This window comes from Hyla sarda, unplaced genomic scaffold (genome assembly GCF_029499605.1).
Source record: "Hyla sarda isolate aHylSar1 unplaced genomic scaffold, aHylSar1.hap1 scaffold_1134, whole genome shotgun sequence".
Lineage (NCBI taxonomy): Eukaryota > Metazoa > Chordata > Amphibia > Anura > Hylidae > Hyla > Hyla sarda.
Genome location: NW_026607755.1, coordinates 1 through 118,674, shown reverse-complemented (window position 1 = coordinate 118,674; position 118,674 = coordinate 1). Strand labels below are relative to the sequence as shown.

Here is a 118,674-nt window from a genome sequence, read left to right as displayed (position 1 = left end):
CCATTGCACTCCCACGGGGCCTTTTTAAATGCAATCCATAACCCGGATTTGCCAGGAAACCCTTCTTACTCCTCCTACTTGCATGTGACACTGGGCTTAGGATCTGCATAGGAAACACACACACAAGCACACACCTACCTTTGTTGCCTTGCAGATGCCTCCTTGGCTGTCCCCCAACGGTATCAAACCAACACCCACGGGAAGCTGTAAGCATAGAGGACATGCCTGCACCCCAGTGGACTTACCTGTGTGGGTTAAATCCGGGTTATTTGACAACCTATGGCGGTGATGGTTCTGCTCAGGCAGAGCAGTGCTGATGCTCCTCATAAAGCTGTCGCTGCTGTGAAGGTTCTAGGTGACATCACAAATCCCTTTGGTTACATACACAACAAGCTGGGTTGTTGTTGTTTACACTCTGCAAGGCCTGTGGAAGTGAGTGACATCATAGCACTGTAGTTCTGAGGGTTCAAGATGGATGCAACAATCTCCTGTTGCTTCTATGAAGGCCGTAATAGACGACATCACCAAACAGCTCCTAGTCCACATACACAGCAAAGGAGAGATGTTGTTTACACCTAGTGATGTCAGTGGTATTGAGTGACATCACAGCACAGTGCTAAGGCTCCTGGGCCTGGACACAGCAGCGGCTGCAATATCTCAACGGAGAATACGTTATATCTATGTGTTGTGTGTGCGCATATATATATATATATATATTATATATATATATATATATATATATATTTCTCCGCCGAAATCACTTTTAAACCCATTCCACCTTTTTTTCCCTTCTCTTCCTCTTACTTTTTTTTCACGTTTTTTTAACGTTTTTCTCCTTTTCCGCCTCTTTTCTGGGCGTATTATTCTTCTTTTTCTCCTTTTTCTATTCGTCTAATGCATACCCCATCAGTGCAGCAATGCTTATTCAATCCGCCAGCAGATGGATACACTGGGGGATAATTTTCTAAGGATTTTATACTGATTTTTCCTGTCTGAATTTGTCGCACAGAAAGTTGCAGGCCAAATATGTGTGACATTTCTGCGACTTTAGCTTCTAGAGCATTTTTACAACATTATACATAGGTGCTGAATACATAAAAAGCGACTGTTCAGCGACAGACAAGTCGCATCGGCTGAAAGTAGGCCAGAATGTCAGTCCATGTTGGAGCAGGTTTAGATACAGTCTAAAGTCATAGATCTCAAAGTCTGTTGCACAGAATTTAGCAAGGGCCTCGCACCTTCTGATGCATCAGGTAGGTGCACAATAGCATAGCCTAACCCTCTGTACTTTGGTCTATATTGATGCGGGACATAGACAGCCAGCTGATGACCAATCCATTAGTGCAATGGATGGCTGGAAGCATTTGTCTTTGCCTTTGCAATACCACAGAAGCAATGCATGGTCAATGTACAGCAATGACACACCTGTGTGAACAGCCAGGAGACCCCCCCCCCCCCCCCCCCATGTTATGTTACATAGTTACATAGTTAGTACGGTCGAAAAAAGACATATGTCCATCACGTTCAACCAGGGAATTAAGGGGTAGGGGTGTGGCGCGATATTGGGGAAGGGATGAGATTTTATATTTCTTCATAAGCATTAATCTTATTTTGTCAATTAGGAACATTCAGCACCCACCCGCTATCAAGGCAGCTGCCTATCATGTCATGCCCTACCTGCACAGGTGTGCTGGCTACTCAAATGATCCAATTAAGGAGGCCATTTAGTCAGCAGCAGCAGAAGTCCTGTGCCTGGACGCTCCAACAGGGGCCAGACACAAGCAGAAGCCGAAGCAGCAGAAGCAGCAGCAGCACCACCTTTTGTTTTTTGGCTGCAGCAGCAGCAAGGCCCACAGGGCTGGCTAGCTGGCTAGCCAGCAAGCAGGTAGCAATGAAAGTAGGAATCTTTCTTTTTAACCCTGTAAGGGGGTGGTGCACTGTACCCGAAGATACTGCCATATCGGGTCAATGCATAGGGCGACGGAAGCAAGCTTCGAAATCGGCCCCCGTTCTCAAAAATCCATTTAATATATGGTCCCCAGATAGGGGACGTATCAGATATTAAACTGATAAGAACAGATACTACACTTGATCTTAGCCAAAAGGCCGAGAAGCGATAACCGTGAAAGGGGCGGGCCCAACAAGGTCCCCTTCATGGGCACTATCACTGCTTGCTGTCAGGGAGGCTGCCAGACAATTTTCCATGCACACTCTGGGCTGGGGGGCAGTCAACCACCAGTACACACAGCAGAACCTAAACCCATACCATTATTGCTAAGCAGCAAGACAGGGGCCCATTGCACTCCCACGGGGCCTTTTTAAATGCAATCCATAACCCGGATTTGCCAGGAACCCTTCTTACTCCTCCTACTTGCATGTGACACTGGGCTTAGGATCTGCATAGGAAACACACACACAAGCACACACCTACCTTTGTTGCCTGCAGATGCCTCCTTGGCTGTCCCCAAACGGTATCAAACCAACACCCACGGGAAGCTGTAAGCATAGAGGACATGCCTGCACCCCATTGGACTTACCTGTGTGGGTTAAATCCGGGTTATTTGACAACCTATGGCGGTGATGGTTCTGCTCAGGCAGAGCAGTGCTGATGCTCCTCATAAAGCTGTCGCTGCTGTGAAGGTTCTAGGTGACATCACAAATCCCTTTGGTTACATACACAACAAAGCTGGGTTGTTGTTGTTTACACTCTGCAAGGCCTGTGGAAGTGAGTGACATCATAGCACTGTAGTTCTGAGGGTTCAAGATGGATGCAACAATCTCCTGTTGCTTCTATGAAGGCCGTAATAGACGACATCACCAAACAGCTCCATAGTCACATACACAGCAAAGGAGAGATGTTGTTTACACCTAGTGATGTCAGTGGTATTGAGTGACATCACAGCACAGTGCTAAGGCTCCTGGGCCTGGACACAGCAGCGGCTGCAATATCTCAACGGAGAATACGTTTATATCTATGTGTGTGTGTGCGCATATATATATATATATATATATATATATATATATATATATTCTCCGCCGAAATCACTTTTAAACCCATTTCCACCTTTTTTTCCCTTCTCTTCCTCTTACTTTTTTTTCACGTTTTTTTACGTTTTTCTCCTTTTCGCCTCTTTTCTGGGCGTATTATTCTTCTTTTTCTTCTTTTTTTTCGTCTAATGCATTCCCCATCAGTGCAGCAATGCTTATTCAATACCGCCAGCAGATGGAGACACTGGGGGATAATTTTCTAAGGATTTATACTGATTTTTCCTGTCTGAATTTGTCGCACAGAAAGTTGCAGGCCAAATATGTGTGACATTTCTGCGACTTTAGCTTCTAGAGCATTTTTACAACATTATACATAGGTGCTGAATACATAAAAAGCGACTGTTCAGCGACAGACAAGTCGCATCGGCTGAAAGTAGGCCAGAATGTCAGTCCATGTTGGAGCAGGTTTAGATACAGTCTAAAGCATAGATCTCAAAGTCTGTGCACAGAATTTAGCAAGGGCCTCGCACCTTCTGATGCATCAGGTAGGTGCACAATAGCATAGCCTAACCCTCTGTACTTTGGTCTATATTGATGCGGGACATAGACAGCCAGCTGATGACCAATCCATTAGTGCAATGGATGGCTGGAAGCATTTGTCTTTGCCTTTGCAATACCACAGAAGCAATGCATGGTCAATGTACAGCAATGACACACCTGTGTGAACAGCCAGGAGACCCCCCCCCCCCCCCCCCATGTTATGTTACATAGTTACATAGTTAGTACGGTCGAAAAAAGACATATGTCCATCACGTTCAACCAGGGAATTAAGGGGTAGGGGTGTGGCGCGATATTGGGGAAGGGATGAGATTTTATATTTCTTCATAAGCATTAATCTTATTTTGTCAATTAGGAACATTCAGCACCCACCCGCTATCAAGGCAGCTGCCTATCATGTCATGCCCTACCTGCACAGGTGTGCTGGCTACTCAAATGATCCAATTAAGGAGGCCATTTAGTCAGCAGCAGCAGAAGTCCTGTGCCTGGACGCTCCAACAGGGGCCAGACACAAGCAGAAGCAGAAGCAGCAGAAGCAGCAGCAGCACCACCTTTTGTTTTTTGGCTGCAGCAGCAGCAAGGCCCACAGGGCTGGCTAGCTGGCTAGCCAGCAAGCAGGTAGCAATGAAAGTAGGAATCTTTCTTTTTAACCCTGTAAGGGGGTGGTGCACTGTACCCGAAGATACTGCCATATCGGGTCAATGCATAGGGCGACGGAAGCAAGCTTCGAAATCGGCCCCCGTTCTCAAAAATCCATTTAATATATGGTCCCCAGATAGGGGACGTATCAGATATTAAACTGATAAGAACAGATTTTTTTTTTTTTTTTTTTTTCCTCAGTTACAGACTATTGTTTGGACGATCATCAGGTCACCTACCAAGACTCGTCACTTAAAACAATATCTGAAAAAACATCATACGGAAAAAACTAACTAAGGGAACCGAGTGCCAAGAAAAAGTGACTAAACAACAAAACAAAAAAACATGTCAAAAACAATCACAGAAATTGGTCAAAAACTTACAGCTTTCTCCTTTACGTACTTCTTATAAATTCTTCCATCGTGTATGCATCCAGATTTTCTCCGCTTCTTCTTCACCAATTCTCTTTTTGTCCAGTAGAAAGATAGTAAAAATCCTTCCTAAAAACAATCTTTTCAATTCCCTCGGAGAAATAACAACATTTTTAAAAACAAGCAAATTGCGTGAGTCCCATAAAACCTCTTTAAAAACAGAAAAAAGAATCCAATTAGTACGTGTATCTTCCTTTTTACTAAGATCTTGACCAATAAAAACTTTCTCAAAAGAAAAACTGTTATATCCAGTGAGTTGGATTAAAAACCTCTTTAAAAACATAAAAAATTCTTTTGCATAAAAACAGTCCCAATAAAGGTGCACTAAGTCTTCTCTACCTCCACAACCCTCTCTTGGGCATCTGTCACTTATTCTCAAACCTCTTCCATTTAAAAAAGATCGGGTTGGGAGGCAGCCATGAAAGGACATCCAACTAACGTCTTTTTGTCTGTTTGATAGTCTAATAACTTTAAAAAACTTCCAAATCTTCACAGACTGAGCATTAGTGCAGAATGGTACTTCATATAATCTCTCATTTTTCCTTATTTCTTGTTCTATTTTCTTTTTATCAGGTTCACCTAAAGAGCTCAAACCAAATTGATCATTGAAAGACCTGAGGAGCACATAGAAGGTAGGTATCACATGTGCTATGGGTCTCCTCAAATCCCTCTCACACCAGCCCCATTTGGAAAACAACCATCCTGCAAGGTATTTACTCATGTCTGCCGCCCTATTATTGCACTGTATCAATTTAAAAATTAAAAGAAAATAGTGCACCTTTAAAAACAGATCAATGTTTGGAAAGTTATATCCGCCCAAATTCATACTCTTCATCACTTCTTCTCTTCTCATTTTCTCCATCTTAGACCCCCAGAAGAACACAAAAAGCTTCCTTGTGACTCTCCTAGTCCATAACTTCCCTGGAGGAAGCACCATAGCCGTATACAAGAGAAGCGGTAGGATTACAGACTTAATGATAAGAACTTTCCCTTTAAGTGACAAGTTCCTTAACCTCCAGAAGGATAGCTTCTTCTCAATTTTACTGTCCAAAGTCTCATAACTTTTCTTTCCTTTGAGGTCTTTGTCAAATATCACTCCTAGCACTTCAATGTCTTCTTTTTCCTTAACACCATCCACTACTATATTCTCTTGGTTCCCAAGACTGCATAATTGGCACTTCCCCCAGTTCACATTCATCCCAGCCACACAACAAAAAATCCTCACATGCAAATTTACTCTGTTGAGATCTGCTTGGGATGTACAAGTAAAAACCACATCGTCCATATAACTTAAGACCTTTAACTTACTACCATCACTACCTGGAATAAAAACACCACTCACACATTTATCTTTCTGCACATTCTTCAACAGGCCCTCTATAACGCATATAAACAGAATTGGGGAGAGTGGGCATCCCTGTCTGACTCCAGACAAGACATTAAAAGCAGGCCCCACATGCCCATTTACTAAAATCTGACTTGTCACCCCATGATAAAAACTCATAATAACAGATAATAACTTTTCTGGAATACCTAAGTGTTTTAAAACAATGAACATAAAATCATGTGCAACCTTATCATAAGCCTTTTCGAAATCTATGGACTCAACAAACAGTGCATTCTTGTTAAAGTTACTGTAATAAATAGAGTCTCTTAAAAGCAATAAATTATCTGTTATTTTTCTTTTCGGTACTGCACAAACTTGGTATTCTCCTACAAGGTGGTCCACTACATCACTCAGTCTATTAGCCACAATCTTAGCAATTATCTTGTAGTCACAATTTAATAAAGTTATAGGTCTCCAATTTTTAAGATCTCTGCCATCACCTTTTTTATGAATTAATGTTATGACCCCTTTCTTCATAGATTCAGCTAAAACACCTGAGTTAAAAACATATTGCACCACCCGTGTAAACTCTTTACTTAAAATATTCCAGAACGCGGAATAAAACTCAGCGGGGAGACCATCACAGCCTGGTGTCTTCCCTTTGGCCATCTTATCCAGGGCCTGCTTGATCTCCCCTTCACTAACATCATCAATCAAAAAATCAACTTTTTCAACAGGAACATTATTCTCCAAAATATTACAATAATCATTCATCTCCGTCTCACTGGCTCTGCTCTTATTACTAAAGAGTGTCTCATAAAATCTGCCAATCTCCTTCACCATCTCCTCTCCAAAAACTTCCCCCGTAGGGGTAAAAACAGATTTAAAAACACCTTTAGCATTAAAACATTTTTTAAAGAAATACCGTGTACACTGCTCATTTTCTTCTAGGTGCTGCACTTTAGACTTATATACAATATTCCTTCCCTTTTCCAACAACCTTTTTTTCATCTCCCCCTTCACCTTAACAATCTCATCCTCCACCTCCACACCAACACGTTTAAACTTATAGAGAGTCTCTAACCGGGATACAAGCCTTTCATCACTCCTCCTCTTCTCTTGTGCTCTCTTTATGCAAAACATCTTAAAGAAATTAGAAAACTCTCCTTTAGCCCATTCCCACCACACTAAGACATTACTAAAATCAGGTTGTTTAGAAACACAGGATAAAAACACATGATTAAAACCAGCCATTACTTCCTCATCTTCCAATAGACTTACATTTAATTTCCAGAGCCCCCTCCCAAAATGAAGGGACTCTGTGACACTTATCTCAGCCGACACCATCTTGTGGTCTGAGAAAGTTGACATCATTTGATTGCACCGGACCACCTTAATCCCATCAGAGACCAGGATGTAATCGATCCGGGATTTACAGCGGCCACTATCTGATATGTACGTATATCTTTCATCAGTGCTAACCATCAGTCCAACATCAGTAAAATGCAAGTCTTGAATAATTTGATTTAAAACATTGGAAGTAATATCAGTTCTAACCTCAGCAGAGCTCTCACGATCATTGACGGATCTAATGCAGTTAAAATCGCCAACAATAATAGTATCTTCACGACCAGGGATAAAAAACTTAAGGGACTCTAAAAAAGACAAACGTGCTTGTTTTTCTGCTGGAGCATACACATTAAAAATTCTCATCCTCTGGCCCAAAACCTCAAAAATTAAAACCATACAACGACCAGGTACTAAAATTTGGCAATTTAAAACTTTAATGTCCCTGTTTCGCAATAAAATCCCCACACCTTCATTTTTGTTTTCTGCACATGTGGACCAGAAGGACTGCCCACACTTCCACTCATTTGCATAAGGTGCTGACTTTATTGCACACTCCTGTAAACATATCACATCACTTCTAACATTCTCAAGAATATCAAAAATTGCAGCTCTCCTAATTTCAGACTCAATACTTCTTACATTAATAGTTGTTACAACCAAAGTCATAATAACTAGGAAAAGAAAACCAAATGCTTTAAAATCCATCTTAACTTAGAAATTAACATTTTGGCCTTCAACTTTCCTATGTAAACTTGCAAAACAATCAGGCGACCCTATGTTAGAGTCCCTGTCTATTTCATTATCACTACCAAGAACAAGGGCTTCCTGATCCTCAGACCAGCTCCCTGTCTTACACCTTTTATTCACCACCTGCACATCCTCATCTTCCTCCTCCTCTTCTTCCTTACTGCGAGAAACTCTCTGACCAGGTGTTAGAGATCTCTGAGATGACCCAACAACTTCCATTCCCTCCTCCTCCCCCACAATTGGGTTTGGACATTCAATATCATCCATAGCCTCTTCACTAGAAAGAACATCACCATACACTGTCTCAATTTTCTCCACCACTTTCACTTTTTTTGCTTTTTTCTTTTTCACCAAGGTAAATTCACCTCCCACACCTGTCTCCTCACCAGTCACAGCAGTGGAAACACCCTCCTCCCCTGACCTCTCCTGAGTGCTAATGTGCTCCACTATCACAGAACTTTCCTCAGCCACCTGTGCCACATTAACACTCACACTCACACTCTCACCAACTCCAGGAACAAACCTCCCTCCCCCTTTTTCTCTTTGTTCTCCTCTATTCCCAGCTGCATCAGCATAACTTCTCTTCTTTTTATACCACATATCACAGCCTCTTGCCAAATGTTCCTCACTTCCACAGATATCACATGTCTTCTTCTCTGTACAGATACTTGCTTCATGACCAGTTTTCCCACAATTTCTGCAACATTCTCCTTTCTCAGGGCAATAATCCTGCACATGGCCATAGGCATGGCACTTTCTACAATATTGCAACTGGCCTTCATAAAAGCAGAAACCTCTCTCTCCTCCGATAGAAAACACCTGTGGTATGCTCTTCCTTCCATCTTGCATTCCTTCATCTTTTTTAAATTTTACAATAAACTTTCTCTTACAATTAAAGTACCCAAACTTGTTCTTAAGTCTTCCTATAAATTTCACTTCCTCGCAATACCGGAACAAAAAGTTTGTAACCATTTCATCAGAAACCTTAGGATTATACATGTGGACAATTACTACCTTTGTTGTATTCATAAATAACGGTTCCACTTTAATCTTCTTCATTATAGCAGGCTCACTTTTCCTCTTCATTTCTTCAAGATCCATATAGACTCTCTGGCAAATCTCAGAACCACAAAAAGTAATATCATAAATTCCTTGCCTAGGAAAATCCTGTATAGCCAATACATTCCATACCTGTAGGTAATCAAGCTTGCGAAGAATCTCCACAACGATTTGGTCAAGTCCGATCGTCCCCCGGTGCTCGCCAGGAACGTAGATCCGCACCGTGTCCTCAAGTCCACGCGCCTTCTCGCTCATTTTTGCAGGTAAAACCCACGATCGCAGCTCAGCAACAATCCAGGGCCCCCCGTAAAGAGGGCCCCGATCCCCACTCCTTTCAACCCAAACCACGCACAGAAATCCACACGTGATCTTAGCCAAAAGGCCGAGAAGCGATAACCGTGAAAGGGGCGGGCCCAACAAGGTCCCCTTCATGGGCACTATCACTGCTTGCTGTCAGGGAGGCTGCCAGACAATTTTCCATGCACACTCTGGGCTGGGGGGCAGTCAACCACCAGTACACACAGCAGAACCTAAACCCATACCATTATTGCTAAGCAGCAAGACAGGGGCCCATTGCACTCCCACGGGGCCTTTTTAAATGCAATCCATAACCCGGACCGGATTTGCCAGGAACCCTTCTTACTCCTCCTACTTGCATGTGACACTGGGCTTAGGATCTGCATAGGAAACACACACACAAGCACACACCTACCTTTGTTGCCTGCAGATGCCTCCTTGGCTGTCCCCAAACGGTATCAAACCAACACCCACGGGAAGCTGTAAGCATAGAGGACATGCCTGCACCCCATTGGACTTACCTGTGTGGGTTAAATCCGGGTTATTTGACAACCTATGGCGGTGATGGTTCTGCTCAGGCAGAGCAGTGCTGATGCTCCTCATAAAGCTGTCGCTGCTGTGAAGGTTCTAGGTGACATCACAAATCCCTTTGGTTACATACACAACAAAGCTGGGTTGTTGTTGTTTACACTCTGCAAGGCCTGTGGAAGTGAGTGACATCATAGCACTGTAGTTCTGAGGGTTCAAGATGGATGCAACAATCTCCTGTTGCTTCTATGAAGGCCGTAATAGACGACATCACCAAACAGCTCCATAGTCACATACACAGCAAAGGAGAGATGTTGTTTACACCTAGTGATGTCAGTGGTATTGAGTGACATCACAGCACAGTGCTAAGGCTCCTGGGCCTGGACACAGCAGCGGCTGCAATATCTCAACGGAGAATACGTTTATATCTATGTGTGTGTGTGCGCATATATATATATATATATATATATATATATATATATATATATATATATCTCCGCCGAAATCACTTTTAAACCCATTTCCACCTTTTTTTCCCTTCTCTTCCTCTTACTTTTTTTTCACGTTTTTTTACGTTTTTCTCCTTTTCGCCTCTTTTCTGGGCGTATTATTCTTCTTTTTCTTCTTTTTTTTCGTCTAATGCATACCCCATCAGTGCAGCAATGCTTATTCAATACCGCCAGCAGATGGAGACACTGGGGGATAATTTTCTAAGGATTTATACTGATTTTTCCTGTCTGAATTTGTCGCACAGAAAGTTGCAGGCCAAATATGTGTGACATTTCTGCGACTTTAGCTTCTAGAGCATTTTTACAACATTATACATAGGTGCTGAATACATAAAAAGCGACTGTTCAGCGACAGACAAGTCGCATCGGCTGAAAGTAGGCCAGAATGTCAGTCCATGTTGGAGCAGGTTTAGATACAGTCTAAAGCATAGATCTCAAAGTCTGTGCACAGAATTTAGCAAGGGCCTCGCACCTTCTGATGCATCAGGTAGGTGCACAATAGCATAGCCTAACCCTCTGTACTTTGGTCTATATTGATGCGGGACATAGACAGCCAGCTGATGACCAATCCATTAGTGCAATGGATGGCTGGAAGCATTTGTCTTTGCCTTTGCAATACCACAGAAGCAATGCATGGTCAATGTACAGCAATGACACACCTGTGTGAACAGCCAGGAGACCCCCCCCCCCCCCCCCCCATGTTATGTTACATAGTTACATAGTTAGTACGGTCGAAAAAAGACATATGTCCATCACGTTCAACCAGGGAATTAAGGGGTAGGGGTGTGGCGCGATATTGGGGAAGGGATGAGATTTTATATTTCTTCATAAGCATTAATCTTATTTTGTCAATTAGGAACATTCAGCACCCACCCGCTATCAAGGCAGCTGCCTATCATGTCATGCCCTACCTGCACAGGTGTGCTGGCTACTCAAATGATCCAATTAAGGAGGCCATTTAGTCAGCAGCAGCAGAAGTCCTGTGCCTGGACGCTCCAACAGGGGCCAGACACAAGCAGAAGCAGAAGCAGCAGAAGCAGCAGCAGCACCACCTTTTGTTTTTTGGCTGCAGCAGCAGCAAGGCCCACAGGGCTGGCTAGCTGGCTAGCCAGCAAGCAGGTAGCAATGAAAGTAGGAATCTTTCTTTTTAACCCTGTAAGGGGGTGGTGCACTGTACCCGAAGATACTGCCATATCGGGTCAATGCATAGGGCGACGGAAGCAAGCTTCGAAATCGGCCCCCGTTCTCAAAAATCCATTTAATATATGGTCCCCAGATAGGGGACGTATCAGATATTAAACTGATAAGAACAGATACTACACTTGATCTTAGCCAAAAGGCCGAGAAGCGATAACCGTGAAAGGGGCGGGCCCAACAAGGTCCCCTTCATGGGCACTATCACTGCTTGCTGTCAGGGAGGCTGCCAGACAATTTTCCATGCACACTCTGGGCTGGGGGGCAGTCAACCACCAGTACACACAGCAGAACCTAAACCCATACCATTATTGCTAAGCAGCAAGACAGGGGCCCATTGCACTCCCACGGGGCCTTTTTAAATGCAATCCATAACCCGGATTTGCCAGGAACCCTTCTTACTCCTCCTACTTGCATGTGACACTGGGCTTAGGATCTGCATAGGAAACACACACACAAGCACACACCTACCTTTGTTGCCTGCAGATGCCTCCTTGGCTGTCCCCAAACGGTATCAAACCAACACCCACGGGAAGCTGTAAGCATAGAGGACATGCCTGCACCCCATTGGACTTACCTGTGTGGGTTAAATCCGGGTTATTTGACAACCTATGGCGGTGATGGTTCTGCTCAGGCAGAGCAGTGCTGATGCTCCTCATAAAGCTGTCGCTGCTGTGAAGGTTCTAGGTGACATCACAAATCCCTTTGGTTACATACACAACAAAGCTGGGTTGTTGTTGTTTACACTCTGCAAGGCCTGTGGAAGTGAGTGACATCATAGCACTGTAGTTCTGAGGGTTCAAGATGGATGCAACAATCTCCTGTTGCTTCTATGAAGGCCGTAATAGACGACATCACCAAACAGCTCCATAGTCACATACACAGCAAAGGAGAGATGTTGTTTACACCTAGTGATGTCAGTGGTATTGAGTGACATCACAGCACAGTGCTAAGGCTCCTGGGCCTGGACACAGCAGCGGCTGCAATATCTCAACGGAGAATACGTTTATATCTATGTGTGTGTGTGCGCATATATATATATATATATATATATATATATATATATATATATATATTCTCCGCCGAAATCACTTTTAAACCCATTTCCACCTTTTTTTCCCTTCTCTTCCTCTTACTTTTTTTTCACGTTTTTTTACGTTTTTCTCCTTTTCGCCTCTTTTCTGGGCGTATTATTCTTCTTTTTCTTCTTTTTTTTCGTCTAATGCATACCCCATCAGTGCAGCAATGCTTATTCAATACCGCCAGCAGATGGAGACACTGGGGGATAATTTTCTAAGGATTTATACTGATTTTTCCTGTCTGAATTTGTCGCACAGAAAGTTGCAGGCCAAATATGTGTGACATTTCTGCGACTTTAGCTTCTAGAGCATTTTTACAACATTATACATAGGTGCTGAATACATAAAAAGCGACTGTTCAGCGACAGACAAGTCGCATCGGCTGAAAGTAGGCCAGAATGTCAGTCCATGTTGGAGCAGGTTTAGATACAGTCTAAAGCATAGATCTCAAAGTCTGTGCACAGAATTTAGCAAGGGCCTCGCACCTTCTGATGCATCAGGTAGGTGCACAATAGCATAGCCTAACCCTCTGTACTTTGGTCTATATTGATGCGGGACATAGACAGCCAGCTGATGACCAATCCATTAGTGCAATGGATGGCTGGAAAAGCATTTGTCTTTGCCTTTGCAATACCACAGAAGCAATGCATGGTCAATGTACAGCAATGACACACCTGTGTGAACAGCCAGGAGACCCCCCCATGTTATGTTACATAGTTACATAGTTAGTACGGTCGAAAAAAGACATATGTCCATCACGTTCAACCAGGGAATTAAGGGGTAGGGGTGTGGCGCGATATTGGGGAAGGGATGAGATTTTATATTTCTTCATAAGCATTAATCTTATTTTGTCAATTAGGAACATTCAGCACCCACCCGCTATCAAGGCAGCTGCCTATCATGTCATGCCCTACCTGCACAGGTGTGCTGGCTACTCAAATGATCCAATTAAGGAGGCCATTTAGTCAGCAGCAGCAGAAGTCCTGTGCCTGGACGCTCCAACAGGGGCCAGACACAAGCAGAAGCAGAAGCAGCAGAAGCAGCAGCAGCACCACCTTTTGTTTTTTGGCTGCAGCAGCAGCAAGGCCCACAGGGCTGGCTAGCTGGCTAGCCAGCAAGCAGGTAGCAATGAAAGTAGGAATCTTTCTTTTTAACCCTGTAAGGGGGTGGTGCACTGTACCCGAAGATACTGCCATATCGGGTCAATGCATAGGGCGACGGAAGCAAGCTTCGAAATCGGCCCCCGTTCTCAAAAATCCATTTAATATATGGTCCCCAGATAGGGGACGTATCAGATATTAAACTGATAAGAACAGATACTACACTTGATCTTAGCCAAAAGGCCGAGAAGCGATAACCGTGAAAGGGGCGGGCCCAACAAGGTCCCCTTCATGGGCACTATCACTGCTTGCTGTCAGGGAGGCTGCCAGACAATTTTCCATGCACACTCTGGGCTGGGGGGCAGTCAACCACCAGTACACACAGCAGAACCTAAACCCATACCATTATTGCTAAGCAGCAAGACAGGGGCCCATTGCACTCCCACGGGGCCTTTTTAAATGCAATCCATAACCCGGATTTGCCAGGAACCCTTCTTACTCCTCCTACTTGCATGTGACACTGGGCTTAGGATCTGCATAGGAAACACACACACAAGCACACACCTACCTTTGTTGCCTGCAGATGCCTCCTTGGCTGTCCCCAAACGGTATCAAACCAACACCCACGGGAAGCTGTAAGCATAGAGGACATGCCTGCACCCCATTGGACTTACCTGTGTGGGTTAAATCCGGGTTATTTGACAACCTATGGCGGTGATGGTTCTGCTCAGGCAGAGCAGTGCTGATGCTCCTCATAAAGCTGTCGCTGCTGTGAAGGTTCTAGGTGACATCACAAATCCCTTTGGTTACATACACAACAAAGCTGGGTTGTTGTTGTTTACACTCTGCAAGGCCTGTGGAAGTGAGTGACATCATAGCACTGTAGTTCTGAGGGTTCAAGATGGATGCAACAATCTCCTGTTGCTTCTATGAAGGCCGTAATAGACGACATCACCAAACAGCTCCATAGTCACATACACAGCAAAGGAGAGATGTTGTTTACACCTAGTGATGTCAGTGGTATTGAGTGACATCACAGCACAGTGCTAAGGCTCCTGGGCCTGGACACAGCAGCGGCTGCAATATCTCAACGGAGAATACGTTTATATCTATGTGTGTGTGTGCGCATATATATATATATATATATATATATATATATATATATATATATTTCTCCGCCGAAATCACTTTTAAACCCATTTCCACCTTTTTTTCCCTTCTCTTCCTCTTACTTTTTTTTCACGTTTTTTTACGTTTTTCTCCTTTTCGCCTCTTTTCTGGGCGTATTATTCTTCTTTTTCTTCTTTTTTTTCGTCTAATGCATACCCCATCAGTGCAGCAATGCTTATTCAATACCGCCAGCAGATGGAGACACTGGGGGATAATTTTCTAAGGATTTATACTGATTTTTCCTGTCTGAATTTGTCGCACAGAAAGTTGCAGGCCAAATATGTGTGACATTTCTGCGACTTTAGCTTCTAGAGCATTTTTACAACATTATACATAGGTGCTGAATACATAAAAAGCGACTGTTCAGCGACAGACAAGTCGCATCGGCTGAAAGTAGGCCAGAATGTCAGTCCATGTTGGAGCAGGTTTAGATACAGTCTAAAGCATAGATCTCAAAGTCTGTGCACAGAATTTAGCAAGGGCCTCGCACCTTCTGATGCATCAGGTAGGTGCACAATAGCATAGCCTAACCCTCTGTACTTTGGTCTATATTGATGCGGGACATAGACAGCCAGCTGATGACCAATCCATTAGTGCAATGGATGGCTGGAAGCATTTGTCTTTGCCTTTGCAATACCACAGAAGCAATGCATGGTCAATGTACAGCAATGACACACCTGTGTGAACAGCCAGGAGACCCCCCCCCCCCCCCCCATGTTATGTTACATAGTTACATAGTTAGTACGGTCGAAAAAAGACATATGTCCATCACGTTCAACCAGGGAATTAAGGGGTAGGGGTGTGGCGCGATATTGGGGAAGGGATGAGATTTTATATTTCTTCATAAGCATTAATCTTATTTTGTCAATTAGGAACATTCAGCACCCACCCGCTATCAAGGCAGCTGCCTATCATGTCATACCCTACCTGCACAGGTGTGCTGGCTACTCAAATGATCCAATTAAGGAGGCCATTTAGTCAGCAGCAGCAGAAGTCCTGTGCCTGGACGCTCCAACAGGGGCCAGACACAAGCAGAAGCAGAAGCAGCAGAAGCAGCAGCAGCACCACCTTTTGTTTTTTGGCTGCAGCAGCAGCAAGGCCCACAGGGCTGGCTAGCTGGCTAGCCAGCAAGCAGGTAGCAATGAAAGTAGGAATCTTTCTTTTTAACCCTGTAAGGGGGTGGTGCACTGTACCCGAAGATACTGCCATATCGGGTCAATGCATAGGGCGACGGAAGCAAGCTTCGAAATCGGCCCCCGTTCTCAAAAATCCATTTAATATATGGTCCCCAGATAGGGGACGTATCAGATATTAAACTGATAAGAACAGATACTACACTTGATCTTAGCCAAAAGGCCGAGAAGCGATAACCGTGAAAGGGGCGGGCCCAACAAGGTCCCCTTCATGGGCACTATCACTGCTTGCTGTCAGGGAGGCTGCCAGACAATTTTCCATGCACACTCTGGGCTGGGGGGCAGTCAACCACCAGTACACACAGCAGAACCTAAACCCATACCATTATTGCTAAGCAGCAAGACAGGGGCCCATTGCACTCCCACGGGGCCTTTTTAAATGCAATCCATAACCCGGATTTGCCAGGAACCCTTCTTACTCCTCCTACTTGCATGTGACACTGGGCTTAGGATCTGCATAGGAAACACACACACAAGCACACACCTACCTTTGTTGCCTGCAGATGCCTCCTTGGCTGTCCCCAAACGGTATCAAACCAACACCCACGGGAAGCTGTAAGCATAGAGGACATGCCTGCACCCCATTGGACTTACCTGTGTGGGTTAAATCCGGGTTATTTGACAACCTATGGCGGTGATGGTTCTGCTCAGGCAGAGCAGTGCTGATGCTCCTCATAAAGCTGTCGCTGCTGTGAAGGTTCTAGGTGACATCACAAATCCCTTTGGTTACATACACAACAAAGCTGGGTTGTTGTTGTTTACACTCTGCAAGGCCTGTGGAAGTGAGTGACATCATAGCACTGTAGTTCTGAGGGTTCAAGATGGATGCAACAATCTCCTGTTGCTTCTATGAAGGCCGTAATAGACGACATCACCAAACAGCTCCATAGTCACATACACAGCAAAGGAGAGATGTTGTTTACACCTAGTGATGTCAGTGGTATTGAGTGACATCACAGCACAGTGCTAAGGCTCCTGGGCCTGGACACAGCAGCGGCTGCAATATCTCAACGGAGAATACGTTTATATCTATGTGTGTGTGTGCGCATATATATATATATATATATATATATATATATATATATATATATATTTCTCCGCCGAAATCACTTTTAAACCCATTTCCACCTTTTTTTCCCTTCTCTTCCTCTTACTTTTTTTTCACGTTTTTTTACGTTTTTCTCCTTTTCGCCTCTTTTCTGGGCGTATTATTCTTCTTTTTCTTCTTTTTTTTCGTCTAATGCATACCCCATCAGTGCAGCAATGCTTATTCAATACCGCCAGCAGATGGAGACACTGGGGGATAATTTTCTAAGGATTTATACTGATTTTTCCTGTCTGAATTTGTCGCACAGAAAGTTGCAGGCCAAATATGTGTGACATTTCTGCGACTTTAGCTTCTAGAGCATTTTTACAACATTATACATAGGTGCTGAATACATAAAAAGCGACTGTTCAGCGACAGACAAGTCGCATCGGCTGAAAGTAGGCCAGAATGTCAGTCCATGTTGGAGCAGGTTTAGATACAGTCTAAAGCATAGATCTCAAAGTCTGTGCACAGAATTTAGCAAGGGCCTCGCACCTTCTGATGCATCAGGTAGGTGCACAATAGCATAGCCTAACCCTCTGTACTTTGGTCTATATTGATGCGGGACATAGACAGCCAGCTGATGACCAATCCATTAGTGCAATGGATGGCTGGAAGCATTTGTCTTTGCCTTTGCAATACCACAGAAGCAATGCATGGTCAATGTACAGCAATGACACACCTGTGTGAACAGCCAGGAGACCCCCCCCCCCCCCCCCATGTTATGTTACATAGTTACATAGTTAGTACGGTCGAAAAAAGACATATGTCCATCACGTTCAACCAGGGAATTAAGGGGTAGGGGTGTGGCGCGATATTGGGGAAGGGATGAGATTTTATATTTCTTCATAAGCATTAATCTTATTTTGTCAATTAGGAACATTCAGCACCCACCCGCTATCAAGGCAGCTGCCTATCATGTCATGCCCTACCTGCACAGGTGTGCTGGCTACTCAAATGATCCAATTAAGGAGGCCATTTAGTCAGCAGCAGCAGAAGTCCTGTGCCTGGACGCTCCAACAGGGGCCAGACACAAGCAGAAGCAGAAGCAGCAGAAGCAGCAGCAGCACCACCTTTTGTTTTTTGGCTGCAGCAGCAGCAAGGCCCACAGGGCTGGCTAGCTGGCTAGCCAGCAAGCAGGTAGCAATGAAAGTAGGAATCTTTCTTTTTAACCCTGTAAGGGGGTGGTGCACTGTACCCGAAGATACTGCCATATCGGGTCAATGCATAGGGCGACGGAAGCAAGCTTCGAAATCGGCCCCCGTTCTCAAAAATCCATTTAATATATGGTCCCCAGATAGGGGATGTATCAGATATTAAACTGATAAGAACAGATACTACACTTGATCTTAGCCAAAAGGCCGAGAAGCGATAACCGTGAAAGGGGCGGGCCCAACAAGGTCCCCTTCATGGGCACTATCACTGCTTGCTGTCAGGGAGGCTGCCAGACAATTTTCCATGCACACTCTGGGCTGGGGGGCAGTCAACCACCAGTACACACAGCAGAACCTAAACCCATACCATTATTGCTAAGCAGCAAGACAGGGGCCCATTGCACTCCCACGGGGCCTTTTTAAATGCAATCCATAACCCGGATTTGCCAGGAACCCTTCTTACTCCTCCTACTTGCATGTGACACTGGGCTTAGGATCTGCATAGGAAACACACACACAAGCACACACCTACCTTTGTTGCCTGCAGATGCCTCCTTGGCTGTCCCCAAACGGTATCAAACCAACACCCACGGGAAGCTGTAAGCATAGAGGACATGCCTGCACCCCATTGGACTTACCTGTGTGGGTTAAATCCGGGTTATTTGACAACCTATGGCGGTGATGGTTCTGCTCAGGCAGAGCAGTGCTGATGCTCCTCATAAAGCTGTCGCTGCTGTGAAGGTTCTAGGTGACATCACAAATCCCTTTGGTTACATACACAACAAAGCTGGGTTGTTGTTGTTTACACTCTGCAAGGCCTGTGGAAGTGAGTGACATCATAGCACTGTAGTTCTGAGGGTTCAAGATGGATGCAACAATCTCCTGTTGCTTCTATGAAGGCCGTAATAGACGACATCACCAAACAGCTCCATAGTCACATACACAGCAAAGGAGAGATGTTGTTTACACCTAGTGATGTCAGTGGTATTGAGTGACATCACAGCACAGTGCTAAGGCTCCTGGGCCTGGACACAGCAGCGGCTGCAATATCTCAACGGAGAATACGTTTATATCTATGTGTGTGTGTGCGCATATATATATATATATATATATATATATATATATATATATATATATATATTCTCCGCCGAAATCACTTTTAAACCCATTTCCACCTTTTTTTCCCTTCTCTTCCTCTTACTTTTTTTTCACGTTTTTTTACGTTTTTCTCCTTTTCGCCTCTTTTCTGGGCGTATTATTCTTCTTTTTCTTCTTTTTTTTCGTCTAATGCATACCCCATCAGTGCAGCAATGCTTATTCAATACCGCCAGCAGATGGAGACACTGGGGGATAATTTTCTAAGGATTTATACTGATTTTTCCTGTCTGAATTTGTCGCACAGAAAGTTGCAGGCCAAATATGTGTGACATTTCTGCGACTTTAGCTTCTAGAGCATTTTTACAACATTATACATAGGTGCTGAATACATAAAAAGCGACTGTTCAGCGACAGACAAGTCGCATCGGCTGAAAGTAGGCCAGAATGTCAGTCCATGTTGGAGCAGGTTTAGATACAGTCTAAAGCATAGATCTCAAAGTCTGTGCACAGAATTTAGCAAGGGCCTCGCACCTTCTGATGCATCAGGTAGGTGCACAATAGCATAGCCTAACCCTCTGTACTTTGGTCTATATTGATGCGGGACATAGACAGCCAGCTGATGACCAATCCATTAGTGCAATGGATGGCTGGAAGCATTTGTCTTTGCCTTTGCAATACCACAGAAGCAATGCATGGTCAATGTACAGCAATGACACACCTGTGTGAACAGCCAGGAGACCCCCCCCCCCCCCCCCCCATGTTATGTTACATAGTTACATAGTTAGTACGGTCGAAAAAAGACATATGTCCATCACGTTCAACCAGGGAATTAAGGGGTAGGGGTGTGGCGCGATATTGGGGAAGGGATGAGATTTTATATTTCTTCATAAGCATTAATCTTATTTTGTCAATTAGGAACATTCAGCACCCACCCGCTATCAAGGCAGCTGCCTATCATGTCATGCCCTACCTGCACAGGTGTGCTGGCTACTCAAATGATCCAATTAAGGAGGCCATTTAGTCAGCAGCAGCAGAAGTCCTGTGCCTGGACGCTCCAACAGGGGCCAGACACAAGCAGAAGCAGAAGCAGCAGAAGCAGCAGCAGCACCACCTTTTGTTTTTTGGCTGCAGCAGCAGCAAGGCCCACAGGGCTGGCTAGCTGGCTAGCCAGCAAGCAGGTAGCAATGAAAGTAGGAATCTTTCTTTTTAACCCTGTAAGGGGGTGGTGCACTGTACCCGAAGATACTGCCATATCGGGTCAATGCATAGGGCGACGGAAGCAAGCTTCGAAATCGGCCCCCGTTCTCAAAAATCCATTTAATATATGGTCCCCAGATAGGGGACGTATCAGATATTAAACTGATAAGAACAGATACTACAACTTGATCTTAGCCAAAAGGCCGAGAAGCGATAACCGTGAAAGGGGCGGGCCCAACAAGGTCCCCTTCATGGGCACTATCACTGCTTGCTGTCAGGGAGGCTGCCAGACAATTTTCCATGCACACTCTGGGCTGGGGGGCAGTCAACCACCAGTACACACAGCAGAACCTAAACCCATACCATTATTGCTAAGCAGCAAGACAGGGGCCCATTGCACTCCCACGGGGCCTTTTTAAATGCAATCCATAACCCGGATTTGCCAGGAACCCTTCTTACTCCTCCTACTTGCATGTGACACTGGGCTTAGGATCTGCATAGGAAACACACACACAAGCACACACCTACCTTTGTTGCCTGCAGATGCCTCCTTGGCTGTCCCCAAACGGTATCAAACCAACACCCACGGGAAGCTGTAAGCATAGAGGACATGCCTGCACCCCATTGGACTTACCTGTGTGGGTTAAATCCGGGTTATTTGACAACCTATGGCGGTGATGGTTCTGCTCAGGCAGAGCAGTGCTGATGCTCCTCATAAAGCTGTCGCTGCTGTGAAGGTTCTAGGTGACATCACAAATCCCTTTGGTTACATACACAACAAAGCTGGGTTGTTGTTGTTTACACTCTGCAAGGCCTGTGGAAGTGAGTGACATCATAGCACTGTAGTTCTGAGGGTTCAAGATGGATGCAACAATCTCCTGTTGCTTCTATGAAGGCCGTAATAGACGACATCACCAAACAGCTCCATAGTCACATACACAGCAAAGGAGAGATGTTGTTTACACCTAGTGATGTCAGTGGTATTGAGTGACATCACAGCACAGTGCTAAGGCTCCTGGGCCTGGACACAGCAGCGGCTGCAATATCTCAACGGAGAATACGTTTATATCTATGTGTGTGTGTGCGCATATATATATATATATATATATATATATATATATATATATATATATATTCTCCGCCGAAATCACTTTTAAACCCATTTCCACCTTTTTTTCCCTTCTCTTCCTCTTACTTTTTTTTCACGTTTTTTTACGTTTTTCTCCTTTTCGCCTCTTTTCTGGGCGTATTATTCTTCTTTTTCTTCTTTTTTTTCGTCTAATGCATACCCCATCAGTGCAGCAATGCTTATTCAATACCGCCAGCAGATGGAGACACTGGGGGATAATTTTCTAAGGATTTATACTGATTTTTCCTGTCTGAATTTGTCGCACAGAAAGTTGCAGGCCAAATATGTGTGACATTTCTGCGACTTTAGCTTCTAGAGCATTTTTACAACATTATACATAGGTGCTGAATACATAAAAAGCGACTGTTCAGCGACAGACAAGTCGCATCGGCTGAAAGTAGGCCAGAATGTCAGTCCATGTTGGAGCAGGTTTAGATACAGTCTAAAGCATAGATCTCAAAGTCTGTGCACAGAATTTAGCAAGGGCCTCGCACCTTCTGATGCATCAGGTAGGTGCACAATAGCATAGCCTAACCCTCTGTACTTTGGTCTATATTGATGCGGGACATAGACAGCCAGCTGATGACCAATCCATTAGTGCAATGGATGGCTGGAAGCATTTGTCTTTGCCTTTGCAATACCACAGAAGCAATGCATGGTCAATGTACAGCAATGACACACCTGTGTGAACAGCCAGGAGACCCCCCCATGTTATGTTACATAGTTACATAGTTAGTACGGTCGAAAAAAGACATATGTCCATCACGTTCAACCAGGGAATTAAGGGGTAGGGGTGTGGCGCGATATTGGGGAAGGGATGAGATTTTATATTTCTTCATAAGCATTAATCTTATTTTGTCAATTAGGAACATTCAGCACCCACCCGCTATCAAGGCAGCTGCCTATCATGTCATGCCCTACCTGCACAGGTGTGCTGGCTACTCAAATGATCCAATTAAGGAGGCCATTTAGTCAGCAGCAGCAGAAGTCCTGTGCCTGGACGCTCCAACAGGGGCCAGACACAAGCAGAAGCAGAAGCAGCAGAAGCAGCAGCAGCACCACCTTTTGTTTTTTGGCTGCAGCAGCAGCAAGGCCCACAGGGCTGGCTAGCTGGCTAGCCAGCAAGCAGGTAGCAATGAAAGTAGGAATCTTTCTTTTTAACCCTGTAAGGGGGTGGTGCACTGTACCCGAAGATACTGCCATATCGGGTCAATGCATAGGGCGACGGAAGCAAGCTTCGAAATCGGCCCCCGTTCTCAAAAATCCATTTAATATATGGTCCCCAGATAGGGGACGTATCAGATATTAAACTGATAAGAACAGATACTACACTTGATCTTAGCCAAAAGGCCGAGAAGCGATAACCGTGAAAGGGGCGGGCCCAACAAGGTCCCCTTCATGGGCACTATCACTGCTTGCTGTCAGGGAGGCTGCCAGACAATTTTCCATGCACACTCTGGGCTGGGGGGCAGTCAACCACCAGTACACACAGCAGAACCTAAACCCATACCATTATTGCTAAGCAGCAAGACAGGGGCCCATTGCACTCCCACGGGGCCTTTTTAAATGCAATCCATAACCCGGATTTGCCAGGAACCCTTCTTACTCCTCCTACTTGCATGTGACACTGGGCTTAGGATCTGCATAGGAAACACACACACAAGCACACACCTACCTTTGTTGCCTGCAGATGCCTCCTTGGCTGTCCCCAAACGGTATCAAACCAACACCCACGGGAAGCTGTAAGCATAGAGGACATGCCTGCACCCCATTGGACTTACCTGTGTGGGTTAAATCCGGGTTATTTGACAACCTATGGCGGTGATGGTTCTGCTCAGGCAGAGCAGTGCTGATGCTCCTCATAAAGCTGTCGCTGCTGTGAAGGTTCTAGGTGACATCACAAATCCCTTTGGTTACATACACAACAAAGCTGGGTTGTTGTTGTTTACACTCTGCAAGGCCTGTGGAAGTGAGTGACATCATAGCACTGTAGTTCTGAGGGTTCAAGATGGATGCAACAATCTCCTGTTGCTTCTATGAAGGCCGTAATAGACGACATCACCAAACAGCTCCATAGTCAAGCAAAGGAGAGATGTTGTTTACACCTAGTGATGTCAGTGGTATTGAGTGACATCACAGCACAGTGCTAAGGCTCCTGGGCCTGGACACAGCAGCGGCTGCAATATCTCAACGGAGAATACGTTTATATCTATGTGTGTGTGTGCGCATATATATATATATATATATATATATATATATATATATATATATATATTCTCCGCCGAAATCACTTTTAAACCCATTTCCACCTTTTTTTCCCTTCTCTTCCTCTTACTTTTTTTTCACGTTTTTTTACGTTTTTCTCCTTTTCGCCTCTTTTCTGGGCGTATTATTCTTCTTTTTTTCTTCTTTTTTTTCGTCTAATGCATACCCCATCAGTGCAGCAATGCTTATTCAATACCGCCAGCAGATGGAGACACTGGGGGATAATTTTCTAAGGATTTATACTGATTTTTCCTGTCTGAATTTGTCGCACAGAAAGTTGCAGGCCAAATATGTGTGACATTTCTGCGACTTTAGCTTCTAGAGCATTTTTACAACATTATACATAGGTGCTGAATACATAAAAAGCGACTGTTCAGCGACAGACAAGTCGCATCGGCTGAAAGTAGGCCAGAATGTCAGTCCATGTTGGAGCAGGTTTAGATACAGTCTAAAGCATAGATCTCAAAGTCTGTGCACAGAATTTAGCAAGGGCCTCGCACCTTCTGATGCATCAGGTAGGTGCACAATAGCATAGCCTAACCCTCTGTACTTTGGTCTATATTGATGCGGGACATAGACAGCCAGCTGATGACCAATCCATTAGTGCAATGGATGGCTGGAAGCATTTGTCTTTGCCTTTGCAATACCACAGAAGCAATGCATGGTCAATGTACAGCAATGACACACCTGTGTGAACAGCCAGGAGACCCCCCCCCCCCCCCATGTTATGTTACATAGTTACATAGTTAGTACGGTCGAAAAAAGACATATGTCCATCACGTTCAACCAGGGAATTAAGGGGTAGGGGTGTGGCGCGATATTGGGGAAGGGATGAGATTTTATATTTCTTCATAAGCATTAATCTTATTTTGTCAATTAGGAACATTCAGCACCCACCCGCTATCAAGGCAGCTGCCTATCATGTCATGCCCTACCTGCACAGGTGTGCTGGCTACTCAAATGATCCAATTAAGGAGGCCATTTAGTCAGCAGCAGCAGAAGTCCTGTGCCTGGACGCTCCAACAGGGGCCAGACACAAGCAGAAGCAGAAGCAGCAGAAGCAGCAGCAGCACCACCTTTTGTTTTTTGGCTGCAGCAGCAGCAAGGCCCACAGGGCTGGCTAGCTGGCTAGCCAGCAAGCAGGTAGCAATGAAAGTAGGAATCTTTCTTTTTAACCCTGTAAGGGGGTGGTGCACTGTACCCGAAGATACTGCCATATCGGGTCAATGCATAGGGCGACGGAAGCAAGCTTCGAAATCGGCCCCCGTTCTCAAAAATCCATTTAATATATGGTCCCCAGATAGGGGACGTATCAGATATTAAACTGATAAGAACAGATACTACACTTGATCTTAGCCAAAAGGCCGAGAAGCGATAACCGTGAAAGGGGCGGGCCCAACAAGGTCCCCTTCATGGGCACTATCACTGCTTGCTGTCAGGGAGGCTGCCAGACAATTTTCCATGCACACTCTGGGCTGGGGGGCAGTCAACCACCAGTACACACAGCAGAACCTAAACCCATACCATTATTGCTAAGCAGCAAGACAGGGGCCCATTGCACTCCCACGGGGCCTTTTTAAATGCAATCCATAACCCGGATTTGCCAGGAACCCTTCTTACTCCTCCTACTTGCATGTGACACTGGGCTTAGGATCTGCATAGGAAACACACACACAAGCACACACCTACCTTTGTTGCCTGCAGATGCCTCCTTGGCTGTCCCCAAACGGTATCAAACCAACACCCACGGGAAGCTGTAAGCATAGAGGACATGCCTGCACCCCATTGGACTTACCTGTGTGGGTTAAATCCGGGTTATTTGACAACCTATGGCGGTGATGGTTCTGCTCAGGCAGAGCAGTGCTGATGCTCCTCATAAAGCTGTCGCTGCTGTGAAGGTTCTAGGTGACATCACAAATCCCTTTGGTTACATACACAACAAAGCTGGGTTGTTGTTGTTTACACTCTGCAAGGCCTGTGGAAGTGAGTGACATCATAGCACTGTAGTTCTGAGGGTTCAAGATGGATGCAACAATCTCCTGTTGCTTCTATGAAGGCCGTAATAGACGACATCACCAAACAGCTCCATAGTCACATACACAGCAAAGGAGAGATGTTGTTTACACCTAGTGATGTCAGTGGTATTGAGTGACATCACAGCACAGTGCTAAGGCTCCTGGGCCTGGACACAGCAGCGGCTGCAATATCTCAACGGAGAATACGTTTATATCTATGTGTGTGTGTGCGCATATATATATATATATATATATATATATATATATATATATATATATATTCTCCGCCGAAATCACTTTTAAACCCATTTCCACCTTTTTTTCCCTTCTCTTCCTCTTACTTTTTTTTCACGTTTTTTTACGTTTTTCTCCTTTTCGCCTCTTTTCTGGGCGTATTATTCTTCTTTTTCTTCTTTTTTTTCGTCTAATGCATACCCCATCAGTGCAGCAATGCTTATTCAATACCGCCAGCAGATGGAGACACTGGGGGATAATTTTCTAAGGATTTATACTGATTTTTCCTGTCTGAATTTGTCGCACAGAAAGTTGCAGGCCAAATATGTGTGACATTTCTGCGACTTTAGCTTCTAGAGCATTTTTACAACATTATACATAGGTGCTGAATACATAAAAAGCGACTGTTCAGCGACAGACAAGTCGCATCGGCTGAAAGTAGGCCAGAATGTCAGTCCATGTTGGAGCAGGTTTAGATACAGTCTAAAGCATAGATCTCAAAGTCTGTGCACAGAATTTAGCAAGGGCCTCGCACCTTCTGATGCATCAGGTAGGTGCACAATAGCATAGCCTAACCCTCTGTACTTTGGTCTATATTGATGCGGGACATAGACAGCCAGCTGATGACCAATCCATTAGTGCAATGGATGGCTGGAAGCATTTGTCTTTGCCTTTGCAATACCACAGAAGCAATGCATGGTCAATGTACAGCAATGACACACCTGTGTGAACAGCCAGGAGACCCCCCCCCCCCCCCATGTTATGTTACATAGTTACATAGTTAGTACGGTCGAAAAAAGACATATGTCCATCACGTTCAACCAGGGAATTAAGGGGTAGGGGTGTGGCGCGATATTGGGGAAGGGATGAGATTTTATATTTCTTCATAAGCATTAATCTTATTTTGTCAATTAGGAACATTCAGCACCCACCCGCTATCAAGGCAGCTGCCTATCATGTCATGCCCTACCTGCACAGGTGTGCTGGCTACTCAAATGATCCAATTAAGGAGGCCATTTAGTCAGCAGCAGCAGAAGTCCTGTGCCTGGACGCTCCAACAGGGGCCAGACACAAGCAGAAGCAGAAGCAGCAGAAGCAGCAGCAGCACCACCTTTTGTTTTTTGGCTGCAGCAGCAGCAAGGCCCACAGGGCTGGCTAGCTGGCTAGCCAGCAAGCAGGTAGCAATGAAAGTAGGAATCTTTCTTTTTAACCCTGTAAGGGGGTGGTGCACTGTACCCGAAGATACTGCCATATCGGGTCAATGCATAGGGCGACGGAAGCAAGCTTCGAAATCGGCCCCCGTTCTCAAAAATCCATTTAATATATGGTCCCCAGATAGGGGACGTATCAGATATTAAACTGATAAGAACAGATACTACACTTGATCTTAGCCAAAAGGCCGAGAAGCGATAACCGTGAAAGGGGCGGGCCCAACAAGGTCCCCTTCATGGGCACTATCACTGCTTGCTGTCAGGGAGGCTGCCAGACAATTTTCCATGCACACTCTGGGCTGGGGGGCAGTCAACCACCAGTACACACAGCAGAACCTAAACCCATACCATTATTGCTAAGCAGCAAGACAGGGGCCCATTGCACGGGGCCTTTTTAAATGCAATCCATAACCCGGATTTGCCAGGAACCCTTCTTACTCCTCCTACTTGCATGTGACACTGGGCTTAGGATCTGCATAGGAAACACACACACAAGCACACACCTACCTTTGTTGCCTGCAGATGCCTCCTTGGCTGTCCCCAAACGGTATCAAACCAACACCCACGGGAAGCTGTAAGCATAGAGGACATGCCTGCACCCCATTGGACTTACCTGTGTGGGTTAAATCCGGGTTATTTGACAACCTATGGCGGTGATGGTTCTGCTCAGGCAGAGCAGTGCTGATGCTCCTCATAAAGCTGTCGCTGCTGTGAAGGTTCTAGGTGACATCACAAATCCCTTTGGTTACATACACAACAAAGCTGGGTTGTTGTTGTTTACACTCTGCAAGGCCTGTGGAAGTGAGTGACATCATAGCACTGTAGTTCTGAGGGTTCAAGATGGATGCAACAATCTCCTGTTGCTTCTATGAAGGCCGTAATAGACGACATCACCAAACAGCTCCATAGTCACATACACAGCAAAGGAGAGATGTTGTTTACACCTAGTGATGTCAGTGGTATTGAGTGACATCACAGCACAGTGCTAAGGCTCCTGGGCCTGGACACAGCAGCGGCTGCAATATCTCAACGGAGAATACGTTTATATCTATGTGTGTGTGTGCGCATATATATATATATATATATATATATATATATATATATATATATATTCTCCGCCGAAATCACTTTTAAACCCATTTCCACCTTTTTTTCCCTTCTCTTCCTCTTACTTTTTTTTCACGTTTTTTTACGTTTTTCTCCTTTTCGCCTCTTTTCTGGGCGTATTATTCTTCTTTTTCTTCTTTTTTTTCGTCTAATGCATACCCCATCAGTGCAGCAATGCTTATTCAATACCGCCAGCAGATGGAGACACTGGGGGATAATTTTCTAAGGATTTATACTGATTTTTCCTGTCTGAATTTGTCGCACAGAAAGTTGCAGGCCAAATATGTGTGACATTTCTGCGACTTTAGCTTCTAGAGCATTTTTACAACATTATACATAGGTGCTGAATACATAAAAAGCGACTGTTCAGCGACAGACAAGTCGCATCGGCTGAAAGTAGGCCAGAATGTCAGTCCATGTTGGAGCAGGTTTAGATACAGTCTAAAGCATAGATCTCAAAGTCTGTGCACAGAATTTAGCAAGGGCCTCGCACCTTCTGATGCATCAGGTAGGTGCACAATAGCATAGCCTAACCCTCTGTACTTTGGTCTATATTGATGCGGGACATAGACAGCCAGCTGATGACCAATCCATTAGTGCAATGGATGGCTGGAAGCATTTGTCTTTGCCTTTGCAATACCACAGAAGCAATGCATGGTCAATGTACAGCAATGACACACCTGTGTGAACAGCCAGGAGACCCCCCCCCCCCCCCCCCCCATGTTATGTTACATAGTTACATAGTTAGTACGGTCGAAAAAAGACATATGTCCATCACGTTCAACCAGGGAATTAAGGGGTAGGGGTGTGGCGCGATATTGGGGAAGGGATGAGATTTTATATTTCTTCATAAGCATTAATCTTATTTTGTCAATTAGGAACATTCAGCACCCACCCGCTATCAAGGCAGCTGCCTATCATGTCATGCCCTACCTGCACAGGTGTGCTGGCTACTCAAATGATCCAATTAAGGAGGCCATTTAGTCAGCAGCAGCAGAAGTCCTGTGCCTGGACGCTCCAACAGGGGCCAGACACAAGCAGAAGCAGAAGCAGCAGAAGCAGCAGCAGCACCACCTTTTGTTTTTTGGCTGCAGCAGCAGCAAGGCCCACAGGGCTGGCTAGCTGGCTAGCCAGCAAGCAGGTAGCAATGAAAGTAGGAATCTTTCTTTTTAACCCTGTAAGGGGGTGGTGCACTGTACCCGAAGATACTGCCATATCGGGTCAATGCATAGGGCGACGGAAGCAAGCTTCGAAATCGGCCCCCGTTCTCAAAAATCCATTTAATATATGGTCCCCAGATAGGGGACGTATCAGATATTAAACTGATAAGAACAGATACTACACTTGATCTTAGCCAAAAGGCCGAGAAGCGATAACCGTGAAAGGGGCGGGCCCAACAAGGTCCCCTTCATGGGCACTATCACTGCGCTTGCTGTCAGGGAGGCTGCCAGACAATTTTCCATGCACACTCTGGGCTGGGGGGCAGTCAACCACCAGTACACACAGCAGAACCTAAACCCATACCATTATTGCTAAGCAGCAAGACAGGGGCCCATTGCACTCCCACGGGGCCTTTTTAAATGCAATCCATAACCCGGATTTGCCAGGAACCCTTCTTACTCCTCCTACTTGCATGTGACACTGGGCTTAGGATCTGCATAGGAAACACACACACAAGCACACACCTACCTTTGTTGCCTGCAGATGCCTCCTTGGCTGTCCCCAAACGGTATCAAACCAACACCCACGGGAAGCTGTAAGCATAGAGGACATGCCTGCACCCCATTGGACTTACCTGTGTGGGTTAAATCCGGGTTATTTGACAACCTATGGCGGTGATGGTTCTGCTCAGGCAGAGCAGTGCTGATGCTCCTCATAAAGCTGTCGCTGCTGTGAAGGTTCTAGGTGACATCACAAATCCCTTTGGTTACATACACAACAAAGCTGGGTTGTTGTTGTTTACACTCTGCAAGGCCTGTGGAAGTGAGTGACATCATAGCACTGTAGTTCTGAGGGTTCAAGATGGATGCAACAATCTCCTGTTGCTTCTATGAAGGCCGTAATAGACGACATCACCAAACAGCTCCATAGTCACATACACAGCAAAGGAGAGATGTTGTTTACACCTAGTGATGTCAGTGGTATTGAGTGACATCACAGCACAGTGCTAAGGCTCCTGGGCCTGGACACAGCAGCGGCTGCAATATCTCAACGGAGAATACGTTTATATCTATGTGTGTGTGTGCGCATATATATATATATATATATATATATATATATATATATATATATATTTCTCCGCCGAAATCACTTTTAAACCCATTTCCACCTTTTTTTCCCTTCTCTTCCTCTTACTTTTTTTTCACGTTTTTTTACGTTTTTCTCCTTTTCGCCTCTTTTCTGGGCGTATTATTCTTCTTTTTCTTCTTTTTTTTCGTCTAATGCATACCCCATCAGTGCAGCAATGCTTATTCAATACCGCCAGCAGATGGAGACACTGGGGGATAATTTTCTAAGGATTTATACTGATTTTTCCTGTCTGAATTTGTCGCACAGAAAGTTGCAGGCCAAATATGTGTGACATTTCTGCGACTTTAGCTTCTAGAGCATTTTTACAACATTATACATAGGTGCTGAATACATAAAAAGCGACTGTTCAGCGACAGACAAGTCGCATCGGCTGAAAGTAGGCCAGAATGTCAGTCCATGTTGGAGCAGGTTTAGATACAGTCTAAAGCATAGATCTCAAAGTCTGTGCACAGAATTTAGCAAGGGCCTCGCACCTTCTGATGCATCAGGTAGGTGCACAATAGCATAGCCTAACCCTCTGTACTTTGGTCTATATTGATGCGGGACATAGACAGCCAGCTGATGACCAATCCATTAGTGCAATGGATGGCTGGAAGCATTTGTCTTTGCCTTTGCAATACCACAGAAGCAATGCATGGTCAATGTACAGCAATGACACACCTGTGTGAACAGCCAGGAGACCCCCCCCCCCCCCCCCCCATGTTATGTTACATAGTTACATAGTTAGTACGGTCGAAAAAAGACATATGTCCATCACGTTCAACCAGGGAATTAAGGGGTAGGGGTGTGGCGCGATATTGGGGAAGGGATGAGATTTTATATTTCTTCATAAGCATTAATCTTATTTTGTCAATTAGGAACATTCAGCACCCACCCGCTATCAAGGCAGCTGCCTATCATGTCATGCCCTACCTGCACAGGTGTGCTGGCTACTCAAATGATCCAATTAAGGAGGCCATTTAGTCAGCAGCAGCAGAAGTCCTGTGCCTGGACGCTCCAACAGGGGCCAGACACAAGCAGAAGCAGAAGCAGCAGAAGCAGCAGCAGCACCACCTTTTGTTTTTTGGCTGCAGCAGCAGCAAGGCCCACAGGGCTGGCTAGCTGGCTAGCCAGCAAGCAGGTAGCAATGAAAGTAGGAATCTTTCTTTTTAACCCTGTAAGGGGGTGGTGCACTGTACCCGAAGATACTGCCATATCGGGTCAATGCATAGGGCGACGGAAGCAAGCTTCGAAATCGGCCCCCGTTCTCAAAAATCCATTTAATATATGGTCCCCAGATAGGGGACGTATCAGATATTAAACTGATAAGAACAGATACTACACTTGATCTTAGCCAAAAGGCCGAGAAGCGATAACCGTGAAAGGGGCGGGCCCAACAAGGTCCCCTTCATGGGCACTATCACTGCTTGCTGTCAGGGAGGCTGCCAGACAATTTTCCATGCACACTCTGGGCTGGGGGGCAGTCAACCACCAGTACACACAGCAGAACCTAAACCCATACCATTATTGCTAAGCAGCAAGACAGGGGCCCATTGCACTCCCACGGGGCCTTTTTAAATGCAATCCATAACCCGGATTTGCCAGGAACCCTTCTTACTCCTCCTACTTGCATGTGACACTGGGCTTAGGATCTGCATAGGAAACACACACACAAGCACACACCTACCTTTGTTGCCTGCAGATGCCTCCTTGGCTGTCCCCAAACGGTATCAAACCAACACCCACGGGAAGCTGTAAGCATAGAGGACATGCCTGCACCCCATTGGACTTACCTGTGTGGGTTAAATCCGGGTTATTTGACAACCTATGGCGGTGATGGTTCTGCTCAGGCAGAGCAGTGCTGATGCTCCTCATAAAGCTGTCGCTGCTGTGAAGGTTCTAGGTGACATCACAAATCCCTTTGGTTACATACACAACAAAGCTGGGTTGTTGTTGTTTACACTCTGCAAGGCCTGTGGAAGTGAGTGACATCATAGCACTGTAGTTCTGAGGGTTCAAGATGGATGCAACAATCTCCTGTTGCTTCTATGAAGGCCGTAATAGACGACATCACCAAACAGCTCCATAGTCACATACACAGCAAAGGAGAGATGTTGTTTACACCTAGTGATGTCAGTGGTATTGAGTGACATCACAGCACAGTGCTAAGGCTCCTGGGCCTGGACACAGCAGCGGCTGCAATATCTCAACGGAGAATACGTTTATATCTATGTGTGTGTGTGCGCATATATATATATATATATATATATATATATATATATATATATATTTCTCCGCCGAAATCACTTTTAAACCCATTTCCACCTTTTTTTCCCTTCTCTTCCTCTTACTTTTTTTTCACGTTTTTTTACGTTTTTCTCCTTTTCGCCTCTTTTCTGGGCGTATTATTCTTCTTTTTCTTCTTTTTTTTCGTCTAATGCATACCCCATCAGTGCAGCAATGCTTATTCAATACCGCCAGCAGATGGAGACACTGGGGGATAATTTTCTAAGGATTTATACTGATTTTTCCTGTCTGAATTTGTCGCACAGAAAGTTGCAGGCCAAATATGTGTGACATTTCTGCGACTTTAGCTTCTAGAGCATTTTTACAACATTATACATAGGTGCTGAATACATAAAAAGCGACTGTTCAGCGACAGACAAGTCGCATCGGCTGAAAGTAGGCCAGAATGTCAGTCCATGTTGGAGCAGGTTTAGATACAGTCTAAAGCATAGATCTCAAAGTCTGTGCACAGAATTTAGCAAGGGCCTCGCACCTTCTGATGCATCAGGTAGGTGCACAATAGCATAGCCTAACCCTCTGTACTTTGGTCTATATTGATGCGGGACATAGACAGCCAGCTGATGACCAATCCATTAGTGCAATGGATGGCTGGAAGCATTTGTCTTTGCCTTTGCAATACCACAGAAGCAATGCATGGTCAATGTACAGCAATGACACACCTGTGTGAACAGCCAGGAGACCCCCCCCCCCCCCCCCCCATGTTATGTTACATAGTTACATAGTTAGTACGGTCGAAAAAAGACATATGTCCATCACGTTCAACCAGGGAATTAAGGGGTAGGGGTGTGGCGCGATATTGGGGAAGGGATGAGATTTTATATTTCTTCATAAGCATTAATCTTATTTTGTCAATTAGGAACATTCAGCACCCACCCGCTATCAAGGCAGCTGCCTATCATGTCATGCCCTACCTGCACAGGTGTGCTGGCTACTCAAATGATCCAATTAAGGAGGCCATTTAGTCAGCAGCAGCAGAAGTCCTGTGCCTGGACGCTCCAACAGGGGCCAGACACAAGCAGAAGCAGAAGCAGCAGAAGCAGCAGCAGCACCACCTTTTGTTTTTTGGCTGCAGCAGCAGCAAGGCCCACAGGGCTGGCTAGCTGGCTAGCCAGCAAGCAGGTAGCAATGAAAGTAGGAATCTTTCTTTTTAACCCTGTAAGGGGGTGGTGCACTGTACCCGAAGATACTGCCATATCGGGTCAATGCATAGGGCGACGGAAGCAAGCTTCGAAATCGGCCCCCGTTCTCAAAAATCCATTTAATATATGGTCCCCAGATAGGGGACGTATCAGATATTAAACTGATAAGAACAGATACTACACTTGATCTTAGCCAAAAGGCCGAGAAGCGATAACCGTGAAAGGGGCGGGCCCAACAAGGTCCCCTTCATGGGCACTATCACTGCTTGCTGTCAGGGAGGCTGCCAGACAATTTTCCATGCACACTCTGGGCTGGGGGGCAGTCAACCACCAGTACACACAGCAGAACCTAAACCCATACCATTATTGCTAAGCAGCAAGACAGGGGCCCATTGCACTCCCACGGGGCCTTTTTAAATGCAATCCATAACCCGGATTTGCCAGGAACCCTTCTTACTCCTCCTACTTGCATGTGACACTGGGCTTAGGATCTGCATAGGAAACACACACACAAGCACACACCTACCTTTGTTGCCTGCAGATGCCTCCTTGGCTGTCCCCAAACGGTATCAAACCAACACCCACGGGAAGCTGTAAGCATAGAGGACATGCCTGCACCCCATTGGACTTACCTGTGTGGGTTAAATCCGGGTTATTTGACAACCTATGGCGGTGATGGTTCTGCTCAGGCAGAGCAGTGCTGATGCTCCTCATAAAGCTGTCGCTGCTGTGAAGGTTCTAGGTGACATCACAAATCCCTTTGGTTACATACACAACAAAGCTGGGTTGTTGTTGTTTACACTCTGCAAGGCCTGTGGAAGTGAGTGACATCATAGCACTGTAGTTCTGAGGGTTCAAGATGGATGCAACAATCTCCTGTTGCTTCTATGAAGGCCGTAATAGACGACATCACCAAACAGCTCCATAGTCACATACACAGCAAAGGAGAGATGTTGTTTACACCTAGTGATGTCAGTGGTATTGAGTGACATCACAGCACAGTGCTAAGGCTCCTGGGCCTGGACACAGCAGCGGCTGCAATATCTCAACGGAGAATACGTTTATATCTATGTGTGTGTGTGCGCATATATATATATATATATATATATATATATATATATATATATATATATATTTCTCCGCCGAAATCACTTTTAAACCCATTTCCACCTTTTTTTCCCTTCTCTTCCTCTTACTTTTTTTTCAAGTTTTTTTACGTTTTTCTCCTTTTCGCCTCTTTTCTGGGCGTATTATTCTTCTTTTTCTTCTTTTTTTTCGTCTAATGCATACCCCATCAGTGCAGCAATGCTTATTCAATACCGCCAGCAGATGGAGACACTGGGGGATAATTTTCTAAGGATTTATACTGATTTTTCCTGTCTGAATTTGTCGCACAGAAAGTTGCAGGCCAAATATGTGTGACATTTCTGCGACTTTAGCTTCTAGAGCATTTTTACAACATTATACATAGGTGCTGAATACATAAAAAGCGACTGTTCAGCGACAGACAAGTCGCATCGGCTGAAAGTAGGCCAGAATGTCAGTCCATGTTGGAGCAGGTTTAGATACAGTCTAAAGCATAGATCTCAAAGTCTGTGCACAGAATTTAGCAAGGGCCTCGCACCTTCTGATGCATCAGGTAGGTGCACAATAGCATAGCCTAACCCTCTGTACTTTGGTCTATATTGATGCGGGACATAGACAGCCAGCTGATGACCAATCCATTAGTGCAATGGATGGCTGGAAGCATTTGTCTTTGCCTTTGCAATACCACAGAAGCAATGCATGGTCAATGTACAGCAATGACACACCTGTGTGAACAGCCAGGAGACCCCCCCCCCCCCCCCCATGTTATGTTACATAGTTACATAGTTAGTACGGTCGAAAAAAGACATATGTCCATCACGTTCAACCAGGGAATTAAGGGGTAGGGGTGTGGCGCGATATTGGGGAAGGGATGAGATTTTATATTTCTTCATAAGCATTAATCTTATTTTGTCAATTAGGAACATTCAGCACCCACCCGCTATCAAGGCAGCTGCCTATCATGTCATGCCCTACCTGCACAGGTGTGCTGGCTACTCAAATGATCCAATTAAGGAGGCCATTTAGTCAGCAGCAGCAGAAGTCCTGTGCCTGGACGCTCCAACAGGGGCCAGACACAAGCAGAAGCAGAAGCAGCAGAAGCAGCAGCAGCACCACCTTTTGTTTTTTGGCTGCAGCAGCAGCAAGGCCCACAGGGCTGGCTAGCTGGCTAGCCAGCAAGCAGGTAGCAATGAAAGTAGGAATCTTTCTTTTTAACCCTGTAAGGGGGTGGTGCACTGTACCCGAAGATACTGCCATATCGGGTCAATGCATAGGGCGACGGAAGCAAGCTTCGAAATCGGCCCCCGTTCTCAAAAATCCATTTAATATATGGTCCCCAGATAGGGGACGTATCAGATATTAAACTGATAAGAACAGATACTACACTTGATCTTAGCCAAAAGGCCGAGAAGCGATAACCGTGAAAGGGGCGGGCCCAACAAGGTCCCCTTCATGGGCACTATCACTGCTTGCTGTCAGGGAGGCTGCCAGACAATTTTCCATGCACACTCTGGGCTGGGGGGCAGTCAACCACCAGTACACACAGCAGAACCTAAACCCATACCATTATTGCTAAGCAGCAAGACAGGGGCCCATTGCACTCCCACGGGGCCTTTTTAAATGCAATCCATAACCCGGATTTGCCAGGAACCCTTCTTACTCCTCCTACTTGCATGTGACACTGGGCTTAGGATCTGCATAGGAAACACACACACAAGCACACACCTACCTTTGTTGCCTGCAGATGCCTCCTTGGCTGTCCCCAAACGGTATCAAACCAACACCCACGGGAAGCTGTAAGCATAGAGGACATGCCTGCACCCCATTGGACTTACCTGTGTGGGTTAAATCCGGGTTATTTGACAACCTATGGCGGTGATGGTTCTGCTCAGGCAGAGCAGTGCTGATGCTCCTCATAAAGCTGTCGCTGCTGTGAAGGTTCTAGGTGACATCACAAATCCCTTTGGTTACATACACAACAAAGCTGGGTTGTTGTTGTTTACACTCTGCAAGGCCTGTGGAAGTGAGTGACATCATAGCACTGTAGTTCTGAGGGTTCAAGATGGATGCAACAATCTCCTGTTGCTTCTATGAAGGCCGTAATAGACGACATCACCAAACAGCTCCATAGTCACATACACAGCAAAGGAGAGATGTTGTTTACACCTAGTGATGTCAGTGGTATTGAGTGACATCACAGCACAGTGCTAAGGCTCCTGGGCCTGGACACAGCAGCGGCTGCAATATCTCAACGGAGAATACGTTTATATCTATGTGTGTGTGTGCGCATATATATATATATATATATATATATATATATATATATATATATATTTCTCCGCCGAAATCACTTTTAAACCCATTTCCACCTTTTTTTCCCTTCTCTTCCTCTTACTTTTTTTTCACGTTTTTTTACGTTTTTCTCCTTTTCGCCTCTTTTCTGGGCGTATTATTCTTCTTTTTCTTCTTTTTTTTTCGTCTAATGCATACCCCATCAGTGCAGCAATGCTTATTCAATACCGCCAGCAGATGGAGACACTGGGGGATAATTTTCTAAGGATTTATACTGATTTTTCCTGTCTGAATTTGTCGCACAGAAAGTTGCAGGCCAAATATGTGTGACATTTCTGCGACTTTAGCTTCTAGAGCATTTTTACAACATTATACATAGGTGCTGAATACATAAAAAGCGACTGTTCAGCGACAGACAAGTCGCATCGGCTGAAAGTAGGCCAGAATGTCAGTCCATGTTGGAGCAGGTTTAGATACAGTCTAAAGCATAGATCTCAAAGTCTGTGCACAGAATTTAGCAAGGGCCTCGCACCTTCTGATGCATCAGGTAGGTGCACAATAGCATAGCCTAACCCTCTGTACTTTGGTCTATATTGATGCGGGACATAGACAGCCAGCTGATGACCAATCCATTAGTGCAATGGATGGCTGGAAGCATTTGTCTTTGCCTTTGCAATACCACAGAAGCAATGCATGGTCAATGTACAGCAATGACACACCTGTGTGAACAGCCAGGAGACCCCCCCCCCCCCCCCCCATGTTATGTTACATAGTTACATAGTTAGTACGGTCGAAAAAAGACATATGTCCATCACGTTCAACCAGGGAATTAAGGGGTAGGGGTGTGGCGCGATATTGGGGAAGGGATGAGATTTTATATTTCTTCATAAGCATTAATCTTATTTTGTCAATTAGGAACATTCAGCACCCACCCGCTATCAAGGCAGCTGCCTATCATGTCATGCCCTACCTGCACAGGTGTGCTGGCTACTCAAATGATCCAATTAAGGAGGCCATTTAGTCAGCAGCAGCAGAAGTCCTGTGCCTGGACGCTCCAACAGGGGCCAGACACAAGCAGAAGCAGAAGCAGCAGAAGCAGCAGCAGCACCACCTTTTGTTTTTTGGCTGCAGCAGCAGCAAGGCCCACAGGGCTGGCTAGCTGGCTAGCCAGCAAGCAGGTAGCAATGAAAGTAGGAATCTTTCTTTTTAACCCTGTAAGGGGGTGGTGCACTGTACCCGAAGATACTGCCATATCGGGTCAATGCATAGGGCGACGGAAGCAAGCTTCGAAATCGGCCCCCGTTCTCAAAAATCCATTTAATATATGGTCCCCAGATAGGGGACGTATCAGATATTAAACTGATAAGAACAGATACTACACTTGATCTTAGCCAAAAGGCCGAGAAGCGATAACCGTGAAAGGGGCGGGCCCAACAAGGTCCCCTTCATGGGCACTATCACTGCTTGCTGTCAGGGAGGCTGCCAGACAATTTTCCATGCACACTCTGGGCTGGGGGGCAGTCAACCACCAGTACACACAGCAGAACCTAAACCCATACCATTATTGCTAAGCAGCAAGACAGGGGCCCATTGCACTCCCACGGGGCCTTTTTAAATGCAATCCATAACCCGGATTTGCCAGGAACCCTTCTTACTCCTCCTACTTGCATGTGACACACTGGGCTTAGGATCTGCATAGGAAACACACACACAAGCACACACCTACCTTTGTTGCCTGCAGATGCCTCCTTGGCTGTCCCCAAACGGTATCAAACCAACACCCACGGGAAGCTGTAAGCATAGAGGACATGCCTGCACCCCATTGGACTTACCTGTGTGGGTTAAATCCGGGTTATTTGACAACCTATGGCGGTGATGGTTCTGCTCAGGCAGAGCAGTGCTGATGCTCCTCATAAAGCTGTCGCTGCTGTGAAGGTTCTAGGTGACATCACAAATCCCTTTGGTTACATACACAACAAAGCTGGGTTGTTGTTGTTTACACTCTGCAAGGCCTGTGGAAGTGAGTGACATCATAGCACTGTAGTTCTGAGGGTTCAAGATGGATGCAACAATCTCCTGTTGCTTCTATGAAGGCCGTAATAGACGACATCACCAAACAGCTCCATAGTCACATACACAGCAAAGGAGAGATGTTGTTTACACCTAGTGATGTCAGTGGTATTGAGTGACATCACAGCACAGTGCTAAGGCTCCTGGGCCTGGACACAGCAGCGGCTGCAATATCTCAACGGAGAATACGTTTATATCTATGTGTGTGTGTGCGCATATATATATATATATATATATATATATATATATATATATATATATTCTCCGCCGAAATCACTTTTAAACCCATTTCCACCTTTTTTTCCCTTCTCTTCCTCTTACTTTTTTTTCACGTTTTTTTACGTTTTTCTCCTTTTCGCCTCTTTTCTGGGCGTATTATTCTTCTTTTTCTTCTTTTTTTTCGTCTAATGCATACCCCATCAGTGCAGCAATGCTTATTCAATACCGCCAGCAGATGGAGACACTGGGGGATAATTTTCTAAGGATTTATACTGATTTTTCCTGTCTGAATTTGTCGCACAGAAAGTTGCAGGCCAAATATGTGTGACATTTCTGCGACTTTAGCTTCTAGAGCATTTTTACAACATTATACATAGGTGCTGAATACATAAAAAGCGACTGTTCAGCGACAGACAAGTCGCATCGGCTGAAAGTAGGCCAGAATGTCAGTCCATGTTGGAGCAGGTTTAGATACAGTCTAAAGCATAGATCTCAAAGTCTGTGCACAGAATTTAGCAAGGGCCTTGCACCTTCTGATGCATCAGGTAGGTGCACAATAGCATAGCCTAACCCTCTGTACTTTGGTCTATATTGATGCGGGACATAGACAGCCAGCTCATGACCAATCCATTAGTGCAATGGATGGCTGGAAGCATTTGTCTTTGCCTTTGCAATACCACAGAAGCAATGCATGGTCAATGTACAGCAATGACACACCTGTGTGAACAGCCAGGAGACCCCCCCCCCCCCCCCCCCCCCCATGTTATGTTACATAGTTACATGGTTAGTACGGTCGAAAAAAGACATATGTCCATCACGTTCAACCAGGGAATTAAGGGGTAGGGGTGTGGCGCGATATTGGGGAAGGGATGAGATTTTATATTTCTTCATAAGCATTAATCTTATTTTGTCAATTAGGAACATTCAGCACCCACCCGCTATCAAGGCAGCTGCCTATCATGTCATGCCCTACCTGCACAGGTGTGCTGGCTACTCAAATGATCCAATTAAGGAGGCCATTTAGTCAGCAGCAGCAGAAGTCCTGTGCCTGGACGCTCCAACAGGGGCCAGACACAAGCAGAAGCAGAAGCAGCAGAAGCAGCAGCAGCACCACCTTTTGTTTTTTGGCTGCAGCAGCAGCAAGGCCCACAGGGCTGGCTAGCTGGCTAGCCAGCAAGCAGGTAGCAATGAAAGTAGGAATCTTTCTTTTTAACCCTGTAAGGGGGTGGTGCACTGTACCCGAAGATACTGCCATATCGGGTCAATGCATAGGGCGACGGAAGCAAGCTTCGAAATCGGCCCCCGTTCTCAAAAATCCATTTAATATATGGTCCCCAGATAGGGGACGTATCAGATATTAAACTGATAAGAACAGATACTACACTTGATCTTAGCCAAAAGGCCGAGAAGCGATAACCGTGAAAGGGGCGGGCCCAACAAGGTCCCCTTCATGGGCACTATCACTGCTTGCTGTCAGGGAGGCTGCCAGACAATTTTCCATGCACACTCTGGGCTGGGGGGCAGTCAACCACCAGTACACACAGCAGAACCTAAACCCATACCATTATTGCTAAGCAGCAAGACAGGGGCCCATTGCACTCCCACGGGGCCTTTTTAAATGCAATCCATAACCCGGATTTGCCAGGAACCCTTCTTACTCCTCCTACTTGCATGTGACACTGGGCTTAGGATCTGCATAGGAAACACACACACAAGCACACACCTACCTTTGTTGCCTGCAGATGCCTCCTTGGCTGTCCCTAAACGGTATCAAACCAACACCCACGGGAAGCTGTAAGCATAGAGGACATGCCTGCACCCCATTGGACTTACCTGTGTGGGTTAAATCCGGGTTATTTGACAACCTATGGCGGTGATGGTTCTGCTCAGGCAGAGCAGTGCTGATGCTCCCTGTGAAGGTTCTAGGTGACATCACAAATCCCTTTGGTTACATACACAACAAAGCTGGGTTGTTGTTGTTTACCACTCTGCAAGGCCTGTGGAAGTGAGTGACATCATAGCACTGTAGTTCTGAGGGTTCAAGATGGATGCAACAATCTCCTGTTGCTTCTATGAAGGCCGTAATAGACGACATCACCAAACAGCTCCATAGTCACATACACAGCAAAGGAGAGATGTTGTTTACACCTAGTGATGTCAGTGGTATTGAGTGACATCACAGCACAGTGCTAAGGCTCCTGGGCCTGGACACAGCAGCGGCTGCAATATCTCAACGGAGAATACGTTTATATCTATGTGTGTGTGCGCATATATATATATATATTATATATATATATATATATATATATATATATATATATATATTTCTCCGCCGAAATCACTTTTAAACCCATTTCCACCTTTTTTTCCCTTCTCTTCCTCTTACTTTTTTTTCACGTTTTTTTACGTTTTTCTCCTTTTCGCCTCTTTTCTGGGCGTATTATTCTTCTTTTTCTTCTTTTTTTTCGTCTAATGCATACCCCATCAGTGCAGCAATGCTTATTCAATACCGCCAGCAGATGGAGACACTGGGGGATAATTTTCTAAGGATTTATACTGATTTTTCCTGTCTGAATTTGTCGCACAGAAAGTTGCAGGGCCAAATATGTGTGACATTTCTGCGACTTTAGCTTCTAGAGCATTTTTACAACATTATACATAGGTGCTGAATACATAAAAAGCGACTGTTCAGCGACAGACAAGTCGCATCGGCTGAAAGTAGGCCAGAATGTCAGTCCATGTTGGAGCAGGTTTAGATACAGTCTAAAGCATAGATCTCAAAGTCTGTGCACAGAATTTAGCAAGGGCCTCGCACCTTCTGATGCATCAGGTAGGTGCACAATAGCATAGCCTAACCCTCTGTACTTTGGTCTATATTGATGCGGGACATAGACAGCCAGCTGATGACCAATCCATTAGTGCAATGGATGGCTGGAAGCATTTGTCTTTGCCTTTGCAATACCACAGAAGCAATGCATGGTCAATGTACAGCAATGACACACCTGTGTGAACAGCCAGGAGACCCCCCCCCCCCCCCCCCCCATGTTATGTTACATAGTTACATAGTTAGTACGGTCGAAAAAAGACATATGTCCATCACGTTCAACCAGGGAATTAAGGGGTAGGGGTGTGGCGCGATATTGGGGAAGGGATGAGATTTTATATTTCTTCATAAGCATTAATCTTATTTTGTCAATTAGGAACATTCAGCACCCACCCGCTATCAAGGCAGCTGCCTATCATGTCATGCCCTACCTGCACAGGTGTGCTGGCTACTCAAATGATCCAATTAAGGAGGCCATTTAGTCAGCAGCAGCAGAAGTCCTGTGCCTGGACGCTCCAACAGGGGCCAGACACAAGCAGAAGCAGAAGCAGCAGAAGCAGCAGCAGCACCACCTTTTGTTTTTTGGCTGCAGCAGCAGCAAGGCCCACAGGGCTGGCTAGCTGGCTAGCCAGCAAGCAGGTAGCAATGAAAGTAGGAATCTTTCTTTTTAACCCTGTAAGGGGGTGGTGCACTGTACCCGAAGATACTGCCATATCGGGTCAATGCATAGGGCGACGGAAGCAAGCTTCGAAATCGGCCCCCGTTCTCAAAAATCCATTTAATATATGGTCCCCAGATAGGGGACGTATCAGATATTAAACTGATAAGAACAGATACTACACTTGATCTTAGCCAAAAGGCCGAGAAGCGATAACCGTGAAAGGGGCGGGCCCAACAAGGTCCCCTTCATGGGCACTATCACTGCTTGCTGTCAGGGAGGCTGCCAGACAATTTCCATGCACACTCTGGGCTGGGGGGCAGTCAACCACCAGTACACACAGCAGAACCTAAACCCATACCATTATTGCTAAGCAGCAAGACAGGGGCCCATTGCACTCCCACGGGGCCTTTTTAAATGCAATCCATAACCCGGATTTGCCAGGAACCCTTCTTACTCCTCCTACTTGCATGTGACACTGGGCTTAGGATCTGCATAGGAAACACACACACAAGCACACACCTACCTTTGTTGCCTGCAGATGCCTCCTTGGCTGTCCCCAAACGGTATCAAACCAACACCCACGGAAGCTGTAAACATAGAGGACATGCCTGCACCCCATTGGACTTACCTGAGTGGGTTAAATCCGGGTTATTTGACAACCTATGGCGGTGATGGTTCTGCTCAGGCAGAGCAGTGCTGATGCTCCTCATAAAGCTGTCGCTGCTGTGAAGGTTCTAGGTGACATCACAAATCCCTTTGGTTACATACACAACAAAGCTGGGTTGTTGTTGTTTACACTCTGCAAGGCCTGTGGAAGTGAGTGACATCATAGCACTGTAGTTCTGAGGGTTCAAGATGGATGCAACAATCTCCTGTTGCTTCTATGAAGGCCGTAATAGACGACATCACCAAACAGCTCCATAGTCACATACACAGCAAAGGAGAGATGTTGTTTACACCTAGTGATGTCAGTGGTATTGAGTGACATCACAGCACAGTGCTAAGGCTCCTGGGCCTGGACACAGCAGCGGCTGCAATATCTCAACGGAGAATACGTTTATATCTATGTGTGTGTGTGCGCATATATATATATATATATATATATATATATATATATATATATATATTTCTCCGCCGAAATCACTTTTAAAACCCATTTCCACCTTTTTTTCCCTTCTCTTCCTCTTACTTTTTTTTCACGTTTTTTTACGTTTTTCTCCTTTTCGCCTCTTTTCTGGGCGTATTATTCTTCTTTTTCTTCTTTTTTTTCGTCTAATGCATACCCCATCAGTGCAGCAATGCTTATTCAATACCGCCAGCAGATGGAGACACTGGGGGATAATTTTCTAAGGATTTATACTGATTTTTCCTGTCTGAATTTGTCGCACAGAAAGTTGCAGGCCAAATATGTGTGACATTTCTGCGACTTTAGCTTCTAGAGCATTTTTACAACATTATACATAGGTGCTGAATACATAAAAAGCGACTGTTCAGCGACAGACAAGTCGCATCGGCTGAAAGTAGGCCAGAATGTCAGTCCATGTTGGAGCAGGTTTAGATACAGTCTAAAGCATAGATCTCAAAGTCTGTGCACAGAATTTAGCAAGGGCCTCGCACCTTCTGATGCATCAGGTAGGTGCACAATAGCATAGCCTAACCCTCTGTACTTTGGTCTATATTGATGCGGGACATAGACAGCCAGCTGATGACCAATCCATTAGTGCAATGGATGGCTGGAAGCATTTGTCTTTGCCTTTGCAATACCACAGAAGCAATGCATGGTCAATGTACAGCAATGACACACCTGTGTGAACAGCCAGGAGACCCCCCCCCCCCCCCCCCCATGTTATGTTACATAGTTACATAGTTAGTACGGTCGAAAAAAGACATATGTCCATCACGTTCAACCAGGGAATTAAGGGGTAGGGGTGTGGCGCGATATTGGGGAAGGGATGAGATTTTATATTTCTTCATAAGCATTAATCTTATTTTGTCAATTAGGAACATTCAGCACCCACCCGCTATCAAGGCAGCTGCCTATCATGTCATGCCCTACCTGCACAGGTGTGCTGGCTACTCAAATGATCCAATTAAGGAGGCCATTTAGTCAGCAGCAGCAGAAGTCCTGTGCCTGGACGCTCCAACAGGGGCCAGACACAAGCAGAAGCAGAAGCAGCAGAAGCAGCAGCAGCACCACCTTTTGTTTTTTGGCTGCAGCAGCAGCAAGGCCCACAGGGCTGGCTAGCTGGCTAGCCAGCAAGCAGGTAGGCAATGAAAGTAGGGAATCTTTCTTTTTAACCCTGTAAGGGGGTGGTGCACTGTACCCGAAGATACTGCCATATCGGGTCAATGCATAGGGCGACGGAAGCAAGCTTCGAAATCGGCCCCCCGTTCTCAAAAATCCATTTAATATATGGTCCCCAGATAGGGGACGTATCAGATATTAAACTGATAAGAACAAATACTACACTTGATCTTAGCCAAAAGGCCGAGAAGCGATAACCGTGAAAGGGGCGGGCCCAACAAGGTCCCCCTTCATGGGCACTATCACTGCTTGCTGTCAGGGAGGCTGCCAGACAATTTTCCATGCACACTCTGGGCTGGGGGGCAGTCAACCACCAGTACACACAGCAGAACCTAAACCCATACCATTATTGCTAAGCAGCAAGACAGGGGCCCATTGCACTCCCACGGGGCCTTTTTAAATGCAATCCATAACCCGGATTTGCCAGGAACCCTTCTTACTCCTCCTACTTGCATGTGACACTGGGCTTAGGATCTGCATAGGAAACACACACACAAGCACACACCTACCTTTGTTGCCTGCAGATGCCTCCTTGGCTGTCCCCAAACGGTATCAAACCAACACCCACGGGAAGCTGTAAGCATAGAGGACATGCCTGCACCCCATTGGACTTACCTGTGTGGGTTAAATCCGGGTTATTTGACAACCTATGGCGGTGATGGTTCTGCTCAGGCAGAGCAGTGCTGATGCTCCTCATAAAGCTGTCGCTGCTGTGAAGGTTCTAGGTGACATCACAAATCCCTTTGGTTACATACACAACAAAGCTGGGTTGTTGTTGTTTACACTCTGCAAGGCCTGTGGAAGTGAGTGACATCATAGCACTGTAGTTCTGAGGGTTCAAGATGGATGCAACAATCTCCTGTTGCTTCTATGAAGGCCGTAATAGACGACATCACCAAACAGCTCCATAGTCACATACACAGCAAAGGAGAGATGTTGTTTACACCTAGTGATGTCAGTGGTATTGAGTGACATCACAGCACAGTGCTAAGGCTCCTGGGCCTGGACACAGCAGCGGCTGCAATATCTCAACGGAGAATACGTTTATATCTATGTGTGTGTGTGCGCATATATATATATATATATATATATATATATATATATATATTCTCCGCCGAAATCACTTTTAAACCCATTTCCACCTTTTTTTCCCTTCTCTTCCTCTTACTTTTTTTTCACGTTTTTTTACGTTTTTCTCCTTTTCGCCTCTTTTCTGGGCGTATTATTCTTCTTTTTCTTCTTTTTTTTCGTCTAATGCATACCCCATCAGTGCAGCAATGCTTATTCAATACCGCCAGCAGATGGAGACACTGGGGGATAATTTTCTAAGGATTTATACTGATTTTTCCTGTCTGAATTTGTCGCACAGAAAGTTGCAGGCCAAATATGTGTGACATTTCTGCGACTTTAGCTTCTAGAGCATTTTTACAACATTATACATAGGTGCTGAATACATAAAAAGCGACTGTTCAGCGACAGACAAGTCGCATCGGCTGAAAGTAGGCCAGAATGTCAGTCCATGTTGGAGCAGGTTTAGATACAGTCTAAAGCATAGATCTCAAAGTCTGTGCACAGAATTTAGCAAGGGCCTCGCACCTTCTGATGCATCAGGTAGGTGCACAATAGCATAGCCTAACCCTCTGTACTTTGGTCTATATTGATGCGGGACATAGACAGCCAGCTGATGACCAATCCATTAGTGCAATGGATGGCTGGAAGCATTTGTCTTTGCCTTTGCAATACCACAGAAGCAATGCATGGTCAATGTACAGCAATGACACACCTGTGTGAACAGCCAGGAGACCCCCCCCCCCCCCCCCCATGTTATGTTACATAGTTACATAGTTAGTACGGTCGAAAAAAGACATATGTCCATCACGTTCAACCAGGGAATTAAGGGGTAGGGGTGTGGCGCGATATTGGGGAAGGGATGAGATTTTATATTTCTTCATAAGCATTAATCTTATTTTGTCAATTAGGAACATTCAGCACCCACCCGCTATCAAGGCAGCTGCCTATCATGTCATGCCCTACCTGCACAGGTGTGCTGGCTACTCAAATGATCCAATTAAGGAGGCCATTTAGTCAGCAGCAGCAGAAGTCCTGTGCCTGGACGCTCCAACAGGGGCCAGACACAAGCAGAAGCAGAAGCAGCAGAAGCAGCAGCAGCACCACCTTTTGTTTTTTGGCTGCAGCAGCAGCAAGGCCCACAGGGCTGGCTAGCTGGCTAGCCAGCAAGCAGGTAGCAATGAAAGTAGGAATCTTTCTTTTTAACCCTGTAAGGGGGTGGTGCACTGTACCCGAAGATACTGCCATATCGGGTCAATGCATAGGGCGACGGAAGCAAGCTTCGAAATCGGCCCCCGTTCTCAAAAATCCATTTAATATATGGTCCCCAGATAGGGGACGTATCAGATATTAAACTGATAAGAACAGATACTACACTTGATCTTAGCCAAAAGGCCGAGAAGCGATAACCGTGAAAGGGGCGGGCCCAACAAGGTCCCCTTCATGGGCACTATCACTGCTTGCTGTCAGGGAGGCTGCCAGACAATTTTCCATGCACACTCTGGGCTGGGGGGCAGTCAACCACCAGTACACACAGCAGAACCTAAACCCATACCATTATTGCTAAGCAGCAAGACAGGGGCCCATTGCACTCCCACGGGGCCTTTTTAAATGCAATCCATAACCCGGATTTGCCAGGAACCCTTCTTACTCCTCCTACTTGCATGTGACACTGGGCTTAGGATCTGCATAGGAAACACACACACAAGCACACACCTACCTTTGTTGCCTGCAGATGCCTCCTTGGCTGTCCCCAAACGGTATCAAACCAACACCCACGGGAAGCTGTAAGCATAGAGGACATGCCTGCACCCCATTGGACTTACCTGTGTGGGTTAAATCCGGGTTATTTGACAACCTATGGCGGTGATGGTTCTGCTCAGGCAGAGCAGTGCTGATGCTCCTCATAAAGCTGTCGCTGCTGTGAAGGTTCTAGGTGACATCACAAATCCCTTTGGTTACATACACAACAAAGCTGGGTTGTTGTTGTTTACACTCTGCAAGGCCTGTGGAAGTGAGTGACATCATAGCACTGTAGTTCTGAGGGTTCAAGATGGATGCAACAATCTCCTGTTGCTTCTATGAAGGCCGTAATAGACGACATCACCAAACAGCTCCATAGTCACATACACAGCAAAGGAGAGATGTTGTTTACACCTAGTGATGTCAGTGGTATTGAGTGACATCACAGCACAGTGCTAAGGCTCCTGGGCCTGGACACAGCAGCGGCTGCAATATCTCAACGAAGAATACGTTTATATCTATGTGTGTGTGTGCGCATATATATATATATATATATATATATATATATATATATATATATTTCTCCGCCGAAATCACTTTTAAACCCATTTCCACCTTTTTTTCCCTTCTCTTCCTCTTACTTTTTTTTCACGTTTTTTTACGTTTTTCTCCTTTTCGCCTCTTTTCTGGGCGTATTATTCTTCTTTTTCTTCTTTTTTTTCGTCTAATGCATACCCCATCAGTGCAGCAATGCTTATTCAATACCGCCAGCAGATGGAGACACTGGGGGATAATTTTCTAAGGATTTATACTGATTTTTCCTGTCTGAATTTGTCGCACAGAAAGTTGCAGGCCAAATATGTGTGACATTTCTGCGACTTTAGCTTCTAGAGCATTTTTACAACATTATACATAGGTGCTGAATACATAAAAAGCGACTGTTCAGCGACAGACAAGTCGCATCGGCTGAAAGTAGGCCAGAATGTCAGTCCATGTTGGAGCAGGTTTAGATACAGTCTAAAGCATAGATCTCAAAGTCTGTGCACAGAATTTAGCAAGGGCCTCGCACCTTCTGATGCATCAGGTAGGTGCACAATAGCATAGCCTAACCCTCTGTACTTTGGTCTATATTGATGCGGGACATAGACAGCCAGCTGATGACCAATCCATTAGTGCAATGGATGGCTGGAAGCATTTGTCTTTGCCTTTGCAATACCACAGAAGCAATGCATGGTCAATGTACAGCAATGACACACCTGTGTGAACAGCCAGGAGACCCCCCCCCCCCCATGTTATGTTACATAGTTACATAGTTAGTACGGTCGAAAAAAGACATATGTCCATCACGTTCAACCAGGGAATTAAGGGGTAGGGGTGTGGCGCGATATTGGGGAAGGGATGAGATTTTATATTTCTTCATAAGCATTAATCTTATTTTGTCAATTAGGAACATTCAGCACCCACCCGCTATCAAGGCAGCTGCCTATCATGTCATGCCCTACCTGCACAGGTGTGCTGGCTACTCAAATGATCCAATTAAGGAGGCCATTTAGTCAGCAGCAGCAGAAGTCCTGTGCCTGGACGCTCCAACAGGGGCCAGACACAAGCAGAAGCAGAAGCAGCAGAAGCAGCAGCAGCACCACCTTTTGTTTTTTGGCTGCAGCAGCAGCAAGGCCCACAGGGCTGGCTAGCTGGCTAGCCAGCAAGCAGGTAGCAATGAAAGTAGGAATCTTTCTTTTTAACCCTGTAAGGGGGTGGTGCACTGTACCCGAAGATACTGCCATATCGGGTCAATGCATAGGGCGACGGAAGCAAGCTTCGAAATCGGCCCCCGTTCTCAAAAATCCATTTAATATATGGTCCCCAGATAGGGGACGTATCAGATATTAAACTGATAAGAACAGATACTACACTTGATCTTAGCCAAAAGGCCGAGAAGCGATAACCGTGAAAGGGGCGGGCCCAACAAGGTCCCCTTCATGGGCACTATCACTGCTTGCTGTCAGGGAGGCTGCCAGACAATTTTCCATGCACACTCTGGGCTGGGGGGCAGTCAACCACCAGTACACACAGCAGAACCTAAACCCATACCATTATTGCTAAGCAGCAAGACAGGGGCCCATTGCACTCCCACGGGGCCTTTTTAAATGCAATCCATAACCCGGATTTGCCAGGAACCCTTCTTACTCCTCCTACTTGCATGTGACACTGGGCTTAGGATCTGCATAGGAAACACACACACAAGCACACACCTACCTTTGTTGCCTGCAGATGCCTCCTTGGCTGTCCCCAAACGGTATCAAACCAACACCCACGGGAAGCTGTAAGCATAGAGGACATGCCTGCACCCCATTGGACTTACCTGTGTGGGTTAAATCCGGGTTATTTGACAACCTATGGCGGTGATGGTTCTGCTCAGGCAGAGCAGTGCTGATGCTCCTCATAAAGCTGTCGCTGCTGTGAAGGTTCTAGGTGACATCACAAATCCCTTTGGTTACATACACAACAAAGCTGGGTTGTTGTTGTTTACACTCTGCAAGGCCTGTGGAAGTGAGTGACATCATAGCACTGTAGTTCTGAGGGTTCAAGATGGATGCAACAATCTCCTGTTGCTTCTATGAAGGCCGTAATAGACGACATCACCAAACAGCTCCATAGTCACATACACAGCAAAGGAGAGATGTTGTTTACACCTAGTGATGTCAGTGGTATTGAGTGACATCACAGCACAGTGCTAAGGCTCCTGGGCCTGGACACAGCAGCGGCTGCAATATCTCAACGGAGAATACGTTTATATCTATGTGTGTGTGTGCGCATATATATATATATATATATATATATATATATATATATATATATATTTCTCCGCCGAAATCACTTTTAAACCCATTTCCACCTTTTTTTCCCTTCTCTTCCTCTTACTTTTTTTTCACGTTTTTTTACGTTTTTCTCCTTTTCGCCTCTTTTCTGGGCGTATTATTCTTCTTTTTCTTCTTTTTTTTCGTCTAATGCATACCCCATCAGTGCAGCAATGCTTATTCAATACCGCCAGCAGATGGAGACACTGGGGGATAATTTTCTAAGGATTTATACTGATTTTTCCTGTCTGAATTTGTCGCACAGAAAGTTGCAGGCCAAATATGTGTGACATTTCTGCGACTTTAGCTTCTAGAGCATTTTTACAACATTATACATAGGTGCTGAATACATAAAAAGCGACTGTTCAGCGACAGACAAGTCGCATCGGCTGAAAGTAGGCCAGAATGTCAGTCCATGTTGGAGCAGGTTTAGATACAGTCTAAAGCATAGATCTCAAAGTCTGTGCACAGAATTTAGCAAGGGCCTCGCACCTTCTGATGCATCAGGTAGGTGCACAATAGCATAGCCTAACCCTCTGTACTTTGGTCTATATTGATGCGGGACATAGACAGCCAGCTGATGACCAATCCATTAGTGCAATGGATGGCTGGAAGCATTTGTCTTTGCCTTTGCAATACCACAGAAGCAATGCATGGTCAATGTACAGCAATGACACACCTGTGTGAACAGCCAGGAGACCCCCCCCCCCCATGTTATGTTACATAGTTACATAGTTAGTACGGTCGAAAAAAGACATATGTCCATCACGTTCAACCAGGGAATTAAGGGGTAGGGGTGTGGCGCGATATTGGGGAAGGGATGAGATTTTATATTTCTTCATAAGCATTAATCTTATTTTGTCAATTAGGAACATTCAGCACCCACCCGCTATCAAGGCAGCTGCCTATCATGTCATGCCCTACCTGCACAGGTGTGCTGGCTACTCAAATGATCCAATTAAGGAGGCCATTTAGTCAGCAGCAGCAGAAGTCCTGTGCCTGGACGCTCCAACAGGGGCCAGACACAAGCAGAAGCAGAAGCAGCAGAAGCAGCAGCAGCACCACCTTTTGTTTTTTGGCTGCAGCAGCAGCAAGGCCCACAGGGCTGGCTAGCTGGCTAGCCAGCAAGCAGGTAGCAATGAAAGTAGGAATCTTTCTTTTTAACCCTGTAAGGGGGTGGTGCACTGTACCCGAAGATACTGCCATATCGGGTCAATGCATAGGGCGACGGAAGCAAGCTTCGAAATCGGCCCCCGTTCTCAAAAATCCATTTAATATATGGTCCCCAGATAGGGGACGTATCAGATATTAAACTGATAAGAACAGATACTACACTTGATCTTAGCCAAAAGGCCGAGAAGCGATAACCGTGAAAGGGGCGGGCCCAACAAGGTCCCCTTCATGGGCACTATCACTGCTTGCTGTCAGGGAGGCTGCCAGACAATTTTCCATGCACACTCTGGGCTGGGGGGCAGTCAACCACCAGTACACACAGCAGAACCTAAACCCATACCATTATTGCTAAGCAGCAAGACAGGGGCCCATTGCACTCCCACGGGGCCTTTTTAAATGCAATCCATAACCCGGATTTGCCAGGAACCCTTCTTACTCCTCCTACTTGCATGTGACACTGGGCTTAGGATCTGCATAGGAAACACACACACAAGCACACACCTACCTTTGTTGCCTGCAGATGCCTCCTTGGCTGTCCCCAAACGGTATCAAACCAACACCCACGGGAAGCTGTAAGCATAGAGGACATGCCTGCACCCCATTGGACTTACCTGTGTGGGTTAAATCCGGGTTATTTGACAACCTATGGCGGTGATGGTTCTGCTCAGGCAGAGCAGTGCTGATGCTCCTCATAAAGCTGTCGCTGCTGTGAAGGTTCTAGGTGACATCACAAATCCCTTTGGTTACATACACAACAAAGCTGGGTTGTTGTTGTTTACACTCTGCAAGGCCTGTGGAAGTGAGTGACATCATAGCACTGTAGTTCTGAGGGTTCAAGATGGATGCAACAATCTCCTGTTGCTTCTATGAAGGCCGTAATAGACGACATCACCAAACAGCTCCATAGTCACATACACAGCAAAGGAGAGATGTTGTTTACACCTAGTGATGTCAGTGGTATTGAGTGACATCACAGCACAGTGCTAAGGCTCCTGGGCCTGGACACAGCAGCGGCTGCAATATCTCAACGGAGAATACGTTTATATCTATGTGTGTGTGTGCGCATATATATATATATATATATATATATATATATATATATATATATTTCTCCGCCGAAATCACTTTTAAACCCATTTCCACCTTTTTTTCCCTTCTCTTCCTCTTACTTTTTTTTCACGTTTTTTTACGTTTTTCTCCTTTTCGCCTCTTTTCTGGGCGTATTATTCTTCTTTTTCTTCTTTTTTTTCGTCTAATGCATACCCCATCAGTGCAGCAATGCTTATTCAATACCGCCAGCAGATGGAGACACTGGGGGATAATTTTCTAAGGATTTATACTGATTTTTCCTGTCTGAATTTGTCGCACAGAAAGTTGCAGGCCAAATATGTGTGACATTTCTGCGACTTTAGCTTCTAGAGCATTTTTACAACATTATACATAGGTGCTGAATACATAAAAAGCGACTGTTCAGCGACAGACAAGTCGCATCGGCTGAAAGTAGGCCAGAATGTCAGTCCATGTTGGAGCAGGTTTAGATACAGTCTAAAGCATAGATCTCAAAGTCTGTGCACAGAATTTAGCAAGGGCCTCGCACCTTCTGATGCATCAGGTAGGTGCACAATAGCATAGCCTAACCCTCTGTACTTTGGTCTATATTGATGCGGGACATAGACAGCCAGCTGATGACCAATCCATTAGTGCAATGGATGGCTGGAAGCATTTGTCTTTGCCTTTGCAATACCACAGAAGCAATGCATGGTCAATGTACAGCAATGACACACCTGTGTGAACAGCCAGGAGACCCCCCCCCCCCCCCCATGTTATGTTACATAGTTACATAGTTAGTACGGTCGAAAAAAGACATATGTCCATCACGTTCAACCAGGGAATTAAGGGGTAGGGGTGTGGCGCGATATTGGGGAAGGGATGAGATTTTATATTTCTTCATAAGCATTAATCTTATTTTGTCAATTAGGAACATTCAGCACCCACCCGCTATCAAGGCAGCTGCCTATCATGTCATGCCCTACCTGCACAGGTGTGCTGGCTACTCAAATGATCCAATTAAGGAGGCCATTTAGTCAGCAGCAGCAGAAGTCCTGTGCCTGGACGCTCCAACAGGGGCCAGACACAAGCAGAAGCAGAAGCAGCAGAAGCAGCAGCAGCACCACCTTTTGTTTTTTGGCTGCAGCAGCAGCAAGGCCCACAGGGCTGGCTAGCTGGCTAGCCAGCAAGCAGGTAGCAATGAAAGTAGGAATCTTTCTTTTTAACCCTGTAAGGGGGTGGTGCACTGTACCCGAAGATACTGCCATATCGGGTCAATGCATAGGGCGACGGAAGCAAGCTTCGAAATCGGCCCCCGTTCTCAAAAATCCATTTAATATATGGTCCCCAGATAGGGGACGTATCAGATATTAAACTGATAAGAACAGATTTTTTTTTTTTTTTTTTTTTACATTTTTATTGAAAAAACTCAAAAACTTAAATACATCACAAAAAATGTTTACAATACATCAAATACTGTTTTCCATAAATGTAAATTCCACATAGCTAATGCTTTTTTCTGCCCATATCTCTTTTTATCAATTAAATAGTACAAGTAAACTTCACTGTATATCATCTTCAAACATTCTTTTTCACAAATAAAATCTCTTTTGAAGACAAGGATATTACGAACTTTCCATAATACATTTTTTGTACAGTTGATAAAAATCCACAAAATTCTCTCTTTTTCTTTCGTAACTCCATCACTTTTGCCATATAAAACAACTTCATGATTTAAAACTTTTAGACCTGTTAGGAATTTCAATAAAGAACCAATTAGTCTAAAAACCTTTTGTGCAAAATAACAATTCCAGAAAAGGTGCAAAACAGTTTCATCTATATTGCAATTATCCCGGGGACAGACACATACAGCATTTAGACCTCTTCTATATTGGAAAAATCTTACCGGAAGACACTCATGGATAATCATCCATGCTAAATCCTTGTGCTCATTAAAAAGATATGGCTCGTTTACCTTTTTCCATATTTGTACACACCTATTATAAGAAAAATTAGAGACCATACATATTTCTTCTTGCAAATTTAACTGTACTTCTATCTTGCGAGCATCCCTCAAGGTTAACAAGTCAAAGTCTTTAAGGTTATACATACGTATAATTTTTTCTAAGATGGCATAATGTTTAGGCGGAGTTAAAAGTACAGGAGAAGATAATGATAAAAACACCCATTCTCTTTTTCTAAAAATATGTCCCGCAGAGTACTTTAAAAAACAGGACCATACACTTTTCATAAAAAGTCCCCTAAAACACCAACTAAAAAACCTTAAGTATAAAAATTTTCTAATACAGGGAACCTGTTTTCCTCCATTTTTTTGTGACTTATACATAGTATCTCTTTTTAATTTTTCTGCTTTAGAACTCCATAGAAACTCAAAGAGAATCCTCTGAAGTTGCCTAGACATAAGTTCATTAGGAGGATAAATCATATTTAAATAGAGCATAATGGGTATTAGCATAGCCTTAATCACCAAAATTTTACCTTCTAAGGATAATTTCCTAAGGGACCAAAAGTCTACCTTTTTCTTTACCTTTTCTTTTACCATTAGCCAACTTTCCTCACCATTGTTATTTTTATCAAAGATGACTCCAAGGATTTTTATTTTTTCTGACTGTAATTTTAGGTTTGGTATTTGCACGTTTTCCCATTTACCTATATAAAAACAGTCACATTTAGATAAATTAAGTTTAAAAGCAGAAGCTTTACAAAAGAAATCAGTAACATCAACAACTCTTTGTAAAGAGAAGGCACTTTCACAAAAAACATTAATATCATCCATATAGCCACACACTTTAAGGGTGGCATTATTACCTCCAGGAACTGGCACTCCTTTTATTATTTTATCATTCCTTATTAAGTTTAACAGAGGTTCTATTGCACATATAAACAGTATAGGAGACAGAGGGCAGCCTTGCTTTACCCCTGATGATAAATTAATAAAATCTGTAAGGAAACCATTTATTAAAATCCTGCTAAAAGAACCTTTATATAAGAGAGCAATTTGCTTAATAAATATGTTAGGAAAACCCATGCGTTGTAAAACCATCCATAAAAAACAATGTGATACTCTATCGAACGCTTTATGAAAATCTAGAGATAGAATGGCTAGATTTTGATTCCGCTCTTGCTGATACCATATGACGTCCCTAATAGCATTTAAAGGTTCAGCTACACTCCTTCCTGGGACACCACATACCTGATCCACATGGATGACCTTGTACAAAAAACGGCTTCATTCTGTTAACAAAAATTTTTGACATAATCTTATAATCAACATTAAGAAGCGTAATTGGTCTCCAATTTTCTAAGCTGTTCCTATCCCCCTTTTTGGGGATCAGAGACACTATACCACTCCTCCAAGATAAAGGTAGAACATCAGAATTAAAAGCCTCCTTAAAAATATTAAGCAAATCATCTTTAAAAATCTCCCAAAAGTTTTTATAAAACTCTACAGGAAGTCCATCAGAACCTGGTGTTTTACCTGTGGATAAACTTTTAGCAGCAATTTCTAATTCTTGGCATCTTACTTCTGTGCAAAGTGCATCTTGGTCCTCCTTACTTAAACCACAATCTAAAGTGCTTAGGAGAAAATTAGCAGCAGATATATCAATGGGTTTCTCATTAAACAGATCTTGATAAAAGGATTTAGCTTTGGATAACATTCCTACATTAGTAGTTTCATCCTCAATGTTAATCATTAACTTTTTTGTTTCCATTACCTTTTTAAAAAAGAATCTTGTACACTTTTCATCCTTCTCTTTACATTCAACTTTGGAGTTAAAAATTATTTCTTTCCCTTTGTTAGTTATAGCCTTCTGAATATCACTTTTAACACTTAAAATCAGATCGTCTACATATACACCCAGCTCTTTGAGTTGATAATAGGTTTGTAGTTTTGTGTTAAGATCTCTATACCATTTCAATTTCTCTTTTGTTTTTTTAACACCCATCTTAATAAAATACTCTTTAAATTTTACCTTGCAGAATTCCCACCATGCTAAAAGAGAATTAAAATTAGTCCTTGAGTTCTGCAATTTTTTAAAAAGATAGATAAAATTACATTTAATTTCTTCATCTTCAAGCAAAGAGACATTCAGACGCCAGACTCCTTTGGCTCTGCAAACCCCATCAAACTTACATGTAGCAGATAAAATCTTATGATCTGAAAAAAAGGTAGAAGTCAATTGCATATTCCCATAAAATGCAAATCCAGAAGCAAAAATATAATCAATCCTTGACATATAAAGGCTATTCCCCCAGGTATACCCAGGGTCATTAGGGAAAGAGGTTCTCCACAAATCTTTTAAATTAAAATCAACTATAAAATCCTTTAGTTGTTTTTCAGTCTTATCTTTCCTTTGTTCAGATCCTCCAGCCCGCTCCTCTCCTGCCATTATACAATTAAAATCACCAGCGATGATAAGCGGGGATGAACCCGGTAAATAAAACTGAATTTTCTCTAATAAATCAGATCTTTCATCCTTATCTGGAGAGGCATATACATTTAAAAGTCTCATATTCATGTCATTATAAATAATATGAACGAGCAGGGCTCTACCGGGTACAATGTCTGTGAAGGAGGTAACTTTATACTCACTGCTCTTGAACAGTATGCCAACACCAGTCACTTTCCTCTCATTATCCCCTGACCACACAGACGGGCCAAGAGTCCATTCAGATCTCAAAGATGAATAATTGATATCATAATCAATGGCACATTCCTGTAAAAATAAAATGTCTGTAGGCAAAGAAGACAAGAAAGAAAATAAAGCAGCCCTCCTCTCTGGGCTCTTCAAACTCCTCACATTGAAGGAGGAGATATTAACACTTGGTAGCTCCTGGGTCATTCATTATCCTCAGACAAAGAACCCCAATCTGTAGGTGGTGACACAAATTCCTCAATATTAACAGGGTCGGATGCTGTTATAACATTTTGGCAGACAATCTCCACGTTCCCCTCGTCCGCACTAACTCGACCACTCCTTTTGATGTTAAGGCCCTTTTCCTCTTTCCGGTCTCTGCTTTTCCTCTTTCGCCGTTCTTCTACATCCATCTCCTCTGTATCCCTTCTGGGCGGTCCAGGACCCTCAACTTCCATGAGAGGAGAACCCCTCACTTCTGTCTCAGGTCCCACGACCTTCCCCGGGGACACAATGCTTTTGGAGACATGAGCCACAGCAGGTATCACAGGAATTCCGGTAGCAGAAGACTCAGGCATCACTTTCAGGGTGTGGGTCTTAGGCACAGGCACAGCATCCATGGAGCTCTTCCTCATCGAGGGACCAGCCGACGTAGCCACAATATTGGCCCAGGAGCGTTGAGGACAATCCTTAAAAGCGTGTCCTTTCTGCTTACACACATTACACAGAATCTCATTTTGACAGTCCAAAGTGGTGTGGCCTTTTTGGCCACATCTTTTGCAAATAACCACTTCCTCTTTGCAAGATTCTTGTGTATGACCATATTCATGGCATTTCCTGCAATAATACGGCATCCCAGGGTAGAATAAATAGCCACGTTTACGCCCAATTAAAAAATTTGCAGGTGGGCGACACAGACCTCCAATTCCTCTCACATCTTCTCTGAACTTAACAGCAAACTTATGCTTTCCAGTCCAAAAGTCCATTGCATTCATTATTTTATGAGAGTATTTGACTTCCGCACAATATTGGTTTAAAAATAAGACAATGTCTCTTATATCCACGTATGGATCGTGCATAGTAACCACCAGTGGAACATCGCCATTAGAATATAGAGCAATGAAAACAAGTCCTTTCATATCCTCCTCATTGGCAAGCTCCCGAACTTTCTCAAACATATGGTCACATGCAGATGCGGAAGTCAAGGTAAGAATGAAAAGTCCTTTACCTGGGTCTTTTAGGCAAAACACATCTTCTCTCTGAATGTGCAATAAATCCAGCATAATTCTCTTGACAAAAAATTCCAAAGTCATCTTCTCCTTTTTCTCCTCATCCACTTCAATACGGAAGGTGTTCTTAATCCGAGTTTCAGTATGCGCAGCAAACCTAAGGGTCGCCATGGGGGATCGCCTTCCCGTTCTTTGTAAGTCCTCCTCCTATAGCAGCATGAGGCTTAAGACGGCTAAAAAACCGCCGATGCCTCAAGGCCGAAGGTTCGACGAACTCAGAGCCCTTTGACAAGATACAAGATCTTAGCCAAAAGGCCGAGAAGAAATAACCGTGAAAGGGGCGGGCCCAACAAGGTCCCCTTCATGGGCACTATCACTGCTTGCTGTCAGGGAGGCTGCCAGACAATTTTCCATGCACACTCTGGGCTGGGGGGCAGTCAACCACCAGTACACACAGCAGAACCTAAACCCATACCATTATTGCTAAGCAGCAAGACAGGGGCCCATTGCACTCCCACGGGGCCTTTTTAAATGCAATCCATAACCCGGATTTGCCAGGAACCCTTCTTACTCCTCCTACTTGCATGTGACACTGGGCTTAGGATCTGCATAGGAAACACACACACAAGCACACACCTACCTTTGTTGCCTGCAGATGCCTCCTTGGCTGTCCCCAAACGGTATCAAACCAACACCCACGGGAAGCTGTAAGCATAGAGGACATGCCTGCACCCCATTGGACTTACCTGTGTGGGTTAAATCCGGGTTATTTGACAACCTATGGCGGTGATGGTTCTGCTCAGGCAGAGCAGTGCTGATGCTCCTCATAAAGCTGTCGCTGCTGTGAAGGTTCTAGGTGACATCACAAATCCCTTTGGTTACATACACAACAAAGCTGGGTTGTTGTTGTTTACACTCTGCAAGGCCTGTGGAAGTGAGTGACATCATAGCACTGTAGTTCTGAGGGTTCAAGATGGATGCAACAATCTCCTGTTGCTTCTATGAAGGCCGTAATAGACGACATCACCAAACAGCTCCATAGTCACATACACAGCAAAGGAGAGATGTTGTTTACACCTAGTGATGTCAGTGGTATTGAGTGACATCACAGCACAGTGCTAAGGCTCCTGGGCCTGGACACAGCAGCGGCTGCAATATCTCAACGGAGAATACGTTTATATCTATGTGTGTGTGTGCGCATATATATATATATATATATATATATATATATATATATATTTCTCCGCCGAAATCACTTTTAAACCCATTTCCACCTTTTTTTCCCTTCTCTTCCTCTTACTTTTTTTTCACGTTTTTTTACGTTTTTCTCCTTTTCGCCTCTTTTCTGGGCGTATTATTCTTCTTTTTCTTCTTTTTTTTCGTCTAATGCATACCCCATCAGTGCAGCAATGCTTATTCAATACCGCCAGCAGATGGAGACACTGGGGGATAATTTTCTAAGGATTTATACTGATTTTTCCTGTCTGAATTTGTCGCACAGAAAGTTGCAGGCCAAATATGTGTGACATTTCTGCGACTTTAGCTTCTAGAGCATTTTTACAACATTATACATAGGTGCTGAATACATAAAAAGCGACTGTTCAGCGACAGACAAGTCGCATCGGCTGAAAGTAGGCCAGAATGTCAGTCCATGTTGGAGCAGGTTTAGATACAGTCTAAAGCATAGATCTCAAAGTCTGTGCACAGAATTTAGCAAGGGCCTCGCACCTTCTGATGCATCAGGTAGGTGCACAATAGCATAGCCTAACCCTCTGTACTTTGGTCTATATTGATGCGGGACATAGACAGCCAGCTGATGACCAATCCATTAGTGCAATGGATGGCTGGAAGCATTTGTCTTTGCCTTTGCAATACCACAGAAGCAATGCATGGTCAATGTACAGCAATGACACACCTGTGTGAACAGCCAGGAGACCCCCCCCCCCATGTTATGTTACATAGTTACATAGTTAGTACGGTCGAAAAAAGACATATGTCCATCACGTTCAACCAGGGAATTAAGGGGTAGGGGTGTGGCGCGATATTGGGGAAGGGATGAGATTTTATATTTCTTCATAAGCATTAATCTTATTTTGTCAATTAGGAACATTCAGCACCCACCCGCTATCAAGGCAGCTGCCTATCATGTCATGCCCTACCTGCACAGGTGTGCTGGCTACTCAAATGATCCAATTAAGGAGGCCATTTAGTCAGCAGCAGCAGAAGTCCTGTGCCTGGACGCTCCAACAGGGGCCAGACACAAGCAGAAGCAGAAGCAGCAGAAGCAGCAGCAGCACCACCTTTTGTTTTTTGGCTGCAGCAGCAGCAAGGCCCACAGGGCTGGCTAGCTGGCTAGCCAGCAAGCAGGTAGCAATGAAAGTAGGAATCTTTCTTTTTAACCCTGTAAGGGGGTGGTGCACTGTACCCGAAGATACTGCCATATCGGGTCAATGCATAGGGCGACGGAAGCAAGCTTCGAAATCGGCCCCCGTTCTCAAAAATCCATTTAATATATGGTCCCCAGATAGGGGACGTATCAGATATTAAACTGATAAGAACAGATACTACACTTGATCTTAGCCAAAAGGCCGAGAAGCGATAACCGTGAAAGGGGCGGGCCCAACAAGGTCCCCTTCATGGGCACTATCACTGCTTGCTGTCAGGGAGGCTGCCAGACAATTTTCCATGCACACTCTGGGCTGGGGGGCAGTCAACCACCAGTACACACAGCAGAACCTAAACCCATACCATTATTGCTAAGCAGCAAGACAGGGGCCCATTGCACTCCCACGGGGCCTTTTTAAATGCAATCCATAACCCGGATTTGCCAGGAACCCTTCTTACTCCTCCTACTTGCATGTGACACTGGGCTTAGGATCTGCATAGGAAACACACACACAAGCACACACCTACCTTTGTTGCCTGCAGATGCCTCCTTGGCTGTCCCCAAACGGTATCAAACCAACACCCACGGGAAGCTGTAAGCATAGAGGACATGCCTGCACCCCATTGGACTTACCTGTGTGGGTTAAATCCGGGTTATTTGACAACCTATGGCGGTGATGGTTCTGCTCAGGCAGAGCAGTGCTGATGCTCCTCATAAAGCTGTCGCTGCTGTGAAGGTTCTAGGTGACATCACAAATCCCTTTGGTTACATACACAACAAAGCTGGGTTGTTGTTGTTTACACTCTGCAAGGCCTGTGGAAGTGAGTGACATCATAGCACTGTAGTTCTGAGGGTTCAAGATGGATGCAACAATCTCCTGTTGCTTCTATGAAGGCCGTAATAGACGACATCACCAAACAGCTCCATAGTCACATACACAGCAAAGGAGAGATGTTGTTTACACCTAGTGATGTCAGTGGTATTGAGTGACATCACAGCACAGTGCTAAGGCTCCTGGGCCTGGACACAGCAGCGGCTGCAATATCTCAACGGAGAATACGTTTATATCTATGTGTGTGTGTGCGCATATATATATATATATATATATATATATATATATATATATATATATATATATATTTCTCCGCCGAAATCACTTTTAAACCCATTTCCACCTTTTTTTCCCTTCTCTTCCTCTTACTTTTTTTTCACGTTTTTTTACGTTTTTCTCCTTTTCGCCTCTTTTCTGGGCGTATTATTCTTCTTTTTCTTCTTTTTTTTCGTCTAATGCATACCCCATCAGTGCAGCAATGCTTATTCAATACCGCCAGCAGATGGAGACACTGGGGGATAATTTTCTAAGGATTTATACTGATTTTTCCTGTCTGAATTTGTCGCACAGAAAGTTGCAGGCCAAATATGTGTGACATTTCTGCGACTTTAGCTTCTAGAGCATTTTTACAACATTATACATAGGTGCTGAATACATAAAAAGCGACTGTTCAGCGACAGACAAGTCGCATCGGCTGAAAGTAGGCCAGAATGTCAGTCCATGTTGGAGCAGGTTTAGATACAGTCTAAAGCATAGATCTCAAAGTCTGTGCACAGAATTTAGCAAGGGCCTCGCACCTTCTGATGCATCAGGTAGGTGCACAATAGCATAGCCTAACCCTCTGTACTTTGGTCTATATTGATGCGGGACATAGACAGCCAGCTGATGACCAATCCATTAGTGCAATGGATGGCTGGAAGCATTTGTCTTTGCCTTTGCAATACCACAGAAGCAATGCATGGTCAATGTACAGCAATGACACACCTGTGTGAACAGCCAGGAGACCCCCCCCCCCCCCCCCCCCCATGTTATGTTACATAGTTACATAGTTAGTACGGTCGAAAAAAGACATATGTCCATCACGTTCAACCAGGGAATTAAGGGGTAGGGGTGTGGCGCGATATTGGGGAAGGGATGAGATTTTATATTTCTTCATAAGCATTAATCTTATTTTGTCAATTAGGAACATTCAGCACCCACCCGCTATCAAGGCAGCTGCCTATCATGTCATGCCCTACCTGCACAGGTGTGCTGGCTACTCAAATGATCCAATTAAGGAGGCCATTTAGTCAGCAGCAGCAGAAGTCCTGTGCCTGGACGCTCCAACAGGGGCCAGACACAAGCAGAAGCAGAAGCAGCAGAAGCAGCACCACCTTTTGTTTTTTGGCTGCAGCAGCAGCAAGGCCCACAGGGCTGGCTAGCTGGCTAGCCAGCAAGCAGGTAGCAATGAAAGTAGGAATCTTTCTTTTTAACCCTGTAAGGGGGTGGTGCACTGTACCCGAAGATACTGCCATATCGGGTCAATGCATAGGGCGACGGAAGCAAGCTTCGAAATCGGCCCCCGTTCTCAAAAATCCATTTAATATATGGTCCCCAGATAGGGGACGTATCAGATATTAAACTGATAAGAACAGATTTTTTTTTTAAGTTAGCCCTCAGAACTCAATCAGAGCTCCAAGATCTTATATGGACTCGATTGTTTTGTTCATCATCAGGTAACACTTTTATTTATTCCTAAAAAAAGACAAATTGAAATAAAATATTATAACAACAATAAAAATAATAAACATTCCAAAATTATAACAAATTCATTCCCTTTCTCCGGGCGTAAACTGCCAAGTAATCAATTAAACCATAGGTTAAGCTTCCTTTTTCCATTTCCCTTTTTACTGGGATGGCCAACCAGGCCGGTATTTTATAAGTTACCATAAATCGATCCACGTCAGGGCGAAAAGAATCATAAACTTTGTTTCTTACTGCAGGCAACTTGGCTTTAAAGGTGGATAATAGATTATCCAGGTCCTGTAAGAACAATTCTCTTTCCTCATCTGGAGCTCTCTCCAAAATAGTTTGGAAAGACCCTGAATATCCTCTTAAATCTCTCACCGGCTCTTCATTTTTCTTTTTACTCTTATGCTCTCCAATGTTCTTTTCTTCTACTATCATCTCTTTTCCAACAATTTTTGGCTCTTGGGTTACCACAGATCTTTTAATTTCTGGCTCTTGTTCAGAAACTTCTTCTTCTCTTTTCTTCTTCCTCTTTGGACAGTTCACATACATGTGACCAATTTTGTTACATAAATTACATTTACTTTTTTGGCTACAGGATTCGATTTCATGACCTTCTTTTTGGCATTTTTGGCACCACATTGAGGTGCACTCTTCCTTTAAATGGCCATATTTCTTGCATTTTCTACAGAAATTCTGCATACCTGCAAAAAACATATCTCCATTGATAACCCCTATTTTAAAACGGGCAGGGGGATAAAGAACTCTTCCATCTGCGTCTTCCTTGAACTTTACTTTAAATCTCCACTTTGTTGTCCAGACTCCATACTGATTATAAATTTTCCCAAGTGGCGCAATTTCCTCACAAAATTGGGTCAAAAGAATTATAATATCCTCCTCAGGGACGTAAGGACTATACATCCTCACCGTTAAAATTCTTTCTCTCCTGGGAAAGTGGGGAATGACTTCCACGCCCTCCCACACTGGATCAGACTTGATTGTCTCAAATTTCTTCCAAAATAAATCATAATCCTCTTCGGAAACCAAAATAACATCAAAGCACCCTTTCTTTGGAAATTCCAACATGGAAAGGATTTGTGTCTTTGCAATTTCCAAAACTCCAAAAAGAATTTCCTCCATTACAAAGGAAAGTCCTCTTCTTTTCTTCTCAAGGTCTTTCAGCAGGATCCGGACCCCATTCTTGATCTTCCCAAAAAAAGGAACCTCCTCTCCAACAGATTGAGAGGTGTCCATGATCTCTTCCATCTTCAATAGGCGTGTCCAGGCAGGGACAGAAAAACACTCCCCCACCAAAGAGTGGGCAGTGAAGGGTGATCGCCTCCCGTTGTCTGGGGACTAAGCCGGCTCCCTAATAGCAGCAGGGGGGTGAAGTCCCTCCGTTAAGAAGGACGATCCCCCCAGGCCAAGGAGCCGGGTACCCCAGACACCCTCTGACCAGACCAAGTGAGCAGATACTACACTTGATCTTAGCCAAAAGGCCGAGAAGCGATAACCGTGAAAGGGGCGGGCCCAACAAGGTCCCCTTCATGGGCACTATCACTGCTTGCTGTCAGGGAGGCTGCCAGACAATTTTCCATGCACACTCTGGGCTGGGGGGCAGTCAACCACCAGTACACACAGCAGAACCTAAACCCATACCATTATTGCTAAGCAGCAAGACAGGGGCCCATTGCACTCCCACGGGGCCTTTTTAAATGCAATCCATAACCCGGATTTGCCAGGAACCCTTCTTACTCCTCCTACTTGCATGTGACACTGGGCTTAGGATCTGCATAGGAAACACACACACAAGCACACACCTACCTTTGTTGCCTGCAGATGCCTCCTTGGCTGTCCCCAAACGGTATCAAACCAACACCCACGGGAAGCTGTAAGCATAGAGGACATGCCTGCACCCCATTGGACTTACCTGTGTGGGTTAAATCCGGGTTATTTGACAACCTATGGCGGTGATGGTTCTGCTCAGGCAGAGCAGTGCTGATGCTCCTCATAAAGCTGTCGCTGCTGTGAAGGTTCTAGGTGACATCACAAATCCCTTTGGTTACATACACAACAAAGCTGGGTTGTTGTTGTTTACACTCTGCAAGGCCTGTGGAAGTGAGTGACATCATAGCACTGTAGTTCTGAGGGTTCAAGATGGATGCAACAATCTCCTGTTGCTTCTATGAAGGCCGTAATAGACGACATCACCAAACAGCTCCATAGTCACATACACAGCAAAGGAGAGATGTTGTTTACACCTAGTGATGTCAGTGGTATTGAGTGACATCACAGCACAGTGCTAAGGCTCCTGGGCCTGGACACAGCAGCGGCTGCAATATCTCAACGGAGAATACGTTTATATCTATGTGTGTGTGTGCGCATATATATATATATATATATATATATATATATATATATATATATTTCTCCGCCGAAATCACTTTTAAACCCATTTCCACCTTTTTTTCCCTTCTCTTCCTCTTACTTTTTTTTCACGTTTTTTTACGTTTTTCTCCTTTTCGCCTCTTTTCTGGGCGTATTATTCTTCTTTTTCTTCTTTTTTTTCGTCTAATGCATACCCCATCAGTGCAGCAATGCTTATTCAATACCGCCAGCAGATGGAGACACTGGGGGATAATTTTCTAAGGATTTATACTGATTTTTCCTGTCTGAATTTGTCGCACAGAAAGTTGCAGGCCAAATATGTGTGACATTTCTGCGACTTTAGCTTCTAGAGCATTTTTACAACATTATACATAGGTGCTGAATACATAAAAAGCGACTGTTCAGCGACAGACAAGTCGCATCGGCTGAAAGTAGGCCAGAATGTCAGTCCATGTTGGAGCAGGTTTAGATACAGTCTAAAGCATAGATCTCAAAGTCTGTGCACAGAATTTAGCAAGGGCCTCGCACCTTCTGATGCATCAGGTAGGTGCACAATAGCATAGCCTAACCCTCTGTACTTTGGTCTATATTGATGCGGGACATAGACAGCCAGCTGATGACCAATCCATTAGTGCAATGGATGGCTGGAAGCATTTGTCTTTGCCTTTGCAATACCACAGAAGCAATGCATGGTCAATGTACAGCAATGACACACCTGTGTGAACAGCCAGGAGACCCCCCCCCCCCCCCCCCCATGTTATGTTACATAGTTACATAGTTAGTACGGTCGAAAAAAGACATATGTCCATCACGTTCAACCAGGGAATTAAGGGGTAGGGGTGTGGCGCGATATTGGGAAAGGGATGAGATTTTATATTTCTTCATAAGCATTAATCTTATTTTGTCAATTAGGAACATTCAGCACCCACCCGCTATCAAGGCAGCTGCCTATCATGTCATGCCCTACCTGCACAGGTGTGCTGGCTACTCAAATGATCCAATTAAGGAGGCCATTTAGTCAGCAGCAGCAGAAGTCCTGTGCCTGGACGCTCCAACAGGGGCCAGACACAAGCAGAAGCAGAAGCAGCAGAAGCAGCAGCAGCACCACCTTTTGTTTTTTGGCTGCAGCAGCAGCAAGGCCCACAGGGCTGGCTAGCTGGCTAGCCAGCAAGCAGGTAGCAATGAAAGTAGGAATCTTTCTTTTTAACCCTGTAAGGGGGTGGTGCACTGTACCCGAAGATACTGCCATATCGGGTCAATGCATAGGGCGACGGAAGCAAGCTTCGAAATCGGCCCCCGTTCTCAAAAATCCATTTAATATATGGTCCCCAGATAGGGGACGTATCAGATATTAAACTGATAAGAACAGATACTACACTTGATCTTAGCCAAAAGGCCGAGAAGCGATAACCGTGAAAGGGGCGGGCCCAACAAGGTCCCCTTCATGGGCACTATCACTGCTTGCTGTCAGGGAGGCTGCCAGACAATTTTCCATGCACACTCTGGGCTGGGGGGCAGTCAACCACCAGTACACACAGCAGAACCTAAACCCATACCATTATTGCTAAGCAGCAAGACAGGGGCCCATTGCACTCCCACGGGGCCTTTTTAAATGCAATCCATAACCCGGATTTGCCAGGAACCCTTCTTACTCCTCCTACTTGCATGTGACACTGGGCTTAGGATCTGCATAGGAAACACACACACAAGCACACACCTACCTTTGTTGCCTGCAGATGCCTCCTTGGCTGTCCCCAAACGGTATCAAACCAACACCCACGGGAAGCTGTAAGCATAGAGGACATGCCTGCACCCCATTGGACTTACCTGTGTGGGTTAAATCCGGGTTATTTGACAACCTATGGCGGTGATGGTTCTGCTCAGGCAGAGCAGTGCTGATGCTCCTCATAAAGCTGTCGCTGCTGTGAAGGTTCTAGGTGACATCACAAATCCCTTTGGTTACATACACAACAAAGCTGGGTTGTTGTTGTTTACACTCTGCAAGGCCTGTGGAAGTGAGTGACATCATAGCACTGTAGTTCTGAGGGTTCAAGATGGATGCAACAATCTCCTGTTGCTTCTATGAAGGCCGTAATAGACGACATCACCAAACAGCTCCATAGTCACATACACAGCAAAGGAGAGATGTTGTTTACACCTAGTGATGTCAGTGGTATTGAGTGACATCACAGCACAGTGCTAAGGCTCCTGGGCCTGGACACAGCAGCGGCTGCAATATCTCAACGGAGAATACGTTTATATCTATGTGTGTGTGTGCGCATATATATATATATATATATATATATATATATATATATATATATTTCTCCGCCGAAATCACTTTTAAACCCATTTCCACCTTTTTTTCCCTTCTCTTCCTCTTACTTTTTTTTCACGTTTTTTTACGTTTTTCTCCTTTTCGCCTCTTTTCTGGGCGTATTATTCTTCTTTTTCTTCTTTTTTTTCGTCTAATGCATACCCCATCAGTGCAGCAATGCTTATTCAATACCGCCAGCAGATGGAGACACTGGGGGATAATTTTCTAAGGATTTATACTGATTTTTCCTGTCTGAATTTGTCGCACAGAAAGTTGCAGGCCAAATATGTGTGACATTTCTGCGACTTTAGCTTCTAGAGCATTTTTACAACATTATACATAGGTGCTGAATACATAAAAAGCGACTGTTCAGCAACAGACAAGTCGCATCGGCTGAAAGTAGGCCAGAATGTCAGTCCATGTTGGAGCAGGTTTAGATACAGTCTAAAGCATAGATCTCAAAGTCTGTGCACAGAATTTAGCAAGGGCCTCGCACCTTCTGATGCATCAGGTAGGTGCACAATAGCATAGCCTAACCCTCTGTACTTTGGTCTATATTGATGCGGGACATAGACAGCCAGCTGATGACCAATCCATTAGTGCAATGGATGGCCGGAAGCATTTGTCTTTGCCTTTGCAATACCACAGAAGCAATGCATGGTCAATGTACAGCAATGACACACCTGTGTGAACAGCCAGGAGACCCCCCCCCCCCCCCCCCCCCATGTTATGTTACATAGTTACATAGTTAGTACGGTCGAAAAAAGACATATGTCCATCACGTTCAACCAGGGAATTAAGGGGTAGGGGTGTGGCGCGATATTGGGGAAGGGATGAGATTTTATATTTCTTCATAAGCATTAATCTTATTTTGTCAATTAGGAACATTCAGCACCCACCCGCTATCAAGGCAGCTGCCTATCATGTCATGCCCTACCTGCACAGGTGTGCTGGCTACTCAAATGATCCAATTAAGGAGGCCATTTAGTCAGCAGCAGCAGAAGTCCTGTGCCTGGACGCTCCAACAGGGGCCAGACACAAGCAGAAGCAGAAGCAGCAGAAGCAGCAGCAGCACCACCTTTTGTTTTTTGGCTGCAGCAGCAGCAAGGCCCACAGGGCTGGCTAGCTGGCTAGCCAGCAAGCAGGTAGCAATGAAAGTAGGAATCTTTCTTTTTAACCCTGTAAGGGGGTGGTGCACTGTACCCGAAGATACTGCCATATCGGGTCAATGCATAGGGCGACGGAAGCAAGCTTCGAAATCGGCCCCCGTTCTCAAAAATCCATTTAATATATGGTCCCCAGATAGGGGACGTATCAGATATTAAACTGATAAGAACAGATACTACACTTGATCTTAGCCAAAAGGCCGAGAAGCGATAACCGTGAAAGGGGCGGGCCCAACAAGGTCCCCTTCATGGGCACTATCACTGCTTGCTGTCAGGGAGGCTGCCAGACAATTTTCCATGCACACTCTGGGCTGGGGGGCAGTCAACCACCAGTACACACAGCAGAACCTAAACCCATACCATTATTGCTAAGCAGCAAGACAGGGGCCCATTGCACTCCCACGGGGCCTTTTTAAATGCAATCCATAACCCGGATTTGCCAGGAACCCTTCTTACTCCTCCTACTTGCATGTGACACTGGGCTTAGGATCTGCATAGGAAACACACACACAAGCACACACCTACCTTTGTTGCCTGCAGATGCCTCCTTGGCTGTCCCCAAACGGTATCAAACCAACACCCACGGGAAGCTGTAAGCATAGAGGACATGCCTGCACCCCATTGGACTTACCTGTGTGGGTTAAATCCGGGTTATTTGACAACCTATGGCGGTGATGGTTCTGCTCAGGCAGAGCAGTGCTGATGCTCCTCATAAAGCTGTCGCTGCTGTGAAGGTTCTAGGTGACATCACAAATCCCTTTGGTTACATACACAACAAAGCTGGGTTGTTGTTGTTTACACTCTGCAAGGCCTGTGGAAGTGAGTGACATCATAGCACTGTAGTTCTGAGGGTTCAAGATGGATGCAACAATCTCCTGTTGCTTCTATGAAGGCCGTAATAGACGACATCACCAAACAGCTCCATAGTCACATACACAGCAAAGGAGAGATGTTGTTTACACCTAGTGATGTCAGTGGTATTGAGTGACATCACAGCACAGTGCTAAGGCTCCTGGGCCTGGACACAGCAGCGGCTGCAATATCTCAACGGAGAATACGTTTATATCTATGTGTGTGTGTGCGCATATATATATATATATATATATATATATATATATATATATATATATATTTCTCCGCCGAAATCACTTTTAAACCCATTTCCACCTTTTTTTCCCTTCTCTTCCTCTTACTTTTTTTTCACGTTTTTTTACGTTTTTCTCCTTTTCGCCTCTTTTCTGGGCGTATTATTCTTCTTTTTCTTCTTTTTTTTCGTCTAATGCATACCCCATCAGTGCAGCAATGCTTATTCAATACCGCCAGCAGATGGAGACACTGGGGGATAATTTTCTAAGGATTTATACTGATTTTTCCTGTCTGAATTTGTCGCACAGAAAGTTGCAGGCCAAATATGTGTGACATTTCTGCGACTTTAGCTTCTAGAGCATTTTTACAACATTATACATAGGTGCTGAATACATAAAAAGCGACTGTTCAGCGACAGACAAGTCGCATCGGCTGAAAGTAGGCCAGAATGTCAGTCCATGTTGGAGCAGGTTTAGATACAGTCTAAAGCATAGATCTCAAAGTCTGTGCACAGAATTTAGCAAGGGCCTCGCACCTTCTGATGCATCAGGTAGGTGCACAATAGCATAGCCTAACCCTCTGTACTTTGGTCTATATTGATGCGGGACATAGACAGCCAGCTGATGACCAATCCATTAGTGCAATGGATGGCTGGAAGCATTTGTCTTTGCCTTTGCAATACCACAGAAGCAATGCATGGTCAATGTACAGCAATGACACACCTGTGTGAACAGCCAGGAGACCCCCCCCCCCCACCCCCCCCCATGTTATGTTACATAGTTACATAGTTAGTACGGTCGAAAAAAGACATATGTCCATCACGTTCAACCAGGGAATTAAGGGGTAGGGGTGTGGCGCGATATTGGGGAAGGGATGAGATTTTATATTTCTTCATAAGCATTAATCTTATTTTGTCAATTAGGAACATTCAGCACCCACCCGCTATCAAGGCAGCTGCCTATCATGTCATGCCCTACCTGCACAGGTGTGCTGGCTACTCAAATGATCCAATTAAGGAGGCCATTTAGTCAGCAGCAGCAGAAGTCCTGTGCCTGGACGCTCCAACAGGGGCCAGACACAAGCAGAAGCAGAAGCAGCAGAAGCAGCAGCAGCACCACCTTTTGTTTTTTGGCTGCAGCAGCAGCAAGGCCCACAGGGCTGGCTAGCTGGCTAGCCAGCAAGCAGGTAGCAATGAAAGTAAGAATCTTTCTTTTTAACCCTGTAAGGGGGTGGTGCACTGTACCCGAAGATACTGCCATATCGGGTCAATGCATAGGGCGACGGAAGCAAGCTTCGAAATCGGCCCCCGTTCTCAAAAATCCATTTAATATATGGTCCCCAGATAGGGGACGTATCAGATATTAAACTGATAAGAACAGATACTACACTTGATCTTAGCCAAAAGGCCGAGAAGCGATAACCGTGAAAGGGGCGGGCCCAACAAGGTCCCCTTCATGGGCACTATCACTGCTTGCTGTCAGGGAGGCTGCCAGACAATTTTCCATGCACACTCTGGGCTGGGGGGCAGTCAACCACCAGTACACACAGCAGAACCTAAACCCATACCATTATTGCTAAGCAGCAAGACAGGGGCCCATTGCACTCCCACGGGGCCTTTTTAAATGCAATCCATAACCCGGATTTGCCAGGAACCCTTCTTACTCCTCCTACTTGCATGTGACACTGGGCTTAGGATCTGCATAGGAAACACACACACAAGCACACACCTACCTTTGTTGCCTGCAGATGCCTCCTTGGCTGTCCCCAAACGGTATCAAACCAACACCCACGGGAAGCTGTAAGCATAGAGGACATGCCTGCACCCCATTGGACTTACCTGTGTGGGTTAAATCCGGGTTATTTGACAACCTATGGCGGTGATGGTTCTGCTCAGGCAGAGCAGTGCTGATGCTCCTCATAAAGCTGTCGCTGCTGTGAAGGTTCTAGGTGACATCACAAATCCCTATGGTTACATACACAACAAAGCTGGGTTGTTGTTGTTTACACTCTGCAAGGCCTGTGGAAGTGAGTGACATCATAGCACTGTAGTTCTGAGGGTTCAAGATGGATGCAACAATCTCCTGTTGCTTCTATGAAGGCCGTAATAGACGACATCACCAAACAGCTCCATAGTCACATACACAGCAAAGGAGAGATGTTGTTTACACCTAGTGATGTCAGTGGTATTGAGTGACATCACAGCACAGTGCTAAGGCTCCTGGGCCTGGACACAGCAGCGGCTGCAATATCTCAACGGAGAATACGTTTATATCTATGTGTGTGTGTGCGCATATATATATATATATATATATATATATATATATATATATATATATATATATTTCTCCGCCGAAATCACTTTTAAACCCATTTCCACCTTTTTTTCCCTTCTCTTCCTCTTACTTTTTTTTCACGTTTTTTTACGTTTTTCTCCTTTTCGCCTCTTTTCTGGGCGTATTATTCTTCTTTTTCTTCTTTTTTTTCGTCTAATGCATACCCCATCAGTGCAGCAATGCTTATTCAATACCGCCAGCAGATGGAGACACTGGGGGATAATTTTCTAAGGATTTATACTGATTTTTCCTGTCTGAATTTGTCGCACAGAAAGTTGCAGGCCAAATATGTGTGACATTTCTGCGACTTTAGCTTCTAGAGCATTTTTACAACATTATACATAGGTGCTGAATACATAAAAAGCGACTGTTCAGCGACAGACAAGTCGCATCGGCTGAAAGTAGGCCAGAATGTCAGTCCATGTTGGAGCAGGTTTAGATACAGTCTAAAGCATAGATCTCAAAGTCTGTGCACAGAATTTAGCAAGGGCCTCGCACCTTCTGATGCATCAGGTAGGTGCACAATAGCATAGCCTAACCCTCTGTACTTTGGTCTATATTGATGCGGGACATAGACAGCCAGCTGATGACCAATCCATTAGTGCAATGGATGGCTGGAAGCATTTGTCTTTGCCTTTGCAATACCACAGAAGCAATGCATGGTCAATGTACAGCAATGACACACCTGTGTGAACAGCCAGGAGACCCCCCCCCCCCCCCCCCCCCATGTTATGTTACATAGTTACATAGTTAGTACGGTCGAAAAAAGACATATGTCCATCAGGTTCAACCAGGGAATTAAGGGGTAGGGGTGTGGCGCGATATTGGGGAAGGGATGAGATTTTATATTTCTTCATAAGCATTAATCTTATTTTGTCAATTAGGAACATTCAGCACCCACCCGCTATCAAGGCAGCTGCCTATCATGTCATGCCCTACCTGCACAGGTGTGCTGGCTACTCAAATGATCCAATTAAGGAGGCCATTTAGTCAGCAGCAGCAGAAGTCCTGTGCCTGGACGCTCCAACAGGGGCCAGACACAAGCAGAAGCAGAAGCAGCAGAAGCAGCAGCAGCACCACCTTTTGTTTTTTGGCTGCAGCAGCAGCAAGGCCCACAGGGCTGGCTAGCTGGCTAGCCAGCAAGCAGGTAGCAATGAAAGTAGGAATCTTTCTTTTTAACCCTGTAAGGGGGTGGTGCACTGTACCCGAAGATACTGCCATATCGGGTCAATGCATAGGGCGACGGAAGCAAGCTTCGAAATCGGCCCCCGTTCTCAAAAATCCATTTAATATATGGTCCCCAGATAGGGGACGTATCAGATATTAAACTGATAAGAACAGATACTACACTTGATCTTAGCCAAAAGGCCGAGAAGCGATAACCGTGAAAGGGGCGGGCCCAACAAGGTCCCCTTCATGGGCACTATCACTGCTTGCTGTCAGGGAGGCTGCCAGACAATTTTCCATGCACACTCTGGGCTGGGGGGCAGTCAACCACCAGTACACACAGCAGAACCTAAACCCATACCATTATTGCTAAGCAGCAAGACAGGGGCCCATTGCACTCCCACGGGGCCTTTTTAAATGCAATCCATAACCCGGATTTGCCAGGAACCCTTCTTACTCCTCCTACTTGCATGTGACACTGGGCTTAGGATCTGCATAGGAAACACACACACAAGCACACACCTACCTTTGTTGCCTGCAGATGCCTCCTTGGCTGTCCCCAAACGGTATCAAACCAACACCCACGGGAAGCTGTAAGCATAGAGGACATGCCTGCACCCCATTGGACTTACCTGTGTGGGTTAAATCCGGGTTATTTGACAACCTATGGCGGTGATGGTTCTGCTCAGGCAGAGCAGTGCTGATGCTCCTCATAAAGCTGTCGCTGCTGTGAAGGTTCTAGGTGACATCACAAATCCCTTTGGTTACATACACAACAAAGCTGGGTTGTTGTTGTTTACACTCTGCAAGGCCTGTGGAAGTGAGTGACATCATAGCACTGTAGTTCTGAGGGTTCAAGATGGATGCAACAATCTCCTGTTGCTTCTATGAAGGCCGTAATAGACGACATCACCAAACAGCTCCATAGTCACATACACAGCAAAGGAGAGATGTTGTTTACACCTAGTGATGTCAGTGGTATTGAGTGACATCACAGCACAGTGCTAAGGCTCCTGGGCCTGGACACAGCAGCGGCTGCAATATCTCAACGGAGAATACGTTTATATCTATGTGTGTGTGTGCGCATATATATATATATATATATATATATATATATATATATATATATATTTCTCCGCCGAAATCACTTTTAAACCCATTTCCACCTTTTTTTCCCTTCTCTTCCTCTTACTTTTTTTTCACGTTTTTTTACGTTTTTCTCCTTTTCGCCTCTTTTCTGGGCGTATTATTCTTCTTTTTCTTCTTTTTTTTCGTCTAATGCATACCCCATCAGTGCAGCAATGCTTATTCAATACCGCCAGCAGATGGAGACACTGGGGGATAATTTTCTAAGGATTTATACTGATTTTTCCTGTCTGAATTTGTCGCACAGAAAGTTGCAGGCCAAATATGTGTGACATTTCTGCGACTTTAGCTTCTAGAGCATTTTTACAACATTATACATAGGTGCTGAATACATAAAAAGCGACTGTTCAGCGACAGACAAGTCGCATCGGCTGAAAGTAGGCCAGAATGTCAGTCCATGTTGGAGCAGGTTTAGATACAGTCTAAAGCATAGATCTCAAAGTCTGTGCACAGAATTTAGCAAGGGCCTCGCACCTTCTGATGCATCAGGTAGGTGCACAATAGCATAGCCTAACCCTCTGTACTTTGGTCTATATTGATGCGGGACATAGACAGCCAGCTGATGACCAATCCATTAGTGCAATGGATGGCTGGAAGCATTTGTCTTTGCCTTTGCAATACCACAGAAGCAATGCATGGTCAATGTACAGCAATGACACACCTGTGTGAACAGCCAGGAGACCCCCCCCCCATGTTATGTTACATAGTTACATAGTTAGTACGGTCGAAAAAAGACATATGTCCATCACGTTCAACCAGGGAATTAAGGGGTAGGGGTGTGGCGCGATATTGGGGAAGGGATGAGATTTTATATTTCTTCATAAGCATTAATCTTATTTTGTCAATTAGGAACATTCAGCACCCACCCGCTATCAAGGCAGCTGCCTATCATGTCATGCCCTACCTGCACAGGTGTGCTGGCTACTCAAATGATCCAATTAAGGAGGCCATTTAGTCAGCAGCAGCAGAAGTCCTGTGCCTGGACGCTCCAACAGGGGCCAGACACAAGCAGAAGCAGAAGCAGCAGAAGCAGCAGCAGCACCACCTTTTGTTTTTTGGCTGCAGCAGCAGCAAGGCCCACAGGGCTGGCTAGCTGGCTAGCCAGCAAGCAGGTAGCAATGAAAGTAGGAATCTTTCTTTTTAACCCTGTAAGGGGGTGGTGCACTGTACCCGAAGATACTGCCATATCGGGTCAATGCATAGGGCGACGGAAGCAAGCTTCGAAATCGGCCCCCGTTCTCAAAAATCCATTTAATATATGGTCCCCAGATAGGGGACGTATCAGATATTAAACTGATAAGAACAGATACTACACTTGATCTTAGCCAAAAGGCCGAGAAGCGATAACCGTGAAAGGGGCGGGCCCAACAAGGTCCCCTTCATGGGCACTATCACTGCTTGCTGTCAGGGAGGCTGCCAGACAATTTTCCATGCACACTCTGGGCTGGGGGGCAGTCAACCACCAGTACACACAGCAGAACCTAAACCCATACCATTATTGCTAAGCAGCAAGACAGGGGCCCATTGCACTCCCACGGGGCCTTTTTAAATGCAATCCATAACCCGGATTTGCCAGGAACCCTTCTTACTCCTCCTACTTGCATGTGACACTGGGCTTAGGATCTGCATAGGAAACACACACACAAGCACACACCTACCTTTGTTGCCTGCAGATGCCTCCTTGGCTGTCCCCAAACGGTATCAAACCAACACCCACGGGAAGCTGTAAGCATAGAGGACATGCCTGCACCCCATTGGACTTACCTGTGTGGGTTAAATCCGGGTTATTTGACAACCTATGGCGGTGATGGTTCTGCTCAGGCAGAGCAGTGCTGATGCTCCTCATAAAGCTGTCGCTGCTGTGAAGGTTCTAGGTGACATCACAAATCCCTATGGTTACATACACAACAAAGCTGGGTTGTTGTTGTTTACACTCTGCAAGGCCTGTGGAAGTGAGTGACATCATAGCACTGTAGTTCTGAGGGTTCAAGATGGATGCAACAATCTCCTGTTGCTTCTATGAAGGCCGTAATAGACGACATCACCAAACAGCTCCATAGTCACATACACAGCAAAGGAGAGATGTTGTTTACACCTAGTGATGTCAGTGGTATTGAGTGACATCACAGCACAGTGCTAAGGCTCCTGGGCCTGGACACAGCAGCGGCTGCAATATCTCAACGGAGAATACGTTTATATCTATGTGTGTGTGTGCGCATATATATATATATATATATATATATATATATATATATATATATATATATTTCTCCGCCGAAATCACTTTTAAACCCATTTCCACCTTTTTTTCCCTTCTCTTCCTCTTACTTTTTTTTCACGTTTTTTTACGTTTTTCTCCTTTTCGCCTCTTTTCTGGGCGTATTATTCTTCTTTTTCTTCTTTTTTTTCGTCTAATGCATACCCCATCAGTGCAGCAATGCTTATTCAATACCGCCAGCAGATGGAGACACTGGGGGATAATTTTCTAAGGATTTATACTGATTTTTCCTGTCTGAATTTGTCGCACAGAAAGTTGCAGGCCAAATATGTGTGACATTTCTGCGACTTTAGCTTCTAGAGCATTTTTACAACATTATACATAGGTGCTGAATACATAAAAAGCGACTGTTCAGCGACAGACAAGTCGCATCGGCTGAAAGTAGGCCAGAATGTCAGTCCATGTTGGAGCAGGTTTAGATACAGTCTAAAGCATAGATCTCAAAGTCTGTGCACAGAATTTAGCAAGGGCCTCGCACCTTCTGATGCATCAGGTAGGTGCACAATAGCATAGCCTAACCCTCTGTACTTTGGTCTATATTGATGCGGGACATAGACAGCCAGCTGATGACCAATCCATTAGTGCAATGGATGGCTGGAAGCATTTGTCTTTGCCTTTGCAATACCACAGAAGCAATGCATGGTCAATGTACAGCAATGACACACCTGTGTGAACAGCCAGGAGACCCCCCCCCCCCCCCCCCCCCCCATGTTATGTTACATAGTTACATAGTTAGTACGGGTCGAAAAAAGACATATGTCCATCACGTTCAACCAGGGAATTAAGGGGTAGGGGTGTGGCGCGATATTGGGGAAGGGATGAGATTTTATATTTCTTCATAAGCATTAATCTTATTTTGTCAATTAGGAACATTCAGCACCCACCCGCTATCAAGGCAGCTGCCTATCATGTCATGCCCTACCTGCACAGGTGTGCTGGCTACTCAAATGATCCAATTAAGGAGGCCATTTAGTCAGCAGCAGCAGAAGTCCTGTGCCTGGACGCTCCAACAGGGGCCAGACACAAGCAGAAGCAGAAGCAGCAGAAGCAGCAGCAGCACCACCTTTTGTTTTTTGGCTGCAGCAGCAGCAAGGCCCACAGGGCTGGCTAGCTGGCTAGCCAGCAAGCAGGTAGCAATGAAAGTAGGAATCTTTCTTTTTAACCCTGTAAGGGGGTGGTGCACTGTACCCGAAGATACTGCCATATCGGGTCAATGCATAGGGCGACGGAAGCAAGCTTCGAAATCGGCCCCCGTTCTCAAAAATCCATTTAATATATGGTCCCCAGATAGGGGACGTATCAGATATTAAACTGATAAGAACAGATACTACACTTGATCTTAGCCAAAAGGCCGAGAAGCGATAACCGTGAAAGGGGCGGGCCCAACAAGGTCCCCTTCATGGGCACTATCACTGCTTGCTGTCAGGGAGGCTGCCAGACAATTTTCCATGCACACTCTGGGCTGGGGGGCAGTCAACCACCAGTACACACAGCAGAACCTAAACCCATACCATTATTGCTAAGCAGCAAGACAGGGGCCCATTGCACTCCCACGGGGCCTTTTTAAATGCAATCCATAACCCGGATTTGCCAGGAACCCTTCTTACTCCTCCTACTTGCATGTGACACTGGGCTTAGGATCTGCATAGGAAACACACACACAAGCACACACCTACCTTTGTTGCCTGCAGATGCCTCCTTGGCTGTCCCCAAACGGTATCAAACCAACACCCACGGGAAGCTGTAAGCATAGAGGACATGCCTGCACCCCATTGGACTTACCTGTGTGGGTTAAATCCGGGTTATTTGACAACCTATGGCGGTGATGGTTCTGCTCAGGCAGAGCAGTGCTGATGCTCCTCATAAAGCTGTCGCTGCTGTGAAGGTTCTAGGTGACATCACAAATCCCTTTGGTTACATACACAACAAAGCTGGGTTGTTGTTGTTTACACTCTGCAAGGCCTGTGGAAGTGAGTGACATCATAGCACTGTAGTTCTGAGGGTTCAAGATGGATGCAACAATCTCCTGTTGCTTCTATGAAGGCCGTAATAGACGACATCACCAAACAGCTCCATAGTCACATACACAGCAAAGGAGAGATGTTGTTTACACCTAGTGATGTCAGTGGTATTGAGTGACATCACAGCACAGTGCTAAGGCTCCTGGGCCTGGACACAGCAGCGGCTGCAATATCTCAACGGAGAATACGTTTATATCTATGTGTGTGTGTGCGCATATATATATATATATATATATATATATATATATATATATATATATATTTCTCCGCCGAAATCACTTTTAACCCCATTTCCACCTTTTTTTCCCTTCTCTTCCTCTTACTTTTTTTTCACGTTTTTTTACGTTTTTCTCCTTTTCGCCTCTTTTCTGGGCGTATTATTCTTCTTTTTCTTCTTTTTTTTCGTCTAATGCATACCCCATCAGTGCAGCAATGCTTATTCAATACCGCCAGCAGATGGAGACACTGGGGGATAATTTTCTAAGGATTTATACTGATTTTTCCTGTCTGAATTTGTCGCACAGAAAGTTGCAGGCCAAATATGTGTGACATTTCTGCGACTTTAGCTTCTAGAGCATTTTTACAACATTATACATAGGTGCTGAATACATAAAAAGCGACTGTTCAGCGACAGACAAGTCGCATCGGCTGAAAGTAGGCCAGAATGTCAGTCCATGTTGGAGCAGGTTTAGATACAGTCTAAAGCATAGATCTCAAAGTCTGTGCACAGAATTTAGCAAGGGCCTCGCACCTTCTGATGCATCAGGTAGGTGCACAATAGCATAGCCTAACCCTCTGTACTTTGGTCTATATTGATGCGGGACATAGACAGCCAGCTGATGACCAATCCATTAGTGCAATGGATGGCTGGAAGCATTTGTCTTTGCCTTTGCAATACCACAGAAGCAATGCATGGTCAATGTACAGCAATGACACACCTGTGTGAACAGCCAGGAGACCCCCCCCCCCCCCCCCATGTTATGTTACATAGTTACATAGTTAGTACGGTCGAAAAAAGACATATGTCCATCACGTTCAACCAGGGAATTAAGGGGTAGGGGTGTGGCGCGATATTGGGGAAGGGATGAGATTTTATATTTCTTCATAAGCATTAATCTTATTTTGTCAATTAGGAACATTCAGCACCCACCCGCTATCAAGGCAGCTGCCTATCATGTCATGCCCTACCTGCACAGGTGTGCTGGCTACTCAAATGATCCAATTAAGGAGGCCATTTAGTCAGCAGCAGCAGAAGTCCTGTGCCTGGACGCTCCAACAGGGGCCAGACACAAGCAGAAGCAGAAGCAGCAGAAGCAGCAGCAGCACCACCTTTTGTTTTTTGGCTGCAGCAGCAGCAAGGCCCACAGGGCTGGCTAGCTGGCTAGCCAGCAAGCAGGTAGCAATGAAAGTAGGAATCTTTCTTTTTAACCCTGTAAGGGGGTGGTGCACTGTACCCGAAGATACTGCCATATCGGGTCAATGCATAGGGCGACGGAAGCAAGCTTCGAAATCGGCCCCCGTTCTCAAAAATCCATTTAATATATGGTCCCCAGATAGGGGACGTATCAGATATTAAACTGATAAGAACAGATACTACACTTGATCTTAGCCAAAAGGCCGAGAAGCGATAACCGTGAAAGGGGCGGGCCCAACAAGGTCCCCTTCATGGGCACTATCACTGCTTGCTGTCAGGGAGGCTGCCAGACAATTTTCCATGCACACTCTGGGCTGGGGGGCAGTCAACCACCAGTACACACAGCAGAACCTAAACCCATACCATTATTGCTAAGCAGCAAGACAGGGGCCCATTGCACTCCCACGGGGCCTTTTTAAATGCAATCCATAACCCGGATTTGCCAGGAACCCTTCTTACTCCTCCTACTTGCATGTGACACTGGGCTTAGGATCTGCATAGGAAACACACACACAAGCACACACCTACCTTTGTTGCCTGCAGATGCCTCCTTGGCTGTCCCCAAACGGTATCAAACCAACACCCACGGGAAGCTGTAAGCATAGAGGACATGCCTGCACCCCATTGGACTTACCTGTGTGGGTTAAATCCGGGTTATTTGACAACCTATGGCGGTGATGGTTCTGCTCAGGCAGAGCAGTGCTGATGCTCCTCATAAAGCTGTCGCTGCTGTGAAGGTTCTAGGTGACATCACAAATCCCTTTGGTTACATACACAACAAAGCTGGGTTGTTGTTGTTTACACTCTGCAAGGCCTGTGGAAGTGAGTGACATCATAGCACTGTAGTTCTGAGGGTTCAAGATGGATGCAACAATCTCCTGTTGCTTCTATGAAGGCCGTAATAGACGACATCACCAAACAGCTCCATAGTCACATACACAGCAAAGGAGAGATGTTGTTTACACCTAGTGATGTCAGTGGTATTGAGTGACATCACAGCACAGTGCTAAGGCTCCTGGGCCTGGACACAGCAGCGGCTGCAATATCTCAACGGAGAATACGTTTATATCTATGTGTGTGTGTGCGCATATATATATATATATATATATATATATATATATATATATATTTCTCCGCCGAAATCACTTTTAAACCCATTTCCACCTTTTTTTCCCTTCTCTTCCTCTTACTTTTTTTTCACGTTTTTTTACGTTTTTCTCCTTTTCGCCTCTTTTCTGGGCGTATTATTCTTCTTTTTCTTCTTTTTTTTCGTCTAATGCATACCCCATCAGTGCAGCAATGCTTATTCAATACCGCCAGCAGATGGAGACACTGGGGGATAATTTTCTAAGGATTTATACTGATTTTTCCTGTCTGAATTTGTCGCACAGAAAGTTGCAGGCCAAATATGTGTGACATTTCTGCGACTTTAGCTTCTAGAGCATTTTTACAACATTATACATAGGTGCTGAATACATAAAAAGCGACTGTTCAGCGACAGACAAGTCGCATCGGCTGAAAGTAGGCCAGAATGTCAGTCCATGTTGGAGCAGGTTTAGATACAGTCTAAAGCATAGATCTCAAAGTCTGTGCACAGAATTTAGCAAGGGCCTCGCACCTTCTGATGCATCAGGTAGGTGCACAATAGCATAGCCTAACCCTCTGTACTTTGGTCTATATTGATGCGGGACATAGACAGCCAGCTGATGACCAATCCATTAGTGCAATGGATGGCTGGAAGCATTTGTCTTTGCCTTTGCAATACCACAGAAGCAATGCATGGTCAATGTACAGCAATGACACACCTGTGTGAACAGCCAGGAGACCCCCCCCCCCCCCCCCATGTTATGTTACATAGTTACATAGTTAGTACGGTCGAAAAAAGACATATGTCCATCACGTTCAACCAGGGAATTAAGGGGTAGGGGTGTGGCGCGATATTGGGGAAGGGATGAGATTTTATATTTCTTCATAAGCATTAATCTTATTTTGTCAATTAGGAACATTCAGCACCCACCCGCTATCAAGGCAGCTGCCTATCATGTCATGCCCTACCTGCACAGGTGTGCTGGCTACTCAAATGATCCAATTAAGGAGGCCATTTAGTCAGCAGCAGCAGAAGTCCTGTGCCTGGACGCTCCAACAGGGGCCAGACACAAGCAGAAGCAGAAGCAGCAGAAGCAGCAGCAGCACCACCTTTTGTTTTTTGGCTGCAGCAGCAGCAAGGCCCACAGGGCTGGCTAGCTGGCTAGCCAGCAAGCAGGTAGCAATGAAAGTAGGAATCTTTCTTTTTAACCCTGTAAGGGGGTGGTGCACTGTACCCGAAGATACTGCCATATCGGGTCAATGCATAGGGCGACGGAAGCAAGCTTCGAAATCGGCCCCCGTTCTCAAAAATCCATTTAATATATGGTCCCCAGATAGGGGACGTATCAGATATTAAACTGATAAGAACAGATACTACACTTGATCTTAGCCAAAAGGCCGAGAAGCGATAACCGTGAAAGGGGCGGGCCCAACAAGGTCCCCTTCATGGGCACTATCACTGCTTGCTGTCAGGGAGGCTGCCAGACAATTTTCCATGCACACTCTGGGCTGGGGGGCAGTCAACCACCAGTACACACAGCAGAACCTAAACCCATACCATTATTGCTAAGCAGCAAGACAGGGGCCCATTGCACTCCCACGGGGCCTTTTTAAATGCAATCCATAACCCGGATTTGCCAGGAACCCTTCTTACTCCTCCTACTTGCATGTGACACTGGGCTTAGGATCTGCATAGGAAACACACACACAAGCACACACCTACCTTTGTTGCCTGCAGATGCCTCCTTGGCTGTCCCCAAACGGTATCAAACCAACACCCACGGGAAGCTGTAAGCATAGAGGACATGCCTGCACCCCATTGGACTTACCTGTGTGGGTTAAATCCGGGTTATTTGACAACCTATGGCGGTGATGGTTCTGCTCAGGCAGAGCAGTGCTGATGCTCCTCATAAAGCTGTCGCTGCTGTGAAGGTTCTAGGTGACATCACAAATCCCTTTGGTTACATACACAACAAAGCTGGGTTGTTGTTGTTTACACTCTGCAAGGCCTGTGGAAGTGAGTGACATCATAGCACTGTAGTTCTGAGGGTTCAAGATGGATGCAACAATCTCCTGTTGCTTCTATGAAGGCCGTAATAGACGACATCACCAAACAGCTCCATAGTCACATACACAGCAAAGGAGAGATGTTGTTTACACCTAGTGATGTCAGTGGTATTGAGTGACATCACAGCACAGTGCTAAGGCTCCTGGGCCTGGACACAGCAGCGGCTGCAATATCTCAACGGAGAATACGTTTATATCTATGTGTGTGTGTGCGCATATATATATATATATATATATATATATATATATATATATATATATTTCTCCGCCGAAATCACTTTTAAACCCATTTCCACCTTTTTTTCCCTTCTCTTCCTCTTACTTTTTTTTCACGTTTTTTTACGTTTTTCTCCTTTTCGCCTCTTTTCTGGGCGTATTATTCTTCTTTTTCTTCTTTTTTTTCGTCTAATGCATACCCCATCAGTGCAGCAATGCTTATTCAATACCGCCAGCAGATGGAGACACTGGGGGATAATTTTCTAAGGATTTATACTGATTTTTCCTGTCTGAATTTGTCGCACAGAAAGTTGCAGGCCAAATATGTGTGACATTTCTGCGACTTTAGCTTCTAGAGCATTTTTACAACATTATACATAGGTGCTGAATACATAAAAAGCGACTGTTCAGCGACAGACAAGTCGCATCGGCTGAAAGTAGGCCAGAATGTCAGTCCATGTTGGAGCAGGTTTAGATACAGTCTAAAGCATAGATCTCAAAGTCTGTGCACAGAATTTAGCAAGGGCCTCGCACCTTCTGATGCATCAGGTAGGTGCACAATAGCATAGCCTAACCCTCTGTACTTTGGTCTATATTGATGCGGGACATAGACAGCCAGCTGATGACCAATCCATTAGTGCAATGGATGGCTGGAAGCATTTGTCTTTGCCTTTGCAATACCACAGAAGCAATGCATGGTCAATGTACAGCAATGACACACCTGTGTGAACAGCCAGGAGACCCCCCCCCCCCCCCCCCCATGTTATGTTACATAGTTACATAGTTAGTACGGTTGAAAAAAGACATATGTCCATCACGTTCAACCAGGGAATTAAGGGGTAGGGGTGTGGCGCGATATTGGGGAAGGGATGAGATTTTATATTTCTTCATAAGGATTAATCTTATTTTGTCAATTAGGAACATTCAGCACCCACCCGCTATCAAGGCAGCTGCCTATCATGTCATGCCCTACCTGCACAGGTGTGCTGGCTACTCAAATGATCCAATTAAGGAGGCCATTTAGTCAGCAGCAGCAGAAGTCCTGTGCCTGGACGCTCCAACAGGGGCCAGACACAAGCAGAAGCAGAAGCAGCAGAAGCAGCAGCAGCACCACCTTTTGTTTTTTGGCTGCAGCAGCAGCAAGGCCCACAGGGCTGGCTAGCTGGCTAGCCAGCAAGCAGGTAGCAATGAAAGTAGGAATCTTTCTTTTTAACCCTGTAAGGGGGTGGTGCACTGTACCCGAAGATACTGCCATATCGGGTCAATGCATAGGGCGACGGAAGCAAGCTTCGAAATCGGCCCCCGTTCTCAAAAATCCATTTAATATATGGTCCCCAGATAGGGGACGTATCAGATATTAAACTGATAAGAACAGATACTACACTTGATCTTAGCCAAAAGGCCGAGAAGCGATAACCGTGAAAGGGGCGGGCCCAACAAGGTCCCCTTCATGGGCACTATCACTGCTTGCTGTCAGGGAGGCTGCCAGACAATTTTCCATGCACACTCTGGGCTGGGGGGCAGTCAACCACCAGTACACACAGCAGAACCTAAACCCATACCATTATTGCTAAGCAGCAAGACAGGGGCCCATTGCACTCCCACGGGGCCTTTTTAAATGCAATCCATAACCCGGATTTGCCAGGAACCCTTCTTACTCCTCCTACTTGCATGTGACACTGGGCTTAGGATCTGCATAGGAAACACACACACAAGCACACACCTACCTTTGTTGCCTGCAGATGCCTCCTTGGCTGTCCCCAAACGGTATCAAACCAACACCCACGGGAAGCTGTAAGCATAGAGGACATGCCTGCACCCCATTGGACTTACCTGTGTGGGTTAAATCCGGGTTATTTGACAACCTATGGCGGTGATGGTTCTGCTCAGGCAGAGCAGTGCTGATGCTCCTCATAAAGCTGTCGCTGCTGTGAAGGTTCTAGGTGACATCACAAATCCCTTTGGTTACATACACAACAAAGCTGGGTTGTTGTTGTTTACACTCTGCAAGGCCTGTGGAAGTGAGTGACATCATAGCACTGTAGTTCTGAGGGTTCAAGATGGATGCAACAATCTCCTGTTGCTTCTATGAAGGCCGTAATAGACGACATCACCAAACAGCTCCATAGTCACATACACAGCAAAGGAGAGATGTTGTTTACACCTAGTGATGTCAGTGGTATTGAGTGACATCACAGCACAGTGCTAAGGCTCCTGGGCCTGGACACAGCAGCGGCTGCAATATCTCAACGGAGAATACGTTTATATCTATGTGTGTGTGTGCGCATATATATATATATATATATATATATATATATATATATATATATTTCTCCGCCGAAATCACTTTTAAACCCATTTCCACCTTTTTTTCCCTTCTCTTCCTCTTACTTTTTTTTCACGTTTTTTTACGTTTTTCTCCTTTTCGCCTCTTTTCTGGGCGTATTATTCTTCTTTTTCTTCTTTTTTTTCGTCTAATGCATACCCCATCAGTGCAGCAATGCTTATTCAATACCGCCAGCAGATGGAGACACTGGGGGATAATTTTCTAAGGATTTATACTGATTTTTCCTGTCTGAATTTGTCGCACAGAAAGTTGCAGGCCAAATATGTGTGACATTTCTGCGACTTTAGCTTCTAGAGCATTTTTACAACATTATACATAGGTGCTGAATACATAAAAAGCGACTGTTCAGCGACAGACAAGTCGCATCGGCTGAAAGTAGGCCAGAATGTCAGTCCATGTTGGAGCAGGTTTAGATACAGTCTAAAGCATAGATCTCAAAGTCTGTGCACAGAATTTAGCAAGGGCCTCGCACCTTCTGATGCATCAGGTAGGTGCACAATAGCATAGCCTAACCCTCTGTACTTTGGTCTATATTGATGCGGGACATAGACAGCCAGCTGATGACCAATCCATTAGTGCAATGGATGGCTGGAAGCATTTGTCTTTGCCTTTGCAATACCACAGAAGCAATGCATGGTCAATGTACAGCAATGACACACCTGTGTGAACAGCCAGGAGACCCCCCCCCCCCCCCCCCATGTTATGTTACATAGTTACATAGTTAGTACGGTCGAAAAAAGACATATGTCCATCACGTTCAACCAGGGAATTAAGGGGTAGGGGTGTGGCGCGATATTGGGGAAGGGATGAGATTTTATATTTCTTCATAAGCATTAATCTTATTTTGTCAATTAGGAACATTCAGCACCCACCCGCTATCAAGGCAGCTGCCTATCATGTCATGCCCTACCTGCACAGGTGTGCTGGCTACTCAAATGATCCAATTAAGGAGGCCATTTAGTCAGCAGCAGCAGAAGTCCTGTGCCTGGACGCTCCAACAGGGGCCAGACACAAGCAGAAGCAGAAGCAGCAGAAGCAGCAGCAGCACCACCTTTTGTTTTTTGGCTGCAGCAGCAGCAAGGCCCACAGGGCTGGCTAGCTGGCTAGCCAGCAAGCAGGTAGCAATGAAAGTAGGAATCTTTCTTTTTAACCCTGTAAGGGGGTGGTGCACTGTACCCGAAGATACTGCCATATCGGGTCAATGCATAGGGCGACGGAAGCAAGCTTCGAAATCGGCCCCCGTTCTCAAAAATCCATTTAATATATGGTCCCCAGATAGGGGACGTATCAGATATTAAACTGATAAGAACAGATACTACACTTGATCTTAGCCAAAAGGCCGAGAAGCGATAACCGTGAAAGGGGCGGGCCCAACAAGGTCCCCTTCATGGGCACTATCACTGCTTGCTGTCAGGGAGGCTGCCAGACAATTTTCCATGCACACTCTGGGCTGGGGGGCAGTCAACCACCAGTACACACAGCAGAACCTAAACCCATACCATTATTGCTAAGCAGCAAGACAGGGGCCCATTGCACTCCCACGGGGCCTTTTTAAATGCAATCCATAACCCGGATTTGCCAGGAACCCTTCTTACTCCTCCTACTTGCATGTGACACTGGGCTTAGGATCTGCATAGGAAACACACACACAAGCACACACCTACCTTTGTTGCCTGCAGATGCCTCCTTGGCTGTCCCCAAACGGTATCAAACCAACACCCACGGGAAGCTGTAAGCATAGAGGACATGCCTGCACCCCATTGGACTTACCTGTGTGGGTTAAATCCGGGTTATTTGACAACCTATGGCGGTGATGGTTCTGCTCAGGCAGAGCAGTGCTGATGCTCCTCATAAAGCTGTCGCTGCTGTGAAGGTTCTAGGTGACATCACAAATCCCTTTGGTTACATACACAACAAAGCTGGGTTGTTGTTGTTTACACTCTGCAAGGCCTGTGGAAGTGAGTGACATCATAGCACTGTAGTTCTGAGGGTTCAAGATGGATGCAACAATCTCCTGTTGCTTCTATGAAGGCCGTAATAGACGACATCACCAAACAGCTCCATAGTCACATACACAGCAAAGGAGAGATGTTGTTTACACCTAGTGATGTCAGTGGTATTGAGTGACATCACAGCACAGTGCTAAGGCTCCTGGGCCTGGACACAGCAGCGGCTGCAATATCTCAACGGAGAATACGTTTATATCTATGTGTGTGTGTGCGCATATATATATATATATATATATATATATATATTTCTCCGCCGAAATCACTTTTAAACCCATTTCCACCTTTTTTTCCCTTCTCTTCCTCTTACTTTTTTTTCACGTTTTTTTACGTTTTTCTCCTTTTCGCCTCTTTTCTGGGCGTATTATTCTTCTTTTTCTTCTTTTTTTTCGTCTAATGCATACCCCATCAGTGCAGCAATGCTTATTCAATACCGCCAGCAGATGGAGACACTGGGGGATAATTTTCTAAGGATTTATACTGATTTTTCCTGTCTGAATTTGTCGCACAGAAAGTTGCAGGCCAAATATGTGTGACATTTCTGCGACTTTAGCTTCTAGAGCATTTTTACAACATTATACATAGGTGCTGAATACATAAAAAGCGACTGTTCAGCGACAGACAAGTCGCATCGGCTGAAAGTAGGCCAGAATGTCAGTCCATGTTGGAGCAGGTTTAGATACAGTCTAAAGCATAGATCTCAAAGTCTGTGCACAGAATTTAGCAAGGGCCTCGCACCTTCTGATGCATCAGGTAGGTGCACAATAGCATAGCCTAACCCTCTGTACTTTGGTCTATATTGATGCGGGACATAGACAGCCAGCTGATGACCAATCCATTAGTGCAATGGATGGCTGGAAGCATTTGTCTTTGCCTTTGCAATACCACAGAAGCAATGCATGGTCAATGTACAGCAATGACACACCTGTGTGAACAGCCAGGAGACCCCCCCCCCCCCCCCCCCATGTTATGTTACATAGTTACATAGTTAGTACGGTCGAAAAAAGACATATGTCCATCACGTTCAACCAGGGAATTAAGGGGTAGGGGTGTGGCGCGATATTGGGGAAGGGATGAGATTTTATATTTCTTCATAAGCATTAATCTTATTTTGTCAATTAGGAACATTCAGCACCCACCCGCTATCAAGGCAGCTGCCTATCATGTCATGCCCTACCTGCACAGGTGTGCTGGCTACTCAAATGATCCAATTAAGGAGGCCATTTAGTCAGCAGCAGCAGAAGTCCTGTGCCTGGACGCTCCAACAGGGGCCAGACACAAGCGCAGAAGCAGAAGCAGCAGAAGCAGCAGCAGCACCACCTTTTGTTTTTTGGCTGCAGCAGCAGCAAGGCCCACAGGGCTGGCTAGCTGGCTAGCCAGCAAGCAGGTAGCAATGAAAGTAGGAATCTTTCTTTTTAACCCTGTAAGGGGGTGGTGCACTGTACCCGAAGATACTGCCATATCGGGTCAATGCATAGGGCGACGGAAGCAAGCTTCGAAATCGGCCCCCGTTCTCAAAAATCCATTTAATATATGGTCCCCAGATAGGGGACGTATCAGATATTAAACTGATAAGAACAGATACTACACTTGATCTTAGCCAAAAGGCCGAGAAGCGATAACCGTGAAAGGGGCGGGCCCAACAAGGTCCCCTTCATGGGCACTATCACTGCTTGCTGTCAGGGAGGCTGCCAGACAATTTTCCATGCACACTCTGGGCTGGGGGGCAGTCAACCACCAGTACACACAGCAGAACCTAAACCCATACCATTATTGCTAAGCAGCAAGACAGGGGCCCATTGCACTCCCACGGGGCCTTTTTAAATGCAATCCATAACCCGGATTTGCCAGGAACCCTTCTTACTCCTCCTACTTGCATGTGACACTGGGCTTAGGATCTGCATAGGAAACACACACACAAGCACACACCTACCTTTGTTGCCTGCAGATGCCTCCTTGGCTGTCCCCAAACGGTATCAAACCAACACCCACGGGAAGCTGTAAGCATAGAGGACATGCCTGCACCCCATTGGACTTACCTGTGTGGGTTAAATCCGGGTTATTTGACAACCTATGGCGGTGATGGTTCTGCTCAGGCAGAGCAGTGCTGATGCTCCTCATAAAGCTGTCGCTGCTGTGAAGGTTCTAGGTGACATCACAAATCCCTTTGGTTACATACACAACAAAGCTGGGTTGTTGTTGTTTACACTCTGCAAGGCCTGTGGAAGTGAGTGACATCATAGCACTGTAGTTCTGAGGGTTCAAGATGGATGCAACAATCTCCTGTTGCTTCTATGAAGGCCATAATAGACGACATCACCAAACAGCTCCATAGTCACATACACAGCAAAGGAGAGATGTTGTTTACACCTAGTGATGTCAGTGGTATTGAGTGACATCACAGCACAGTGCTAAGGCTCCTGGGCCTGGACACAGCAGCGGCTGCAATATCTCAACGGAGAATACGTTTATATCTATGTGTGTGTGTGCGCATATATATATATATATATATATATATATATATATATATATATATATATTTCTCCGCCGAAATCACTTTTAAACCCATTTCCACCTTTTTTTCCCTTCTCTTCCTCTTACTTTTTTTTCACGTTTTTTTACGTTTTTCTCCTTTTCGCCTCTTTTCTGGGCGTATTATTCTTCTTTTTCTTCTTTTTTTTCGTCTAATGCATACCCCATCAGTGCAGCAATGCTTATTCAATACCGCCAGCAGATGGAGACACTGGGGGATAATTTTCTAAGGATTTATACTGATTTTTCCTGTCTGAATTTGTCGCACAGAAAGTTGCAGGCCAAATATGTGTGACATTTCTGCGACTTTAGCTTCTAGAGCATTTTTACAACATTATACATAGGTGCTGAATACATAAAAAGCGACTGTTCAGCGACAGACAAGTCGCATCGGCTGAAAGTAGGCCAGAATGTCAGTCCATGTTGGAGCAGGTTTAGATACAGTCTAAAGCATAGATCTCAAAGTCTGTGCACAGAATTTAGCAAGGGCCTCGCACCTTCTGATGCATCAGGTAGGTGCACAATAGCATAGCCTAACCCTCTGTACTTTGGTCTATATTGATGCGGGACATAGACAGCCAGCTGATGACCAATCCATTAGTGCAATGGATGGCTGGAAGCATTTGTCTTTGCCTTTGCAATACCACAGAAGCAATGCATGGTCAATGTACAGCAATGACACACCTGTGTGAACAGCCAGGAGACCCCCCCCCCCCCCCCCCATGTTATGTTACATAGTTACATAGTTAGTACGGTCGAAAAAAGACATATGTCCATCACGTTCAACCAGGGAATTAAGGGGTAGGGGTGTGGCGCGATATTGGGGAAGGGATGAGATTTTATATTTCTTCATAAGCATTAATCTTATTTTGTCAATTAGGAACATTCAGCACCCACCCGCTATCAAGGCAGCTGCCTATCATGTCATGCCCTACCTGCACAGGTGTGCTGGCTACTCAAATGATCCAATTAAGGAGGCCATTTAGTCAGCAGCAGCAGAAGTCCTGTGCCTGGATGCTCCAACAGGGGCCAGACACAAGCAGAAGCAGAAGCAGCAGAAGCAGCAGCAGCACCACCTTTTGTTTTTTGGCTGCAGCAGCAGCAAGGCCCACAGGGCTGGCTAGCTGGCTAGCCAGCAAGCAGGTAGCAATGAAAGTAGGAATCTTTCTTTTTAACCCTGTAAGGGGGTGGTGCACTGTACCCGAAGATACTGCCATATCGGGTCAATGCATAGGGCGACGGAAGCAAGCTTCGAAATCGGCCCCCGTTCTCAAAAATCCATTTAATATATGGTCCCCAGATAGGGGACGTATCAGATATTAAACTGATAAGAACAGATACTACACTTGATCTTAGCCAAAAGGCCGAGAAGCGATAACCGTGAAAGGGGCGGGCCCAACAAGGTCCCCTTCATGGGCACTATCACTGCTTGCTGTCAGGGAGGCTGCCAGACAATTTTCCATGCACACTCTGGGCTGGGGGGCAGTCAACCACCAGTACACACAGCAGAACCTAAACCCATACCATTATTGCTAAGCAGCAAGACAGGGGCCCATTGCACTCCCACGGGGCCTTTTTAAATGCAATCCATAACCCGGATTTGCCAGGAACCCTTCTTACTCCTCCTACTTGCATGTGACACTGGGCTTAGGATCTGCATAGGAAACACACACACAAGCACACACCTACCTTTGTTGCCTGCAGATGCCTCCTTGGCTGTCCCCAAACGGTATCAAACCAACACCCACGGGAAGCTGTAAGCATAGAGGACATGCCTGCACCCCATTGGACTTACCTGTGTGGGTTAAATCCGGGTTATTTGACAACCTATGGCGGTGATGGTTCTGCTCAGGCAGAGCAGTGCTGATGCTCCTCATAAAGCTGTCGCTGCTGTGATGGTTCTAGGTGACATCACAAATCCCTTTGGTTACATACACAACAAAGCTGGGTTGTTGTTGTTTACACTCTGCAAGGCCTGTGGAAGTGAGTGACATCATAGCACTGTAGTTCTGAGGGTTCAAGATGGATGCAACAATCTCCTGTTGCTTCTATGAAGGCCGTAATAGACGACATCACCAAACAGCTCCATAGTCACATACACAGCAAAGGAGAGATGTTGTTTACACCTAGTGATGTCAGTGGTATTGAGTGACATCACAGCACAGTGCTAAGGCTCCTGGGCCTGGACACAGCAGCGGCTGCAATATCTCAACGGAGAATACGTTTATATCTATGTGTGTGTGTGCGCATATATATATATATATATATATATATATATATATATATATATATATATATATATTTCTCCGCCGAAATCACTTTTAAACCCATTTCCACCTTTTTTTCCCTTCTCTTCCTCTTACTTTTTTTTCACGTTTTTTTACGTTTTTCTCCTTTTCGCCTCTTTTCTGGGCGTATTATTCTTCTTTTTCTTCTTTTTTTTCGTCTAATGCATACCCCATCAGTGCAGCAATGCTTATTCAATACCGCCAGCAGATGGAGACACTGGGGGATAATTTTCTAAGGATTTATACTGATTTTTCCTGTCTGAATTTGTCGCACAGAAAGTTGCAGGCCAAATATGTGTGACATTTCTGCGACTTTAGCTTCTAGAGCATTTTTACAACATTATACATAGGTGCTGAATACATAAAAAGCGACTGTTCAGCGACAGACAAGTCGCATCGGCTGAAAGTAGGCCAGAATGTCAGTCCATGTTGGAGCAGGTTTAGATACAGTCTAAAGCATAGATCTCAAAGTCTGTGCACAGAATTTAGCAAGGGCCTCGCACCTTCTGATGCATCAGGTAGGTGCACAATAGCATAGCCTAACCCTCTGTACTTTGGTCTATATTGATGCGGGACATAGACAGCCAGCTGATGACCAATCCATTAGTGCAATGGATGGCTGGAAGCATTTGTCTTTGCCTTTGCAATACCACAGAAGCAATGCATGGTCAATGTACAGCAATGACACACCTGTGTGAACAGCCAGGAGACCCCCCCCCCCCCCCCCCCATGTTATGTTACATAGTTACATAGTTAGTACGGTCGAAAAAAGACATATGTCCATCACGTTCAACCAGGGAATTAAGGGGTAGGGGTGTGGCGCGATATTGGGGAAGGGATGAGATTTTATATTTCTTCATAAGCATTAATCTTATTTTGTCAATTAGGAACATTCAGCACCCACCCGCTATCAAGGCAGCTGCCTATCATGTCATGCCCTACCTGCACAGGTGTGCTGGCTACTCAAATGATCCAATTAAGGAGGCCATTTAGTCAGCAGCAGCAGAAGTCCTGTGCCTGGACGCTCCAACAGGGGCCAGACACAAGCAGAAGCAGAAGCAGCAGAAGCAGCAGCAGCACCACCTTTTGTTTTTTGGCTGCAGCAGCAGCAAGGCCCACAGGGCTGGCTAGCTGGCTAGCCAGCAAGCAGGTAGCAATGAAAGTAGGAATCTTTCTTTTTAACCCTGTAAGGGGGTGGTGCACTGTACCCGAAGATACTGCCATATCGGGTCAATGCATAGGGCGACGGAAGCAAGCTTCGAAATCGGCCCCCGTTCTCAAAAATCCATTTAATATATGGTCCCCAGATAGGGGACGTATCAGATATTAAACTGATAAGAACAGATACTACACTTGATCTTAGCCAAAAGGCCGAGAAGCGATAACCGTGAAAGGGGCGGGCCCAACAAGGTCCCCTTCATGGGCACTATCACTGCTTGCTGTCAGGGAGGCTGCCAGACAATTTTCCATGCACACTCTGGGCTGGGGGGCAGTCAACCACCAGTACACACAGCAGAACCTAAACCCATACCATTATTGCTAAGCAGCAAGACAGGGGCCCATTGCACTCCCACGGGGCCTTTTTAAATGCAATCCATAACCCGGATTTGCCAGGAACCCTTCTTACTCCTCCTACTTGCATGTGACACTGGGCTTAGGATCTGCATAGGAAACACACACACAAGCACACACCTACCTTTGTTGCCTGCAGATGCCTCCTTGGCTGTCCCCAAACGGTATCAAACCAACACCCACGGGAAGCTGTAAGCATAGAGGACATGCCTGCACCCCATTGGACTTACCTGTGTGGGTTAAATCCGGGTTATTTGACAACCTATGGCGGTGATGGTTCTGCTCAGGCAGAGCAGTGCTGATGCTCCTCATAAAGCTGTCGCTGCTGTGAAGGTTCTAGGTGACATCACAAATCCCTTTGGTTACATACACAACAAAGCTGGGTTGTTGTTGTTTACACTCTGCAAGGCCTGTGGAAGTGAGTGACATCATAGCACTGTAGTTCTGAGGGTTCAAGATGGATGCAACAATCTCCTGTTGCTTCTATGAAGGCCGTAATAGACGACATCACCAAACAGCTCCATAGTCACATACACAGCAAAGGAGAGATGTTGTTTACACCTAGTGATGTCAGTGGTATTGAGTGACATCACAGCACAGTGCTAAGGCTCCTGGGCCTGGACACAGCAGCGGCTGCAATATCTCAACGGAGAATACGTTTATATCTATGTGTGTGTGTGCGCATATATATATATATATATATATATATATATATATATATATATATATTTCTCCGCCGAAATCACTTTTAAACCCATTTCCACCTTTTTTTCCCTTCTCTTCCTCTTACTTTTTTTTCACGTTTTTTTACGTTTTTCTCCTTTTCGCCTCTTTTCTGGGCGTATTATTCTTCTTTTTCTTCTTTTTTTTCGTCTAATGCATACCCCATCAGTGCAGCAATGCTTATTCAATACCGCCAGCAGATGGAGACACTGGGGGATAATTTTCTAAGGATTTATACTGATTTTTCCTGTCTGAATTTGTCGCACAGAAAGTTGCAGGCCAAATATGTGTGACATTTCTGCGACTTTAGCTTCTAGAGCATTTTTACAACATTATACATAGGTGCTGAATACATAAAAAGCGACTGTTCAGCGACAGACAAGTCGCATCGGCTGAAAGTAGGCCAGAATGTCAGTCCATGTTGGAGCAGGTTTAGATACAGTCTAAAGCATAGATCTCAAAGTCTGTGCACAGAATTTAGCAAGGGCCTCGCACCTTCTGATGCATCAGGTAGGTGCACAATAGCATAGCCTAACCCTCTGTACTTTGGTCTATATTGATGCGGGACATAGACAGCCAGCTGATGACCAATCCATTAGTGCAATGGATGGCTGGAAGCATTTGTCTTTGCCTTTGCAATACCACAGAAGCAATGCATGGTCAATGTACAGCAATGACACACCTGTGTGAACAGCCAGGAGACCCCCCCCCCCCCCCCCCATGTTATGTTACATAGTTACATAGTTAGTACGGTCGAAAAAAGACATATGTCCATCACGTTCAACCAGGGAATTAAGGGGTAGGGGTGTGGCGCGATATTGGGGAAGGGATGAGATTTTATATTTCTTCATAAGCATTAATCTTATTTTGTCAATTAGGAACATTCAGCACCCACCCGCTATCAAGGCAGCTGCCTATCATGTCATGCCCTACCTGCACAGGTGTGCTGGCTACTCAAATGATCCAATTAAGGAGGCCATTTAGTCAGCAGCAGCAGAAGTCCTGTGCCTGGACGCTCCAACAGGGGCCAGACACAAGCAGAAGCAGAAGCAGCAGAAGCAGCAGCAGCACCACCTTTTGTTTTTTGGCTGCAGCAGCAGCAAGGCCCACAGGGCTGGCTAGCTGGCTAGCCAGCAAGCAGGTAGCAATGAAAGTAGGAATCTTTCTTTTTAACCCTGTAAGGGGGTGGTGCACTGTACCCGAAGATACTGCCATATCGGGTCAATGCATAGGGCGACGGAAGCAAGCTTCGAAATCGGCCCCCGTTCTCAAAAATCCATTTAATATATGGTCCCCAGATAGGGGACGTATCAGATATTAAACTGATAAGAACAGATACTACACTTGATCTTAGCCAAAAGGCCGAGAAGCGATAACCGTGAAAGGGGCGGGCCCAACAAGGTCCCCTTCATGGGCACTATCACTGCTTGCTGTCAGGGAGGCTGCCAGACAATTTTCCATGCACACTCTGGGCTGGGGGGCAGTCAACCACCAGTACACACAGCAGAACCTAAACCCATACCATTATTGCTAAGCAGCAAGACAGGGGCCCATTGCACTCCCACGGGGCCTTTTTAAATGCAATCCATAACCCGGATTTGCCAGGAACCCTTCTTACTCCTCCTACTTGCATGTGACACTGGGCTTAGGATCTGCATAGGAAACACACACACAAGCACACACCTACCTTTGTTGCCTGCAGATGCCTCCTTGGCTGTCCCCAAACGGTATCAAACCAACACCCACGGGAAGCTGTAAGCATAGAGGACATGCCTGCACCCCATTGGACTTACCTGTGTGGGTTAAATCCGGGTTATTTGACAACCTATGGCGGTGATGGTTCTGCTCAGGCAGAGCAGTGCTGATGCTCCTCATAAAGCTGTCGCTGCTGTGAAGGTTCTAGGTGACATCACAAATCCCTTTGGTTACATACACAACAAAGCTGGGTTGTTGTTGTTTACACTCTGCAAGGCCTGTGGAAGTGAGTGACATCATAGCACTGTAGTTCTGAGGGTTCAAGATGGATGCAACAATCTCCTGTTGCTTCTATGAAGGCCGTAATAGACGACATCACCAAACAGCTCCATAGTCACATACACAGCAAAGGAGAGATGTTGTTTACACCTAGTGATGTCAGTGGTATTGAGTGACATCACAGCACAGTGCTAAGGCTCCTGGGCCTGGACACAGCAGCGGCTGCAATATCTCAACGGAGAATACGTTTATATCTATGTGTGTGTGTGCGCATATATATATATATATATATATATATATATATATATATATATTTCTCCGCCGAAACCACTTTTAAACCCATTTCCACCTTTTTTTCCCTTCTCTTCCTCTTACTTTTTTTTCACTTTTTTTACATTTTTCTCCTTTTCGCCTCTTTTCTGGGCGTATTATTCTTCTTTTTCTTCTTTTTTTTCGTCTAATGCATACCCCATCAGTGCAGCAATGCTTATTCAATACCGCCAGCAGATGGAGACACTGGGGGATAATTTTCTAAGGATTTATACTGATTTTTCCTGTCTGAATTTGTCGCACAGAAAGTTGCAGGCCAAATATGTGTGACATTTCTGCGACTTTAGCTTCTAGAGCATTTTTACAACATTATACATAGGTGCTGAATACATAAAAAGCGACTGTTCAGCGACAGACAAGTCGCATCGGCTGAAAGTAGGCCAGAATGTCAGTCCATGTTGGAGCAGGTTTAGATACAGTCTAAAGCATAGATCTCAAAGTCTGTGCACAGAATTTAGCAAGGGCCTCGCACCTTCTGATGCATCAGGTAGGTGCACAATAGCATAGCCTAACCCTCTGTACTTTGGTCTATATTGATGCGGGACATAGACAGCCAGCTGATGACCAATCCATTAGTGCAATGGATGGCTGGAAGCATTTGTCTTTGCCTTTGCAATACCACAGAAGCAATGCATGGTCAATGTACAGCAATGACACACCTGTGTGAACAGCCAGGAGACCCCCCCCCCCCCCCCCCATGTTATGTTACATAGTTACATAGTTAGTACGGTCGAAAAAAGACATATGTCCATCACGTTCAACCAGGGAATTAAGGGGTAGGGGTGTGGCGCGATATTGGGGAAGGGATGAGATTTTATATTTCTTCATAAGCATTAATCTTATTTTGTCAATTAGGAACATTCAGCACCCACCCGCTATCAAGGCAGCTGCCTATCATGTCATGCCCTACCTGCACAGGTGTGCTGGCTACTCAAATGATCCAATTAAGGAGGCCATTTAGTCAGCAGCAGCAGAAGTCCTGTGCCTGGACGCTCCAACAGGGGCCAGACACAAGCAGAAGCAGAAGCAGCAGAAGCAGCAGCAGCACCACCTTTTGTTTTTTGGCTGCAGCAGCAGCAAGGCCCACAGGGCTGGCTAGCTGGCTAGCCAGCAAGCAGGTAGCAATGAAAGTAGGAATCTTTCTTTTTAACCCTGTAAGGGGGTGGTGCACTGTACCCGAAGATACTGCCATATCGGGTCAATGCATAGGGCGACGGAAGCAAGCTTCGAAATCGGCCCCCGTTCTCAAAAATCCATTTAATATATGGTCCCCAGATAGGGGACGTATCAGATATTAAACTGATAAGAACAGATACTACACTTGATCTTAGCCAAAAGGCCGAGAAGCGATAACCGTGAAAGGGGCGGGCCCAACAAGGTCCCCTTCATGGGCACTATCACTGCTTGCTGTCAGGGAGGCTGCCGGACAATTTTCCATGCACACTCTGGGCTGGGGGGCAGTCAACCACCAGTACACACAGCAGAACCTAAACCCATACCATTATTGCTAAGCAGCAAGACAGGGGCCCATTGCACTCCCACGGGGCCTTTTTAAATGCAATCCATAACCCGGATTTGCCAGGAACCCTTCTTACTCCTCCTACTTGCATGTGACACTGGGCTTAGGATCTGCATAGGAAACACACACACAAGCACACACCTACCTTTGTTGCCTGCAGATGCCTCCTTGGCTGTCCCCAAACGGTATCAAACCAACACCCACGGGAAGCTGTAAGCATAGAGGACATGCCTGCACCCCATTGGACTTACCTGTGTGGGTTAAATCCGGGTTATTTGACAACCTATGGCGGTGATGGTTCTGCTCAGGCAGAGCAGTGCTGATGCTCCTCATAAAGCTGTCGCTGCTGTGAAGGTTCTAGGTGACATCACAAATCCCTTTGGTTACATACACAACAAAGCTGGGTTGTTGTTGTTTACACTCTGCAAGGCCTGTGGAAGTGAGTGACATCATAGCACTGTAGTTCTGAGGGTTCAAGATGGATGCAACAATCTCCTGTTGCTTCTATGAAGGCCGTAATAGACGACATCACCAAACAGCTCCATAGTCACATACACAGCAAAGGAGAGATGTTGTTTACACCTAGTGATGTCAGTGGTATTGAGTGACATCACAGCACAGTGCTAAGGCTCCTGGGCCTGGACACAGCAGCGGCTGCAATATCTCAACGGAGAATACGTTTATATCTATGTGTGTGTGTGCGCATATATATATATATATATATATATATATATATATATATATATTTCTCCGCCGAAATCACTTTTAAACCCATTTCCACCTTTTTTTCCCTTCTCTTCCTCTTACTTTTTTTTCACGTTTTTTTACGTTTTTCTCCTTTTCGCCTCTTTTCTGGGCGTATTATTCTTCTTTTTCTTCTTTTTTTTCGTCTAATGCATACCCCATCAGTGCAGCAATGCTTATTCAATACCGCCAGCAGATGGAGACACTGGGGGATAATTTTCTAAGGATTTATACTGATTTTTCCTGTCTGAATTTGTCGCACAGAAAGTTGCAGGCCAAATATGTGTGACATTTCTGCGACTTTAGCTTCTAGAGCATTTTTACAACATTATACATAGGTGCTGAATACATAAAAAGCGACTGTTCAGCGACAGACAAGTCGCATCGGCTGAAAGTAGGCCAGAATGTCAGTCCATGTTGGAGCAGGTTTAGATACAGTCTAAAGCATAGATCTCAAAGTCTGTGCACAGAATTTAGCAAGGGCCTCGCACCTTCTGATGCATCAGGTAGGTGCACAATAGCATAGCCTAACCCTCTGTACTTTGGTCTATATTGATGCGGGACATAGACAGCCAGCTGATGACCAATCCATTAGTGCAATGGATGGCTGGAAGCATTTGTCTTTGCCTTTGCAATACCACAGAAGCAATGCATGGTCAATGTACAGCAATGACACACCTGTGTGAACAGCCAGGAGACCCCCCCCCCCCATGTTATGTTACATAGTTACATAGTTAGTACGGTCGAAAAAAGACATATGTCCATCACGTTCAACCAGGGAATTAAGGGGTAGGGGTGTGGCGCGATATTGGGGAAGGGATGAGATTTTATATTTCTTCATAAGCATTAATCTTATTTTGTCAATTAGGAACATTCAGCACCCACCCGCTATCAAGGCAGCTGCCTATCATGTCATGCCCTACCTGCACAGGTGTGCTGGCTACTCAAATGATCCAATTAAGGAGGCCATTTAGTCAGCAGCAGCAGAAGTCCTGTGCCTGGACGCTCCAACAGGGGCCAGACACAAGCAGAAGCAGAAGCAGCAGAAGCAGCAGCAGCACCACCTTTTGTTTTTTGGCTGCAGCAGCAGCAAGGCCCACAGGGCTGGCTAGCTGGCTAGCCAGCAAGCAGGTAGCAATGAAAGTAGGAATCTTTCTTTTTAACCCTGTAAGGGGGTGGTGCACTGTACCCGAAGATACTGCCATATCGGGTCAATGCATAGGGCGACGGAAGCAAGCTTCGAAATCGGCCCCCGTTCTCAAAAATCCATTTAATATATGGTCCCCAGATAGGGGACGTATCAGATATTAAACTGATAAGAACAGATACTACACTTGATCTTAGCCAAAAGGCCGAGAAGCGATAACCGTGAAAGGGGCGGGCCCAACAAGGTCCCCTTCATGGGCACTATCACTGCTTGCTGTCAGGGAGGCTGCCAGAAAATTTTCCATGCACACTCTGGGCTGGGGGGCAGTCAACCACCAGTACACACAGCAGAACCTAAACCCATACCATTATTGCTAAGCAGCAAGACAGGGGCCCATTGCACTCCCACGGGGCCTTTTTAAATGCAATCCATAACCCGGATTTGCCAGGAACCCTTCTTACTCCTCCTACTTGCATGTGACACTGGGCTTAGGATCTGCATAGGAAACACACACACAAGCACACACCTACCTTTGTTGCCTGCAGATGCCTCCTTGGCTGTCCCCAAACGGTATCAAACCAACACCCACGGGAAGCTGTAAGCATAGAGGACATGCCTGCACCCCATTGGACTTACCTGTGTGGGTTAAATCCGGGTTATTTGACAACCTATGGCGGTGATGGTTCTGCTCAGGCAGAGCAGTGCTGATGCTCCTCATAAAGCTGTCGCTGCTGTGAAGGTTCTAGGTGACATCACAAATCCCTATGGTTACATACACAACAAAGCTGGGTTGTTGTTGTTTACACTCTGCAAGGCCTGTGGAAGTGAGTGACATCATAGCACTGTAGTTCTGAGGGTTCAAGATGGATGCAACAATCTCCTGTTGCTTCTATGAAGGCCGTAATAGACGACATCACCAAACAGCTCCATAGTCACATACACAGCAAAGGAGAGATGTTGTTTACACCTAGTGATGTCAGTGGTATTGAGTGACATCACAGCACAGTGCTAAGGCTCCTGGGCCTGGACACAGCAGCGGCTGCAATATCTCAACGGAGAATACGTTTATATCTATGTGTGTGTGTGCGCATATATATATATATATATATATATATATATATATATATATATATATTTCTCCGCCGAAATCACTTTTAAACCCATTTCCACCTTTTTTTCCCTTCTCTTCCTCTTACTTTTTTTTCACGTTTTTTTACGTTTTTCTCCTTTTCGCCTCTTTTCTGGGCGTATTATTCTTCTTTTTCTTCTTTTTTTTCGTCTAATGCATACCCCATCAGTGCAGCAATGCTTATTCAATACCGCCAGCAGATGGAGACACTGGGGGATAATTTTCTAAGGATTTATACTGATTTTTCCTGTCTGAATTTGTCGCACAGAAAGTTGCAGGCCAAATATGTGTGACATTTCTGCGACTTTAGCTTCTAGAGCATTTTTACAACATTATACATAGGTGCTGAATACATAAAAAGCGACTGTTCAGCGACAGACAAGTCGCATCGGCTGAAAGTAGGCCAGAATGTCAGTCCATGTTGGAGCAGGTTTAGATACAGTCTAAAGCATAGATCTCAAAGTCTGTGCACAGAATTTAGCAAGGGCCTCGCACCTTCTGATGCATCAGGTAGGTGCACAATAGCATAGCCTAACCCTCTGTACTTTGGTCTATATTGATGCGGGACATAGACAGCCAGCTGATGACCAATCCATTAGTGCAATGGATGGCTGGAAGCATTTGTCTTTGCCTTTGCAATACCACAGAAGCAATGCATGGTCAATGTACAGCAATGACACACCTGTGTGAACAGCCAGGAGACCCCCCCCCCCCCCCCCCCCCCCCATGTTATGTTACATAGTTACATAGTTAGTACGGTCGAAAAAAGACATATGTCCATCACGTTCAACCAGGGAATTAAGGGGTAGGGGTGTGGCGCGATATTGGGGAAGGGATGAGATTTTATATTTCTTCATAAGCATTAATCTTATTTTGTCAATTAGGAACATTCAGCACCCACCCGCTATCAAGGCAGCTGCCTATCATGTCATGCCCTACCTGCACAGGTGTGCTGGCTACTCAAATGATCCAATTAAGGAGGCCATTTAGTCAGCAGCAGCAGAAGTCCTGTGCCTGGACGCTCCAACAGGGGCCAGACACAAGCAGAAGCAGAAGCAGCAGAAGCAGCAGCAGCACCACCTTTTGTTTTTTGGCTGCAGCAGCAGCAAGGCCCACAGGGCTGGCTAGCTGGCTAGCCAGCAAGCAGGTAGCAATGAAAGTAGGAATCTTTCTTTTTAACCCTGTAAGGGGGTGGTGCACTGTACCCGAAGATACTGCCATATCGGGTCAATGCATAGGGCGACGGAAGCAAGCTTCGAAATCGGCCCCCGTTCTCAAAAATCCATTTAATATATGGTCCCCAGATAGGGGACGTATCAGATATTAAACTGATAAGAACAGATACTACACTTGATCTTAGCCAAAAGGCCGAGAAGCGATAACCGTGAAAGGGGCGGGCCCAACAAGGTCCCCTTCATGGGCACTATCACTGCTTGCTGTCAGGGAGGCTGCCAGACAATTTTCCATGCACACTCTGGGCTGGGGGGCAGTCAACCACCAGTACACACAGCAGAACCTAAACCCATACCATTATTGCTAAGCAGCAAGACAGGGGCCCATTGCACTCCCACGGGGCCTTTTTAAATGCAATCCATAACCCGGATTTGCCAGGAACCCTTCTTACTCCTCCTACTTGCATGTGACACTGGGCTTAGGATCTGCATAGGAAACACACACACAAGCACACACCTACCTTTGTTGCCTGCAGATGCCTCCTTGGCTGTCCCCAAACGGTATCAAACCAACACCCACGGGAAGCTGTAAGCATAGAGGACATGCCTGCACCCCATTGGACTTACCTGTGTGGGTTAAATCCGGGTTATTTGACAACCTATGGCGGTGATGGTTCTGCTCAGGCAGAGCAGTGCTGATGCTCCTCATAAAGCTGTCGCTGCTGTGAAGGTTCTAGGTGACATCACAAATCCCTTTGGTTACATACACAACAAAGCTGGGTTGTTGTTGTTTACACTCTGCAAGGCCTGTGGAAGTGAGTGACATCATAGCACTGTAGTTCTGAGGGTTCAAGATGGATGCAACAATCTCCTGTTGCTTCTATGAAGGCCGTAATAGACGACATCACCAAACAGCTCCATAGTCACATACACAGCAAAGGAGAGATGTTGTTTACACCTAGTGATGTCAGTGGTATTGAGTGACATCACAGCACAGTGCTAAGGCTCCTGGGCCTGGACACAGCAGCGGCTGCAATATCTCAACGGAGAATACGTTTATATCTATGTGTGTGTGTGCGCATATATATATATATATATATATATATATATATATATATATATATATTTCTCCGCCGAAATCACTTTTAAACCCATTTCCACCTTTTTTTCCCTTCTCTTCCTCTTACTTTTTTTTCACGTTTTTTTACGTTTTTCTCCTTTTCGCCTCTTTTCTGGGCGTATTATTCTTCTTTTTCTTCTTTTTTTTCGTCTAATGCATACCCCATCAGTGCAGCAATGCTTATTCAATACCGCCAGCAGATGGAGACACTGGGGGATAATTTTCTAAGGATTTATACTGATTTTTCCTGTCTGAATTTGTCGCACAGAAAGTTGCAGGCCAAATATGTGTGACATTTCTGCGACTTTAGCTTCTAGAGCATTTTTACAACATTATACATAGGTGCTGAATACATAAAAAGCGACTGTTCAGCGACAGACAAGTCGCATCGGCTGAAAGTAGGCCAGAATGTCAGTCCATGTTGGAGCAGGTTTAGATACAGTCTAAAGCATAGATCTCAAAGTCTGTGCACAGAATTTAGCAAGGGCCTCGCACCTTCTGATGCATCAGGTAGGTGCACAATAGCATAGCCTAACCCTCTGTACTTTGGTCTATATTGATGCGGGACATAGACAGCCAGCTGATGACCAATCCATTAGTGCAATGGATGGCTGGAAGCATTTGTCTTTGCCTTTGCAATACCACAGAAGCAATGCATGGTCAATGTACAGCAATGACACACCTGTGTGAACAGCCAGGAGACCCCCCCCCCCCCATGTTATGTTACATAGTTACATAGTTAGTACGGTCGAAAAAAGACATATGTCCATCACGTTCAACCAGGGAATTAAGGGGTAGGGGTGTGGCGCGATATTGGGGAAGGGATGAGATTTTATATTTCTTCATAAGCATTAATCTTATTTTGTCAATTAGGAACATTCAGCACCCACCCGCTATCAAGGCAGCTGCCTATCATGTCATGCCCTACCTGCACAGGTGTGCTGGCTACTCAAATGATCCAATTAAGGAGGCCATTTAGTCAGCAGCAGCAGAAGTCCTGTGCCTGGACGCTCCAACAGGGGCCAGACACAAGCAGAAGCAGAAGCAGCAGAAGCAGCAGCAGCACCACCTTTTGTTTTTTGGCTGCAGCAGCAGCAAGGCCCACAGGGCTGGCTAGCTGGCTAGCCAGCAAGCAGGTAGCAATGAAAGTAGGAATCTTTCTTTTTAACCCTGTAAGGGGGTGGTGCACTGTACCCGAAGATACTGCCATATCGGGTCAATGCATAGGGCGACGGAAGCAAGCTTCGAAATCGGCCCCCGTTCTCAAAAATCCATTTAATATATGGTCCCCAGATAGGGGACGTATCAGATATTAAACTGATAAGAACAGATACTACACTTGATCTTAGCCAAAAGGCCGAGAAGCGATAACCGTGAAAGGGGCGGGCCCAACAAGGTCCCCTTCATGGGCACTATCACTGCTTGCTGTCAGGGAGGCTGCCAGACAATTTTCCATGCACACTCTGGGCTGGGGGGCAGTCAACCACCAGTACACACAGCAGAACCTAAACCCATACCATTATTGCTAAGCAGCAAGACAGGGGCCCATTGCACTCCCACGGGGCCTTTTTAAATGCAATCCATAACCCGGATTTGCCAGGAACCCTTCTTACTCCTCCTACTTGCATGTGACACTGGGCTTAGGATCTGCATAGGAAACACACACACAAGCACACACCTACCTTTGTTGCCTGCAGATGCCTCCTTGGCTGTCCCCAAACGGTATCAAACCAACACCCACGGGAAGCTGTAAGCATAGAGGACATGCCTGCACCCCATTGGACTTACCTGTGTGGGTTAAATCCGGGTTATTTGACAACCTATGGCGGTGATGGTTCTGCTCAGGCAGAGCAGTGCTGATGCTCCTCATAAAGCTGTCGCTGCTGTGAAGGTTCTAGGTGACATCACAAATCCCTTTGGTTACATACACAACAAAGCTGGGTTGTTGTTGTTTACACTCTGCAAGGCCTGTGGAAGTGAGTGACATCATAGCACTGTAGTTCTGAGGGTTCAAGATGGATGCAACAATCTCCTGTTGCTTCTATGAAGGCCGTAATAGACGACATCACCAAACAGCTCCATAGTCACATACACAGCAAAGGAGAGATGTTGTTTACACCTAGTGATGTCAGTGGTATTGAGTGACATCACAGCACAGTGCTAAGGCTCCTGGGCCTGGACACAGCAGCGGCTGCAATATCTCAACGGAGAATACGTTTATATCTATGTGTGTGTGTGCGCATATATATATATATATATATATATATATATATATATATATATATATTCTCCGCCGAAATCACTTTTAAACCCATTTCCACCTTTTTTTCCCTTCTCTTCCTCTTACTTTTTTTTCACGTTTTTTTACGTTTTTCTCCTTTTCGCCTCTTTTCTGGGCGTATTATTCTTCTTTTTCTTCTTTTTTTTCGTCTAATGCATACCCCATCAGTGCAGCAATGCTTATTCAATACCGCCAGCAGATGGAGACACTGGGGGATAATTTTCTAAGGATTTATACTGATTTTTCCTGTCTGAATTTGTCGCACAGAAAGTTGCAGGCCAAATATGTGTGACATTTCTGCGACTTTAGCTTCTAGAGCATTTTTACAACATTATACATAGGTGCTGAATACATAAAAAGCGACTGTTCAGCGACAGACAAGTCGCATCGGCTGAAAGTAGGCCAGAATGTCAGTCCATGTTGGAGCAGGTTTAGATACAGTCTAAAGCATAGATCTCAAAGTCTGTGCACAGAATTTAGCAAGGGCCTCGCACCTTCTGATGCATCAGGTAGGTGCACAATAGCATAGCCTAACCCTCTGTACTTTGGTCTATATTGATGCGGGACATAGACAGCCAGCTGATGACCAATCCATTAGTGCAATGGATGGCTGGAAGCATTTGTCTTTGCCTTTGCAATACCACAGAAGCAATGCATGGTCAATGTACAGCAATGACACACCTGTGTGAACAGCCAGGAGACCCCCCCCCCCCCCCCATGTTATGTTACATAGTTACATAGTTAGTACGGTCGAAAAAAGACATATGTCCATCACGTTCAACCAGGGAATTAAGGGGTAGGGGTGTGGCGCGATATTGGGGAAGGGATGAGATTTTATATTTCTTCATAAGCATTAATCTTATTTTGTCAATTAGGAACATTCAGCACCCACCCGCTATCAAGGCAGCTGCCTATCATGTCATGCCCTACCTGCACAGGTGTGCTGGCTACTCAAATGATCCAATTAAGGAGGCCATTTAGTCAGCAGCAGCAGAAGTCCTGTGCCTGGACGCTCCAACAGGGGCCAGACACAAGCAGAAGCAGAAGCAGCAGAAGCAGCAGCAGCACCACCTTTTGTTTTTTGGCTGCAGCAGCAGCAAGGCCCACAGGGCTGGCTAGCTGGCTAGCCAGCAAGCAGGTAGCAATGAAAGTAGGAATCTTTCTTTTTAACCCTGTAAGGGGGTGGTGCACTGTACCCGAAGATACTGCCATATCGGGTCAATGCATAGGGCGACGGAAGCAAGCTTCGAAATCGGCCCCCGTTCTCAAAAATCCATTTAATATATGGTCCCCAGATAGGGGACGTATCAGATATTAAACTGATAAGAACAGATACTACACTTGATCTTAGCCAAAAGGCCGAGAAGCGATAACCGTGAAAGGGGCGGGCCCAACAAGGTCCCCTTCATGGGCACTATCACTGCTTGCTGTCAGGGAGGCTGCCAGACAATTTTCCATGCACACTCTGGGCTGGGGGGCAGTCAACCACCAGTACACACAGCAGAACCTAAACCCATACCATTATTGCTAAGCAGCAAGACAGGGGCCCATTGCACTCCCACGGGGCCTTTTTAAATGCAATCCATAACCCGGATTTGCCAGGAACCCTTCTTACTCCTCCTACTTGCATGTGACACTGGGCTTAGGATCTGCATAGGAAACACACACACAAGCACACACCTACCTTTGTTGCCTGCAGATGCCTCCTTGGCTGTCCCCAAACGGTATCAAACCAACACCCACGGGAAGCTGTAAGCATAGAGGACATGCCTGCACCCCATTGGACTTACCTGTGTGGGTTAAATCCGGGTTATTTGACAACCTATGGCGGTGATGGTTCTGCTCAGGCAGAGCAGTGCTGATGCTCCTCATAAAGCTGTCGCTGCTGTGAAGGTTCTAGGTGACATCACAAATCCCTTTGGTTACATACACAACAAAGCTGGGTTGTTGTTGTTTACACTCTGCAAGGCCTGTGGAAGTGAGTGACATCATAGCACTGTAGTTCTGAGGGTTCAAGATGGATGCAACAATCTCCTGTTGCTTCTATGAAGGCCGTAATAGACGACATCACCAAACAGCTCCATAGTCACATACACAGCAAAGGAGAGATGTTGTTTACACCTAGTGATGTCAGTGGTATTGAGTGACATCACAGCACAGTGCTAAGGCTCCTGGGCCTGGACACAGCAGCGGCTGCAATATCTCAACGGAGAATACGTTTATATCTATGTGTGTGTGTGCGCATATATATATATATATATATATATATATATATATATATATATATATATTTCTCCGCCGAAATCACTTTTAAACCCATTTCCACCTTTTTTTCCCTTCTCTTCCTCTTACTTTTTTTTCACGTTTTTTTACGTTTTTCTCCTTTTCGCCTCTTTTCTGGGCGTATTATTCTTCTTTTTCTTCTTTTTTTTCGTCTAATGCATACCCCATCAGTGCAGCAATGCTTATTCAATACCGCCAGCAGATGGAGACACTGGGGGATAATTTTCTAAGGATTTATACTGATTTTTCCTGTCTGAATTTGTCGCACAGAAAGTTGCAGGCCAAATATGTGTGACATTTCTGCGACTTTAGCTTCTAGAGCATTTTTACAACATTATACATAGGTGCTGAATACATAAAAAGCGACTGTTCAGCGACAGACAAGTCGCATCGGCTGAAAGTAGGCCAGAATGTCAGTCCATGTTGGAGCAGGTTTAGATACAGTCTAAAGCATAGATCTCAAAGTCTGTGCACAGAATTTAGCAAGGGCCTCGCACCTTCTGATGCATCAGGTAGGTGCACAATAGCATAGCCTAACCCTCTGTACTTTGGTCTATATTGATGCGGGACATAGACAGCCAGCTGATGACCAATCCATTAGTGCAATGGATGGCTGGAAGCATTTGTCTTTGCCTTTGCAATACCACAGAAGCAATGCATGGTCAATGTACAGCAATGACACACCTGTGTGAACAGCCAGGAGACCCCCCCCCCCCCCCCCATGTTATGTTACATAGTTACATAGTTAGTACGGTCGAAAAAAGACATATGTCCATCACGTTCAACCAGGGAATTAAGGGGTAGGGGTGTGGCGCGATATTGGGGAAGGGATGAGATTTTATATTTCTTCATAAGCATTAATCTTATTTTGTCAATTAGGAACATTCAGCACCCACCCGCTATCAAGGCAGCTGCCTATCATGTCATGCCCTACCTGCACAGGTGTGCTGGCTACTCAAATGATCCAATTAAGGAGGCCATTTAGTCAGCAGCAGCAGAAGTCCTGTGCCTGGACGCTCCAACAGGGGCCAGACACAAGCAGAAGCAGAAGCAGCAGAAGCAGCAGCAGCACCACCTTTTGTTTTTTGGCTGCAGCAGCAGCAAGGCCCACAGGGCTGGCTAGCTGGCTAGCCAGCAAGCAGGTAGCAATGAAAGTAGGAATCTTTCTTTTTAACCCTGTAAGGGGGTGGTGCACTGTACCCGAAGATACTGCCATATCGGGTCAATGCATAGGGCGACGGAAGCAAGCTTCGAAATCGGCCCCCGTTCTCAAAAATCCATTTAATATATGGTCCCCAGATAGGGGACGTATCAGATATTAAACTGATAAGAACAGATACTACACTTGATCTTAGCCAAAAGGCCGAGAAGCGATAACCGTGAAAGGGGCGGGCCCAACAAGGTCCCCTTCATGGGCACTATCACTGCTTGCTGTCAGGGAGGCTGCCAGACAATTTTCCATGCACACTCTGGGCTGGGGGGCAGTCAACCACCAGTACACACAGCAGAACCTAAACCCATACCATTATTGCTAAGCAGCAAGACAGGGGCCCATTGCACTCCCACGGGGCCTTTTTAAATGCAATCCATAACCCGGATTTGCCAGGAACCCTTCTTACTCCTCCTACTTGCATGTGACACTGGGCTTAGGATCTGCATAGGAAACACACACACAAGCACACACCTACCTTTGTTGCCTGCAGATGCCTCCTTGGCTGTCCCCAAACGGTATCAAACCAACACCCACGGGAAGCTGTAAGCATAGAGGACATGCCTGCACCCCATTGGACTTACCTGTGTGGGTTAAATCCGGGTTATTTGACAACCTATGGCGGTGATGGTTCTGCTCAGGCAGAGCAGTGCTGATGCTCCTCATAAAGCTGTCGCTGCTGTGAAGGTTCTAGGTGACATCACAAATCCCTTTGGTTACATACACAACAAAGCTGGGTTGTTGTTGTTTACACTCTGCAAGGCCTGTGGAAGTGAGTGACATCATAGCACTGTAGTTCTGAGGGTTCAAGATGGATGCAACAATCTCCTGTTGCTTCTATGAAGGCCGTAATAGACGACATCACCAAACAGCTCCATAGTCACATACACAGCAAAGGAGAGATGTTGTTTACACCTAGTGATGTCAGTGGTATTGAGTGACATCACAGCACAGTGCTAAGGCTCCTGGGCCTGGACACAGCAGCGGCTGCAATATCTCAACGGAGAATACGTTTATATCTATGTGTGTGTGTGCGCATATATATATATATATATATATATATATATATATATATATATATATTCTCCGCCGAAATCACTTTTAAACCCATTTCCACCTTTTTTTCCCTTCTCTTCCTCTTACTTTTTTTTCACGTTTTTTTACGTTTTTCTCCTTTTCGCCTCTTTTCTGGGCGTATTATTCTTCTTTTTCTTCTTTTTTTTCGTCTAATGCATACCCCATCAGTGCAGCAATGCTTATTCAATACCGCCAGCAGATGGAGACACTGGGGGATAATTTTCTAAGGATTTATACTGATTTTTCCTGTCTGAATTTGTCGCACAGAAAGTTGCAGGCCAAATATGTGTGACATTTCTGCGACTTTAGCTTCTAGAGCATTTTTACAACATTATACATAGGTGCTGAATACATAAAAAGCGACTGTTCAGCGACAGACAAGTCGCATCGGCTGAAAGTAGGCCAGAATGTCAGTCCATGTTGGAGCAGGTTTAGATACAGTCTAAAGCATAGATCTCAAAGTCTGTGCACAGAATTTAGCAAGGGCCTCGCACCTTCTGATGCATCAGGTAGGTGCACAATAGCATAGCCTAACCCTCTGTACTTTGGTCTATATTGATGCGGGACATAGACAGCCAGCTGATGACCAATCCATTAGTGCAATGGATGGCTGGAAGCATTTGTCTTTGCCTTTGCAATACCACAGAAGCAATGCATGGTCAATGTACAGCAATGACACACCTGTGTGAACAGCCAGGAGACCCCCCCCCCCCCCCCTGTTATGTTACATAGTTACATAGTTAGTACGGTCGAAAAAAGACATATGTCCATCACGTTCAACCAGGGAATTAAGGGGTAGGGGTGTGGCGCGATATTGGGGAAGGGATGAGATTTTATATTTCTTCATAAGCATTAATCTTATTTTGTCAATTAGGAACATTCAGCACCCACCCGCTATCAAGGCAGCTGCCTATCATGTCATGCCCTACCTGCACAGGTGTGCTGGCTACTCAAATGATCCAATTAAGGAGGCCATTTAGTCAGCAGCAGCAGAAGTCCTGTGCCTGGACGCTCCAACAGGGGCCAGACACAAGCAGAAGCAGAAGCAGCAGAAGCAGCAGCAGCACCACCTTTTGTTTTTTGGCTGCAGCAGCAGCAAGGCCCACAGGGCTGGCTAGCTGGCTAGCCAGCAAGCAGGTAGCAATGAAAGTAGGAATCTTTCTTTTTAACCCTGTAAGGGGGTGGTGCACTGTACCCGAAGATACTGCCATATCGGGTCAATGCATAGGGCGACGGAAGCAAGCTTCGAAATCGGCCCCCGTTCTCAAAAATCCATTTAATATATGGTCCCCAGATAGGGGACGTATCAGATATTAAACTGATAAGAACAGATACTACACTTGATCTTAGCCAAAAGGCCGAGAAGCGATAACCGTGAAAGGGGCGGGCCCAACAAGGTCCCCTTCATGGGCACTATCACTGCTTGCTGTCAGGGAGGCTGCCAGACAATTTTCCATGCACACTCTGGGCTGGGGGGCAGTCAACCACCAGTACACACAGCAGAACCTAAACCCATACCATTATTGCTAAGCAGCAAGACAGGGGCCCATTGCACTCCCACGGGGCCTTTTTAAATGCAATCCATAACCCGGATTTGCCAGGAACCCTTCTTACTCCTCCTACTTGCATGTGACACTGGGCTTAGGATCTGCATAGGAAACACACACACAAGCACACACCTACCTTTGTTGCCTGCAGATGCCTCCTTGGCTGTCCCCAAACGGTATCAAACCAACACCCACGGGAAGCTGTAAGCATAGAGGACATGCCTGCACCCCATTGGACTTACCTGTGTGGGTTAAATCCGGGTTATTTGACAACCTATGGCGGTGATGGTTCTGCTCAGGCAGAGCAGTGCTGATGCTCCTCATAAAGCTGTCGCTGCTGTGAAGGTTCTAGGTGACATCACAAATCCCTTTGGTTACATACACAACAAAGCTGGGTTGTTGTTGTTTACACTCTGCAAGGCCTGTGGAAGTGAGTGACATCATAGCACTGTAGTTCTGAGGGTTCAAGATGGATGCAACAATCTCCTGTTGCTTCTATGAAGGCCGTAATAGACGACATCACCAAACAGCTCCATAGTCACATACACAGCAAAGGAGAGATGTTGTTTACACCTAGTGATGTCAGTGGTATTGAGTGACATCACAGCACAGTGCTAAGGCTCCTGGGCCTGGACACAGCAGCGGCTGCAATATCTCAACGGAGAATACGTTTATATCTATGTGTGTGTGTGCGCATATATATATATATATATATATATATATATATATATATATATATATTTCTCCGCCGAAATCACTTTTAAACCCATTTCCACCTTTTTTTCCCTTCTCTTCCTCTTACTTTTTTTTCACGTTTTTTTACGTTTTTCTCCTTTTCGCCTCTTTTCTGGGCGTATTATTCTTCTTTTTCTTCTTTTTTTTCGTCTAATGCATACCCCATCAGTGCAGCAATGCTTATTCAATACCGCCAGCAGATGGAGACACTGGGGGATAATTTTCTAAGGATTTATACTGATTTTTCCTGTCTGAATTTGTCGCACAGAAAGTTGCAGGCCAAATATGTGTGACATTTCTGCGACTTTAGCTTCTAGAGCATTTTTACAACATTATACATAGGTGCTGAATACATAAAAAGCGACTGTTCAGCGACAGACAAGTCGCATCGGCTGAAAGTAGGCCAGAATGTCAGTCCATGTTGGAGCAGGTTTAGATACAGTCTAAAGCATAGATCTCAAAGTCTGTGCACAGAATTTAGCAAGGGCCTCGCACCTTCTGATGCATCAGGTAGGTGCACAATAGCATAGCCTAACCCTCTGTACTTTGGTCTATATTGATGCGGGACATAGACAGCCAGCTGATGACCAATCCATTAGTGCAATGGATGGCTGGAAGCATTTGTCTTTGCCTTTGCAATACCACAGAAGCAATGCATGGTCAATGTACAGCAATGACACACCTGTGTGAACAGCCAGGAGACCCCCCCCCCCCCCCATGTTATGTTACATAGTTAGTACGGTCGAAAAAAGACATATGTCCATCACGTTCAACCAGGGAATTAAGGGGTAGGGGTGTGGCGCGATATTGGGGAAGGGATGAGATTTTATATTTCTTCATAAGCATTAATCTTATTTTGTCAATTAGGAACATTCAGCACCCACCCGCTATCAAGGCAGCTGCCTATCATGTCATGCCCTACCTGCACAGGTGTGCTGGCTACTCAAATGATCCAATTAAGGAGGCCATTTAGTCAGCAGCAGCAGAAGTCCTGTGCCTGGACGCTCCAACAGGGGCCAGACACAAGCAGAAGCAGAAGCAGCAGAAGCAGCAGCAGCACCACCTTTTGTTTTTTGGCTGCAGCAGCAGCAAGGCCCACAGGGCTGGCTAGCTGGCTAGCCAGCAAGCAGGTAGCAATGAAAGTAGGAATCTTTCTTTTTAACCCTGTAAGGGGGTGGTGCACTGTACCCGAAGATACTGCCATATCGGGTCAATGCATAGGGCGACGGAAGCAAGCTTCGAAATCGGCCCCCGTTCTCAAAAATCCATTTAATATATGGTCCCCAGATAGGGGACGTATCAGATATTAAACTGATAAGAACAGATACTACACTTGATCTTAGCCAAAAGGCCGAGAAGCGATAACCGTGAAAGGGGCGGGCCCAACAAGGTCCCCTTCATGGGCACTATCACTGCTTGCTGTCAGGGAGGCTGCCAGACAATTTTCCATGCACACTCTGGGCTGGGGGGCAGTCAACCACCAGTACACACAGCAGAACCTAAACCCATACCATTATTGCTAAGCAGCAAGACAGGGGCCCATTGCACTCCCACGGGGCCTTTTTAAATGCAATCCATAACCCGGATTTGCCAGGAACCCTTCTTACTCCTCCTACTTGCATGTGACACTGGGCTTAGGATCTGCATAGGAAACACACACACAAGCACACACCTACCTTTGTTGCCTGCAGATGCCTCCTTGGCTGTCCCCAAACGGTATCAAACCAACACCCACGGGAAGCTGTAAGCATAGAGGACATGCCTGCACCCCATTGGACTTACCTGTGTGGGTTAAATCCGGGTTATTTGACAACCTATGGCGGTGATGGTTCTGCTCAGGCAGAGCAGTGCTGATGCTCCTCATAAAGCTGTCGCTGCTGTGAAGGTTCTAGGTGACATCACAAATCCCTTTGGTTACATACACAACAAAGCTGGGTTGTTGTTGTTTACACTCTGCAAGGCCTGTGGAAGTGAGTGACATCATAGCACTGTAGTTCTGAGGGTTCAAGATGGATGCAACAATCTCCTGTTGCTTCTATGAAGGCCGTAATAGACGACATCACCAAACAGCTCCATAGTCACATACACAGCAAAGGAGAGATGTTGTTTACACCTAGTGATGTCAGTGGTATTGAGTGACATCACAGCACAGTGCTAAGGCTCCTGGGCCTGGACACAGCAGCGGCTGCAATATCTCAACGGAGAATACGTTTATATCTATGTGTGTGTGTGCGCATATATATATATATATATATATATATATATATATATATATATATATTTCTCCGCCGAAATCACTTTTAAACCCATTTCCACCTTTTTTTCCCTTCTCTTCCTCTTACTTTTTTTTCACGTTTTTTTACGTTTTTCTCCTTTTCGCCTCTTTTCTGGGCGTATTATTCTTCTTTTTCTTCTTTTTTTTCGTCTAATGCATACCCCATCAGTGCAGCAATGCTTATTCAATACCGCCAGCAGATGGAGACACTGGGGGATAATTTTCTAAGGATTTATACTGATTTTTCCTGTCTGAATTTGTCGCACAGAAAGTTGCAGGCCAAATATGTGTGACATTTCTGCGACTTTAGCTTCTAGAGCATTTTTACAACATTATACATAGGTGCTGAATACATAAAAAGCGACTGTTCAGCGACAGACAAGTCGCATCGGCTGAAAGTAGGCCAGAATGTCAGTCCATGTTGGAGCAGGTTTAGATACAGTCTAAAGCATAGATCTCAAAGTCTGTGCACAGAATTTAGCAAGGGCCTCGCACCTTCTGATGCATCAGGTAGGTGCACAATAGCATAGCCTAACCCTCTGTACTTTGGTCTATATTGATGCGGGACATAGACAGCCAGCTGATGACCAATCCATTAGTGCAATGGATGGCTGGAAGCATTTGTCTTTGCCTTTGCAATACCACAGAAGCAATGCATGGTCAATGTACAGCAATGACACACCTGTGTGAACAGCCAGGAGACCCCCCCCCCCCCCCATGTTATGTTACATAGTTACATAGTTAGTACGGTCGAAAAAAGACATATGTCCATCACGTTCAACCAGGGAATTAAGGGGTAGGGGTGTGGCGCGATATTGGGGAAGGGATGAGATTTTATATTTCTTCATAAGCATTAATCTTATTTTGTCAATTAGGAACATTCAGCACCCACCCGCTATCAAGGCAGCTGCCTATCATGTCATGCCCTACCTGCACAGGTGTGCTGGCTACTCAAATGATCCAATTAAGGAGGCCATTTAGTCAGCAGCAGCAGAAGTCCTGTGCCTGGACGCTCCAACAGGGGCCAGACACAAGCAGAAGCAGAAGCAGCAGAAGCAGCAGCAGCACCACCTTTTGTTTTTTGGCTGCAGCAGCAGCAAGGCCCACAGGGCTGGCTAGCTGGCTAGCCAGCAAGCAGGTAGCAATGAAAGTAGGAATCTTTCTTTTTAACCCTGTAAGGGGGTGGTGCACTGTACCCGAAGATACTGCCATATCGGGTCAATGCATAGGGCGACGGAAGCAAGCTTCGAAATCGGCCCCCGTTCTCAAAAATCCATTTAATATATGGTCCCCAGATAGGGGACGTATCAGATATTAAACTGATAAGAACAGATACTACACTTGATCTTAGCCAAAAGGCCGAGAAGCGATAACCGTGAAAGGGGCGGGCCCAACAAG

At 45.4% G+C, this 118,674-nt stretch overlaps 47 non-coding genes and 1 pseudogene across 47 annotated transcripts; all 48 read right to left on the bottom strand.

Moving 5' to 3' along the window:
* Positions 1–1,927: 1,927 nt before the first annotated feature.
* On the bottom strand, positions 1,928–2,118 carry LOC130301760 (U2 spliceosomal RNA). Its single transcript, XR_008852112.1, has one exon. It is a non-coding gene; the product is annotated as a U2 spliceosomal RNA (small nuclear RNA).
* Positions 2,119–4,206: 2,088 nt separating this feature from the next.
* LOC130301767 (U2 spliceosomal RNA) lies at positions 4,207–4,397 on the bottom strand. The gene has a single exon (XR_008852120.1). It is a non-coding gene; the product is annotated as a U2 spliceosomal RNA (small nuclear RNA).
* A 7,197-nt stretch (positions 4,398–11,594) lies between these two features.
* On the bottom strand, positions 11,595–11,785 carry LOC130301759 (U2 spliceosomal RNA). The gene has a single exon (XR_008852111.1). It is a non-coding gene; the product is annotated as a U2 spliceosomal RNA (small nuclear RNA).
* Positions 11,786–13,870: 2,085 nt separating this feature from the next.
* Positions 13,871–14,061, bottom strand: LOC130301757 (U2 spliceosomal RNA). The gene has a single exon (XR_008852110.1). It is a non-coding gene; the product is annotated as a U2 spliceosomal RNA (small nuclear RNA).
* A 2,092-nt stretch (positions 14,062–16,153) lies between these two features.
* On the bottom strand, positions 16,154–16,344 carry LOC130301756 (U2 spliceosomal RNA). Its single transcript, XR_008852109.1, has one exon. It is a non-coding gene; the product is annotated as a U2 spliceosomal RNA (small nuclear RNA).
* Positions 16,345–18,438: 2,094 nt separating this feature from the next.
* LOC130301761 (U2 spliceosomal RNA) lies at positions 18,439–18,629 on the bottom strand. The gene has a single exon (XR_008852113.1). It is a non-coding gene; the product is annotated as a U2 spliceosomal RNA (small nuclear RNA).
* Positions 18,630–20,728: 2,099 nt separating this feature from the next.
* Positions 20,729–20,920, bottom strand: LOC130301763 (U2 spliceosomal RNA). The gene has a single exon (XR_008852115.1). It is a non-coding gene; the product is annotated as a U2 spliceosomal RNA (small nuclear RNA).
* Positions 20,921–23,005: 2,085 nt separating this feature from the next.
* LOC130301755 (U2 spliceosomal RNA) lies at positions 23,006–23,196 on the bottom strand. Its single transcript, XR_008852108.1, has one exon. It is a non-coding gene; the product is annotated as a U2 spliceosomal RNA (small nuclear RNA).
* A 2,088-nt stretch (positions 23,197–25,284) lies between these two features.
* On the bottom strand, positions 25,285–25,475 carry LOC130301754 (U2 spliceosomal RNA). Its single transcript, XR_008852107.1, has one exon. It is a non-coding gene; the product is annotated as a U2 spliceosomal RNA (small nuclear RNA).
* A 2,093-nt stretch (positions 25,476–27,568) lies between these two features.
* Positions 27,569–27,759, bottom strand: LOC130301752 (U2 spliceosomal RNA). Its single transcript, XR_008852105.1, has one exon. It is a non-coding gene; the product is annotated as a U2 spliceosomal RNA (small nuclear RNA).
* A 2,090-nt stretch (positions 27,760–29,849) lies between these two features.
* LOC130301751 (U2 spliceosomal RNA) lies at positions 29,850–30,040 on the bottom strand. Its single transcript, XR_008852104.1, has one exon. It is a non-coding gene; the product is annotated as a U2 spliceosomal RNA (small nuclear RNA).
* Positions 30,041–32,138: 2,098 nt separating this feature from the next.
* LOC130301750 (U2 spliceosomal RNA) lies at positions 32,139–32,329 on the bottom strand. The gene has a single exon (XR_008852103.1). It is a non-coding gene; the product is annotated as a U2 spliceosomal RNA (small nuclear RNA).
* A 2,094-nt stretch (positions 32,330–34,423) lies between these two features.
* On the bottom strand, positions 34,424–34,614 carry LOC130301749 (U2 spliceosomal RNA). Its single transcript, XR_008852102.1, has one exon. It is a non-coding gene; the product is annotated as a U2 spliceosomal RNA (small nuclear RNA).
* Positions 34,615–36,712: 2,098 nt separating this feature from the next.
* LOC130301748 (U2 spliceosomal RNA) lies at positions 36,713–36,903 on the bottom strand. The gene has a single exon (XR_008852101.1). It is a non-coding gene; the product is annotated as a U2 spliceosomal RNA (small nuclear RNA).
* A 2,096-nt stretch (positions 36,904–38,999) lies between these two features.
* Positions 39,000–39,190, bottom strand: LOC130301747 (U2 spliceosomal RNA). The gene has a single exon (XR_008852100.1). It is a non-coding gene; the product is annotated as a U2 spliceosomal RNA (small nuclear RNA).
* Positions 39,191–41,291: 2,101 nt separating this feature from the next.
* On the bottom strand, positions 41,292–41,482 carry LOC130301746 (U2 spliceosomal RNA). Its single transcript, XR_008852099.1, has one exon. It is a non-coding gene; the product is annotated as a U2 spliceosomal RNA (small nuclear RNA).
* A 2,091-nt stretch (positions 41,483–43,573) lies between these two features.
* Positions 43,574–43,764, bottom strand: LOC130301745 (U2 spliceosomal RNA). Its single transcript, XR_008852098.1, has one exon. It is a non-coding gene; the product is annotated as a U2 spliceosomal RNA (small nuclear RNA).
* Positions 43,765–45,861: 2,097 nt separating this feature from the next.
* On the bottom strand, positions 45,862–46,053 carry LOC130301762 (U2 spliceosomal RNA). The gene has a single exon (XR_008852114.1). It is a non-coding gene; the product is annotated as a U2 spliceosomal RNA (small nuclear RNA).
* Positions 46,054–48,142: 2,089 nt separating this feature from the next.
* Positions 48,143–48,333, bottom strand: LOC130301744 (U2 spliceosomal RNA). The gene has a single exon (XR_008852097.1). It is a non-coding gene; the product is annotated as a U2 spliceosomal RNA (small nuclear RNA).
* Positions 48,334–50,421: 2,088 nt separating this feature from the next.
* On the bottom strand, positions 50,422–50,612 carry LOC130301743 (U2 spliceosomal RNA). Its single transcript, XR_008852096.1, has one exon. It is a non-coding gene; the product is annotated as a U2 spliceosomal RNA (small nuclear RNA).
* A 2,089-nt stretch (positions 50,613–52,701) lies between these two features.
* On the bottom strand, positions 52,702–52,892 carry LOC130301741 (U2 spliceosomal RNA). The gene has a single exon (XR_008852094.1). It is a non-coding gene; the product is annotated as a U2 spliceosomal RNA (small nuclear RNA).
* A 2,091-nt stretch (positions 52,893–54,983) lies between these two features.
* LOC130301766 (U2 spliceosomal RNA) lies at positions 54,984–55,179 on the bottom strand. The gene has a single exon (XR_008852119.1). It is a non-coding gene; the product is annotated as a U2 spliceosomal RNA (small nuclear RNA).
* Positions 55,180–62,043: 6,864 nt separating this feature from the next.
* On the bottom strand, positions 62,044–62,234 carry LOC130301740 (U2 spliceosomal RNA). The gene has a single exon (XR_008852093.1). It is a non-coding gene; the product is annotated as a U2 spliceosomal RNA (small nuclear RNA).
* A 2,100-nt stretch (positions 62,235–64,334) lies between these two features.
* Positions 64,335–64,519, bottom strand: LOC130301764 (U2 spliceosomal RNA). The gene has a single exon (XR_008852117.1). It is a non-coding gene; the product is annotated as a U2 spliceosomal RNA (small nuclear RNA).
* Positions 64,520–65,954: 1,435 nt separating this feature from the next.
* Positions 65,955–66,091, bottom strand: LOC130301768 (U2 spliceosomal RNA; annotated as a pseudogene).
* Positions 66,092–68,185: 2,094 nt separating this feature from the next.
* LOC130301739 (U2 spliceosomal RNA) lies at positions 68,186–68,376 on the bottom strand. Its single transcript, XR_008852092.1, has one exon. It is a non-coding gene; the product is annotated as a U2 spliceosomal RNA (small nuclear RNA).
* A 2,096-nt stretch (positions 68,377–70,472) lies between these two features.
* Positions 70,473–70,663, bottom strand: LOC130301738 (U2 spliceosomal RNA). The gene has a single exon (XR_008852091.1). It is a non-coding gene; the product is annotated as a U2 spliceosomal RNA (small nuclear RNA).
* Positions 70,664–72,764: 2,101 nt separating this feature from the next.
* Positions 72,765–72,955, bottom strand: LOC130301737 (U2 spliceosomal RNA). Its single transcript, XR_008852090.1, has one exon. It is a non-coding gene; the product is annotated as a U2 spliceosomal RNA (small nuclear RNA).
* A 2,104-nt stretch (positions 72,956–75,059) lies between these two features.
* On the bottom strand, positions 75,060–75,250 carry LOC130301736 (U2 spliceosomal RNA). Its single transcript, XR_008852089.1, has one exon. It is a non-coding gene; the product is annotated as a U2 spliceosomal RNA (small nuclear RNA).
* Positions 75,251–77,337: 2,087 nt separating this feature from the next.
* LOC130301735 (U2 spliceosomal RNA) lies at positions 77,338–77,528 on the bottom strand. Its single transcript, XR_008852088.1, has one exon. It is a non-coding gene; the product is annotated as a U2 spliceosomal RNA (small nuclear RNA).
* A 2,105-nt stretch (positions 77,529–79,633) lies between these two features.
* On the bottom strand, positions 79,634–79,824 carry LOC130301734 (U2 spliceosomal RNA). The gene has a single exon (XR_008852087.1). It is a non-coding gene; the product is annotated as a U2 spliceosomal RNA (small nuclear RNA).
* A 2,096-nt stretch (positions 79,825–81,920) lies between these two features.
* LOC130301733 (U2 spliceosomal RNA) lies at positions 81,921–82,111 on the bottom strand. The gene has a single exon (XR_008852086.1). It is a non-coding gene; the product is annotated as a U2 spliceosomal RNA (small nuclear RNA).
* Positions 82,112–84,201: 2,090 nt separating this feature from the next.
* On the bottom strand, positions 84,202–84,392 carry LOC130301732 (U2 spliceosomal RNA). Its single transcript, XR_008852085.1, has one exon. It is a non-coding gene; the product is annotated as a U2 spliceosomal RNA (small nuclear RNA).
* Positions 84,393–86,488: 2,096 nt separating this feature from the next.
* On the bottom strand, positions 86,489–86,679 carry LOC130301730 (U2 spliceosomal RNA). The gene has a single exon (XR_008852083.1). It is a non-coding gene; the product is annotated as a U2 spliceosomal RNA (small nuclear RNA).
* A 2,093-nt stretch (positions 86,680–88,772) lies between these two features.
* LOC130301729 (U2 spliceosomal RNA) lies at positions 88,773–88,963 on the bottom strand. Its single transcript, XR_008852082.1, has one exon. It is a non-coding gene; the product is annotated as a U2 spliceosomal RNA (small nuclear RNA).
* Positions 88,964–91,047: 2,084 nt separating this feature from the next.
* Positions 91,048–91,238, bottom strand: LOC130301728 (U2 spliceosomal RNA). Its single transcript, XR_008852081.1, has one exon. It is a non-coding gene; the product is annotated as a U2 spliceosomal RNA (small nuclear RNA).
* A 2,097-nt stretch (positions 91,239–93,335) lies between these two features.
* Positions 93,336–93,526, bottom strand: LOC130301727 (U2 spliceosomal RNA). The gene has a single exon (XR_008852080.1). It is a non-coding gene; the product is annotated as a U2 spliceosomal RNA (small nuclear RNA).
* Positions 93,527–95,630: 2,104 nt separating this feature from the next.
* On the bottom strand, positions 95,631–95,821 carry LOC130301726 (U2 spliceosomal RNA). Its single transcript, XR_008852079.1, has one exon. It is a non-coding gene; the product is annotated as a U2 spliceosomal RNA (small nuclear RNA).
* Positions 95,822–97,916: 2,095 nt separating this feature from the next.
* On the bottom strand, positions 97,917–98,107 carry LOC130301725 (U2 spliceosomal RNA). The gene has a single exon (XR_008852078.1). It is a non-coding gene; the product is annotated as a U2 spliceosomal RNA (small nuclear RNA).
* A 2,090-nt stretch (positions 98,108–100,197) lies between these two features.
* On the bottom strand, positions 100,198–100,388 carry LOC130301724 (U2 spliceosomal RNA). Its single transcript, XR_008852077.1, has one exon. It is a non-coding gene; the product is annotated as a U2 spliceosomal RNA (small nuclear RNA).
* Positions 100,389–102,473: 2,085 nt separating this feature from the next.
* Positions 102,474–102,664, bottom strand: LOC130301723 (U2 spliceosomal RNA). The gene has a single exon (XR_008852076.1). It is a non-coding gene; the product is annotated as a U2 spliceosomal RNA (small nuclear RNA).
* A 2,101-nt stretch (positions 102,665–104,765) lies between these two features.
* LOC130301722 (U2 spliceosomal RNA) lies at positions 104,766–104,956 on the bottom strand. The gene has a single exon (XR_008852075.1). It is a non-coding gene; the product is annotated as a U2 spliceosomal RNA (small nuclear RNA).
* Positions 104,957–107,046: 2,090 nt separating this feature from the next.
* LOC130301721 (U2 spliceosomal RNA) lies at positions 107,047–107,237 on the bottom strand. The gene has a single exon (XR_008852074.1). It is a non-coding gene; the product is annotated as a U2 spliceosomal RNA (small nuclear RNA).
* A 2,092-nt stretch (positions 107,238–109,329) lies between these two features.
* On the bottom strand, positions 109,330–109,520 carry LOC130301765 (U2 spliceosomal RNA). Its single transcript, XR_008852118.1, has one exon. It is a non-coding gene; the product is annotated as a U2 spliceosomal RNA (small nuclear RNA).
* A 2,096-nt stretch (positions 109,521–111,616) lies between these two features.
* LOC130301753 (U2 spliceosomal RNA) lies at positions 111,617–111,807 on the bottom strand. The gene has a single exon (XR_008852106.1). It is a non-coding gene; the product is annotated as a U2 spliceosomal RNA (small nuclear RNA).
* Positions 111,808–113,898: 2,091 nt separating this feature from the next.
* On the bottom strand, positions 113,899–114,089 carry LOC130301742 (U2 spliceosomal RNA). The gene has a single exon (XR_008852095.1). It is a non-coding gene; the product is annotated as a U2 spliceosomal RNA (small nuclear RNA).
* Positions 114,090–116,173: 2,084 nt separating this feature from the next.
* On the bottom strand, positions 116,174–116,364 carry LOC130301731 (U2 spliceosomal RNA). Its single transcript, XR_008852084.1, has one exon. It is a non-coding gene; the product is annotated as a U2 spliceosomal RNA (small nuclear RNA).
* A 2,092-nt stretch (positions 116,365–118,456) lies between these two features.
* LOC130301720 (U2 spliceosomal RNA) lies at positions 118,457–118,647 on the bottom strand. Its single transcript, XR_008852073.1, has one exon. It is a non-coding gene; the product is annotated as a U2 spliceosomal RNA (small nuclear RNA).
* Between the last annotated feature and the right edge of the window lie 27 nt (positions 118,648–118,674).